The sequence below is a fragment of the Lathamus discolor genome, chromosome 1 (genome assembly GCF_037157495.1).
Source record: "Lathamus discolor isolate bLatDis1 chromosome 1, bLatDis1.hap1, whole genome shotgun sequence".
NCBI lineage: Eukaryota > Metazoa > Chordata > Aves > Psittaciformes > Psittacidae > Lathamus > Lathamus discolor.
In genome coordinates, this window is record NC_088884.1 from 82,107,993 (window position 1) to 82,248,732 (window position 140,740).

At 40.4% G+C, this 140,740-nt stretch overlaps 2 protein-coding genes and 2 long non-coding RNA genes across 7 annotated transcripts; 2 read left to right on the forward strand and 2 right to left on the reverse strand.

Moving 5' to 3' along the window:
- The first annotated feature begins 28,637 nt into the window (after positions 1-28,637).
- STRAP (serine/threonine kinase receptor associated protein) lies at positions 28,638-36,932 on the forward strand. The gene is made up of 10 exons (XM_065683324.1): positions 28,638-28,901; positions 29,982-30,117; positions 30,999-31,080; positions 31,324-31,396; positions 31,971-32,067; positions 33,453-33,590; positions 34,173-34,309; positions 35,037-35,186; positions 35,596-35,661; positions 35,989-36,932. Exons 1-10 carry the CDS (start codon positions 28,790-28,792, stop codon positions 36,048-36,050), a joined length of 1,053 nt encoding a protein of 350 aa, XP_065539396.1. The 5' UTR covers positions 28,638-28,789; the 3' UTR covers positions 36,051-36,932.
- On the reverse strand, positions 35,903-38,207 carry LOC136016335 (uncharacterized). 2 transcript variants are annotated; one of them, XR_010613569.1, is made up of 3 exons: positions 38,052-38,207; positions 37,596-37,746; positions 35,903-36,984 (listed from the first exon to the last, which is right to left on the reverse strand). It is a non-coding gene; the product is annotated as an uncharacterized LOC136016335 (long non-coding RNA). The 2 variants fall into 2 exon arrangements; XR_010613568.1 differs by having other exon boundaries at positions 37,596-37,783.
- Positions 38,208-38,217: 10 nt separating this feature from the next.
- On the forward strand, positions 38,218-90,850 carry DERA (deoxyribose-phosphate aldolase). Of its 3 annotated transcripts, none has more exons than XM_065683347.1 (9): positions 38,219-38,339; positions 47,875-47,972; positions 51,301-51,448; positions 53,102-53,182; positions 54,466-54,600; positions 62,365-62,493; positions 85,434-85,546; positions 89,199-89,348; positions 90,423-90,850. In XM_065683347.1, exons 1-9 carry the CDS (start codon positions 38,309-38,311, stop codon positions 90,477-90,479), a joined length of 942 nt encoding a protein of 313 aa, XP_065539419.1. In that variant the 5' UTR covers positions 38,219-38,308; the 3' UTR covers positions 90,480-90,850. The 3 variants fall into 3 exon arrangements, with proteins under 3 accessions (XP_065539426.1, XP_065539419.1, XP_065539411.1); XM_065683339.1 differs by having other exon boundaries at positions 38,220-38,339; positions 53,087-53,182; XM_065683354.1 differs by lacking the exons at positions 85,434-85,546; positions 89,199-89,348; positions 90,423-90,850 and adding an exon at positions 62,922-63,683 and having other exon boundaries at positions 38,218-38,339; positions 53,087-53,182.
- Positions 90,851-114,110: 23,260 nt separating this feature from the next.
- Positions 114,111-118,792, reverse strand: LOC136007227 (uncharacterized). Its single transcript, XR_010609536.1, has 3 exons — positions 118,724-118,792; positions 115,069-117,569; positions 114,111-114,438 (listed from the first exon to the last, which is right to left on the reverse strand). It is a non-coding gene; the product is annotated as an uncharacterized LOC136007227 (long non-coding RNA).
- Positions 118,793-140,740: the final 21,948 nt, after the last annotated feature.

A 140,740-nucleotide genomic window follows, 5' to 3' on the forward strand; every position in this document is an offset into this window, starting at 1 on the left:
AAGTTATACAATATATACAGAGGGACAACTGTGTACTGCAGAAAAGTTTGGAATCTTAAAAAAAACTGAAAGTTGCTCATGGTCCTTGTGGTGCCTGCATCCCCAAGTCAGAGAACATGGAGTTCCACCTCACGGATGTTCTGGTTTCTCTGTCACTTTATTTGAAGCTTGCATCAGTACATACACACCTTCCATATTTATCTACTAGTATACATACACACCTTCCATATTTATCTACTAGTATATCTACATATATATCTACTAGGGGTTCTTGGATATTTTATTCCTTGTTTCTAATTATTGTTACATCCATGAGGGAGATTATTTGAGTGAGCTGACTAGGATAAATGAAATAGCTGCTTATCCTGAGCCCAAAACTCTTTCGCTTGAAGCTGCCATCATCGGTGACTTACAAGCTTGCCATCCAGCCATTCCAGTTACTAATGCATCAATTATAAGCTATGTAAATTTATAGCTAGGATTATAGTTGAATGTGTGATGATAAAAAACCTTCCAGTAAGACGAGGGCTCTGTGACATTATGAATTATCTGGCAGCTCTTTCTGCACAATCCTATGTGGATCACAATCAGCTAGTGAAGTAACACAGAGGACTTTTCTCCCACTGGAGCCATGGGGAGTGTTTCTATTTATTTTGGAAGGAATAGAATCAGAACCAAATCCTTAATTTGTGCATTACTCAATCTCTGCATTGACAGCTGATTGGCTGACACTTGGATTTGGAAGTCAAGACCCTGTCCTGAAAAAAAACTGAGGCATAAGAAAAGCCATATGGGAACCATTGACATCACACGGTCAGAGCTCAGGGCATTTGTGATTACTAGATTTTGATCTGTCCCCTCTCAAGAGCTACACTGTGTTTGTTGGATGAGACTCTAACTGAATTTTAGCAAATAAACTGCAGGTTACAAAGCAAGCTCAAACATCGCTATGCATTTTGATCCCTCCATATTCCTATCTTAAGGAGACAAAAAGGAAATAAGACACAGACAATCAATCTATTTATGTCTACACTCTTTTCTGACAGATGTTTTTTATTACAATTGTATGTTTATTGGGAGAGAGGAGACCATTAAACCTCAGATATTTCATTTTCCTTATATCGCATATTCATGAGAATATAAAAAGGCAGGCAGAAAGGAAAATACATAACCTGAAAAAAAAAAGAAATCATCTGTTTTGCCAGAATTTAGGTAACTTTCTGTTTTTTCTTTTTTTCTTCCAGGGTTTTGAACTACTCTGGTAGAGGAGCGGGAACAATGTTAACCATATGGCTCATCCCAAGCCCTCAGAATTCCTGAGTCATGCATCTAAACTCAATACATATCTTTAACAAGGTGTTGATAAAAAAGATGCTGACATTTTTATTTGGGTTTGGGGTCTGTAGATTTCATGTTTCCTAGCAGAAATGTCAGAGGTAGAGGCTTTCTTCCAACAAATGGCAAGGATTCGGTGCATTCGAAGACTATAGCCAATTAAGCTTTTAAGAAATAGATCAAATATCATTACCACAGTAGAAAACCCCAGATTGGCCAGAATTACTTTGTAAACTGTGTTTTTGTTGTTTACTGCACTGAATTTTAATTTTGAAAATCGTAGTCCCAGTTCTTGTTTATTATAGACAGAAGCAATTGGTTTGGCTGTCTGACCTGTTCGGAGAATGTGTAGGTCATCTGATATTCTGCATTTGCATATATGGGAAAAAAAAATCCTCCTCATTTCAGCACGTACTTGCTTAGTTCTGATTGCACAATTGTTTCATTAACTGGGGAAAATAATTAATAATAATTAATGACAATTTTTGGTAGCTCTTGTCAGAGACCAAAAATTGTCTACAAGCATTAATGAATCTGGAGAGACAAGCTTCATTGAACAAAAGGAGCAGCCAAAGCTCAGATAATACTGAAAAACCTCACAGTGATAGCCCAAAATTTGGACACATTGTGTTTTTATTAAAGCCTAAAATCAATGAATTTAAAAGATGGCAACATCTGACCCTGGGAGATCAGAAATGAAAGTAAAAACACATGCATATAAAATAATTCTTTGTGTGCATATGTACATGTACAGTTTTATATACATTTTAGGTGAATCTCATGAGTTTGGGGTGAAAGAATGTGAGTCGTTATTTCTGGTACCACCACATGGGCAAAGCTGAAGATGCTCTGTCATTCTGGGAAGTTGCACCCAGTGCCCATAGAAGTAGGGCTATGGTGGGACCCAGAAACACAGGCTCTGACCATTATAGTGTCTTGTACAAAAATGAGCCAATGTCTCTGAATTTGACTTCACACAGAGTCACAGATGCAGCCCCGGGAGTTAAGACTGAGAAGGTTATGGCATGACTGAAAGGCTGTGTACATAGTCACAAATGCAATTAGACTCAACAAGCTATTTCTTTCTTGCAGAAAGTGCCCTTGAGATAATTCCATTTCCACACAGTTTTCAGATAACTTGTAATGTCCAAGTTCATAATTGCTGAAGTCTATGACAGATGTGGCAGGTCTACAGCTAAATTACTTGAAGCTATGATTTTGCTCCAAAGCACCCCAAAACCCGTGGTAATATCAGCATTTGAGGCACACATACTACCAAATCAAAGAGGACTTCCCCTGAACTTAGAACAAGTAAACTCAGGGAAGGCTAATAATAACAAAAAGGGAGACTAAATCTTATCTTTGTGATGATCATTATTCAGCCAGTGGTGGATTTCATACTGAGACAGTCACAACTGTTTGCTCAGATATGCTGGTGCAAGGGGAAGCCGCCTACCATAGCAGACCATATGCAGCCTTCCTGGAGTGCACAGAGATGTGGTTCTATTGTGTTGTTCTCCTCCCTCCACCATGTGAGGAGGTTTTAATTTAAAACTGATTCTTATAAATGCCATATTGCATCACTAGCTTATTAGAATCTGTTAGCGTTACTCACCTTGGAAGTTCACTGCAGATGTATGCATTCAGAAACAAGTATTTTCCCCATTTACTATTTAGTAATTTTAGTATTTATTTAAATAAGCAGAGCTTTATTATGTGGTTTTCAGAGAGTACTGACAGATGTCCTTCCAGAGGTCTGAAAGACCTTTTGTACTCCAAAATAATCCTGTCTGGTAAAGAGCAGATGAGATATTTCAGAGGATATGGATCCACCATATGTATATTATTCCAGGGAGAAATAGTGCAAAGATGTATTTTTTAACACAAGGGGTCATGTAAGTTCATAGTGTTTGGCACCCTCTCTCTTACCAATGCAACAACTGGGAGGTAGCATCACCAGCTGTGTGACACACATCTCAGGAAGTATTGAACAGAAATGGCTGGGGAATGAAAAAAGTACTCAGGAAAACTCCTGGCTGGAGGTCACTGTCTCTCACCAGACCTGGATGATGGAAGGGCACCATCCGATAATGGCTATCCTACCATCAGCTTGCTCAGCTTCTTTCAGCTGTAACTGAAGAAGTGACACAAAGACAGAGAAGATCTCACAGCACACTGTACCCCTGTGTCTCTTGAGCATCAGGTTGTCTTCAGGCAAGGGATGTTTTGCTTTCTCTAGAGGCTGTTTGCCAAATCTCTCATCTCACTCAGCTCCCCCTGAAGTGTCCCTCCCTCCTTCCCAAACCAAGTGTACCCAAGGAGGGTACCCAAGGAGGGTACCCAAGGAGGCACCCAAGTGTAGCCTCCTAGCTCAGGAAGCATGGTATTCACGTGGCTAGGGACAATCTAAAGGCTTTGTGCTAACCTGGCCACACCTCAGGACGTGTCAGAGTTTGTCTGCACTTGTTTTAGCCTGCCTGGAATGGTGCTTTAGATTGTTTAGCCCTAACTAATTTTCTAATGTCTGGGTGGCTATTGCCTAATTTAGTTAACTGTTGCTTAGCTCTAGAGCTGAGCAAAATCATATGGCAGAACCATGTGGTATAACCATATGGCATAATAACTTTTATACAGATAATAATAACAAGCTGATAGTCTGTGTAGTATGGCATATTTATAACCCTACTATAATGATGTAGGAGGACAGCAGAAACCTGTGAAGTGGGGATGTGGGATGCAGCCCAGAGAAGTACAGGCACATGTGAATGAACCAGAGCCACAAACAGCCCCAGGATGGCCAGACAGGGCTGTGAGGATGGGGATGGGTCAGGATGTGGGCCCATGTGTGGGCCTGGCTCTGGTCATGCATGGCCAGGCAGGAGAGTGCTGTGGGGAGCTGGAGACCAGCCCTGCTGTGGCACCTCTGAGATGGGTACTGATGTCCCTGTGAGGCTGAAATGGATCATGGGCTGTGGGCTGGGCAGGGACAGCAAGGGCTGGTGTGCTCCCAGGGCCATGACACACAGGACATTGATGCCTTGCTGTAAACCCACTACTCGGTTTGTTCATAAGGAAAACTTATGCCATTGCCCCTGGGATACAGCAGTGGGAAGAAGCCTAACATCAGAGAATGAGGGGTGGATTTGTGAGGCTGCGTTCTGGTGTAACAACTGTTAACCTCTCTATTCAGAGGACTTAATTACATTATTTGGACTGTGAGTCTTTGTGTATTTTAACTGTATTACTACTAATTAACTGTGTGTTGTATATTAGTTAGCATGTTAAGACTTTAATTAGACTAAAAATTCTTGGCTTGTGTGTTCTCCCTTTGCCAATCACAAGATTTTGCACATAAATCCCTCTCCATCAGTCCTCTCCTCTTTCCCCGTTTTCTTTCCCTTTTTATTGTGGTGCCTCATCACTTTTCCTACCCCTTTATAAGTAGCTGCATTCATCAACACCCACTGGCAGTGATTTTTGTCCTTTTGAATAGCAGTAAGGTGCCAGGCATTTGACCCCTCTGGTGTCAGACGTCCAAAAAACAGAGGTGTGTTCTTCAAGGGTAACAGACGCTGGCCTCAATATGCCCACCACTGGCACACCATGAACGTGAGACTTGCAGAGGTGACTCCCCCCTGTCTCACTGTGAAGCCAGGCAGCACCAGGAGCCTTTCCCTCCCTCCCTGCACAATCCTGTGCAAGACACACAAGGGGGTGATGAGGGGAACGGGTACATGGTGGGGAAAAGCCACTGTGCCAGGCTGCAGGTGACAGGCTCATCAGCAGAAAAGGCTCCCATGCAGCATCGTAGCATCTCTACCTCTGCACTCAACTATCCTGAAAGCAGGAGAAACCTGAGCTGCCTTCTCGGCTGACCTTTCAGAGGGGTGCTTTGCAATGAACTGAAGGAAGAAATCAAGCTTACACACAGTGACAGTCACCCTGTTTGTTTACAGAAACATTTTCCCACATCTTTTGTGGTTTCAGTTTTTTAAAGGGTGAGATTTTCAAGGCTGGGACTTCTCACATATATATGCATACAGTGCCTAGCACAGCAGGGCTCTGTGCTGAGAAAGGTCTCTGTACCCTACCAAATCAGGCAGAATAGCAACAAATATAATGCCAGTCCTTCCTCTTTACACGAGCCTGTGTTAAAGGATAAGCAAGTACATGGCCAAGAGAAGAATTTCTTCTTCCTCTGGAGTGGTGTGAGCCAGCAGAATTCACCACTCCAGAGGGCAGAGACACCAGGACTGCTGTTGAATTTAAACAAGTGGGCTTGAATGGTCTTGATCAGGCGATGCTTGTGGCTGATGCAGCTGTATGGAGACAAAAGGAAAAACTGAGAAGGACTGAAAATCTTGTAATGTGACACGGATGACTTAACCCCTAGAACAAGCAAACTAAGGATTAGGAACACACTCGTGATACAGATATTTCTGGACTATAAGAAAAATAGAAAGAGAGGAATTGAGTAGAACCCCAAGTAAAATAAACAAACAGTTACTGAAAGAAACTGAATAGATAATCTGGGAAACTCCCTGGAGGCACTGTAAGAGCTTTCTGATTCGCGCAGCAAGGCACTGCTAGCCTACCTGATCTAACAGAACTCTGTTTCAGGGACTTGTAACCCAGAAAGTATTTGTGGATCTGTGGGATCTGAAAAAAAAACCACACCAAAACCAAACGAAACACTGCAGGTTTACAATTGTTTTGTTTTGGGTTTTTTTTTCCTTGCATTTAAAACTTGGGGGTGCGGGTATTTTTTCTGATGGAGGTGAGGAAAGTGAACCTTGTATGTCTGGAACATCCCTCCTCAGTATGAAAACAAAAGTAAAGCCAATACAAATCAGACAGTCAATGGGATTTCCACCCTCAGAGCGCAAATCTCTTTTGAAAATACAAATGCTTAAGTGCTCTTATTTCTTTAAACTTCTGGACATTTCCTCTTCATTTTTATTGAGAAGTGAGACTTATTCCTAATTTGGTTTTGCAACAGTCGCATGAATTATTTTGCTCCTTTCTAACCTTATTCACATATAGTACAAACTGCAGGAAATGGCAATAATTTTGTTGTAACACTGCTCCTAACGATCCCTCAAAATAGAAGCTCCATGACACTTTAAAATTGTGCTGTACCTGCATCGAAAAAGAAGTTCTCTTTCTAGGGCAAATTATAGGCACAAACAGAATAAGAGTAAGAATAAGCACATCCAATTTCTTTTCTTTTGAAATCAACACAGACTTTTATAGTGTTAAAAGAAAGTGCAGGTCCTTCACAGGGGACTGTGAGCTGGTAGGCTCTGGTTTTGCACATGCACCCTCAGGAGAGGCTGCTCCCCCCTCACAAGGCCAGCTCTGCATTTCTCTCTTGTTCTCTGCCTCCAAATTCTACCCTGTCCTCTGCTACATGGAGAAGAATGAGACACAGGGAAGATTTATTCAGGTGTAATTACAAAACACTCTGAGATCCTGAGATAAGAATTGTGATAAAACTGAATCCAAAGCCCACTGAAGCCAAGAGGGTATTTACAATTTATGGGAAGCTGGAGCAGGCCCATACATACTGCAAAATTACTACCAGACTTTATACAGTAAATGACTGTTGCAAGAGATAAATCAGGATATGCACACTACTATGAAAGTAAAATTAATTATCCTTTCATGTGCCTTTGCTCTGTAATATTCCAAAGAGATATTCTTGTTATCCTTCTTTAAGTCATAGGCTGTTAAATTATCAGCATGAAGACTGCAACAACTGAAAACAAATTGGGAACAATGGCTTGAGCTTCCCTGTCTGTGAGAACAAGGCAAATGGCAAGGACTGTTTTTCAATGCTGAGCCGAACATAACATATATAACATCTGACAGCAGCCCCAATCAAATCACTATAGCACAGAGAGACAATACTCCCCCAGTGTCAGGCTCTGCGTGCTGACAGCAATTTTCAATTAACATCCCTCATTTACAAGGTAGATGCTAGAGCAGTTTTGAAGGAATCCAAAAGCTTAGTGATAAATGAAAAATTCTCTTGTGTGCTTCATTCAATGCACTTCTCCCAGGAAGAGCAGGGAAGAGACAGTTTGATAGCTTATTTTTTCAGTAGAGAGTCAGGCTCACGCATTGTATTACTCAGTCTTGTCAGCACTCTCCATTCACTTGCAAGTGAACACACAATAGGTCAGGTTGCTGTAACGGGGACACAGGAGATTTCATGTAACTCCCTGTACAGGTCCCTTGAGGAACTACTGGCCAATAAAGTGGAAGGTTTTAAGAAAATCTGTATTTACGAGTGAATCTTCTCAATAGGGGGTTAACTCCTGTTGGACACTGGTCTGAGTGAATTTCCCATTTCAAGCAGATACAAACTTCTGCAGTTCAGATTGCGGGCTGTTTTCTCTAGACAGCAGTTTGCCCACTTACTTGAAAGCCTTGTAAAACTGCAAGAACTGGGGTAAAAGAGGCTATAATATACATGAGAACCAGAAAATTACAGATTCAGATGGATAGTTCAGTTCGGAAGGGACCTCTAAAGGTCACGTAGTAGAACCTACTGCTCAAAGCAAGGCAAACTTCTAAGTTAACTAAGTTAATTAAGTAAGCTAACTTCTAACTTCAGGCTGCTCAGGGATTCATACAGCTGAGTTTTGAGTATCCCTTAAGAAATGAAAATTCCACAACCTATATGCGTTCATGCCCTTCTGCTGACCAACTACATGGTGATTTTCTTTGCTCCTTTCATCCTCTTGGAATTTCCTGTGTTCTATCCTGAGCTCATCACTTCTAATCTTTTCCTTATGCACCTCTGAGCCATGTCTGACCCTGCCTCCTCCACACACTTTTCTCAGGTAGTTACAGACAGCAGTAAGATCTCCCTTAATATTTATCTTCTTAAGAGAGGAAGAAACCCGGCCTTCTCATACTCTCTTTGTACACATGTCACTCAAATAAGTGAGTCACTTTAATGACATTTCACTAGATTCACTTTGGTTTGTCCACATTGTTCTTGTATTCAGAGGACCAAAACCAGACACACTGCTCTAGAGATGGCTTCACAGCACTACTAAAGAAACATAATCACTTCTTGTGAACTGCAGCTGCCTTCTCATTATTACCACCTAGTTTATGCTCAGCTTCTATTTCCCTGGGGCACACTGCTGATGCATGCTAAAACCTGGCACTCCACCAGCATCTACAAGTCCTTTACGGCAAAGCTGCTCCCTGGCCCAATCATAGAATCATAGAATAGTTAGGGTTGGAAAGGACCTTAAGATCATTTAGTCCCAACCTCCCTGCCATGGGCAGGGACATCTCACACTAGACTATGTCACCCAAGGCTTCGTCCAACCTGGCCTTGAACACTGCCAGAGCTGGAGCATTCACGACCTCCCTGGGCAACCGATTCCAGTGCCTCACCACCCTAACAGGAAAGAATTTCCTCCTTATATCCAATTTAAACTTCCCGTTTAAGTTTTAACCTGTTACCCCTTGTCCTGTCACTACAGTCCCTAATGAAGAGACCCTCCCCAGCATCCCTATAGGCCTCCTTCAGGTACTGGAAGGCTGCTATGAGGTCTCCACGCAGCCTTCTCTTCTCCAGGCTGAACAGCCCCAGCTTTTTCAGCCTCTCTTCATATGGGAGGTGTTCCAGTCCCCTGATCATCCTCGTGGCCCTCCTCTGGACTTGTTCCAGCAGTTCCATGTCCTTTTTATGTTGAGGACACCAGAACTGCACACAATACTCCAGGTGAGGTCTCACAAGAGCAGAGTAGAGGGGCAGGATCACCTCCTTCGACCTGCTGGTCACGCTCCTTTTGATGCAGCCCAGGATACCGTTGGCTTTCTGGGCTGTGAGTGCACACTGAAGCTGGCTCATGTTCATTTTCTCATCGACCAGCACCCCCAAGTCCTTCTCCACAGGGCTGCTCTGAATCTCTTCTTTGCCCAGTCTGTAGCTGTGCCTGGGATTGCTCCGACCCAGGTGTAGGGCCTTGCACTTGGCATGGTTGAACTTCATAAGGTTTGCATCAGCCCACCTCACAAGCGTGTTGAGGTCCCTCTGGATGGCATCCCTTCCCTCCAGCATATCAACCAGACCACACAGCTTGGTGTCATCGGCAAACTTGCTGAGGGCGCACTCAATCCCACTGTCCATGTCAGCAACGAAGAGGGTGAACAAGACTGGTCCCAACACCGATCCCTGAGGGACACCATTTGCTACTGGTCTCCAGCCGGACATTGAGCCATTGACCACAACTTTTTGAGTGCGGCCGTCCAGCCAGTTCTTTATCCACTGAGTGGTCCATCCATCAAATTGATATCTCTCCAGTCTATTTAAACAGTCTATTTAACTGTAAGCCTTCCAGCTCTCCTATGTCCTTTACTTAAAATACACATCCAAGACAGTTACCATACAGATGAAAAAATTCAAATATAGTAAATTCACTTTCACTCATTCACAAGCTGCTTTTTAAGTCCACCAGCACTGATTTGAGGGGCCTTCCTCCTGACCATTCCCACCAGACTTCTCTCTCCTCCTATCCCAACAACTTTATGACCCAAACTTGCTTTTGCAGTTCAAAAACAAATCCCAAGGCTTCATATCTCTTTGGTTTTTCTAACCACCAGATTTCTGAACTCTGCTGACCATGAAATCTGGTTTACCATACATCCCCATTCAACAGAAAAGTTTATGTTGACAAGTTAGGGCTTGTTGCCACACTGCATAACCGTAATGCAGTACATCTGTGTGGAAGTAATAGTAGTGTTACTGTCTGTTTATGCAATATGAAGGAATTAACTGCATAGTTTAGAATGAACCTGATTCTCTGGGTATGAATGAAATTCTTTTGCTGCCTGACATAGGAACGGAGTATTGTTCAAAGCATGTTTATCCTAGTGAAAATATATTCATTCTTTTGAGTAATAGCTATAACAGCATGAAGGTCTCTATAGTAGTAGGCCTGTTTTCAACAGGAAGGCTTTCCTCTTGTCAATATCTTTTCATAAAGTTTTATTTCCTTATTAGGATGATTTCATTGCTGCTATTAAACCAAAGTGTAAAGTGAGATAGAACTTGATTAATTGATGGCAAGATTGAAGTTTTTGACTGTGGATCTCACAATAATTGGAAATAAATAGCTCACAGTCCCCATCATCATTTGTCAGGAAGCGATTTGCTGTGTTTTTCATCCTCATGGATATATTTCATTGAGTTTACAATGTTATATTGACCTTATCCTTGTTCTAGCCATCAATTTCTATCTTTAAGATATTTAAGGATATTAAATCTTTAGAGTTATAGCAGTAGATCTTTCTCTTCTGAGGATTTATTATTTTGTACTAGAGGAATGTGATTTTTAATGACCTGCACTTTAAATTATTTCTCACATGTAGGCAGTTTTGACCATATAGTAATAAAATGAGCTACAAGTCTCCTCCTGGGTCCCAGGAGGAGAGCAATAAAACCTAACAGCTAACTACTTATAGTATTACTCTTTGCATTAACTTAAATTGTGGGAATATGCCAAAGAAATTGCACTTGATTTCTCATTAAGTTACCCAAATTTTAGTATGCTTTATTTTACCTTGTTTGGGCTCATTCTTGGGTTTGTTTTGTTTGGAGCCCTGTATTGATATTTGGAAAGAGTTGGCTGTTGGGTATGTTTTTATAGGTCACAACAGGGGTAGTTTAGAATTGACTTTTCTATCACTGAGTCATCTTTTGGACTCATATGAAGATCCACAGGTACCTTCTTTCTACCAACAGCCAATACTTTGTTTGCCCAAGGGTTGTTCTAGCATCCTGTATATTCCAGGCCTGTGTTGTCACAGCTGCACTTATTACAACAGGAAGTTTGTCATTAAGTTAGAGATACAAATCAGGAAAGAATTTATTTAGTTTACAGAGTTATAAAGCCAGAAAGTATGGAGCTTCTAAACTGAAATGTCATCTGTACTTCCAGAGCATTAAACGCTCACAATAGTGCAGTGTAGAGGAATTTGGACATTGAGCAGTCCAGAAGATGGTTTCATATACAGAAGATCATCTGTTTTGCATTTTTCAAAGCTACCTTCTTCACTTTCAATACTATACAGATACTGTATAGTCACTTGTGGCTACAGAGATACTGTGGCTTGTGAGGTTGTCTGTTGTATCTATATAGGTGAGCATTACAGCTCCTGGACAGGGAGGTTTCTCTTCCAGTCTCTGTTAAGTGCTTTTGGGGCATCTTTAAACAAGGGGATCAGAGTGAAAGCAGCACATCTGCAGCGGAGTCCTTTCAATGTCAGAAAGTTTTCCTGACTAGCTTACACACTACCCTCTACAGCAGGAAACCCTAATAATATGACACAAAAGCAAGAACCATAGACACAAGTACTAGGAATTCACAAGCCAAGATTTATTTTTCTGTGTTTCAGTGATAGTGCTTTCCACTTCATTTTTTATGGAACTTTTTATGAACAGGAAGGACATAAATTTTAGCTATCAGTGGGCATCAGTATATAGATATTGCTTACTAGATCAGTTTCTCACACATATAAAACCAAGCTATCTCAAAACTACAGCCCAGACCATAACCCTCACAACACCGAGGATGAAGTAGCCAAAACAGTAAAGGCTTAATAAGTTTAGAACCTTTGCATTTTGCAGTTGTCTGGTACATTGCAATTTCTCATTTAATTTTTAAAACCTCCTAATGTGCATTCAGTATTTTGGTCCTACACACAAGGCAGGGAAAAAACCTGCTGTATTTGCAAAAGGACAGACAAGCCACTGTAGGTCCAGAAAAAAACAAACCCCAGAACTCTCCTACAACTGCCACCACCATCTTCTACCCAATTCTGGAACCACATGGCTGTCCAGAGGAATTACTCTTTATGCATCCTTGATGAAATGGCCACTTTGAGATCCATAACAGTTCCTTCTTATCAACTTAGTACAGCCTAACCCCCGTGTTCCCAGACAGACCTTCAGCTCTTGAGTACAGCAGTTAGGCAGCAGCTTACGGGTCGGATGGGGTAAGTGGGTGGTGGCATCTTCCTAGAGGTTAAAACAGTTGCAAGGGTTAAAAATGAGGGAGAGAAATAAACAGAAGACATGAACATTTGACACTGGACAAAAGCCTGTTTGTTTTAATACACCAGAGAAATAGCTGAGGCACAGAAACAGCCATGTGAAAAATAGGAAGTTAGCTTGCAACAAAGTTAGCTTGACCTTGGCAACAAAGCAAACAGGCTCCTAAGAGACAATACTAGGTTTGCATCTAATTTCTGTGAAATTGAAAATGAAACAAAAACAATGTTAGAAGAAAGCTGTTCTTTTTCCTCTTCATTTCCATGGATTTGAAACAGACCCTTCTTGAAAGAAATGAGCAAATATGTATCCTTAACAGTATTAGAATCTTCACATTTTTTTACAGAGAGATTTATTATCCTGGGGCATGTTCAGTGTGAACCAGAACAGTCTCTAAAAAACAAAAAATCACAAATCCTATCTAGAGATACCTCAGACCATATAGTTTAACTTGAATTGTTAAAAGTCTAAAATGTTTTGTTCTCATATAATACCTTGCAGTACCTTACAAATATCATTAAACTACATCCAAAACTTAATGAAAAGCAGAACAATTCTTTTAGGGGCCTGGACTCAATAGGCCTGGACACTCAAGTGACCTCTCTATTTCTGAAGAAGCACTGAAAGGCAGTTTCCAGGACCTAGCAGTGTTGTTACTTCATCCTCATGACAGGAGTTGACCGAAATGCCCATTGAAACAAGGCAAATTTGCCTCCAGACAAACTCCTTCAAGCTGGAGGACCCAAGGTATGCATGTCTACAGGTAGAGGTGCATATGCCTTTGTTCAGCTGGGATGCAGGGATGGTCCAAATGCCCCATAGCCCTCCCCTGCCCCACAGCCTCACACCTGGTGCTGGTGGAGACAGTCAGGCTCTGCAGGGCCAGCATGAGGGGGCCCCCGTCCCCCATGCCCCAATGCCCCTTTCTCATGAGTGCATCACTGTCTTTGGGTGCAGCAGGGCCCCTGCCTCTCCCCACTGCTCACTGGCCAGCACAGGCTGAGCCCTTCAAATATCACTGAACTGCATCCAAAACTTAATGAAAGAGAAAGCAACTCCCTGTCCCATTCCACTCTAGGAAATATATCACCCATCCATTACATATTTATTCCCACTCCAAACATCAATTAAAAGACCATATGAAAAATTCCTATCTGCTCTGGTGTCTACATTTCAGGTACACACTAAGACAAATTTGGGGGTTAAATTCTACTACTCATTTGTAACCTTCTCTGCCAATACACTTTACCGATACCAATACATATCACCACATTATCCTAGTTGCTCCCATTTCAACACAGGACAGCCATTCATGAGATATAGTAAGAACGTAACCCAATGTAGCACTGGCTGGGCATTCCCAAACACAGCGTGTGATCCACCTGGAACGGGCAGAGGCATTTGATACCAGATTCCAATGAGATGACATTGAAACAGAATCTTGCACACAAAAGCAATGTTTTCAGTTGCAGACTAAGAAGCTGCAGGGTCAAAGTGACCTTGTGGCACACTGGGATGCTGCAGCACAGGCGGCACGCTTCACCAGAACATCTTACAGCAGCTGGACTGGGCACCCTGAACTGAGGGTGAAGGAGGTACAGGAGGACAGACGTTGCAGCACACGTATTGCCTTCGCAGCTCTTTTGCAATGGTATTTATGATAGTCGTTTAGAACGGTATGTTCCACAAAACTGATGTCCTTAATTTAACCACAAAACAGAAACAAAGTGGACACACTGTCTGCCTGTTGTGATGGAAACGTGTCAAAGGGGATAGCAACTTCCCTTACTAAATGTATTGAACTGTTAAGAGACTTCCAGCTCGTATGCTAATCAAACTGACCTACACTATCCTGTATTTACACACTGGGTAAACCTCCACACCTTTTGAAAGTTCTAGCACTTCATTAATAACTTTATTGATTATATTCAGATAAATGAATACATCTATAGGCTTCAAAATTAGGCTCCCTTCTGATAAATGTTCATTATGCATTCTCACTCCTATTATTTGCCCAGGGAGGTTGTGAGTGCTCCACCCCTAGCGGTGTTCAAGGCCAGGTTGGATGAAGCCTTGTGTGGGATGGTTTAGTGTGAGGTGTCCCTGCCCATGGCAGGGGGGTTGGAACTAGATGATCTTGAGGTCCTTTCCAACCCTAACTATTCTATGATTCTATTTTTCTTTGTGATGTGTTCTGCTGCAACAGCAAAGATGACAGAACCTGTCCCTCTGTGACAATCTGTTTACAGCCAAATAGAAGAAAACCTAAATAATCCTATTTTACAGATGCTATATGAGGCATAGAGAGTATATGATTTGAGAAATTAAACAGAAAACACAAGACAACAGCAAAAACAACCTGCATTTCTGCTGACATCTAGTTGAGCCTGTGCAGCCTTCCACAACTGATGACGGCCAAGTTTGTACTGGTGGCAAGTAACAAAAGCTGCTGCCCAATAAGAAATTATCAGAAGCCCTGAATTTCTTTTCTATCATAAATTCAAAATGGATAATGCATTTGTTGTTGTTAAAGTTATTTGTGTCATCATGGCTCCCAGGGAATAAAATCTCATGACACTAAGATCATGGGAAAGATTGAAAATAACTCCCTTCACAAGTGAATCACAAAACTGGAATCTCTGAAATGCCTTTGAGGGTAGACCATTTTATATTCAAATTATAAAAAGAAAAATTTGATATCTAGAACAGAATCTTCAGAAAAATGGTTAGTTGTAAACATTGAAAATTATGCAGTCTAGCTGTGAAATATTAAACAAAGATACTTTTATTTTACCTGTAACTTTGAGCTCTTGAGGTGACCTTGGGTTCATATTTTATTTTGTTTTTCTCTATGAGGCCTAGTAAATTCATAAAAGTGAAGTTTGTGCTTCTTCAAGATCTGAAGGATCAAGTCAAAACATGAAATGCTTGAAGTCTGAAAATGAAGCTGCAATGATCAGTAGTGTTACTTCACTGTTGCTAGCCAAATAGGAGGGTAGGTATGAAAGCAAGCACCACTGGAAATAAAAGGCAGTCTTTTCTTTCTCTCTGAAACTATTACTGAAATATCAACAGGCAGAGTTCTCTTGCTGACCTCCTACAAAAATAAATGCAACAAGAGTTGTGGAATTGGCCATCAGTTGTTTTTGCTTAACACTTCCCTTTTTTTCCTCCTACTCACTAAAAAAATGGAGCAAATTCTAGGCTGCTGTACAAATCAGGTGATCTTCAAGCCGGTACCTGGCTCCTAGCATTGCCTTACCAGCTGGAACAGAGCTGATTGCTTACAAAGGAAAGATAAATCAAGTTTTCTGCAAGAGTCCCTTCACACAATGGTAAGCACTCTATTGCAAATGTAAACCTTGCATCAAACCGTTGCTTGAGCAATCTCAGCATGAATCAGCAGCTGCAGGGGATTATCTCCACCAGGATACATGGAAAGGCAGAAGAGGCTGTTTCTGAAGGAGTTGAATATGTAACATAAATCTTTTTCTGTTAGGAAAGATTGACTTTGTAGTTTAAATCAACTCAGTTCTTGTGGAAAAAAAGTCTTTCACAGGGAAGATCTGGACATGTATATCGCTCAAATCTGGGAGCTAATAGCACCTCTTTCCAAATGGCAAACTCCAAAGCTGGAGTCCAGGGTGTCTGTCATAAGGATCACAAAATGAGCAGCATTTTTTTTCTTTTACATTTTGGTGTGATAGCTTTTCAGTGATTGCAGGTTTGCTCATTATAGATTGTAAACAAATCTCAGTAATCTTAGCTTACAGTTCCATGTTTCTGATATAAAAGAAATTATTTTATACCGTAAAGATGAGGGGAACATTCTGCAGGGAAGACAGGTAACTTTAGAAAGGATATGAGGAGCAGTTTTATGGTTCAGGAATGCTGAGTGCGTGACCTCCTTGAGGAGGCTACCCAGTAGTGAAGATACTCTGCCAAAACTGTCTTCAGACTTAGTGTACTTTGTCCTGCACTCTCTGAGCTGCTTTTCCAAGAAGGACGCACCTCTGTAGCTGTAGTGCAGGCAGCAATGCCCTGACAACATAAATAGTTTAAAGCTTGGTGATGGCTTTGAAGATTAGGGCCTGACCCTCAAATTGGCAGCCAGAGTAGACCTGAAGCTAAAAAGATCAGTGCAGAGGAATGATATAGAATAGCTGCAGCTAGTAATCTCCCTGAAAACTAAACAGCTACATTCTTCAAGCAGCAGAAAACCCAGTGTTGTCTCTACCTTTGAACAACCTCTGTAACTGATGGGCTACTGTAGTCAGGATCTCTTCTGACAGGATACAGGGAAATAGGATCAAGTTTAAGGATGAGTTTTTGCCATGCTGCCTATGAACTAATGAATATGCTGATGTTTCTGATCACTTTAACATCAGGATGGAAAAAAGAAATATTCTAACTCTGCTGGTCAGCTCGGGGAGGCAGCTACTGTTATTTGGAATGGCACACCATTAATCTGAGGAGTAACTGGTTTCTCATTCAAGCATTAAATACTGAGGAATTTTTGATGGTGAATTCTTCTGTGGAAAACTGTATATTCAAGCAGTTATACCTGATGCATGGCTGATGTAATTCCACTTTCCCAAGTGGTATCATATATCTACTAAAGCAGGATTTCTGTCCAGGAAAACTTGGCAGAAAAGGACTTCTTGCTCCTTACTGACCTCACAATACTTTTGATAGGGAATGACTGGCTCCCATGTAGTACTGAGCAGACAAATCACAGATTCTTCCTGTTCTACTTTATGATGTAAACAGGTTTTCTGCACCAATGGTCAGACACACCATCAAAATTCTGAATATTCACATACAGTTGCCATCCAATGCCACGAGAAAGTCTTGCCCTTTCTTTGCATCATTACTAGCCTCTCAGTATCTTGCTAATATCCAGTTAATCCAGCAGCAGGAACATCTTCAAGCCTTACTATTTATATTGTCTAAAATGAGGGGTATTAAATAGTGTGATAAATGGGGAACCTTCAAGAATCCATTGTTACCCTGATGCTCCTATTGCTTTCATGAAATCCATGGTGCTCTTATTTCTCTGAAGAAAGTTCATAATTTTCATTAATAAATATATGCTTCTTCATCAGTCACAAGACTTGTCAGGCAAGTTTTGCAGGTTGACATATTTTGGAGCCCAAATGTGAGAGATTCGTGCATGTGTAAAGCTAATTCCTTTGTTCATTTCCAACAGTCTAATGCAAAATACATGACACTAGGTGAAATGCAAAACTAATAGGAGAGAAGAAAGGACTTGACAGAAGACAAAATTTGCACCATGACTTTTCCTGGTTTATGGCTCTTCGGGAGTGTGCCTGTGTTGATGGTTCACATAAAGCTATTTTATAAGTGACAGAGTAAGTGGGTAATAAACACCCCACCAGGAAAGACATTGAATTACCTTACTGAGTGAAATTTTTTGAATGATAAAGCAGAAATTATGAAGGGAAGTAGGCAAATGACATTTGTTTTATATGATGCTTTGAGACTACCCTGTATATGAAATTATCAAAGGAACACCACAAATGTCAGTGAAGACATACCACTGTATGTACAAATGCATGTCCTATGCTTTGGGAACTTCCACACTAGACTTGCAGCAAAACATGGGCTGAAAATCATTTTCCCCATCTTACCTCATATTAGTCAGAAAAATCTGCTGTTTGACCACAGAAAAATTTCCACTGCTGATGGATTCCTAGGTCTGTTTGGCTGATTATAATTCCCCAACCTACCCTTATGTGATTCACACCCATACATCTGCTCTAGCTTCAGCATATAATTGTTATTCCATACAGACAGCCCAGTATTTATTCAAACAAGGGTGCTCTTGTGTATTTCTCCTTTTTTAGCTTCTCTAAAAAAGTAAATTGCTCACAATACATTACATTGTATGAGCATGTGTGTGTGTGGGAATAAAAACTAATTTTATTATCCCCTCAAAAGAAGCAGCTGATTACTAAAGCAGAATAAATAAAAGAAGTATATTAAATGGAGTACTGTGCATTACAGACAGGGCATTCCAGCCTTCTCTAAAATACTATGTCTAGTTAAAAAAGAACATGATTTTTGTTATTTTCCAACATCGTTTTCCATATTATAAAAAAAAATTATTTGCTCTTCTGCAGATCTGTTACTACAGTACAAAAAATCTAGGCTGTGACTTTGTGACACTACAAGCCTTTGACTCCTGTGTTATCATTTTGTCCTGGGAGAAGCAGAAAAGATACTTGTGCAATGAGTAAGTTGGTACTGCTTGGATTATCTTCATGAAAGCAGCTGAAGTGAGTTTAAAAACATTTGTGCTCTGCCAGAGTCAGCTGACTTCGTTCTCAGGAGTTTGTGTGAACTGTTGTTTCATGGGTTATTTTGGCCCATGCATGTGTTTGGCCTTTGGGAGAGTTCAATGAACTCAAATCTCCAAGGAAAAGTATTCTACCTACATTTTCTAATGAAGATGGCTTTTAAAAGCTAAATTTAGTTTTCTGGAAAGTATTTTAAAAGTAATTTTAGACTTATTTAATTTGTTTTGTGAAAACAATCCATACATAGACTTAAAAGTCTAGAGTTAGCAGTCTGGCTTTTGGTTTAAGGCAATATACAAGTAGGGACCTACTTGTAAAAAAAATCGTAACTATAAGCTTAATGCCAACTCATGTAGTATCTGGATGTGGAATTTGAGCTATTTTCAGTAACAAGTACAGAGATAAAAGCATAGCATTGCTTTTTCCCCTACAAGTATAAACATTCTCAGTAAAAGAATACATACAGGTTTTATTCCTGAGACCATTGTGCTTCCTAACACTGTTGTCCACAGTACCTGCAGTCAGATCAAGAGCATATGAAAGCAGTATGTTTGTTTTTATCTACTCATTCACATTATACCTCTGAGCAAACATCTAGTAGCTATGTTCCCCCTCACATCCCTTCAAATACTTCAATTTTGACTTTTGCAAATTGAATCAAACCAGCACTGGCACTCCCGGGGGACCAAGAGACACATATGCAGTGAATTGAAAGCTTGCACGGAATATCACAAAAACAGCTTTCATCTAGAGTCTTCTGCATTGTCATCAAGTTCTGTGGTGGAAAATGGGTAAAGGGAATACATAAATTTAGTTAGCAAAGCATTTGTAAAGCAGTAAGAATGTCCAGAAAAGAATGTCTAGCTGTGGCTCTAATGGAGGAGCTGGTAAGAGGCGGAAGAGACATGTAACAGAAAAGGCAAAGACAGGTATCAAAACCTGGTTAGGACCCATAAGGCAATAGCATGAAGGACTTCAGCAGGGTAGGGATTACTTCAGTTACCACAGTGAACAAAATATATCACTTCCAGGCAACCAATTCACACTCTGCTACAGTCAGCAGTGCCTGTAAGTGCTGGTGATGTGACAGATAAGATGGTGATCTGACAGTTGCTTAGTGGAATATGTAGAGTAACTCTCTCAAGAAGGAAAGGTGTTCAGGTGATAGGATTAAACTGTCTTTGGCCTCTCAAGTGATGATGTCAACGAGAGGGCTTTCTGATACTTCTGATATGTTTTTAAGATGACAAGGTAACTGACAGCAGGTTTTGGTCTTTCAAGTTGGCACAGATTTGATTAATGATTCACAGATGGAAATCTCTGTAGCTCTTGACAACTGTAGTAACAGCCCATTCCCAGGTGTTGGGCAGATTTTTAATGTATTGTTTTTTGTTTGTTTGGCTGATACACTACAAAGTAACATGAGAAATTAATTTATTCATATCACCCGTGCAGGCTAACAGTAGTTTCCAAAATTCTGCTTCCATTCCTTACTTCACATATGGTTATTTGTTCAGTGCCTTAAACAGGTGAGACACTAGATGCATATTACTGGCTATAATACTGGAGTCATATTAATTATTTTTAGTGTTGTTTTATCATTCATATAAATAGATGAGCCAAACGGCCCAGATATGCTAGTATGATATGGGGGTTTATCTGTAATCTGTTTGCAGCTGTCAACCCTTCGCCGATCACAATGTTCAAGGGATTTATAGAAACTGTAGAATGTTACTGCTTCTGTGAAATAACTTTTTTGTCTGCCAGAAAAATTCCTTCCTAAAAGCCTGCACTTGATAGCATTCCAACACAGGTCTGTGTACTTTAGCAAACCAAGGGTGCCCCAAGTATCTCAGGGAATGTCTCTGAGATGCCTGAATACACTGCTTCCTTTGGATTTACTGCCCCCACAAAACCATAAAACACAAGGTCAAAAACTGAGGTAAAGGGTTAGGCATAAAACCAGGGAGGGGAAAGGACAAGTAGAACAGCTAGAGAATGCTGACACATAACTGGATACTTCTGTTTGCTCCAATACTCTTACAATGAGTTCCTATTATATGCTCTGGCATTCAGAGCCAAGTACTCAGTTTCCATAGAAATAGAGTACTTTCCAGATAAGGCCTAAGATTAACTACTTAATGACTTTTCCTTACATGGTCCTATACTTATACTCTTAAGAGTCAGGCTTTGTTGTTAAACTTCAAAGGCTCTTGATGGGCGTTAAGGGATCTGGCTATCTTGGGAGCTTGTGATTTCTTGCTGGTTCACGCTCAGTCAGCTAACAAACCTGTAACTATAAGCAAAGATGATAGTTTCATCTGCAATCAAGTGGTATGGGTGTCTAAAGATTATTTTTTCTTCTATTTTTATCTAGCCTGAGAGCCAGTGACTTCTACAAAATCTAAACTCCTCTTTCATGTACAGCTATTCCTACATCCACATTAGCTGTTATATAAAACCTGGGTCACACCAACATTCACACGTAATCAAGATTCCTGGTTTTAGCATCCTGTAGTGATTGCAGATGATCCCTTACTGACACAGGCTAGCTTGGACATGATTGTGAGATGAACTAATGCCTCCCTCTAGCTTATCAAGCTGTTCCTGTGTCACCATCAAAAAACAAAAAGAAAGAAACAATAATTACACTTCTTGGTATAGGAGGACTAGGAGTCTGAATTTTGTACGGCACCATTATATGATGTGCAGCACCAAACGTGCAAGCCTCACAGACACCCAACTGACAAGTATCTTCATTGCACTAATGAATTTCCACATATTTGTATAAGCCACATGTGCAAAGTTCTACTCAAGAGTAATGATGGTACTTCCTATCTCTTTTACTCACTCCATTGTTACAGATTTTCAGTTCCTTGGAGCTATATAATTGTTACCTGTCTTGGGACAATAATCTTTGTTCCCCAAACTCTCAGTAAAATGGAACCCTTTGCAAATCTCCCTGTCATGTCTCATACTTATAGAAGCACAGTCACTGTCTTCTACCATCACTGCTATTTATTTATTTCAAAATTTTATCCTGGCAAAAGACCAAAACCCCGCAATTGTAGTCACTCCAAGCATAATACCATGAGCCAAATTAATCCATGATCTAATACTGATGACATTGGTGGATTCAGTCCAGAGACAAATGTAGCTTAAAGTTGTTTTGAAATGGAACATATTCTCAGATCTCAGAAGAGCAATAATATTTGTTTAAAAGTTGGAGGGGTTATGCCCTTAGGGCAGAAACAAAAAAACCCCATGAATTGCTATCTATGCAAAGAAATTTTATCTAGCAGTTTTTCTAGATAACACAAATATATGTCACTTACCAGCAGTCTCTTATCTTTTTTGTGCTATCCTGTTTTCAAGTTCACCTTTTTTTTTCTCTCGTGTGTCCAAAAAGGGAAAAACAATTTACTACATAGTATTTTCCTAAAAAAAAAAATAAAAATCTACTTTTAAAAATCTAATTTATGGTACAAGTAGCAGCAGAACCACATTCCTGCATTCTAGTTTTCTGTAATGCACAACTTGCTCTGAGAAACCAGTAAATGTCATGTTGCCTGGTGAAGAGAGGCTTACACTGTGCACCTCTGAGAATAGTCTACATCTGTCTTCTTTACTTCCTTTCATAGTTATACATAACAATAAGGTTGTCTACCTTTGTCTTATCTTCTTATGCCTGAATGAATGCAGTACCCAAAGTGCAGGACTTTGCACTTGCCTTTGCTGAATTTATTTCAGACAGAACTTAGCACTGATAATAGCTAAAACTTCTCTCTTTCACTTTGTCTGTTACAAGAACTCCAAGCACAGAAAGACTTGTGTATCTCTCCTTCTCTCCATTTCCCCTTTCTCTCTCTCATATTAACACTGCAAGATCATCTGTCCCACCAAGCCTATCATATGCATTAGCTTACTGCAACATTCTATACTGTTAAATTGATTGACCAAGCACAGTCCTCACAAAGGACTTGGGAACACATACACACCTTTCTAGTTGAGTTCCCTATATTGACTCTGTCTGAGCTTTTCCAACTACGTCTTTACATCTTTCAGCATAAACCCTGATTATGTATATATTTACTTTACATTCCTCTATCTTCTGAGGGTTAACTTTAGCAACAGTATATTCTGAGTACATTTGGGTAGAAACACAGGAAGAATTTCTTGGATTTGTTTTTAACAATTTTTTCACTTGTTGTCCATTTGGTTTTGCATTGGCTCAGCTTTTCAGTGAAAACATGGGCTACTCCAGGTTCATCCTTCCTTTTCTTCATCGCTCTCCTATCTAGCCAGCATTACCCACTTTTCTCTTTCAAAAGACAAAATGGGACTCGAGGACTGAGGAACAGAGAAGCTATTATAGCAGAGATAAAACATTTTTTTAACGTACCTTATTGGTTTCATCACTCTGTGGGTGGTGTATATTCTGAATGTGCCAGATCCCTGCCCTCCAGACAGGTGGAAAGGCCCCTGATGGTCTAACTTGGATGCACTGTTAGGAGCAGTATTTTTCTCAGAAGAGTAAATCCTTTACAGATCCTAGCACTAAGATGGTGATTAAAGACATGGAATTTCATTTGACCTCACCTGAAGAGAAGTGAAAAAAAGGTACAAATCCCACTATGAGGCACACTCCAAGTCTCCTATTTCCTCTCCTATCCAGCTTCCCTGTGTCATATTTCTCCTTCTGAACCACTTCTCTTGCTGCTGTCTCAAACTCTTCTTCAAATTCCTCCCTATTCCTCTACAGCCCATTTCCCTGTCTAATCCCCTTGGCCTCATTTACACATATACAAACTACACTACCCTGCACACCCAACATAAGAGTGTCTGTGGTTCAGCACTCACATTCCCTAGTCCTATCCTACAAGAAACTGCACGAAGCTAGAAAGAAACATGGTCACCTGTTGTGAAAGGCTGATTTAGGAAGAATTCCTTGGCTTGCAGCACACTGTTCTACTATTTGTGAAATATGATTACTTCTGCCTTTTATCTTGTCATTCAATGATAACTGATTGCTCAAGGCTGACACTCAGTCGTAATTAGTCCCCTGGTGAAAACACAGCAACATACTTTGCAATTGCTCTCACATATCTGCACTCAGCATCTGTAACACATCATTCTTCAGCAAACAGATATTCCTTTATCTTCCCCCCCCCCCCAAATTATTTGTACAAATTAGTAGGGGACATGTCTCCAAAGAAAAACTTAACAGAGGTAGAGAGCATCAATGCACCTACAGATTACACTGAACATTTCACAATACATCAAAATAACTTGTATTCAAAGTCTGCTAACAAAGGGGCTGCCCTGCTGCTCTTTTTCTTTCCCATTTACTTATTTAGCCAATTAATTTTAGAGAATTAAGCATCCAGAACCTTCTTGAGCACTATGTCCACAAAGCCACCAGGTACAAGCTGAAATAACTATCAGTAAGTCACCTCAGAGTAGCAGCTCTCAGCTAGATCGTTAATGTACTAATAAATATGTGAAGAGCTCCACTCAGTGGCAAAAGAATGTATTTCCAGCTATGATATCTAACATAACATGAGAAGAAAGGAGTCTTTGGAAATGTAAATATGTATACTAAACACCCTCTACTTAATTCAATCTCTGCATGATTAATTTTAATCAAAGCACTAGAATCATGACCTTTCACTAGGATAGCTTTATTCATCATCAGCCACATTTCTGAGAAAATTCAGTCACTGGCTGTGAAAAGATGTTGTTTAATCAAGCAGACACTCTGAATTATGAATGTTAAGTAAAAGAGAGTCTTGCCCAGATGCTTCATAACCTATGACTGGCATACTTGTTATTCTGTGCAGTAATGGGGTGAATTACTCTGTATGATTAAAAGGCCCTGACTGCTCCCTGACAAATTGAGGTTGACAAATACTTAATTTAATACTATAAGACAATTATTTGGACAATAAATAGACCAGTCTGAAGCTCTGAATAAAAAGTTTTTAATGACATTTATTTTCTTTGTATCATTTTTGGAAACTCATACATAATGACCTTGGCTAAACCAAGAAAACTCAGTATTAATTTGGTATTCTTGTTTTAAGCTTGCTAGGTAGGCTTTCATTTGTGATTAACTACTTTTCTCATCTTTTCTTCTTGTACCTTCTTTAGACTTTCTTAAAAGTGAGGCCTGTTTCACAGTTCTTAGCTTCTCAAACAATCTCTGTATTAAAAGTAATTGAGCCTGAGGGCACAGAACTAGCATACTCCTAAATCAAACATTCTCAAATTGTGGGGAATAAACAGTTAAATGGAGATGCTACTAGAGAGCCAGAAGAAGGGCAATGGCAGGAGAAATGCTACAGGAGTTGGAGCTAGGGCCACAGGCTGTTGGGCTCCAACAGAGGAAAACAACAGCTCTGAACACAAGCAGAGGAAGCAGATCCCATAGAAATTACATCAGGATATTGCTTCTCAGCAAGAGCTTGCCAGATCAGTTCAGGATCTCCTTTTGGTGGCTGACAATGCTGGATCAGTTCAGCATCTCCTGTGCGTATCCGGACCCTTCCCTTCTCATCCTTGCTCTTGCTTCTGTCTAGAATACTTCCTCCTGAACATGCTTCTCATTCCATTTGCAGTGGCCCCATGGCAAAGTGTTTTTCCTTTCCCACCTGCAAACATGCTTCATGGTAGTATTTCTCCTCCCAGTGCTCAGCTTAAGAAATGCTGCATTAGAAATTTCTAGTTGGTGTTGGATTAGAGATGCAGAAGGAATATAGCAGGAAAAAAGTCTGAGATGGCTGCTAAACAAACTTGCTGACTGAATTAGGCATGATACATCCGGAGTCAGGCCTAGGACAAACTTTGGAGACTTTCAGTTATTATATTCTGGCCTGTCTTGGTATTAAAGATTTAAGAAAAAAATTAGATAGCTTTATTTTCAGTATTATTTCTGTATGTCATTAGTCATATTTCCCAAAGATAATAAAGGTCCTCCCTGCTTTGCAGAACTGCAATTTAAGAAGTGATACCCTTCTGTACCACTGTTAAATCTAGACTCTAAGGGCCTAACTCCAGTACTTCTTGTCCAGCTGCGCTGCTTTACTGTTCCTGTACATAGGAATGGAAACACCTTCAGTGTGAAAAGCAAAAAATCAGTTTCTGGAAGGCACTGTCTGGTAAACAGCAGGGGAGGCAGCGGACAGGAAATGAGGCCAGAAAGGCTGTGGCTGGTGACAGTGGGGAAGTGTCAGGCTCTACCTGGGAATCAATCAAGCATGTGCTGCTGGAAGCACATTTGGGCACTGTGTAGGAACACTGCTTGCGTAATCAAGTACATTCTTGTACCAAGTCCATCTACCAGCAGGTTTGTAACTTTCATAAGTGGTAGCTGATAACAATCAATACACAGGTTTCTAGCCAGTACAGTTATTTTCCTCATGATGAAACACAGCAGTTGGCAGCAGGATGCCTGAAGTCTGCCTACATCTAACAGTAGGTATCAAAGTCCCTTTTTAAGCATCTGGCTTTAGTGACACCCGTCACATTCCTTACTAGGACTTGCATGTTCCTGCAGCATATGAAAAATTCAATTCATAATACTACCTTACAGCTTTGCTGGGCCTTGTGGGATTTTTAATACGTCTGGATCTTATAGGCTTCACATCTCCATGATTTTTCTCTTCTGATTTTCAGCTACTTACTGGCAAATTGGAAATACTTTTGCCTTTGTCTGATCATTATAGATTTTGTGTCTTCCTAAGTGAATATCATATTGTTGTTTTGTGCAGGTGGAAAATCATCCTCCACTTTAATAGAAGACAAAATCCAACAAAACTATGAAATCATTAAAACCAAACATCCCTAAACACAACCTTCTCTTTCTTTTCCTCAATACTGAATTTTAAGTATGTATTTAAAATTTAATACTGAGGCTTTGTCTTTATTGACCCTTAGGGATTTTTTTCACCACTCGAAGAGTTTATAGTATCAGTTACGGAAACAGGTTTTTTTAATCTAAATCCAAGCAGCATTTCTAACTAGGAAACATAATCCTGTGTTTAGATTAGGTGTTGAAAATGCAAAAGAAAGAAATCTTTTGCTTAGTCCTGTTTCAAATATGAGCTTTGATGAGGAATCACCATCTGTCCTTTCTTGTAGTTTCTGCCCCATTCATGTGAATGTACTTTTTGGTATGCAATGGCTTTAGAGTCAAAACAGATACACAATTAGGAATGAAGGAAAAAAGAAAAAAAAAAAAAAGACTAGGACAGCCTTCCAATATCTGAAGAGGGCCTACAAGGATGCTGGAGAAGGACTCTTCATCAGGGACTGTAGCAACAGGACAAGTGGTTTAAACTTAACAGGGGGAGTTCAGGACAGGTATAACGAAGAAGCTCCTTACTGCCCAAAGTACCACCTTACTGGGTGGGCTGCCCAAAGTGGTAAATGCTCCATCCCTGGCAGTGTTCAAGGCCAGGTTGGACAGAGCCTTGGGTGACATGGTTTAGTGTGAGGCATCCCTGCCCATGGCAGGGGGGCTGGAGCTAGATGACCTTAAGGTCCTTTCCAACCCTAACTATTCTATGATTCTACAAAATACAGAACATATACGACTTAGAACATTAAGATAACATGACACTCTGGAAACACTGCTGTAATATAAAGTATATTAAAATTGCATTTGACTTCTGCACTCTGAAGTTTTAGCCACTCTACTGAGTAAAAGTATGTTATATATTAAGCTCTCGAAGTATTCCTAAGGATGGGATAAAATACAGAAAATTCCTCAGTCACAAACAGTTTTACCAAGAGAATGACAACTTTTGGAGCTTGATTTCAATGAGACTTTTGCTGATAATTTAAAAGCATTCAGAGATGCATTTGAATTCCCCCTGATTATCATCTGTTGTCTGACAGTTGTATCAATTCAGCTATAGGCCTATGCCCAAGTACAGTGGGAGACTGGTATCTCTGTTAGGAAAAAATAACAGAAGACCTGAAAGATACTGAAAAGGTCTATGTGGCAGAACTGGAAATGTCAGTTATAGCATTAGTATACATGAAAACGGGTCATGAAATTACAAAATCATTGGGAATTCCTTTTGAGAAGTCTGGGATCATAAATGAAATACTAGAAAGCCAAAAACTGAAATGCGGCACCTACCCTGTAAAGAGAAGCTGTGGAAGATTGAAGTTGTTTTAAACTTTAAGTATCTATTAATGATTTAAATACTTTTCATAGTTGTAAGACTTGGAACAGAAAAAGGAGATGAGCAACCACAAATCATTCTGTTTTAGCCTGTTGAAAGAACACCAGTTCCCCAATTTTTAAGGCTGTTGACCCTCTTCAGAGCCCATCTTTCGATACTTTTGTGGGCAAGCCTAGACAACTACCACCCACCTGGCTCCCATCTCCTTCATGAAAACCAAAGGGGTACTGCTACATCCCCTTCCGCCTGCCTTTCTGCCACCACCTTGCTGGAAAGGCTCATCACATCCTGTAGTGGGCCATGAGTGGGGATAGAACTACAGTCATAACCGTGCTTCCATTTGGTAGAATTAATTTCATCCTGTTTTAGGAGCCTGAAGAGAGCGGAGGGGCAGCAAGGGGGCACAAAGAACTAACTGCGAAGCTGACAGGACAAGCCACAACAGCACTGGCACCGCTTCATATGAAACCCCCAACTACTGAAAACCAAGCGCAAGGCTGAAGTGCACTGGAAGCTGCTGCCGAGGAGCTAGGGGTCGGCACAGCATGAAGAGCAATCAGCCCTGTCCTGAGAACCGGACTGCGCAGGCGCACAGCCCAGCGCTGACGGTACGGGATCGAAACACTCCCCCCACAAACAACACCCGCCACGTGCCAAGTAGGCCAGCTCCTCCGTGCGCCTGCGCCGAACTCGCTTCCGGCTGCGCGCCCATCGCGGTTTCCTCTCCGGATCGCTTCCGTCCCGTCATTTCCTCTCCCACCGCCGCTGCTACTGCTTCCTGCCCGGCCGGAGGGGACTCGTACCCCTTCGCAGGCCCCGTACGCGAGCCACCGCTTCTCCTTCCCTCATCCCCCGCCGCCTCCGCCATGGCCATGAGGCAGACCCCGCTGACGTGCTCCGGGCACACGCGCCCTGTGGTGGACCTGGCCTTCAGCGGCATCACCCCCTACGGTTATTTCCTCATTAGCGCCTGCAAAGGTAAGCGAGGACGGGTGGCCCCTTTGTTTTTTGGGGGTGACCTCGTCTCCGGGGTAGAGGTGTGGAGAGCGGGGGGCAGGGCCGAACCTTCGCCGCGCCGCTTGTAGGTCGCGCACCGCCTCCCTGGGGGATGTCGCAGGGGCTGGCTTTCGCTGAGGATACTGTTCCCGGGTGCACTGCTCGTTCAGTGAAACAGTAGCGTTTGCGGGGTCCTGCTAGCTTATGGTAGTGCCGAAATAAAAGAGGAACGCGCAGCTGGTTTTCATGGTGCTTAATTAATTAACGGGTTAGCCTCTGGTGTGCCAAAGTCCGCATGCGCCTAGTTTGGATCCAGCCTGGTGGGGGCGTGGGGTGAGTAGTCTCGAAAAGATTTGTAAAACTGCCCACATGGGCTGTAGGTTTTAAAGTAAGCTTCCGTTTAATCAGGACAGCAGCCTTGCTGCGCGTAGAATGAAGATGTCCACCTCCTTTCCCGAGAATGCTTCTGCTTTTGTGAAAAGCATTTCCCCTTCACGCAGATATACGTTAATCTTATGTACGCATTCATAATTCAGACATTTCCGCTCTGGAGGGCGTCTTGTTCAGCTGTGCATCTTCTTGTGTGAACAGCTTTTTGATAGCCTCCCAGAAAAAAGTGATCACAGGAAAGGTTTTCTGTTTTATGTAATAATCTCTGTATGTGCTTTAAATGTATCTGCTGACAAACACAAGGCCTACTGCATACTGTTAGTCTGATAATACTGTTCTAAAGTAAGAAAATAAACCTTCCCTGCCTGAAGAAAACTTAAGAAATATAAAACCAGAACAAACGGTTCCTTTCTGTCTCCCTTCTACCTTAACACAAACCTAAAGAAAATTTTTATTTCATTTGGAGTAGTATTTTAATGTCTATACAGTTTTAGAGTCGTGGAGCAAGTACAGCTGCATATCTAAGCTCTTCAGATAAACTCTTACAAATAATATCTTCATAAAGTATGTGTTGTTTTCACATTCTTTATGCTTGTGCAAGGGAGTCTCTTTTTGTTTAACAGCTTCCTTATTATATCACATCACCTGAATATTGGTTTTGTTTTTCTGAAGATGGTAAACCCATGCTGCGTCAGGGCGACACAGGAGACTGGATTGGCACCTTTCTCGGTCATAAAGGTGCTGTTTGGGGTGCCACTTTGAACACAGATGCCACTAAAGCAGCTACAGCAGCAGCAGATTTTACAGCGTAAGTGATAAACTGTTTGAAGTCTGTATTTTATTTTAGTCTGTATTTTAGTCTGTATCTTATTTTAGTGCTCTTTGGTGACATATAGCTATAGTAAATTACTGATCTATTTGTTTTTCTTTAGTAATTGTTAGCTTATTTATGGCTAGTCAAATTAAAACCTAGACTTTTAGGTTCCTGAAAGCAGCTAAAGGTGATTCCATTGTGATTAATAACTATGATTGCTTTTTGATAAATATATTTAATTACCATATTAGTTTGCTATAATAACATTTCTATATGGCTTTAATCTCTGGCACTGTAGTTGGAGCATAGTTGAAAGAAGGATTTTTATTTTACTTCTACCAGTTGGCTTCTTTTTATTATTGCCAGGTTGGACAAGGCTTGGAGTAACCTGGTGTAGTGGAAGGTGCCCCTGCCATGGCAAGGGGGTATTGGAACTGGATGATCTTTAAGGTCCCTTCCAACCCAAACCATTCTATGGCTCTGTGATTATTACAGGAAAACTTGTGAAAATACTAGTGGATTATTGCTTTGATTATTTTTTTTGTTTGTTTTCAGTATGTATTAATATTTGGCAAGTTGAATTCTGTAAGTATCTCTGTTAATAAAGTTGGAGAGAAGAACTGACTTTGTCTTAAAACTAAAATGCTAATTAGTCTGCATTATCCTGAAGAAGAGGATGAAGGAAAATAGTGGCATAGTACAAAAAAGATGTAGTAAAACCACATATTTTCACTGACTAGCTGAGTTATAAGAATGTAGGATTTATGATAAAATGTTATCATGATGTCAGGGAAGATTGTCTGCCTTCTAATCTGACTGTTCAGGTTGATTTGTCATAGTGCTACTAAACATAAATGTTTTCTCTTGCTGTTCAGCAAAGTGTGGGATGCTGTGTCAGGTGATGAACTAATCACATTGGCTCACAAGCACATTGTCAAAAGTGTGGATTTTACACAGGTAAGAAAAACTTACATACCATATCCACCACGGAAGTAAGCTCTGGAGTCTGTTTTGATTGGTTGCTCTTCTACTTTTTATGTGTTTATCTTAATGGGAAAGCTATCTAGTGTACCACTCCTAGCTTTTGACATTGTAGATTAAATGTAATAATTCTGTTAGAGCTTGTTACTATAGGATTCTTGGAGGAAGGCTGGTATTATGATTCAAAATACAGTTGACCCTTTATAACTTCTGTTTCAGGATAGCAATTATCTGTTAACAGGTGGACAAGATAAACTGTTGCGTATCTATGACTTGAGCAAGCCAGAAGCTGGTGAGTGCTTTTTAGAACTGATTCTTGGTTGTTTTTTTTTTTTTTTGAGTTAAATAAAAGCTCTGAAATCACAAGCTACTTTGTTATGAATCACAAGAGACAAAGTTGAGGATTGTTTTACAAATGTAATACCTATATCCTTAAGTAAGATGATCTGTATGTTTTAAGTTTACATTTTTACAAGTGGGTTAGAGTTTATAATGGATTTCAAGGTTACTATGTTTCAGCTCAACATGCTCATTAACAATAGGTCTAATTAAAATTTATTTATCTTAAAAGGCTCCACGTATTTGTGTTTAAATTCATTTTCATACTGAACTACTGATGATTGATATGAAGCTAGGGAACCCTGACTAGTTAAACTAGTGAAGCTTTTTAAATTTAGGTGATCAGATATCCAGTTTACACTTACCCTGTTCCTGGAATAACATCTACAAGTAAAGTCATAAGTGCTTGAAGTAATTCTACAGTTCCTAGTAAATGGAAATTCATATAGCTTAAGAAAGCTCACAAACTGCTGCATGAAATTATGTAATTTTCTTACATCTATTAAAATATTTGACTTTATTTTAAGAACCTGATGTTGTCAGTGGACATACTTCTGGCATCAAAAAGGCTTTATGGAGCAGTGATGACAAACAGATTCTTTCAGCTGATGATAAAACTGTCCGGTAAGAAAAAGTAATTTTCAGTTTTCTAAGAAGCTCACTTCTATTTACTGTCTTATGCATGAGAAGACAGTTATGGGTTTTGGTAAAAATATGTAACACAAGTTAGTTGATCCTAGGTTGTTATAGCTTCATGCTTAATACAGCTCTTTTTTCTGCTGTTAGAGACACAACTTGTTTATGGGGTAAATTAGAATTATTACGTGTCCTCCCTGATAAGAAGAGGTGGTCTTTGAGAAATGCATAGTGTAATAAATTTGCCTTTCATAATCATAGAGAAGATGAATTTGTACATGAGGTCTTGTGCATACACATTGTGCTGAGGTATTGCTCCCTTGTTTCTTGCAGTCCAGTCTTGAAAGATGCACAAGGCATGGACTAGCCAGGCACTGGGATAAAAGACTGGGAAGGGTGTCTGGAAACTGTGTACTGCTGGTTACACATAGCCCTGTTTCTCTGCTGTGTTGATAAGTTGAGTAGGTTTTAGTGTTTTCATAGGATAGCTCATCCAGTCATAGTGAAGTGGTTTATAAGTTTACTTTATGCCCACTTGGTAGATGCCCTGAAGCCTAGACAAGACTGGCTGCTGGGGAGATGAATTGACAAAGACCCTTTCTCAAACTGTGCTCTGCAGAAAAGATGAAAGATGTGCCTCAGCTTTCTGGCTGATATGACCAGTGTCATTTCATGCTTAGCTGACGCACCCATTATATTTATGGCACAAATGAGAGGGAAATAGAATGGTCTTTTCTGCTCTGTGGAAGGAAGGATGGGAGTGTGAAGTGACTGGGGCAGTTTCCTTGTGGTCTCCTTTTCAGCTCTAGTTCTTTCCAGTTTCCTGGAGTTCAAAACAGACAAGAGACTCGTCTTGTTTGCTTTTCTCTGACTGTAGAAATAGAAATGTGGCAGTCAGCTAATGAATGAAGATTCTTAACTTGTTGTAGCAGAGCAGTTTCATTTCTATTTAGATAGCTCTTGCACCCCTAGATAGAAAATTTTAGTATGTTGAATTAATTTCTGTTCTTTGTATAAATTGGCATTAGTGCCCCTTTGCCTTGGGATAATAGGGCAGAATAGAATCTTCAAGCCTTGCTTCTAGAAAGCTTGTACTGTTCAGGAGACTTATGGAAAGATTTTTAATCTCTAAAAGAAGAGTAGTTAAGTGCTATGTGTACCATTTAATATTGTTGCATTAAGCTTCAGAAGTAAAAGTATTTTAAAGCAAGCATGTCTGAAAATTTTGCTTAGGTGAGAACAAATATAAGAATGCCATCGAAAATCTGAATTACTTGTGGAATCAAATCAATTGTTAGGTGGCGTTTTTGATCCAAATCTTGCCATTGCTGAAGTAATCTGAAAGTGTTTTTCCTTTTTTGTTTCCCCCTAAGCCTTTGGGACCGGAGTACTATGACAGAAGTGAAGGCACTAAACGTTGCAATGTCAGTGAGCAGCATGGAGTACGTTCCAGAAGGGCAGATACTTGTGATAACCTATGGGAAGACTATTGCTTTTCATAGTGCAGAAACGTGAGTCCAAACTACAGAATTTTCACAGGTTGAGTAATGGGCTTGGTTGTGAGTGAAAAATGATTCTACAAGGCCGGAATCACCAAGGTGTCCACTAATGCCAGTTCTGACATCTTTGTTTGACATCTTGTCGGAGACAGAGGGTGGAACAACTACCCTCTTCTGAAACAGTGAACCCTAACTGTCTGCAAGGTGCTAGACTGTAAAGGTTTGGTGCCATTTTAATTTCACACTAATTGTAATTGTAGTTAAATAAGTTTCACTCAGGGTTCAGTTCAGTGCTTTTCAGAGAACTTAATTATCTATACATCTCTATGATGTGTTAAGAAAGCGAGTTACACACTTAATGTTCCAGAAAGTAGTTCTGAATGTGTGAGCTTTTGTTTTGCTTATTCTGAACTTCTTCCTAACTTGACGGGCATGATTTGCAAGTATTAAAACTTATTTAAGAAACTGTGTGTGTGGGGGGGGTGTATTCTGTTTTTGTTAAAAGCAGTTGTGGTTAGTAGAATCACAGTTACTTTGCTCTCAATATTAGGGTTTTCTTTAAATTAACTATGGTAACAAGCTTTTCTCTCACAGTCTAGAGCAGATTAAATCATTTGAAGCACCTGCTACAATCAACTCTGCATCACTTCACCCTGCGAAAGAATGTTTGGTTGCAGGTGGTGAAGATTTTAAACTCTATAAGTATGACTATAATTCAGGAGAAGAATTAGGTACGTTCATCTTCTGTAATAAAAAAATACTTCTGAACTGGGTATTAGAGTAATGAAATAATGACTAATAAATGAAACTTGTACTCAAATAAGATTTCAGCATAGCATGCTGTGCAAGAGGATGGAAGGAAAAAATGCTTAACGGATAATATACTTTATCTCAGTACACTTAATGTTGTTCTTCTAGAACTAATTAAAGCCTCCATTAAAAAGCTTTTTACACAGACTTAGAAAAAGTTATTCTGTATTGCTGCAGTAGCAAGCCTTAAGTGTTGTAGCATTCATTAGATATGTCTAATGATTTGCAACTACTTTTATAAAAAATGTGATGTATTTATTTTCTTGGTAATGTTGCACAAATATATTAAAAAAAAAAAGTATATATTTCAAAGCTTGCTTGTTGATCCCACCCTTATTTAAAATTCTGTGTGTGTAACGTGAATGAATGGTTGAACGAACAGAGCAGGTATACTCCATGGTACTGGCCTGTGTTATAGTTTTGATTTAAATAAGTAAGCATCTTCAAGAAAACTTTAATGTTACCTAAAGTAGAGATAACTTACATACCACCAATTAATAGAAGCTTTAGTTTGCATCAGAAGTTAAATACTGAAAAAGTGTCCTCTTCCACCCAGTATTTCTCCCCATCTTCTGAGTATTTTTACTTACTAAATTTCAGTTGTTGGCTAAAACGTGAAATGAATGGTCTTGATGTATTCTCTTACAGAATCTTACAAAGGACACTTTGGTCCAATTCACTGTGTGAGATTTAGCCCTGATGGAGAGTTATATGCAAGTGGCTCTGAGGATGGTACGCTAAGACTGTGGCAAACAACAGTAGGGAAAACCTATGGCCTTTGGAAGTGTGTGGTTCCTGGTAAGTGTCTGCTTGTTCCTGGTGACATTTGGCTGCTCTGTGTGTTTTTTAGTAGTATCTATTATAAGTAATAAACATCTTTGAATTTCATACAGTAACTGTACTGTCTTCTTAGGGTTTCTATATATGATTATATATATATCCACTCAAATTTGTTGGATTTAAGGATTTACTTTGGTAGATGTCATTTAAGCAATTAACTTCAAATGTGTAAGCTTACTGAATAAAGATACTTTGTGGCTATTCAGGCAAACAGTCCGATGTATGCTTAAAAGAAATATTAAATACTGTTTTTTAGAAGTTTTAGAGATAAGAATCTAAAATTTCACTAAATTAAGTGGAATTTTTTCATTAAGTTTTGGGGGAGGAACTGAAGATACTGACTGCTTTTTCTTCCTTTTCTCTATAGAAGAGGAGAATGCAGAAGCAGCAAAAGCAAGGACCACCCTTCCAGGGACTGCAGAGGAGGAAATAGGTAAGGCACTGAACTGCCAACTTCAACTCAGCTAAGTGTTAAAAGATAGTGACATTTGTTAGTATGGAAGAGGTTGCTTTTCCCAGGTACCTTCTGTCATTTTTCACTCTTCCCAGAAGATCTTTGAATGCATTTTCCTGAAAATGACCATGTGGTGAGTGTCAGACTACTGAATAGAGCTGAGCAGACAAACAGATGGGGTAGAATAACTGCATCAGGTTAAAAGGGAAAACAAACTGAACTGGTCTTTAATCAATCCCTGTAACATTTATTTGGTTTAAATGTCTAAGATGAAATTAAAATAACACCCTTTTTATTTAATTGCAGAAGATCTTGCCTCTGAAAATTCAGATACAGTGTACAGCTCAACTCCTGAAGTTAAGGCCTGATTATTGCAACTGTTAATGCGACATACCGACATAGGAGACTAAATCCAGTTACTGGTGATAAACGGCAGCCTTCCAGAGTGTGCTCTCTACATGAGCAAAGATGGGCAGTAATTGATGAGAATGCGGTGGAACTGGCTAGGTGTTGTCTGTAAGAACTGAGTATCCAAACAACAGAAAAAGGCAAGTAGTAGAGTTCTGCTATCTTCTTAGCATAACTGCCTACTGTCTTTTCAAAGAAGTGTGCAAGCCAAGATCCTGTCTCTCCAACTTCAATTAGACTCATTGTAGTGTGTTGTTTTTTCATTACGGAGGGGAGAAACAGTGGCTTTTACCCACTTTTTTTTTTTTTCTTTTTGTTTTGTTCTGTTTCATTTTCTTGGAAGTTAGAAAATTTGGCTTTAGTTGAAAATGGATTATGTACTTCACCTATTTGGTTTGGGTTTTGTTTCATTGTATGCTGCTTCTGAACATTTGTTTTCAGTTGTCTTAATAAAATGCCTCTCAAACCTCATCTTAATGTTGAGTGTGGGGTTCATGGAATGGAAAAGTAACGGAATCTTTTCTAGCATTCTGGATTTCTACAGTACAGATGGAAGAAAGCAATAAGAATGTTTTAGTGTTGGGACAGACCGTGGAAGTTCTTTAATCTGTAATTGTTGTGTCTTTTTATTCTTTGAATGTAAATGTGAGTCTCTAAAATCAAAACCAGTGAACACTCCTAAATTAAACATGCTGCCTGAAGTACTTGGTTGTACCTGAAAATCTCAGAGGTTGGCTTTGAGTCTGTATAGCACTTGGGTTTAGTCGTTCAGACTGGATAAAAAAGTTACTCTTTCAAGGCTACAAATCATATTTTCTTCATTAAAGAAAGTATTGCCATTCTTCCACTTGTCATTTCCATTAATGTTATGCTGTAAGGTTTATATGATGCATTCTGTAAAGAAAGAAAAGTAATAGGTATATTTATTAATATGCCTTTTTATTTTTAATACTCATATTTGTCCTTGCTCTTCCATTTTTTTCCCCCAAGAGTACAATAATATTATTATCATAGAAAATTGAAGCTTGGTATTTGAGAACTGAGGCATAAATTGAAATGTGGGCAGTTATGTCTGAAGAAAACACTTTTCCTGTGTGAGGGGCTGTCAGACACTGGAACGTATTACTTAGGAAGGTGATGAAGTCTCTGATCTTGAAGGTACTCAAAACCCAACTGGATGTGACCCAAGGGAACCTGCTGTATCTGAGCCTGTTTCAGCAGGTGCTTGAACTTGGGTGTTTGGCAGAGGTCCCCTCCAGCTCCAGCTGCTGGAATGGAGGATGTGAGAAGGAATACAAGGAATGATCTATGAATCTTTGTTTCTTAGTGCAGTAGTAGTGTTGAGGATATGTTAATTTGCAGACACTATTCCAAATTTAGTTTGCAGTTATCTCTGAATTTTACTCTCAAAACAACTTGCAACCCTCTGATTTACAACTAATTTTGTCAGCCTTATTTCTAATCTATTACAAGCTGAAGGGTGTTTAAACAAGAAATTCACACACCTTATGCAACTTAGTGCAGGCTCTAGTCTTCATGCTTTATTTCAGTAGGCTGCGCAGCATTCCACAGCGACTGGAATAGCATCCTCCGATTTCAGAGCTGTGACCATTCACTGCTTTAAAACGATGCTGTCTTGAGTTTGTGGTTTCTTTGCTAGCCATGTGAAAAGACAGCTGAAACGATCTATTACCTAAATGAGAATATTAACAATGCATAATACTTTTTTCATGTGAGTTTGTGTCATCACAACTCTAGCTAAAGGAGGCTGTGATGTTGTCAGTGGCTTCGTTCCTGGAGTTAGATTTCCAGGTGTTACGAGAAAGTTTTACAAGGTTGGTAAGTTACAGAGCCTGTGGTGTGCACGTGTAACCCTAGTTTCTGTTTGAAGACTCGACTCGAAGGAATGTTAATTTGCCTGGACTCCTTACCATCAAGAAGGCAGCTCGGGTGTTACTTACCCTTAAAGGAACAGAGCATCCTCCAGCAGCTCCTGCCGCAGGGCAGCAGTCTCTCCTCCGGAGACTGAAGGGTGGCGGTAGGTCTTGGCTGCCTCCTAACCAGCCTCTCCGTAACGCCGCCTCGGCACTAACGCGGTGGCCGCGGAAGAGCTCCGTGCCCGCCCGCCCCCCGCCGCTTCCTGCCTGTGCGGGGCGGGACCGGTGAAGCCGAGGTCCGCCCGCCCCGCCGGGCCGCAGAGCCGCTGGCAGCGCGGGCCATGGCGGGGCGAAACCCAGGCACCAAGCTGGGTAAGGAGAGGCGGCCCACGGGGAGGGCGCTGTGGAGTCGGGCCTGGCCCCGGCTCCGCCGGTAAGAGCTGCTGGCTGCGGAGCCGCGGCGTGAGGGGCTCCCGAGGCGGCGGACCGGGAGCGCTGCTCGGGCAGGGCCGGCCGCACGCACCGGGACCGGGCGGAGAAGAACCGCTGAAGCACAGGACGGCTCCCGGCTGTAGGGTCTGCCCCTTTGCCGCGGCAGACCCACTCTGTGCGTACAAGCCAGGCTGCTTCAGACCCTTCTTGTTGTGGGAAGCTGAAATAGAAATAGACCTGAGATTCCCTTAGCATATCATACACCAGTGACATACAGGCATGTCGGAGACTTGTTTTCCCTTTGGTACTCCAGGTTGAACAGCGATTGAGGTTTCACCATCTCATAGGTCTTTGGCTTGAGAGGCTTCAAACAGGGCACGGGGTTGTGGGACAGCCCCAGCACTGTGGGACTCAGCAGCCCTAGTTTTGTCATAAAGCTGGGCCTGGTCTCCTCTTGAGCACTTTTGTGGTTTTCACTGAATAAACCTCTCCCCTTTCTCCCCAAGAGGCTCAAACCACTTTTTATTAGTTGGATTCTGATTTGCAAACTGCGAACTTTAACTCTCGTTATTGTTTGCCCTGTTGCTTGCTCTCTGAATACTAGTAAGGATTTTGCAGGTCTCCAAGCCCACAAAGTGTCTGTGCCAGAAGGAAAAGCAGAGAGCAACCATAAAAAGATTTCTCTGCCATTTCCATTTGGAGCTCCTCTTCTGCTGATTGCTGGGGATAGGGACAGAGAAAGGGCTACAGCTTTCTGACTTCACCCAGCAAACTATAACTGCAGTGGTGGGGCGAATTAAGGTGATTAGCCTTCCTTCAGTCTGCATTTGAGATACAATAACTTGGTTAATATGAGCAGATGGCTAATTAAGTGAAGCAGATACAGGGGTGGCATCATGGAAGATGGGCAGCTGGTGTGCAACAAGTTGATCTCAATTGGTTAGCAAGAGCAGAGTTCAGGAGTCCATGCTGCAGTGTCATGTGGCCATGCTTCTGTCTCTAGCACGAGCTCATGTGTTCTTACAGAGCAGTTAAATGATTATCCTGTGGACAACTGAGTTGGCTGCAGTTTCATTCACCAGAACCCTTGATGTGCTGTAACTCCTGAGAGTGAGCTGTCAAATTGCTCTCTGATGTGCTTATTCTTGGGTTGCTTGCAGGGACATGTGAGTTTCAACCGTAGCCATTTGAATAGCATCCTTTTGCTGAAGCAAACATTAATAATGCAGTGGCAAAACTTCAGCATCTGTTAGGAGAAACTGGCATGGAAGTTTGCAGAAACACTCCGGTTACTTTAAACTAGGTGCATGTTGTGCTTTTTCTTACTGTAAATTTAATGTTACAATTGGTTGTTGGTATGTGGGAAGAACAGAAACTTGAAGTCAGTTCAGTTCTTATCACTAGTCATCCTCTGACAGATGGGACATGTCAGGAAGGCTGTGCTGATAAGTGGGAAATTATTGAAAGAGACAGTTGACTTCACCAATATTTGGCCAGGTCTTCCTATACATCCTTAGTCAAGGGAGAAGTATTCAATCTGCAACTGACTAGCACATCATACTTGTTTTTGACACCACTGAAGTAGTCTTTGAGTATGTTCCAAGTACTTTCTGTAACTCCTCTTCTAAGTAGCCCTCCCCTGCCCAAAAGGCAGAGTCAACCTATTGCTCAGTACTATCAATGGAGGGCACAGAAGGATGAATGTCTTCAGGGCTGCACAACGTGGCCTCTTCCAGCTGCAACTGATTTACCTGGAAAGGCCACAGTCCTCACTTTATCCACAGGTACTTGTTGCCATGCATTCCCAGTGATCTTCATTAAAATCATTTGCAGTCAAAATGAGGAACTGCAGGTGTTTAGTTTTGAGGAGGCTTGGGGAGGACCTTTATTGTTCTCTACAATTACGTGAAAGGAGGATGGAACAAGGAGGTGGCTGGTTTCTTCTCCTAAGTAACAAGTGTCATGATAAGAGGTAACAGCCTCAAGCTGTGCTGGGGAGGTTTAAATTGGATACGAGGGAAAATTTCTTCACCAAGAGCATAATCAGGTATTGGAACAGGCTTCCCAGGATAGTGGTGGAATCGCCATCTCTGGAGGTGTTCAAAAACTATACACGAGGCCTTTAGTGACACAGTTTAGTAGTAGACTTGGCAATCCTGTGGTGATGGTTGGACTTGATGATCCTAAAGGTCTATTCCAACCTAGTTGATTTTATGATTCTATGATTGGGGTTAGGTGTGCAGGACAGGCATGGTAGGGGAACAGTGTGGCCATCACTACATTTGTATTAAGCGGTAGCATACCCACTGTGTCTGTTTCTAACAGCTGCCTTATGCTGGCTGCTTTAAAGGGAGAACTGAATCTCCCTGCCCTTTGCTCTCCCACTAAATATGCATCCGAAGTACATGAAGTGCTGTATTTAAGTAAGTTGCTGTTATCTTACTTGGTGCTGTATCTTAGCTGGTAGCAGTGCTCAAACTGAACATGTTAAACCCTTGCCTTTATCTGTCATGGTTGCTAGCAATACACACTGCTTCTGTGACTTAGGCACTTTGGCTTTTCAAGGTTTTGCCAGCTTGTGCAAGCAGCTTTAACAGTAATTCAAGTGATTTACCCTGTATCTCGCAGAGCATTCTGTAGGATTATGGTCTTCTAACAGGGACACCTAGTGGCAAAATATGTTTTACTTGAAAATGTATTGAGTCTTTTTCTCTGTGCTTGCTATTTCTGTGCTTGCTACCTAATGTCATAATTTAAGCAGTAAATTTCTGATGCTGCTATTAGAGAACATCTTTTTGCTTATCAGTGACATGCCAAACTCTTCTCAATTAATTACATATAATGCTTTCCCATGTGATTTTTAATAAATACCTTTTTTTAAAAAAAAGTCCTTAATTCATCCTTTCTTTCTGTCTTTCTTCTTATCACTATTCCTTAGTAGAAGAAGGTGCTTACTTGGAGTAAAGAACCAGTACATTATAGCACAGATAAAAAGACACTGATTTGCATGAACTAGTCAGAGGGTCACTAGTCTAATACAGTGATACATTTCTCAGCAAAAAGTCATGTAAATGAGGTGGATAAGGAATTTTACAAGTTCGTCATTCCACAGGGTCCGCTTGAGGGGTCATTCTTGAGGGCTCAGGTTCACCATGATGCCTGAAGGGGCTGCAAGGAGTCTACCTCTCCTTCTCTGCTCCCAAGGATGATGGAGTATCACAGACAGGTGATACAGGTGCTTCATGTTTTATCACATTTCAGAAAAGCATCAGATGCAGCATTTTAGTGCCACTTCACAACAGAATAGCGAAACGCATAAATCAGTATCTGTTTTGTAGTGTAATCTAGTATCATATTCCTTTGGTTTAACTGTGGGGATGCAGATGTCTTCCATGTGGGTTTTCTGTTCCCTGCAGATAGAATTTTGATGAAACAACTTCAGAAGTCATGGAGAAGGAAAGATATTGAGTAACCTTGGGTAGAGGCAGAAGATGGCAAGTAGGATGTTTAAAACCAAGCAGATAGCACAGCTGGTGTGCGTGGAGCCTGAGTGTGTGCCTATGTACTATACAAGTCTACCACTGAGTAGAGGTGGTGGAATCTGAATCAGAAAGGGGAATGGCCTGAACCACAGTACAGGGTTGTGTGGTAGAACAACAGCAGGATTACCAGTCACATAGGTCTACTGTATATTGCATTAGTAAAAGGGTCAGTCCTGCCTAACCAACCTAATTGCTTTCCATAGTAAAATGACTGCATATTTTGACAAAGGGAGAGCAGGGGATGTTGGTTTACTTCAATTTTAGCAAGGTTTTTGACACTCTCGTTTGCAATATTTCATATCCATGTTGGAACTTTTGGATGGATGAATACTGAAATGGTTAAAAACATCATTGGATGGTTGGGCTGACAAGGTGGTGGTCAGTATGTCATACTCTACTTTGAGGCTGGTACTTAGTAGGGTAATGCAGGGCTCTAGCCTGGGACCCTTCCCACTTCACATTTTTTTTTCAGTGACTGGAATAGGTGATGGACTGCTTGCTCATAAAGTTTACAGATGTGACTGAATTAGCCAGGACCCAAATTGGCTGGGAAAGAGTTTCATCAGGAAGCCAGTGACGTTCATCACAGCTGAAGGCAGAGCCCTGCCTTGGGTTGGATGTGCCCTGTTAGCCACAAGGGCTGTGGCTGCCTCCCTGGGGAGCAGCTCTGCCGAAAGGATGCAGAGCTGGTGGGCAGTGAGGTGGGCACAAGCAGCAGTGCCCCAGCAGCAGGGATGGCCAATGGCATCCTGGGCCGTGCTGACTGGGACACGAGCAGTTGTAGCTTGTGGGAAGAGAGGAATCATCCTCCCTGCTCAGCACTTTTTAGGCTATATCTTGAAGGCTGTGTCCAGTTCTTTTGCCTCCCAACAGGAAAAAGAGATTGATAAACTGCCACAAGTTCAGCAGAGGGTCACCAAGGTGGCCAGGGGGAGTATTCATATTCATAGAATAGTTTGGGTTGGAAGGGACCTTCAAAGGTCATCTTGTCCAACCCCCTGCAATGAGCAGGGGCATCTTCAACTAGACGGGGTTGCTCAGAACCACATCTAGCCTGACCTTGAATGCCTCCAGGGACGTCTCCAGATCCACCAGCTCTCTGGGCAACCTGTGCCAGTGTTTCACCATCCTCATCATAAAAAATGTCTTCAATATATTTAGTCTGAATCTCCCCTCTTTTAGTTTAAAACCATTACCCCTTATCCCACCTCAACAGGCCCTGCTAAAAAGTCTCTCTCCGTCTTTCTTACAGGCCTCTTATAAGAACTGAAGGGCCACAATAAGGTCTCCCCTGAGTCTTCTTTTCCTCAGGCTGAACAACTCTCTCAGCCTTTCCTCATAAGAAAGGTGCTCCAGATCTCTGATCACTTTTGTAGCCCTCCTCTGGACTCTCCAAGAGGTCCATGTCTTTCTTGCACTGAGGACACCAGAGCTGCTCACAGACTCCAAGTGGGGTCTCGCTAGAGTAGGGTAGAGGGGCAGGATCACCTCCCTTGACCTGCTGGCCTTACTCATTCAGACACAGCCCAAGATACGATTGGCTTTCTGGGCTGTGAGCGCACACTGCTAGCTCATGTTCTTGTATTCTAAAAAAGTAAAAACCTATCTGTGTTGCTCAGCCCCTCTAGTTGAAGGGCCAGAAATACATTCGTTATGTTTCAATTGATACTTTTAATTATAGTTGGTATTTCTGAGCCATTTACATCTGAGAGCTAGCCGGTTGGTAAGTGGCATTTAGATAATGAAGTATTGCATCCCTTTTGAAGACAGCATAATTCTGTTCTAATATATTAATAGATGGGTTTAGCCTGTCCTGTTTCTTTCCCTGTGGCTCTGTTTCTTCACCGATCCGTTCTAACACCTTTTGAATCTGCTGAATAATTTTAATCAAATTTGAAGGACAGCTAGATGTCTCAGGAATCAGTAAGTTGCTGGATGGAGGGGCCAGATTAGTTCTTCTGTTGAGGGGAAGGCAGGCATAGTTCATCAATTACGTGACTTTTCATGACCTCTGTTTTTTGGGGAAGACTATGGACGGTTTACGCAAGTAACAAGGTCCTGTTTACTCCGTGATCATAAGGACCATAACAGGACAACTGGGTTACTGGGGTTAGGAGCGGTTTCTGGAGCCAGTGAAGAAGAGAGGGAGCAGCAGAGGACCTGGACCTGCAGAAAGTCAAGCTGCTGTTGTCCTGCAGCTTGCTTTCTGAGGAGAGGTTTGTCAGTGGGTTTCAAAGTGCTTTGGAGGATACTGGGATATATTTCATGTGATCCATGGTGATTTCACTAATGTCACAAGGTAGTAGAGCTGATTTCTGCTTTGAGTATCTGAATGCTAATGACTTGGAAACTGAACTTCTCTTGTATAAGGAAAATAAGAGGTCCATAGCAAGAGTCACTATGGAAAAATAGCAATAGCTTCTGTCTTGAAGAAACTGAATAACCCTTAAGCCTCTAAACAGCTTACATGGTAAGATAGCTGTAACAATGCCTGATCCTGAAACTTTTTCTCTCTCTCCAGTGGCTTTGCTCAGCTCTGCATGGCCAGCTGGGGTCAGCCTGTGTCCAGGTGAACACCTCATTTCTCCACTAAAGGTTCAGGACGCAGTTTCACTTGCTTCTCTATAAATAACAGCTTTCATCGCTTCCCTTACCCATTTTATCATGTGTTCATGGTAAGAGCAGGAGCACACATGCTGTTTCTGGCACGGAGGAGGAAATAACCAGTTGGGGGGGCAGCTTCTTTTGGGGACAGTGCTGCCTTAAAATGCTTGTGAAGTTACCGCCTCAGGCATCCTTGAGCTTTCTGTTCCACCATCTGAAGGGATGCCATCTACACATTTTTTTTAAGCTTCTGAAGAGCTTAGTCTGTTTTATGAGGAATGTGTTAGCTATCTTAGATATTTATGTAATTATACTAATGAAGTGGGTTTATTTATTGTTTTCCGAGGAAATGCTTGGTATTTTTGGATTCATGTTCTGCGAAGAGAGGAGATGAATTTCCTGTTGAATATGATTTTTTCAAATGTCTTCGGAGAAAAAAAGTAAACTTGAAGAGTGATTACAGAATATTGGCTAATTAGCTATAGTGTAACTGCTTTAATTACTCTTATCCGTGAAGCCACATGACTGTGCAGATGACTAGCAGATGACTTATTTAAAAAAAAAAAAAAAAGGAAAAAAAGAGACGTGTTCACACTGCAAGGTTAATGAGACTAATTAAATATAGTTTTCCTTAGCCAGATACTAAATCCTAAAGCTTGGGGGACTGGGGGAGGGGGAGAATCCGAAGCCAGGCAGTGCTATTTCAAATAATGGTTTTATTCTGATTTTTAATGCAAGCGGGGGGGTGGGGGGGAAGCTGGAATTGAGTGATATTTTTGAATAGAAACACATTCAAAGATTTTATGAGACCTCACATGGCAAACTTTGAATGTCTATTTAGAGACAATTATGCTGAGACATATATGTTTTCATTTGCCCACTGCTTTAATTAATGGAGGAGTGGGCTTGAATAAAAGGTCTGTGTTAGATAGAAGTCCCCATCTGCTCCTTCATATTAACGGAACCTTTGTCCTTCTTTGCCTTGGGTTTTATTGTTTACGCCATTTTATATCCTTTAGTAAACTGCATAATGTCTCACACTGAGTTCTGCAGACAGGATGGAGTTCTCATTTTCTGTTAAATGATTTTATTAATTTTTTTTTTCTAAGTTTTCTTAAAAACTTTCTTTACTGTGCACAATGGTTTGATATCCCACAGTTAATAAAAAGCAAACGCTTGGGGATCCAAATTCTGTGGTCTTTCAAGGAAATTTGAGTCTCGGGCACAAAAATTAGATATTAGACCTTACTGAGTTGCCATATGTTGGCTGCCTTCATCACTAGCCTTGAGTCATGGAAAACAGAAGGTAAAACGTGTTACATAGTGTGTAGGGCTTAAGCCAATGTAGAGGTTTCACTAGTTTATATTTCAGCTGTGTGTGATCTTTATTTCTTGATACTCAAAAAGAAGGAAAGTAGCCATAGGTTTTGTAGCAATAGCTTTTCTCACCTGCTTTCTACATGTCAGTTAAGCTTCTTGCTTTTGGGGAAGAATAGATAAGCCTGTGGCTTTGAAAGTGGAGAGGAGAAATGAGGGTTTGTTGTTCAGCTGATTGCGACTTTGCAAGCTTCTCTTTTTCTGTGTCGCCGTACAGTGAGGCTGAAGCTAAAGTGACGCTAACAAAATCCTGAAATTCATTAGGAGTCCTTTGAGATTCCTTTTTCGATTTACTTTTTCTGATTTTGCCCAACATTTTGATGTTGTAGGTACTGCTCATTTAACTACTGGTATATCCTAATAGGTAAGTGGGAGCAAGGTGGCTTAGAGTGCTCAGAATGTCTTATTTAGCTGTGTTTCATGCCTTTGTCCTGCATTTCCATTGAATCATCTTTGCCCTAAAGTAGCTTCTCCAGAGCTTTTTGAAAATCTAATTAGGAAAACAAGCTTGCATTTACACATAGTTCAGCTAGTATATTAGTTCTGCACTTTTTTTGGCTATTAAAATATGCAGTAGGAAGACAAAAAATTAGGGTAAGATTTCTGCACAAAATTAGTGATTTTTGGCTATCAGATTTTTTTTTTCTTAATGTTTTAAACCTTTTTAATCGACATGCTTGAGGGAAATGCAAGTGTAATACGGTGGTGAAGTCTCATAGGGATGATATGCTCTTAATAAATTGTCACACAGAATTATTATCTCTTAGTATCTAACCTCATGTCCGTATAGTGATGTTAACTGATGATGATACTTGATGATTGATGGTGGTGATTTGCTGATGATTGGCGGTTAATGATTGTGGATGTTGTTCAGAGTGTTTTCATGGATTGCTGATATGATTAGTATTTAGAAGAATTATGTTTTGGGACATGAGGGGTTTAAAAGATATTCTGATCTCTTTTTCCGGTGTACTTACGTGAGCAGTTTTTGTTTATTAATATTCAAAATCACACCTTTGTTTTTTCATACTAAGCAGAACTTTAAAGATTCATGAACCTGGATCCTGATTTCTCCTTTATTCATCGATTACCCTTTGTTAAGCAGTGTCCCTTCTGTTTTTAGACAATTCCATTGTTTTAGTAAATGTTGAGCATCAGCTTGTCTCTAGATCTGGCTGTTGTACTGAAACTCATTGAAATCGTGAGCCAAGCTGCCTGCAGTAGGCACTTCAAGGAATTCACACATATACCTTGCTCAGAGTCCTCTGGAGTGCTTGGCAAGGTGAACACTTCTCAGGCAGGCATGCATCTCAGCAGCTTCTAGGCAGGTATGTTGCCCAGGAATTCAGTGCTTTTGGAAACTTGCAGTTATTCTAGTTAATCAGCCTCTAGTAGCAAATTCAGTAAAATTATCTCTAGACAGTAAAACCCAAGTGTTTTGTTATGCAAGGGTCTGTCCAGAAGTTTTCATAACCATGTGGGGTACAGTTCCTGTAAATAAGGATTCACGCACACAAAATTGCTGTTGCATCCTGGGTGCCACCAGACAAGCAAAGGATTGAGTAAATGTTACCGTATTGTGGAATCCAGAAGTAAATCATCAAGTAGTGGCAGAAGGCTGTTTTGTGGATTTTTTAAAATATGCTACATGTTTAAAAAAGCTTCATAGTCCAGGACTGCAACGTGGTGTCTCTCATCAGCGGTAATTCAGTTGTAATGACAAACAAAACATGCTGTGTGAAACATCCAGTTCACAGATCATGTGCTAACAGAAGTTAATGCTATTATGGTATCTTGGATGAGTGGTAAGTACTCAAGCCCTTTAAAGTACATGAAAGCACGACATGCTCTTCAGAGGGTCCAAACCAAGCTACAACTTTCTACTGAAGTCCCACGCCATATATTAAAAGGACACAGAAATAGATAAGACTTTTCTTCATTTTCCACTCCAGAACTTGGCTGGATCTCAAAAGTGTATGTGAATCGACCTGAAGTTGTGAGGCATGCAGAACAAATTAAAAAATGGAAAACTGTGAAAGGTAATTGGCAAGTAAGTGCTCTTTTTATGCATTCTGTTCCTGTATTTTTAAAGCAGTCACTCTCCCTCTCCAGGCTGCAATATTGAATTTTTTTCAAGATACATGTAAACTTAAAAGATGTGCTTGTCCATGTCGTATTTTAATAATGTGTATTTGATGATGGTGGGATGGAATAAGGTGACGCATTTATCCAAACAAGTTAAAAACCTTATAACTCATGAGTGGCAAAACCGCAAATGAATTTAAGTCATCTTTATTCATGAGTGGATTAAATTGTATATTACTATCCTACCACATTTATTCTGTTTCCCAGACAGACTTCTCTGCATGCTGACTTCTTATTTTTTAATTTTGAAGCTGTAAGATATGATCATGGTCCCTGCCAAGTTTGACCTACCTGGATGATTTTTCTTTACTTAAACATCCCTAACATGTGTGATTTATTTTCTTAAGTAGTTCTTACCTAAAACTCAAAAATCCTGACAGGCTATGGCACTCAGGGGTGGGGTGGGAAAGAGCCTACTACCATTAAAGGGACTGACATCTCCTCAGATAAGGTAAATGATTGGTTATTTTCTATCTAATATAAAATAGGTTCACGTAAACTATTGCTAAAGCCAGTGGTGCAAATGAACTCTTTTTCAAGGCTGACTTGTATTCATTGACACACGCATTCAAGCTGTCTTGGTAGTTACCTTCAACCTCTGCTGATTGCTGCCCTCCTGGCAGAATTGACAGATACTGGCCTCGTGTGCATTTTTGTTTCTCCAGTTTGTACATGAGAATCATAATTCAAAACCATCAGGTCAGCAGCATAAGTTAGTGCATTCTGCAAAGCAGAGTAGGTGAGGCATGGCCATGTGCTGGCTTCTGCTGCCCCAGTGTCAGGACAGGAAGGGGAACAGCAAGCAGAGCTGGCTGCGGGGTATCATGAATGCTTTGGCAGCCTTCAGTCAAGGGCACTGTCTGAAAAAAGACATACAGCAGACCAGGAGGTCCCAGTGAGCTCTCAACTTTGGTCCAAAGGACAAATTGATTCCTCATTCACCAAACAGCTGTTCTGCAAGCAAATATGTGTGATTCCTCCCCTCTGCATGCTAAATAAGTCATTTACTTACAACAGTAACTGAAAACCTGGGAGCAGGAGGAAGGGGACAATAATGGATCAGTCTTAACAGTGCAACATAATAGAATAAAGCAAGAATCATTTAGCTGTACCTTAATTCTTAAAAAAGCTGTTCAAAACTGTTGGCAGCCTGAGCTTAGCATGTCGGGCAGCCATTCTGTGAAGGCTGAAGCTGCGTTCACAATGAATGTGGATGTTGCATATGACAGCTGGGGGTAATTTGATGTAGCTGTAAGATCCTATTGGAAGGTGATAGAAAAAAAACCTTCCTACCTGTTACGTGAACTTGAAAATTTGGACTTTGAATGTGATGATTAAATAAAAAATGGATATAAACTAGGAAAGTTAGACTCCAGCTCAACATTTCTTCAGTTTCTTATGTATCAAAAGGTTACTTGTTACCAAGTTTAGCAGTCCAGTAGCTCTGGGTTGGAAAATGGTGTCAGTGGGAAAATCCAGAGGGTATTCCACAATCTTGTCTATCTTCAGGTACTGCAGGTGCAGTAATATAAAAAATAAGTCTGCTGATCTGACCAAAGTTACTGTATAAAGAACAAAGATACTGAGAGCCCCAGGCTTTGATTACAAAGAACTGTGGGGAAGAAAGAGATTTAGTGTCACTCCATCAATATGGCTGTAGGACAAATGTTTAATTATTACTAATGCTTCTGCAATCTCCTGTGTAGTAACACTGATACTGAACTACTCAAGTAAGGTTTTACTTTGAAGAATGCCAGAAGCATCTCTCCTGTATTTGAACACTGTCATTGCAGGATAGTCGTGTGCTGTTTATTTTACAGGAGTGGTTTTGAACCTTTACATGCTTGAGGTTAAGCAGCTCCACAGATTCAAATTTTGAAGCCCATTTCCAAATACAAATCTGAAAACCCCTTTTTTAAAAGTATGAAGTTCATACCAGGTCTTGGAACTCCTTGACTACATCTGCCTAGATGACTTTATGATTCATGTCACAAGAGATGAGACAGAAATTCCTTCGAAGGAAAGACAAAAAAATCCAAGTAAAAGAAACTAAAAACCATTTAACTGAAAGCCCCCTTTGAAGGATTAGAGAGTGAAAATAGAAATCAGTTAGAAACAAACAGTCAGGCTTTGGCTAACAGAGGCCGATAAGGGTTCATTACTTTGCTCAGTCACCCCAAAGCAGCTTTCAGTTTAACATTTACTGCAAGTTCAGAAAGGAGACTCCTGTCAGCGAAGTGTGAAAGGTTTGTGGGCTGGCCAGCCACTTAAGGTTTGCAGACTAATACCTCCATGCAGAAACAAGTTTTGCTGCCTGTCAGTGTCAGAGGGCAGTCAAAGAGGAGCTTTATGGACTTCAATGGACTTTGTCATTGCAAACTCTTCCCTTGCTGAACATGTGCCCACTAAGAGATGTCAGCTTTTTGCAAAGCCATCACTGTAAATGAGTATTCGCTGGAAGACCTTCAACAAATATTCCAAAATGATGTCTTAAGCTCAATTTTTATTCAGCAAAATTCTGTAGCATTTTTATCTGAACAATGCTTACTTTTTTTTTCCCCACCAAATATTTATGGATGTTTTTTGTTCACTATTGACACAGAAGAAGGTGGAAACATCTGGAGTATAAACCCTAAGTTTTAAGAAGTTTGGATTCTTACCCCTCCCACTGATTCCATGTTTCACTCTCACAGCAGGAGAAGCATGCAGATATGCAAGTGTGCAAATTGCTGATGTATAGACTCCTCTGGTTAATGGCAGTTGCAAACCTTGTGCATACAAGCCTTAAAGACACAGACATTCTTTATAGAATGGAGCGTGTTATAACAGTGAAGTTCCTCACATAGGTGGTGTTTTCATCTTTGTCTTACAGAATTAAATTTGAAACAAGATGCTTTTTATCATGGTAAAAATGTTTGTTTGATTCTTACAGAGTTCCATTTGGTAGTTAGTATTTACACCAAGACCTGGAGTTTGATCCTTTGATTTTAGGAGAATGGACTTCTGATTCCAAATACTTTCTCTAGCATTAGATAATGCTCAAGACGTGAACAAATATCTACCAACCCTGTCCTTTAAACCATGCTTTGCATATCCTCTATGTTTCTTCATATCCCATATGTTTCCCCATTCTTGAAGTGAGATCCAGGCTTCTGATTCCTGCATCTTAAAGTGAGTTTGGCTTTGGAAGCATAAACTGAAATACTATATTCCTTTCTTCACTCCTTTTGTAGGCTGCTTGGCTGCTGAAAGCTGTCACCTGCATAGACCTTACCACTCTTTCAGGTGATGATACTCCTTCGAGTATTCACAGACTGTGTTTTAAAGCAAAGCATCCCATCAGAGAGGATCTGCTGAAAGCCTTGGACATGCATGATAAAGGTATGGTAGTTTTTGTTGTGTGTATTTTGTAGAGAAAATGTCTACATTTCCTCATTGTTCAATTTTCAGAAAGTGGTAAAAATGACTCTTCTTCCTGTAATGGAAGGAGTTATGGTAAGAAGCGCTGCAGAACTAATTGTCCTGAGAGAGCAAACTAGGTTCTATATGATCTTATTCAAAGCAGCTGTCTTAAGTTCTAACTGCTAAATATATATTCCTTTGAGTTAATATAAGAATATAAGGAGAAAAAAAATCCATTCTCTGTTTGGCAACCAAAGTGGAGCGTGGACTCAGGGCAACACTAAGTTATGATAGCTAATGAGCAAATTTGATGTGGAAGCTGCAAGTGTGTAACCTCAGTGTATGTCTTTTAATAACACTGCACTAAGGTGAAACTAATTGAGTATTCTGTTAATATGCCGATGTCATTAGTAGAATGGCGAACGGGAGAGTGTTCATGTGAGTCCTCTGGATTTCATGCTTAGCTGCTGTTTCTGTAGCTACCGAGCCTGCCACTTTGCCTGTCAAAAAGATGCATTCTACAGTTCTAAGCATCTTATTTTTCCTTCAGAATACATTATCTGCTTTTTTCAGTAGTTAAGATAGGAGACATCTTTGCAGTCTGGTCTATAAGGAATTAGTCCTGTAATGGTGGTTGTGTGCATGTCACATATACACATATGTACACACATATTCCCGGAGGATTCCCGGAGTTGAAGTCAACCAAGTTGAAGGGGTAGAAGACAACCCTAAAGAACTAGTGGTAAAACTTTCATTGACATTACTCAAGGAGGCTCTATCTGAAGTCCCAGTGTTGCACCCAAGGCTGACCACAATAAAATTTTGGAACTAATTGAGACTGTCAATATAACTATCAATAAAATCTGTTTTTGAATTTTTCCACATGTAATCACTGATGTATCAGTGAATACCATTTGACTTTGGTCTTATGATGATCTAACAAAAGAAAATCCCAGTGACATTTGGGGCATGCTTTTACTGTTGGTATATTTCAGTTTTATATGGACATTGGCCCACTGATTGAAGACGTATGATGTAGAACCAAAGTGAAATCAGGCCTCTGGTTTTAAGCCATAGACATAAAATACCAAAGATTAGTCTTACTTTAAAACTTTGATTTATGGACTCTTCAGACAGGTGAAGTATTAAAAACGAGGTCAATTATCTGAGACTTTGAGAGAGCAGCGTTTTGACTAGAAATGCAGTAGGACTGCTTTAACATAAAGACTGCTCAGTTGCTGCTGGGCTTAGTCTGGCTCAACAAGTAAGGACAGAGCTTGGCAGTGTGGTTTCTCTTGCAGTAATTTTCTGACTAAGCATGTCTTAACTGTACATGTTCACATTAAAAAGTGAATCTATCTATAAAAATCTTGGTGTTTTAACTCCTGCTAATGCAAACTTGCTTCCAGGGTTGGATGAAGGAACATGAGGGTGGTAACAATATGGAGAATTGCCTGAGCTGTTTGGGCAATATAACAGCCATCTCTAGTGTAGGTCCTTAAGATCTGTTGAGAATGCAGAAGTGGGAGGTGAGAACAATGTGCACATGCTCATAATGTGATTGCACTTGAGAAGGTGGAAATCTAGATATGAAAAAGTGAACTGTAGCTTTTGCAGGTATTACTGTCGCAGCGGTTTGTGTATATCCTGCAAGAGTCACCGATGCTGTTAATGCCCTAAAGGCTGCTGGCTGTAACATACCAGTAGCTTCAGGTAAGTTTTATTCAAAAATATCCTGTTAAATATATTGATGCTATAAAATAGGTAGAAAGATCTAGCAATTTGGACTTGCTTTTGTTTCAGAGTGTAAGGTAGAAGGGTGGCAGGTGGAAGGAAGGGAATGGAGGGGAGAATTACTTCTGGTATAATTTTTGATTTTCCTTCAAGCATATCAGGAATGCCAAGTCCATTTTGCTGGAAACTTTTCAGAGAGGTCCTTAAGATATATCACTGTTTTCCTCATCCAAATAGAAAAAAATGAGATAGTGTGTGGGACAAAGTAACAGTAGACACTAAGTCAATAACAATAATAATAATGATGCAGTATGAGCTTTAGGAGTTCTAATACACTTTCCCCTGCCGCCCGCCCCAAATCAGTTGCTTGCCTTTTAAGTGTAATCCTGTGTCATGGTTTAACCCCAGCTGGCAGCTAAGCACCACACAGCTGCTTGCTCGCTTCCCCTCCCCAGCTCTTCTCCACTCACCACACGAGAGACAAGTCTTGAATCTACAATAAGCAAAAAATAGAATCAAAGAATTATGCAGGTTGGAAGAGAGCTCTGGATGTCATCTGGTCCAGCCTCCTGCTCAAAGCAAGAACTAACTTTGAAGTTAGATCTGGTGTTTAATGCAGAGATCCATGTGTGGGCTTTTTTGTTGTTGTTTCATTGTTGTGTAGAGGAAGAAATATGTACTAAATGCATTTATATGTCATAGAGAAAGAGGATCTTGAAAAAGCCATTATTTTTTCCATTTCCAAAGTTACCTTTGGGTTTTCTGCTTAAACATCATAAACATAATCTGAAGTAGACCTCATTTAAAGCAATTTTTGCTATGTTTAAGCTGTTAAACATATTACTGGGATTTAGCTTGAAATACTACTTAAAATAATTGGAAAGAATTAAAAATGTATGCATTGCTTCATCTATGAGCTCACTCCTTGTTTACTCAGTTCTGCTGGAAGCAATAGATATTATGCTTTCTTATGTAGTCTGCTTTGGAAAATATTAAGGCATGTGAAAGAGACCTTTTTGCAAGATGCACTTAGTATCTTGCTGGACATTGGTTCTTGAGGAAAGAGCTAATTCTTGTGGATGAAGAGAGGGTAGTATGAGATGTCTTTAGATTGCTTGGTTTATGTTATGGATTGTTATTTATGTTATGGATAAAAAAATGAAACAACTGTCAAACTCTTTGGTGTATTAGAGGTATATGCAATTTTATGGTCAATCTATAAAACATTTTCTTCCCTCTACCTGCATCCCCTTTCTTGCTAGTGGCTGCTGGGTTTCCATCTGGACAAACTCCTCTAGAAATCAAACTGGCTGAAATAAAGCTGGCTGTGCAGTATGGTGCTAGAGAGATTGACATTGTCATTAGCAGGACTCTGGTGCTGACTGGCCAGTGGGAAGGTAAGTATCCACCCTTTGGCAAGGAACCTAAACCTCTGTATCTGCACATGCAGGCTCTGTCTTTGTCTCTTCCTCAAGCCTCCATATTGGTCCTTGAAATTTTGTCCCTCCCCTAAAAGTAATTGATAATCTGGGGCACTGAGCTAAATAAAAACTATTTAATTTATGAATTTAGTATTTAAAGAATGCTGTTACAAGTGCTGTCAGGCTGGGCATGCAGAATTACTCTGTATTTTCAAAATTCATGGCTATTCCTTCTATGCCTTTAGAGGATTTTGTTTACAGGATTAAAAAAAGTAGCAAATGAAATGGAAGTGAATGTCTAATTATTTGAACAGTTTTGTTAAAACCCCCAAGGGATGCCTAGTGTAGATGATAGCTCGTTAAATATACAAATTCTTGACAAAAATATGTATTTTACTTGTTTTCTTTTTCGTGAAAGTTGAGGGTACAAATTGACTGTTCATATTATTATTGATGTTCTCGTGTCTGTAGACTACTACTAATTAGTAAGAACAATAATGCTGAAGATGGTTTTTGCTCTAATTGCCTCCTTAATGTAGTGTGAATGGTTTGCCTTAAGTGCTGACAATGCTACTATAAGTAATCTCCATGTGAAGGTAAACACATCATTGTCTTGGAATGAATTTTCCATTTAGTTGTATAATGCAGTGCTTAATAGCCTGTTTGCCTGGAAGATTTCATAAAGGATCCCTGGTACCTGAGTTTGGTTAAGGAAATACAATTATCGTGGTAGCAGATCATATTTTCTGATTTTGGTCTTCCTTCAATTAGCAGTTAGAACTGAACCAAAAGGCCCTCATGTTTCTGCATCTGTGTCTTCAGGGCTGATATTCTGATTTCCACTTCCGCGCCTTGACCTCTTTTGTAGTACTTACCAACTCCACCCTTTTGCTCTTAAATCTACGCAGCTTTACAAAAATTTGACTTCTTGACATTGTTGCAGACATTTGTTTCATTCAGAGTGGCTGATTTATATTCAGGTATGGCCTCAGAAATTGCTGTAAAGTGGAGACTGGGTGATTGAGTGGTTTTAAATGAGACAGTGTTGGTTCTGTACCAGCTGGCAGCAGTACTATACGTACACCTTCCTACAGTATATCTTTGTTAGCGTTTACACTGTAGTCTACAAACCAGCCACCCGCTCCAGGAGCTGTGCTGTGCTGGGAACATGTATTGATCTTGGATACAAAGTGAGCCGAATCAGTGATCTGTCACTACGACTTAAAAAAGACCACTGCAGTGGACGTAAGGAGCAGCTTGCAGTTGTTGCAATTTCTGGTGTTAACTACGGTTGCCACGCTTCAGACTTCATTGGTACAAACCGCTTTTAAGTGCAAGTTGCATAGAGAAGGGATCAGAAGGTTAGTGCATGTGAGCATTTGCAAATGCAGGCTCGAGGTTTTATTGCCCTGGATTACGTGAAGGAGAACTCAGAGGTGAAATACAAGGCTAGATTCAGAGCGAAATCTTGTATCAGTGACTGAAATGAACTGGACATACATTTTTAGGTTTTTCTATATGGTAAATGAATTGGGTTTTGTGATCACAAATTACAGGGGAGGAGTACGCAGACATAGCAATGATGGATGTAGTATAAAGCTGTCAGTTTACCAAATAAGTAAATTAGGGATGACTTTTGATTTGGAATGCATAGTCTTTTACCCAGAACTCAAGTTATGACAAGGTTGAAAGCTGTCCTTTTCTTAGCAATGGTTAGTTTATGGTTTTGTGGGTTTTTTTACCGAGGGCAGAGTTGAAATTGTTTCCAAATGTTTTCTGAAAATTTAGTCATGAATGTGAATTTGTGTTGGGCACATATTTACATGGTCTTGAAAACAGCTACCTCAAGAGCAGAATTTACATGCCATGATGCTACAGGGTGAAAAATTATATTTAACCTGCCCATCCAAAAAAAAAAAAAAAAAAAAAAAAACTTACTTCAGGAGGTGATCTGAACATTTTGGTAAAAATCTAGCATTCTGAATTCCTGCTTAGCTTTCAATAAATGTGTGCTATTTATATGAACATGCAGGTTTCCATCTCTATCTAATGATTAAATATGGTACACAACAATGTATGAAGAATGTTTAAGGAAGATAGAAGAAGGGATGAAGAAATCCCTACATTACATAAAACTGAAAATTCTAGTGCAGTAGCTACGCCTGTGTTGAAGGTGCTTCATCAACTAGAGCTGCCTTGCAGTTGTGACAGAACCTCTGCTTATGCTTATAACACTAATAAATTTTTATCGTTATTTTCTCCTGTTGCCTGTCTTCACAATGTCAGGAGTTATTGACAAAAATATGTATGTGGTAGAGTGCTGTATCTTACCATTCATTTATTTTTAGCGTTTCTTCTAGCCTGTGCAATAATTGGGGTCACCATGATATAATAGCTTTGCTTTGTGATTTGTTTCAAAGGCTTGTTTGGGTATTAAATATTTTAGTGTCTATCCAATTATGTCAAGTTATTTTAAAGCAGTCCTTAAATATTGTTGGAGCTCTTTATGACACTCACGATATGTTTTCTAGATCTTTATGAAGTAATTGTTAAGATCTTTTTAAAAGTGCTGAACATGAAATCAGCTTTATTGGACAGCTAAATTATGCTGGAAAATAACACTAAATGGGATATAAGTTAGTGAACTTATATGTCTTTTACAACCTATTCGCTTTAAAAGCAATACTACTTTACAACAGTTTACTCAGCCATTGTCTTGTATCACTTGATGAAGTATGGATTAAGCTTAAAAATCAAAATTTAGATACCGTCTTCAGGCAGAGAATGTGGATATTGTCTTAAGGCACAGAATGTGGACTCCATATGGAAAAAAAGGTGAACACAGGTGAATTTGACAAACAAACTGGATTTATTTATATTTTTTTCCTCTGTTTTCAATTAATATGTTGGAGTTGCTGTACCTTCTGAAGCTGTCTGGGGTGCTGTAATAAGACTTCTATTTCTGTAGCTTTTAATGAACACCTGGACATACTGCACCGTCAGCAGCTTCAGAGATACTGTTAACCCATCACTTGCTCTATGTCAGTTGAATCTTCCTACAAAATAAGGGAAGTATGCCAGTATATTCTAAGATGTTTGAACACGGCTGCATCCATGAAATACAGTATGTATAACCTCATTGTGAAAGCTGCCTTTCAGTTCTGTTAGTAATTATTCAAATGGGAGTTGAGAGGCTTTGTTCAGGGTTTAGGGGCCCCTTTTGTGCCACATACTTTATGAACAGCACAGAGAAAATACATTCCCCACTCCAGAGACTTAGAAAAGACTCCACATGTTGTTTAGAAATACTATAGCTAGATTTACCATTTTCTAAGTGTGCAAGCTGATGTGGGATCTCGAAGTCTAGTTGCACAGTTTCTGTCTTATATTGTCAGAAGCAGCTCAGATTCTTGAAGTCAAGCTCTGTTTTCAGTTTCATGGGAATCACTGGAGCCTGGAGTTGCACATATGTGACTGAGAGTGGAACTGAAGGAGTCGTGTTGTGCTGATAGCCTTGTGCTTGTCATTTTGTTAACAAACCTGCCATTAACATGCAAGACAGAAGGGACTCCAGCTCATTTTCCAGTTTCCCATCATGATTACCTTGATCTTTTGGTCTAACAGAAATTGAAACATCTTCCCTCCTTGTCTCAGTTTCTTACCCTTAACATCAGTCAATGTGACTGACTAGATAAAAACAGCAAATAAGAGGAATAAAAAGAAAAAAAGAAAAGAAAAGGGAAAAAAAAGGTGTTTTTATCACCACATTTTTGGAGAAGAGCTGTTTCATAAAACTTTCAGCTGTGGGTTTTTTTTTTCCCCTTAATATTTTCATTTCCTTTGTAGGAGACATGGATTATCTCCTTTGTATTGTAATTCTTAGGACAAATGTATTAAACCAAAGCAAAAGACCATCTAGACCATTTAGGGCAGATTATAGCCAGCAGTAATTGTCAGGGATGTTTGCTTGAGAAGTGTTCAGGGGGAGGAACATTTTCTTTGGTGTATTTAATTGCTGCTAAAATCAATATAATGTACTGAATAGTTACACTTTTAGGAAAACCACAAAAAGGACACTTTCCAACAGATATTTTATGACAGTGAAATTAAAATTACAGCTATGAAAGTATATTTTTTGCCTATAAAATCTGAATTTTTCTGATTTCTATAAATGCATCCAGTAAAAACAGATCTAAAGTTCTTATGTCACATCAATTTTAACAGCTAAGTCAGTGAAGCTAATGCAGACTACATCAGTGAGCATCCTGGCTCCAAATATGTTCTATAAGGGTTTGCTTGCTTTGGGGTTTGTGTTTCCTTTAGGGGTTTGTGGTTTGTTTTTTTTCCTCCAGCGTAAGACTTAGACTTCTTTTAGAACAGATTGTTTTGGTGCTGTGTTCAAGACGTACTTTCTTGAGAGCTCTCAGTTTTCTTTTCCTTGTCATTAGCAGTTAGGAGCAGAGTCTCTTGCATCCTTTTCGTGGTGGCCTCAGCTCACAGCAGGGTTTTCTGTGGCAGAGGTTTTTCCCAAAATCTTTGTGCCGTAGTGGTTGCTAACCTGAGAAGCTCTGTGGCAGTTACTGGTGTTCTGCAGAGGTCACAGATGTTCCCAGAACTGCAGCATCCAGCTCTGCTCCTGTTCAGCCTGACAGAACTGAATAGTTAAGCGATGGACTTTTTGGCAGCACAAAGTGTCCTAGAAGCAGCCCAGGACCCCTTGAAACAGAGTGCATTGTCAAGTGTGATTAACTTCACCCATCCTTTAGATGCCAGGAAGTTTCAGGATAATCATGTTATTTGTGCCTTGATTTAATTCTGACTGGGTACATAAACTTTTTTATTTTTGAGAGGAGTAGGAGGTTTTGCACTTGTTTTGTAGCAAAGCAGTTCCTGCTTGCCCTGGGACTGGAATGCTCTGTACCAGAGGTAGTTGCATTTCTATTTGTGCTTTTACGGTAAGGTTGAGAATGTCCTATGAATGCCAGCTGTTTTCTGTAATAACTGGTCTCTGAATAAAGAGCAGTATTTACTACCTACACAGCTGCCCCATTAAAGCATGCCCACTTTTCCACCACCTCAGCTGAACTGATAGGCACGGATGATTGAAGATCCTGTGTTGTTCCTTTTTGTGGGTTGATCCATGCTGTCAGATAGTGAGACAGTTCAAACGATCTTGGCACTAATTGCATATAAAATAACCTTCCAACAACAGAGAGGGTGTGTAGCTGTGGTACTACAGTGAACAACAGCTATAAGGATATAATTTCTTTTAATGGAATCCAACCTAAATGTACATTTTGTTGATTTTATTTTGACATTTTTGGTGGTGTATCTTAAAGGAAGAAAAAACTCGAGTCTTTTCTTCTTGTTACTGAAACAAGAGCAAGATGAAAGCTGCTTTCTCTGGGCTTCCAAAAGCTTTGGGAAAGAGTCACTCCACAAAAAAGAGACTGCATTTGGATCTAACATGAGCAGTGTTCAAATGCACAAGAAAATAGCACAGGTTCTTTGTATTTTTTTTTTTTTTTGAGTCTCGATTTGATGTAGGTTCCTAGAGTATTATCAATTGATCAATAAAACATGTTAGACTGCATGCTAGTACTGATTAATTCACACCTTTGGTACACAGTAAGAACCAAGGTGAATCCTGGTGTCTCTAAAGGGACTTGCTAAGTGCATTAGCCAGCTGTCTACTAATGTGTGTAGTACCTCTCGGCAGATCACCCCAGCGATCCGAGCCCTGGCTGCCTGGTGTGCTGATGGATGTGCCGCAGTAGGATGCGGCAGCACTGCGGCTGGAGGGGAGGTCCAGCACCTGGCAAACCCTACTGTGTGTTTCCAGGTCTCACTTCAGGACTGAGGGGAAAAGAAAGTTTGTATTGCTGAAAGACTTTAGTCTTTATAGCCATATCCAAGACCTTTTTAGCAAGAAGGATTTGTTCAAAGCTGTATTTAGCATTCCATAACAGAACTTTCTGGCTATGTGTTTGGGGATTGAGTAAAATGTGTGAAAAGGACTCTCTTGCAAAGGATCCAGCTTGCTTATTTTGCATCTTTTTTTTTTTTCCTTAATTCAAATTCCAGAAATGGTTGCTGTACACTGTAAGAGCTGCTTTTCTTTCCACACTGCTGAATTTTACCAGAAGGGGTGGGAGGGATTCACTGTGCTCCTTCAGTTGTGTTACCTGACCAGGTCCACAAGTTGTAGCCTTTTTAAAGTCAATTATACCCATTTTATTCAGAGTCTGTGAAAATATAAAACTTAGAAAGTTAAGTATGCCTTTGGGCATGACACTTCATAAATCCTAAAACAGGAGTTCAGGAGCGGGGAGTTCTCCCCTGGACAATGTCCAAGAGCAGCCAAATGCTGGTCTGTCCTCCCTGTCCCTGCTTCTCCCTGTCTGCAGCTGTGTTGCATGGCAGTTCACTGAGTGGCAGTCAGTACAGATGGGATGTGTGCTGCTTTGTGTCAGGGACACACTGGCGGCGTGGAGATGAGAGCTAAGGAGAACCAAAGGTCAGAAGATAGGCTGATTGCAAGAGGCCCTGCAAGGGTGGTGGGGCTGTCTGTGGGGAGGGAAGGCAACTCCAGGGCAGGGTTTGCTTTTTGTTTTCCAACTGGTGTGAAGATACAGAGATAATGGTCTGCTTTATCTCCAATCTAAAAGCTTTATGTAAGTCAATCCTGCTGTCTCTGTCAGTGCAAGTGATAGTGCTTGTGTGTACAACAGCGGCTCATGACAAACCTCCTTCCTGAACTCCAGCTGGCTTCTCAGCAAGTGTGGGGCATCAGAAGTGGGGGGGGGGGGAGGGGATTGGAACTGTAGCTCTACAGCATGCTAGACAGATGTTGTCCTGCTGGCCCTTCTGCTGCAGTGCTTCCTTTGCACTTGCTGGGGCCGTCTGACATCACAACATAGGATGGTCCAAGTCCTCGTTAACCTTGTGGGCAATGCAACTGCTTGAGGTGGTTTGTAAACACAGATCCATGCAGATTTGCTGATTCTTGAGGTGTGATCCCAGGCCTCATTGTCTCTTCACCAGGGATATTAGCAGACCACACTGATTTTTTTTTTTTTTTTTCAGAAAGTTTTTATTTTCAAAAAACCTTAAAGTGGGATTCAGATGCCTAAACACAGGCATCAAGCTCCATCATCAGACTTCATGAGATGGTCCCATGGTACTGGGTGGAAAGTTAGGAAACCAAATGGAGATGTGGAGCCTCCAGGAGTAGCACCTGGGAGCCAAGCGGAATATATTGTGGCATTTTATGTGGCAGTAATGTTTGTCATTAGACAGCTTGGTCACACCTTTGGAGTCTTTTAGGCTGAGCCCTTTGGCAAACGTGGCTAAAGGAGTGTGATGACATGGTGTGGACAGGAAAGCACAGCTGTCCCTGAGTACTGATTCAATGTACTAACATTTATTGCTGAGAAAGCTGTTTTAAAATCAATCCTGACTATCATAGCATTTTTTACTCCTGATGTATTCATGAGTGTTTGGCATACTGTGCACATTCTTAGTTTTGAGAGAACTGACATTAATAGCTACTAAATTAAGTCTGAAACTGTGTGGCATTGTTAATTACCTCCAGTCATGTAATTTATTGAACTTACAAAACTTAGGTTCTTGAGTGCTATGACTATAAGATTGGAAATTAATCCAGAAGTGGAAATTACAGACATACTTGAAAATGTCTCTCAGGCAACTTTGATCATTTTCACACGCTTTTATCCACAGGTCTCTATGAGGAGATCCGTCAGTGCCGTGAAGCCTGTGGAGAAGCTCATATGAAAACAATCTTGTCAACGGGTGAACTGGGGTCCCTTGCTAATGTCTACAAAGCCAGTATGATAGCTATGATGGCAGGTAAATATATGTTGTTTCCTTTTTGAAGCTAAGAATGTCTTTGCTATGTTATTTATGAAGCTTAAAAAATTCTAGGTATGAAAGTTTAGTTTTGCCCAAAGTAGAAAAAAAACTATTATGCAGCATTGTTGAAGTTGCATGTATATTAATGAAATGTCATTTTTTGGTATAATCTACAAAAACTGCATCAAATGCTAAATAACACCTAAAACTGCTACAAAATTTGTGGAATGAGTAATATTTATTGTAAAATGTCTGATCCTTGATATATTTAATAAGGACACGTACATTTGGGGCAGCTACATGTATTATCTAGGCAACTGTGGTGAGCTACAGATGTGTAGGTAGATACGTCATAAGCTTATTTTAGATGGAGGGGAATTTCCCTGTAAAGATTCATGCTGACAGCTCTCTCTTCTGGTTTACAGTCACTTCTGCTAACCACCCTTATTAGAGTGTGGTTTGAGAAACCAACTGTACTGGAAATGCAGTAAGGGGGAGAACACCGCATGCTCCAGCAGGCACTTGGATGTGCTAGGATGTAATTGGTTTTAACTGGAATGCGCAAAATCAGTGACACTGACTACCGACAATTAATTGGCACTTCAAAAGGTGTCCAGTCTTCGTGGCTTTGAAGACTCAGTTACATCTGACCCAATGTTTAGAAGTCTGTCTGCCTTTATTCTGAGTCTTTCAGCCAAGAAACACATTCCTATGAGCATGATGGAGTTTTTAGGGGCTATGTATCGCTTGTAGGAATTACTTTTTTGCATAGCTATTGCCACTGAATGTAGCAAAGCACCTATTTGAGCCCAGATTTACAGCAATGTAGTCTCTGCATCTTTGGGTCTGTGCTGGTACAATTTTCCCTAGTTTAACCAGGATTTTAGGGACATGTATTAATGCAAAACTGGGAATTGGTTGATAAGGCTATGTTCTTTCGGCTCTGTTCTAGACACCTGCTTCTTCCACTGTCCTTAAAATAGGACTCTTCAAGTGTATTAATAGAAAGAAGTGTAAAGAAGAAACGCTTGGGTTAGTCTGTCTTATAAACTTACCTTCATTTTTGTGTTGATTCTTTTTTTCCTACTGTAAACTCTTCAGACCTGGATTTTTTTTCTTATTTTAGAGCAAGAAAATATAATCTAGTGTCTTGTCAGTATTTAAATAAATATTCAACTTGCTACTGACCTCATTGTCTCCTTACACACCACTATGCTTATCTACTTTAAATGAAAGGGGAAACATTTCAAGCATTTACATGCTCAGCTACAATGTCAATTGGTATCATTAGATACAGAGGATCAGTATTATGCCAGTAAATATTGCTTTTAATTAGAAGAGGTAGAAGAAATATACATTTGCTGTAGTTTAAACTGATGTAATAATCATAATGATCACTTATTATAAACATAGAGTAGTGAAAAACTCAGGTTGTAAAGCATTTTAACGTTTTCAGGTTCTTTGCTGGTGTAGTTTTTTTGAAAGACAGCAGATGGCTCTATTGTTAATGATTTTCCTTGCATAGTTATTCATTTTGAGAGATACTTATCCATCAGAATATATGCAGTAATTTCTTTATTTCAGTGTCTTGCTTTTTCTTTGTGGGTGGGTATAAAAATAAGAGTTTGTTGGTGCCCTACATACATGTATTGAGGGCCAGATTTTCAGACTAACTTGTCAGAACTGCTGAGAACTTCAAATTCCAGTTGAATTTTGTTTGATTTGTATATTTGTAGCATCTTGGGGAGGAAGTAATTTGGCACAGTACTTTTAAATTTTAGCTTTAGTATTTATATATTTTTTCAACTGGAGCTATGACTTTAAAGAGAAAGACAAAAAAACTGATGATTTTGTCATGATTTGTCAAGGCAACTTTTATCTGAACATAAAAAAGCAACAACTCTGATAAACCTGACCCTAGCAATTGGTTTTATATGCATAAGTTAGTTACACAATATAATGTATTCAACTGCAAAACTGGCTTTAGAATTTTTGGGTGTCTCTGGCCAATTGTGCCTGTCCTTTACACCAAAATTTGCTGTTCCTTCAGCTGTGCTGTTAGAAGTGCTCATCATGCTGTGTTGTAAACTGAGTTTTCAAAGCAATGTAGTTCAAAATCACTTTAGAAAATGGTTAATTAGTTTGCTGTTTTCTTTTGTGATTGGTTGGCAATATGTTGTGTTGGGTTTTTTTTAAATGGTCACAGCCTCAATAAGCTGTTTTACAGCCTTGCCTTGCGTGCAATTGTGCCAGTGCAACTGAAGGCATGGTGTGCAGTCCTTCAGCTGTTTTAACTTCACTATGCATAATGTAAGCCTATCATACAGGGAGCACAAAATCCTTACAGATGTTTATGTCGCCCTTGCTGAACATGCACACGTTCACCTAGGTCCTGGAGCACAAAGCCACAGATGTATCACAATGTGTATATAAAACATATGTATTTCCTGCATGTCTTATTTGTAAGACTCAGAAGGCTGAGAGAGTAACACAGTGCTGATTTATCAGTAGCACTAGAGTTTGCCTGGGATGCTTCTTGGTCTCTGACTTGGTCTCTCCGACTCAGGTTCTTCCACACAGAGGTCAATTTTACAGTGTATTTGCTGTTAAGGATCTCAGTCCCTCCCAATGAAGTTGCTCTGCTTTGCACAAAGCAATTAACTGAACAGGGAATACAACCCAGATGTCTCCTCTCCCAAATAACTTGACAAAATTTGTATAGTCATCCTTGTGCTGTCTTGAGGAACTATTGGTATATGGTGGGATCCACAGCATGTTACATTTAGTCCGATTCAGGTAGCAGGTGGGGGTTCAGCCTCTGGACATGAGGCCAGCTGCACAGATCACCGATTTGAAAACGGATGATAAAAAATCAGAAAATGTGCACCTCTTCACTGGCTGGGATTTTAAAAGAACTTTAAGGACCATGCTCAGGCTGGGGTGATGTGCCCATGCATTTGTATTCAAAGCAGATTGCACAGGCTGCTTCTGTAGGCAGACAGCTGTACTCTGAGTCATAGCCCTTGCAGGACGCAGCAGAAGCCATTCACTGTACATCAGCGGGTGAGGCTGAGCCCAGTCAGATGCGCAGATCCCACCAGTGCACTGGAGGTAGAAGCCAGTTGTAGAAATGGTGCTTTGCACAACATGCCTGAGTACAAAACGTTAATGTTCGTGCCTGCAAGAAAGTGTTGCTTCAAAGGAAGGTATGAGAATAATTTACCTCTATGTGAAGCAGTGGCTTTTGGCTGTGCCTGTGCCTGAAATTGTATCTCCAAAGTACCATGATGACTTTTTCTTCCTTCTCTGGCACAGTACCATAAGGAGAAAGGCATCAGGAATGGGAGCAGGCACACAGTTCCCTTAATTTCTCTTTAATCATACCTTGACTGACATATGATAAATTTCTTCTGGAATATTTAAGAACCTATTTCTGGGTGAAAGAGGCTGACAGCCCTCTAAGGGCAGTGACTCATCTTGCAAGAATAATTCTTGCAGTGCTAAGGAGGACATAATGGCAGGTAGGATTGCATATCAGTGGCTCTGTGTCACTGCCAAAGGTGCACACTCTTTTCAGAAGGCTGATCAAAAGAAAATATCAGTATTGAATCAAGGAGATTTTGGTCATTGGTTTATGATGTCCACTGCCATTTCTTGAGCTTTTTGAAGTCTTGATGGTGGTTTGAGTGTATGAGCTTCTCAAGGGAAACTGCAGCTTTGACTCTACCAGAATGCTTCCAAACAATGAGTAGAGCAAGCTAATCAACGGTTTTCACTGTCTGGTGTATACTTGTGTGAGCCATATCCATTTCTACAGGAGACATTCAATTCTGTATCTTTGTAGCCTCTTGGAATAAACAGTCCTAAGGAACACCAATGTGAGTGCCTGACACCAGCATACCAGCGGTAACTATTCTGTTTCTTTGTTGCAGTGTCTTTAAAAAAAAACCCCAAAGGGGTCTTGTGCACAGTTCTGTTGTGAGAGGTAGAACATTTTTTAACTTCCATTTTCTGACACAAGCGTCAGAGACTACCAGGGAAGCCAGGCGAGGAAGGGAAGTACAATGAACTTGCAGTGGGAAAGGAATGTTTCAGTAAAGATGTGGATGACTTAATTGCATATCACAGTCATATATAAGGTTTTTATTTTGGAAAATCATATTTTAACCATATTACCTAATTACAAAATCTTTATTGTCCTGTGTAACACTTCATATTAATTAGGATATGTAGACTGGGAGAGAGGTGGAGGAAGTGATTATGTAAACGTACTTTGATTTAAAAGTGAAAACTTAATCTGAGTAATTTTGACTGTGAAAGCTGCTCTTGATCATATAGCTCCTTTTTACATCAGGCTTTGCAAAGCTAAGGGGAGGACAGTGATGCATTAAAGGTATTTGTTTTCATTATATATATTGAAACAAGTACCTGTGGAAAGATCATGGAGCGATGCATGTTCTTCTGCAGCTCTATTAAATGTATGGGTTTAGGACATTTTTTTTTCATAGGTCATTAAGCAGTTAGTCAAATAAATTGTAAGCTGTACTGACTAATGTAAAAATTGAACTCAGAAAGGGCATGAATTAGTGCTAAACCAAACTAACTTCTAAAGTCTCTAGCACAAAAAACCCTGCAAAAAAATTGCAGGAAATGGCTGAGGCAGTAAGGTCTCTGATACTGATAGTCTAGAAGAAGAAACCTAAACCACATTAAATGTTTGATACTGTTCATTCCAAAGTGAACCAAAAGAATACAGCCAAATAGTTAAGAAAAGCCATGTCTTGCAGTTCTCTGGAGAGCCAGCTATCAGTTCTTCCAGGCTTCATCCCTCTTTACAGAACTGGTTCCAGTTAATACACACTTATTTTCATAGCAAAACTTACCAAATCTTAAAGTTGCAAATGGGCTGGCCTTGTGCTGGATTCAGAGGGAGACTGGCTGAGAGCTGTAGTATCCAGTCTTTGTGTCTTGAAGCAGAGAGCAGTGCTGCAAGGTTCCCTTAAAGAAAACTCAGGACACGCAGTGCTGTATGAGGAGGTTTCCTGGAATATTCCACTGCACAAAAGACTAGTCCTGAATTAACAAAAGATATCACAGTTTAATGATTGTAAGAATACAGAGTCCAAGAACTGTGGTTTGGAAATTTGCAAAGTAGTGCCTGGCTATGCCAAGCATTACCTCAGCTCTAAATAAGGTTTTTATACTGTACTTAATACTGGTGCAGATCCATTTTTAGTATGAATAATGGGAAGATGAATTCTAAGGTACAATAGCTGTTGTTTTGAGCACTGTCTTGTGAAGATTTGCTTCAGGCAGGACTAGGTGGTGTGGCTATAAACATGCTAGACACCCTCTATGTGCAAGGGATGATTTCCCTGCTGCTGGATGTGGACTGCTGTTATCCAAAACTTCTACTAAGCAAATGTTTCATGAAAAATGAAAGAGAAGGAAGGACTAGCAAAAACTAGCAAAATTTGATTGAAAAGCTAAGCATGCTTTGTGCAAATGTGACCAATGTAGGAAAAAAGACTGCTGAATAAGTTATAGTACTTTGCACTTATATAGCACTTTGCATCTTCAAAGCACATACTTACATTAGCAGAGTAAATCTTACAATTGGCCTGTGAAGTATGGAACAAAGATAATAACAGACAAGTCAAAAGTCAAGCCGAGATCAGTTGTGATTTCCTGACTTTAAATCCCACTCTCAATCCAAAGTTGAGGGTCCCCTCAATGGTATGTGAGCTATATTATGTATTGATTTAAGTATGTGCTTACAACTTCAGCTGTAATTTGATACTAATTCCGTCAATTATTAGAGCCCAGAGCATTTCCAAATGAAAGGAAAACCAAGGGAGGAGGCTTGGTAGCACATAAAACAAGATTTCAATTTGTGTGTTATTTTACATGTCTCAAACCCAACCAACTGTGTTGAGTTTACAGTATATCTGTAAAGGGTACACTTTACCCTGTGAAAGATCCATCAGAAATCAGGGTCAACTTGTGGCTGTCATCTTCTAAAAGCAGACTGGATCAAAATTGTCAGTTCCCTTCTACAGATGTGAACTGTTGCTGAGGGCTTTCCAGGGTGACAGATGCTATTCATCTCTGGTCTGAGGGTCCACTATAGGACAGGGTCAAACTAGTAAGTCTTACTCTTCTGAATGTGTGGAAAGAGGATTTACAGCATGACTAGTGACTAAGGCTTTCTTCGTCAGAGCCTGTTGGATGTTTCTTCTTTTCTTCCAACCAAGCAGAAGTCAGCATGAGCCCAAGGTGTGATGAGGCTTGCTTGCTCTTCCAGCTTGGCTGAGCTGCACTCACTGGCTGGGGAAGGAGGATGTTACAGTTCAGTGTATTCTTGGATCTGACTGCTCGTCTTCAGAGAACAAAGCACAATGTGGAGAGTTCTCCCACCTGTGTTGTCAAATGGTAGAGAATAATCCCATTTTTTTTTGGCTATGATCTTCTGTCAGTACAGATTAGATCAAGCGTGGGCATGATGAGCACATTTCTGAATTTCTGTTGGTTTACTGAGAGTGCATAAAAAGATGTTTATGTCAGCTCTCTTTCTGTCTGCATGCATGCAGACAATATCTCATTTGTCCAAAGATTTGCCCATTCCTTCAGAATTTTTAGATAAATTTGTACTTGCATAGTTTGTACTACTTCAGCACTTTGCATCATGCAGATGCAGTGTTGTGTCATTTTAGGAACATAGCCTTGGTTATTGTCCTGAATATATAGAAGTGCTTGCAGTTGGTTGTTGTAAGAGGCTCATCAGGACAGTAATTAGCGCTATGGAATTATACTAGTAGGTGATAACTTTACTGTCTGCTGCATCAGAAGTCCTTCATTCTGCATAGTCTGTGGTTGTTATGCATTTCAGAGCTCTGGTTAACATTAGTGAAAGCTTAGAGCAAGAAATAAGCACAAAGCACTATGGAAAATCAAGATATAGAGCAGGTCAGAGTGACACAGTCTGTCTCAAAATTTTGAATGATATTATGGACTAAAAAGTTGTTGAATTAAGAGTTACATCAAAAGATTGATGGTCTTTAAATACAATCACTCTAAAAGAGTTCTCTGCAGGAACAAGTGATTTCATTTATTCTGCTACAGAGTGGGGGGAAATAAAAAAGCCAGTGGTATAAAGGCTGCTCCCTTAAATGATGTAATTGCCTACAAGCCTAACAGTGATACTGCAGCTAATCACTAGAAATAACGTAGGCATGATAGATAAGCTTGGAGTTGGAAAGTTCTAACAATGCAATCACAATATCCTCAGGTTTGAATTACTGATGAGAGGCCATACAAAGAGCAGAAACAGAAAAAAAAATGTTGGGCTTGAATAAAGCAGACCTTGAAGGAATGCAAAATGAGACTTTAAAATCTGCCTGGAACTCAATAATGTATGTATAGGGAATCAGAAGTAAAGGAACAGAAAGTGGTTGAGAAACATTGCGGCAGGCTCTAATGAAAAGTCTGTTCAGTAGAGTCAAAAGAGCAACAGAACTCTGTATGGGTAAGTAAAGAAGACAAGTAATAGGTAAGGGAAACAGAGATATTGGGAGAAAAAAGATACAAAGAGTCTGTGAAGGGAGAATAGAGTGTATACGGTAAAGCCTTATTTGTTTGCAGTTTGTTAAGCTAGAAACCCAGACATGCATGCAATGCCCTGTTTGTTATGCATTTATTTATGTGCTTGCTGAACTGTGCACTAGCCTATGCAGCCGTAGCTGAAGGGAGATAGTTATCTGGAGCTGTTCATGTTTGTCATACCAGGATTCCTGGCAACTCAATTTGCTAATTTTTTGAAAGGTCTAATCTATTAGTGGTATTCTTCTGTAATCAGAAAATAGCAAGATACACTCTCTACTGAAGTCAGAGAAGAAATACCAGCGTAAAACAGAAGACATTTGTTAGCTCTGTACCTGTTTGTTTGATTTTGTGTTACCCACAGCATCATTCGGCTTTCTCCATCCACCATTCTCATTTACAAATGGAAACAGTGCTATTTCCAAGCACTTCGCACCAGAAGAATATTGAGTTAAGTCAGGAAGCCAGAAGATGTGTAGGATTGTTTGAGGTAGCAGAATGACTCCTAACTTATCGTCACCTTTGACAATTCTGTAAAATTCTCTGCTTTTCTATATGTAAAATTAACATTGTGCATTTTATAGGACCTCTGTGAGATCTAGTAAATTAAGATGTAAGCAGAAATATGTTCCTCTCATTAAAAGGCAAAAGTTTTTCATGTCTGCGTAGGAAGAATGAATACCCTTAGTCAAGATTGAAATTGGGAAATGGAGCAAGAGGAAGTATGGAAATCTGTTGGGAGCTGCTGACTCTGATTTACTAGTTCAACCAGCCCTGGGAGTTAAAGTGGAGGTGGGAGCTGGCACAGCTTCTCATGACACTCTATGGTGATGGTGTTGTGTACTGCCTGATTGACCAGCACTGCCAGTAGCAGCAGGGAGGTCAATTCCCTTCAGCTGTTTTCATAACACCCCACTAAATGTTCTTTTAAATGAAAGTGTTCTGCTGTGCCTCCCGTGTGCCTTGCTGTGCTTTGGTGATCCCCCTGCACTGAGCAAACTGGAATGAGCTGTATGTGACAACATGAAATCATAGATGAGAGGTGTCCCCAGAAATCCTAGGACTTGTCACTGGGTCTTAGAGGAGGGTTTGAACCCTGATCTGCAGATTTCTGCTGCTTAACCTGTAAGAAAGTGGCTATTCTTTATGCTTCAATCTTTGAAACTGGCTGTGAAATAGTAGATTACACTGAGGAGGCATGTACTGACAGCATAACATACCATTGAGAGGGATTAACCTTCTATTAACAAACTATCCTAAATGCCTGACTAGTGTTTTTCTTTTGCTGATATTCAAGATCTTTACAAAGTGTGTTGATTAAATAATATCTAAATGGTATACTTTCAATTTATAGCAACTGAGGCAGGGAGGTGAGAAGGCACACCCCCCCCCCCCCCCCCGCATTAACTTTCCCCATGAATGAAACCTTGTTTCTATGTGTCCTGGTTTTGAGCAGCAGCAGTCATTTTTCTCCTTCTTAGGAGCTAGTACAGTGCTGTGTTTTGATCTTTTGGCCTTGGAACAGTGGTGATAACGCCGATGTTTTCAGTTGCTGCTCGAATGTTTGGTCTGGCCAAGGACTTTCTGAGCCTCATGCTCTGCCAGGGAGGAGGGGAGGCCGGGAGGAAGCGGAGACAGGACACCTGACCCAAACTAGCCAAAGAGGTATTCCATACCACAGCACGTCATGCCCAGGATGTAACTTGGAGTTACCCGGAAGGGTTGGTACTGGAGGGTTGGAGAAGGTATCGGTCGGTGCTTGGCTGGGGGGAGTGGGGTGAGTTATTGGTCGGCTGGTGTTGAGGTGTTGTATTCTTTCCTCTTGTTATTTCCTTTAGCACTATTATTATTAGTGGTAGCAGTAGTGATTTGTGTTATACCTTAGCTACTAAACTGTTCTTATCTCAACCCGTGGGAGTTGCATTCTTTTCGATTCTTCTCTCCGTCCCTCCAGGAACAGGGGGAGGGCAAGAAGGGGGGGGAGTGAGTGGACGAGGTTTGTGGTTGGGTTTAAACCACGACACTATGTTAAATAATTTCTTAAAATTTGAGTTAAAACTTCTGAAGTTTCATATCACCTCAGGCTCGGAAATCGTTGCACGATGAATAGTTCTAGTCAAACATGCCATCAAAATAACACGGCTTTCTAGCAAAAAACTTTGCTTCTGTGAAGCTCTGGTATAGAAGGTAATGGTTTGAGAAAATGCAATTTTAAAACATGGAAATATTATGCAAAATCGGTAGATGTACAGGGTGCTATTTATTTCTCTGATTTTTCAGTTTTGTTTTTTTTTTTTATTCTGGCAACAGCAGGTGTGAAATTCTACTAAACCAGTGAAAAATAAAAATAAATATTTAATTTACTGTATCTATCAATTATACAAAATTGGCTTATGAAATATTAAAGTATCTTTTAAGAGGTAGCAAGTAGGAACACCAGTTAGAAAATCCAGTCCCTTAACAGAAACTTAATATAGATGTGGAAATAAACTAAGCATGATTCTAGGGTTGTAGGACATGGACTTTTTTTGTTGATTTTTAAGGTGCCAGGGCCTAGTGTTTGTGCCTGTGTAGTTTGAAGGTATGTGCTCGTGACAGCAGAAATGTAAAATCAGCCTTCTAAAGACAGATGTTGAATGAAAATACATGTTAGGTTATGTGATCCTGAACAGCAATAGGTTATTTTAAAACACTATGTACACTCATTTGAATAAGCACATTTAATCATAAGGAGCAGGAGTACAGTGGAAAACAAAGCAGCATAACAAGACATGGACACAAACATAAGTAAAATACATACTGAGACACAAAAGTGGGACAAAAATTAGTCGTGAAACAAGAAGTTTGTCATAAGGAGGTTATGGACAGTTTACTATGATGAACTAGATGTTAAAACACATAGAGATCAATATAAAGACATTCACTAACTTTTAACAGCTCATGTCCTGATGGTGCTAACACTGTATTTCAAAGTGTTACATTATTAAGAGCAGATAAACAGGCTGAATACCCAAGCTGACTGCCAGGTTGCATCATGCCGTGCTCAGAAGAGAACTTCATGGCTTTTCCCAGCTTGCCTCCATGGTTGTTTGCTGTATTTTTGTTGAGTTGCAGAAGGGACTTGAACTTCCTTGGTAGGTACCTGAGTTACTTGAAGCCTGTCTCCCAGGCTTTCTGCACTCCTTTGATTTGTGTTGCCAAAGTGCAAACCATGTTAGGAAGACACAGAAAAGAATGGAGGATGTTCCTTCTTTGGTACTATACTCTGGGATTTCATCCCCTGGGAAATGCTCCTGATTTATATATTAAAAAAAAAAAAAAAAAAAAAGGAAAAATCCTTTTCTGAAATTGAAGGTTTTAATTTCAACATCTCTCAGATAAGACAATTTCTAGTTTCTGACTATGCTTATTTTATAGTTACCAGAGACAGTAGCTTTCCCGGACCTGTCTGTAATAGTCCTGCTTTTGAGAGAACTTTTTCAAAGACAGAGATGACAGCAAAGTCCATAGTCTTCCCAGCAAGTCAGCAGGGACCTGACGTCTGATTGTCACTTGTACCTTTGATGTTTCTTCCCCTCTGGCATTTGTGCTATAAAGTGATTTCCCTGCAGTGTAGAAGTGCAGCTGATTTCTTAAGTTAAGTTCTCTCTAAATCTAAGATGTTGAAAAGATTCCTTGTTCATGATGCCAGGACTTTTTCTTAAGCAAAAAGTCTTTCTTCTGTCATCTTTGCAATTACACTGCCAATCCAATGTCCAATTTACCAGCCAATCCCAAATATTGCAGAGGTGAAATCTTGGGGTTTATCAAGAGATTTGTAAACTCATCTCTAAGGGACCACAAAGGAAACAGATGACAGTGTTTCATATTCTGTGCAGCACATTAAATTTATAAAATTAAATTATGCAATACAAAATTATGAAACATATATCTTAAAAAGCTTCCTTCCCACTGGTCCTGGAAATTGGATGTGTAGAGAGCTCAAAGGAAATACAATGCCTTACACATAAATGGAGCTTGAAATGAAAGATGAAAAAGCAGCTTGGTGGGGTGTGATGGAAAGGGATGCCATGATTCTCATGACTTCTAGTCCCCAGTAAGAACAGGGATAGCATTTTCAGGTAGATCTTTGATAACATGATACCATATGCATGATGTTGATAGCTAGCTGGTTACATCTGTGTTGTAATCAAGTGCTGTGTTTGCAGCTACTTTGGGTATGAGCAAATTTAGCTTCTCAGCAGTTCGCTTGGTTGCCAGTTGCAGCATGGTTGCAGTTTCAAGGCAAGCTCTTCCAGGAATTTCAGATGGATGGACCCTGTACTGTTATACTGCTGCTATTTAGCGAGGGGTAAAGAGAAGCCTTTAGGTTTGAAGTGCTCCTGTTCCTTTTTTACTGCCTGAAGAAACACAGGAACATGCAGAGCACTGTGCAGTCTATTGCTGCAGATGAGAACAAATAACTATTAATTAGTAACTCAGCTGCATTTTATTTCTCAAAAATAATTCAGAGAAAGGTTCCGCCAGTTCAGGTTATTGTCTAATGTCTGGTTCATGAAAGACAGAGGCGGGAGAGGATCTGAGATTATTAGAGTGGAATTTTTAAATGGCAGAAGGCAAAGGGAAGGTGAGAATAGAATCCGTTCAAGTTGGAAGGAGGCAACTAATGTGGCATTTGAGGTATTGGCAATGCGTTCTATGTTATTCATGGCCATGACTTCAGTATGGCTTGTAGGTTTTCTACATTTTCATTTGCTAAATTAGGTGGGACATCACATAAAGAGTAAAGTAGTCAGTGAAATGTGGAAAGTTTCACATCATCACAGTCATGCAAAGCCTGCAGACTCCTTTCCACAAAATGCGAGTTGCTACAGCACTGATTTTTATGTAAATTTACTGGTGAATAATTTAAAAAGACATGTTTATTTTTTAATAAAAAGGAAAGATATAAATTGGCTGAGTGTTCCTAATGTTACTTACAGCTGCCATTGAGCAGATGTTAGGGTTTCTTAGTGGTATGCTAGACCAAAATAAGTTTTATGAATAAACAAACAATTTCATTTTACTACCAACTCTTTCAGGCTGATTCTCTCCCAGATTCACAATAAATGGCTTTTTAAAGCCTCCTCATAAATAATTACCTTTCTTGTGCCACTTTTTTTCTAGGCACTTGGATTTTAATTACAATGATGAACTGTTTTAATAAGTTGTTAAATAATTTTATCTTTTTAGGGCTGAATCCATTTTCCATCTCTCTTAGACTTCATTGGTTCCTGGGATTTTAATACTTATAATTCTTGCTAATTCACTTGATATCACACTTTCACTCGCCTTTATAAATTCACATTGGAGAAGCAAACATCATGCAGCAGCATCTTTTAATCTTTTCCTTCTGAACTTACCCACATACACCCACCTTAGCCTGATGGTTAACAATGGTCCCCTGTTACTAGTAACCATTTTGTTTAACTCAGTCATTTTGATCACAGTAGGTTTGAAAAGGTAGGTGATTAAGTGGAGACAATGTGGTTTTGCTTTGGGCTGATGTCTGCAGGCCTTAAAGCACTCTGCCGAAAATACCTAACAAAGTAAACACTGTGCTTAGTTGGATAGATAAGGGATCGGCAACACTGCTATACTCCAGTGTTTTCCAATGTAAATACTTATTAGATACCTTTGTTTGTGATCTGATGTAGAGAAATGCTGAACACATAATTCCATGTAACTTCCGCTGTGATTCAGTTTCTGTGAAAAGCAGCTGCTTTATTGAAAAGTACACATCACTTGCTATTGGAGGCAGGGTGGGGAGGAAGAGCCACGTGACAGGTTTTTAAACTTACTGGTCTTTAGTCTCATGGCATGACCAGAATTTACTTAATTAAAAGTGACTGCTGTTAAAACCAAAAACTCCACAGATCGTGTTTAGACTTACTGGTTTGTTTTTTTTTAATGTATGAAACACAAAACATGGAGCAATTTGTTCACTGAAAGGATGGGCAGGCTTTGGAACAGGCTGCTCAGGGCAGTGGTGGAATCACCATCCCTGGAAGTGTTCACAAACTGTGTAAACAAGGCCCTTACTGACATGGTTTAGTGATGGACATGGCACTGCTGGGGTGATGGGTGGACTTGATGATCTTAAAGGTCTTTTCCAACCCAGTTGAATCTATGATTCTATGTCTTATGATCCCACTCCCTACCACTGAACAACTGGAGTCACTACAGGAAATATTAATACCAATTTAGATATTGTTAGAAGTCATAGTTAACAGTGTGGATCTTGCAAGGCTTTTCTTTCACTGGGGCAGGGTCTGTCCACATCAAGTATGTGTTTCCTTGGAGTGCAGCCTTGGGTAGCTTTGAATACTGTTATGCTCTGTACAACCTGAACAGTGCATGTTTAGGACCTAGCTCACATGGGGAGACAGTTCTGAAGCTTTTTGCTATTTATGTCAGAAGTTTAGGATTACAGATGAAAAGCTGCAGACCAGGTGGTTGTGCTTGCCGGTGTGATGGTGTCACCATCACTACCTCTACAGTTTGGAAAGTGACAACTTGGTAAAACACAGATAATGTTTTGCTTGACCACTCCTATTTCTGAACATGTAAGCGTGGATGAAGAAGCCATTGGGAACAAAGTGAGGCTCTGGAATACTGCCATGCAAAGCTACAAACTTTAGATGGATTTTTTTTTCCCCCATAAGAAAGACATAAAATGTACTGTCTCAATGAATAGTGACATCTAATAGCTTTCCACTAAATACCTATGAGGATACATATACATCTACCACAAAGAGAGATTGATACTCAATTTCTTTCGTTCACAGTATTTCAATAAAAAGAGTGGAATGCCAAAGTACAAAATAGTAATATATATTTAGTGTAGGTTTTTAAAAATATAAAACCTATATATAAAATGTAGATTTGAAGAATGAAATATCATATAATTTTCATTTACCAGCGAACTAACAAAATGTGCATTTCTATATCGGTTTCAATTATTTTTAACCAAAACCCAGGCTGTTGTTTCATTCTTTTGGTACTTTTGGTTTGAGATGCTTGCCATGATTGCACTCTGTGACCAGATCAGCACAGAGGCTGTTGATAAATGGAGGTAGAGAAACAATGCCCCAGCATATTAAATACCTTTTTATGAGTTGCTGCCTATTTCTGATGGTGCTTAAGGGTCTTTTTGATTTCCTTCATTTTTTAAAGTAGTGCTCAGTAGATTGTTATGCCAGAAATGTCTGACTGAATTTATCAGCCACATGCCTTCATAAAGCATCCCTTTGAAATAAAATTGTTAGTTTTGCCATGTAAGCATCATTAATAATACAGTGGGGGAAAAAAAGATTTATTAAAAAGCCAGAAATGTGTCTTTCCCTGACCCCAGCAGAGAGGTGCCCTGCTGCTTGCAGTGTGGCTGCACAGTCAGGGGTTTTACCTGTTTTTTTATTGAAGAGGACTGGCAGGCTTTTTGGTATTCAGGCTACCTGAAGAGCTGGAAACCTTGTAAAACAACCCTACTGATGGTGGTGAAAGCATCTGCCAGTACCTGGAAGTTCTCACCTTCATTGCAGCCTACATGGATGTGCTTCTGCAATTTTGCCCGTCAAATTATCAAGGGTGGGGAAAGAAGAAGAAAACATTCTGAGGGACAAAAGCTTCTGCGAGGCAGGAGCTGTGGGTAAGATCAGTACCTTTTAAAACAGTCACAGAATGCCATTTTACTACACTGCCAAATGTGTAGGTAAGGCCTTCCAGACTGTTACCCTCTGGATATTTGTTGCACCAGGAGAATGCCCAGTGCCTGCACCTCGGAAGTCCATGATAGATTCTATGTGCTTGTAAGTCGATTGTATTGAAGACTTTAAAGTATCATGAAAATTAAACTAAAAGTTCCTAACATTTTCCTAGTAATTGGCTGATCACTGAAAATGGAATATTCAGCCCTCTATTCAAGGCCCTAAGTAACCTATTCTACCTGATTTGGAAAAGCCAGGGGAAAACAAACACATCATAGATGAGTCTGATGAGATCTGGTACTTGACACTGGCCACAAAGTGCTCTTGGGAAATGCCTTGGATACTGGAAATCCCCCCAGTACTGAAGCCTCCACCTTTGCCAGCTGCCTTTTTTTGTGTAGGGAACAGTGTGGAAAAAGGGCCCAGGCTGTCTGTTTGACCTCTGCATGACAAAGAGACTGGATGCTGGGCAGATTCTGTCTGTGGCATTAAGACATGACTTTTAAATTGCAAAAATCAATCCTGCCTTCTTCTGGGTTAGAGTCAGAACAGAATCTTAAACTGCTTTTATCTTGAGGTGTTGAAAAAACACTCAAAATGACATTGAAGTGTCATGATTTTGGCTGTAATATGTTTGTTTTTCTAAAAAAATCTTTAAAATTCACAGCACCATCTTGATAAAGTAGTCTGATTTCCTACTTCCTTTGTTCAGTCTGGAGTATTTCCAAATGGATTTTAAACAGCTATTTCTTCTATTTGAGTAATTTTGTTACAAGCTAATAGGCAATATGTAGGCATACCTGAGTTTTAATGTTAACGTATTTGTTTCGAAGTTGCTATCAATATTAAAAAGCAAAAAGCTAAATGTGTCTGCTAAAACACGGTATGTAATATAGCATGTAGTACCATGATTCTAAGCAGTCATGCATATTTATTATTTTCTTCCAAATTGCAGTGCTATTACTGGTAGATATTTCAGGGGTTTAGCCTCAGTCTGTAATATGTCATGTACTGGACAACATTTTGAGAGACTGAGATGTATCGATCCAAGACCAAGAATACCAAGAGGGAAAAAACCTGACCTAGATCAGTGCCGGTTTAATTATATCACAGTTTAGGATAGTTTGTCATTGTTTAGATTAGTTTAAGTGTGAACAAGTAAATGGTGCAATGCAATTGAGTATTTGTAAAGGAAGCTTAAAGGGTGAGATTGAAAATCAAGTCTACTTTCTCCCACAGCATTTTAATTTTTCACCCAGCATTTGGTTCAGTGCTGAGAACCTGAGTGCCTTCATCTAATCTGTAAGGAGAGGCCAGCCTTTATGTTGCTTTATAAAGGAGCAACAACCTGTTTTAGCAGCAACCTCTGTGTTACTGGTAAAGCGATGAGAATGAATGTTATGGTTCCTTCTCAAACACTCAGCATGTCTTTAGCTGCTGTATGTGGGACACTAATACTCTGCCAAAGCAGAGAAAGTCACCATCCCCCTTTTAGCCCCTGTCCACATCCACATCCCTGTACAGAGACAACGTGTTATTTTATGTTTAGCTTTTTTATGCAAACGAAGTCTTTTGGACATTAGGGCAATTTGCAGAATTCAGCCATCACTATCTTTTCAGCAAGGAGTCAGAAGAAGGTGTTGAAAGATGTGACTGCCTTTTTTATAGGTAGCTGCTGTGTAATTGTGGAGATGGTGGTGGCCATGAGAGTGGGCAGGTCTGTGGCTCAGTGCCTCCATGCATGCTGTGGAACACTTCCACTAGAATTTATGGAGCTGCTGTAGCAATGCTCACCAGTAGCACACTCTTCATGCTTTTTCAGTTTGTGGTTCTGCTACTCCCTTCCCCTTACTCTTCAGGTATATTGGTAGCTGATGGAATAGACTCATCTTAAAGCTCACAGCTAAGAGCTAATGGCTCTTCCAGCAGCATGTAATTGCCTGAACTGCTCCTGCATCCTGGTATCTCCCAACACAACCTCTGTTGGGCAATATGACAGGGGACTGGGGGCATGTTTCCATCTGCACTTTAGTATAGTTTGAAGCCTAAAGCAAAGAACCCCCATCGATAATGATTCCAGATGTGGCATTTGAGCCTGAAGCACATGACAATTGTTTTCTCTTTCACTGTACCAAATAGAGACTGGATTGGAAGAAATGCTTTAAAAATAGTAAGAGCCCATGCCCTATAGACAAGGAACAGAAGGTAGTATGGGTCTTTCTGTTGAATCTTCTGAAGAAACACATTTTAAATGAACACGCAGGAAACTAATACTAATTAAGTAATAGTATTCTATGGAGACTTGTGGTAGACACTATAATGGTGCATTAGCGAGCCATGCATAATTCAGCAATACTGAATTCTTTCAGCCATCATCTACAGGGAATTTTGCATTAGTATGAACTTAATAATTTGTCCCTTTGTGTGCATGCATAAGCGTTCCTAAGGGCATCATTTGGCCCGCAGTATGCCTGTTACCAGAGGTGATGTACAAGAGAGGAAGCATCCATTCTAGGTCTTGGAAACCAAGCTGAGATGATAGGATAGGTCATTAGAAAAATTGTCTGATTTGTAAACAGACATTAGACATGGAGCCCTATGATGTGATTTCTTTCTCCCCCTCCCAACTCCCTCATTGTGCAGGCACATTTCCAAAAAGAATTGCAAAAAATAGGCAGCCAAGTTATAAGCTAGTATTTTTCAAAGCAATAGCTTAGACATAGGCATGTGAAAACATATGTAGGCACTTAACCAAGTGGTCTGGCAGTGTAGTCATCTGTGATGGAGTTAAAGCTACTTGGTGAGCTACCGCTAAAGTGCGTTATTGCAGTTTCATATTCTCTTCTTCTCAACAGCAAAGTTAAGCTGGCAGGGAATTTATTTTATCTTTCCACTGAAGTAGGATAAGAACATGTAAGTGGACTATTACCATGACTCAACTTACAAGAATTAGCTGTTACATTAGCCTTTTACCTCTTGCCTTGCCTCTTATTTTCAGAGGGTTGATGTCCTGGTTGCCCCTAGTCAGGCTAATGTGTGTGAATCTTAAGACCCTTATTTTAGATATTCATAAACCAGAAAGATGACTTGCTAATGGGACTATATGCGTATCTGATTATGTAGTATTTTATTATTGCTACCTTGTCAGCACAAACAGCAGGGGCTTTTGCAAGTCCCCTCAGCAGCATGCCTCTTTTTACCACCAGTTCTAAAAGTCTTGGAAGGGTATGTGTTCACCCTATGTCGCCTCATATTCTTATATCTGAGTTGCAGTAACCAAGATATATTTGTGTTCATTGCAAGTATTTTCAAAATAGCATGGGATAATTGTCCCTTTGCAAGCATCTCTCTCTAAACTATTGTTTAAAACTGCCAGATGCATCTTTGTTTTTTATTAAGAGTAAGGCAACAACAGAGAGTCTGTAGTTATCAGGAGATAATAATTCCCCAAGGGCATTTGAAGCACTTCACAACCAAAAAGTTGTGATTACTCCATGTTTGCTATACTGCTTATTATTCCTTATTGCTTAATTATGGAACCAGAGTGTGTTTCCTGAATGCTGTCATCTAAAGATTTGCAGTTCTCATGCTCTGCTTCAGTGTTACGTGGGCTGGGGAGCTTTGTAGTGTTTTGAGATGATGTAAAGGATAGCAGTAGGATGGGCCAGTCATGGCAACTCTTCTGGCCTTTGAGAGACCCAGGCATTCAATCCCTGCTCTGTTAAATGCTTGCTGAGAGGCCCTGATCAAGTCACTCAGCTTCTGCATACCTCAGCTCTACAAGTCTGCTCAGGTGCTACTGTAAATAAGGCTGTGTGAGTATCTAGAATAGAAATAATATAATGGACTTCATCTTGACCTCTAGGTATGGATTCAGACAGCATGCTATGAAGACACTGATTTTCTTTTCATTGTGCAGTGAGTGGTCTTTGGCGAAGTGCAGTGGCTGAGGGTTGTGTGTGTAGGGGGGTTGAGAGCACAAGGGAAGACAGAATTTAATATCTTAAAATCATAAAATCATAGAATAATTTGGGTTGGAAGGGACCTTCAAAGGTCATCTGGTCCAACCCCCCTGCAGTGGGCAGGGACATCTTCAACTAGATCAGGTTGCCCAGAACCACATCCAGCCTGGCCTTGAATGTCTCCCAGGGATGATGCATCCACCACCTCTCTGGGCCACCTATGCTAGTGTTTTAACACCCCTGCTGTAAAAAACTTTTTCCTCACATCAGCCTGAATCTCACCTAGTTTAAAAGCATTACCCGTTGTGCCATTACAACAGGCCCTGCTAAAAAGTCTCTACCTGATTTCACAAGCATGTGACTACAGCCCAGGTGGTCAGGCTCCTAGTGGCACTGAAGGCTCCATTGCTCTTGATCAGGGAGAGCCTCTGTTCACACAGAGGTTTATGCAGATTTCCATCTCTGGTTAAACTGATGTAGTTTGTGCTTGCCAGGCTGTGGTGTGTCATGTATGACACACAGGTGTGTTACTAGGTTGTCAGCAAGCTCACCTAAAATAGGCATGTAATGCTGCTGTGTTAGAAGAAGGCTTTGTGTCACCACTCTTTACTGATTCAATGAGTCTTAAATGACTTGCTGCCTTGAAAGGCAACATACTGTTGTGATTACACATTGGAAAAAAATAGAAAGTGTGGCCTTCTCCAGGCTCACTGGGCCCAGAAATCTACCCTGAAGAACTCTTTTTAAGTCTTTCATTTCAGGTTTCATTGAATCATGTAACCTACTCTAGGGAAGGGGAAAGCCATCTAGCATGTGTTTGAATATTAGCCTTGATTTTTTTATTGTTTACATTAAAAGGAAGAGAAGAAGATGGGTGATAAAACTCAGTTTCTGAATTATCAATTTCCAGATGAAACTCCTGCTGAGCTTCATTCCTTAGACTTGTTTTTAAAAACTTGAATAAGAAATAGAATTGGTGAAAATCCCTTATTGTTATAAGGTTGGCATAAAATCTACTGAATGAGGTGCTTTTATGTCAGGGGCCATATTTTTTAATTCCCCCTTTTCATTCCTGAAATCTGAACATTAATCGCACCTTCCATTTCAGTGTGCTCTTCTAGCATGCATCTTCTGTCTGTAAGATGCTGCATGCAGTCCTGCTAGCAAGCTCTTGTGTCATAAATAGAATTTGTTCAGGAAATAAAAATGTATTGTTTTCATTGTTAGAGGATGCTACTAAATTGGCTGTATGTTTGTCTAATAATCATATCTAAAGCTGATTATTCTGGTAATAGCCTTAAGATATTATTTAAAAATAAATATATAAATGCACTACTTTTGTACTAATACAAGTTTTTAATCTCTTCTTGTTTCTATGAAGTCTGAATGAGATTTTCAAAATTGAATAATAATTTGATCCGTTAATCTTTTGAAGCTAGTAATTTTATTTTCCCCTCTTTGCAGTCTCTGAGGCTCACAAATGAATAGAGCTTCATTACTGGAGTCTGCATTTAATAACCATTATCCATTATCTTGTAATTAAGACTCCCTGTAACGAATCATGAGGACAATGCAAAAATACATAGTACATTTCTTTAATGAACTGGAAAATGTTCATCTTGTTCTATTTAGTAATGAGTTGCTGAATAGTCGTTAAATCCACTGGAGAATAGAGCTAGATGGATTTTGAAGACTATCTTGAGTTTGTAGTTAATCTATTAGAATTAAAATTTCATCTTCTATTTTTATCAACAGCTGATTAGAAGTCATTCTGTTTGACCAAATTGATTAGAAGACCATATACAAGGGCAGCTGTTGTTTAATGAAAGTTTTTAATGAAACTGTACCATAGAGACTTGTAATTGTAAGACTTATAAAAGCTTTGACTTACCTTATAGTAGAAAAAAATGGGAAGTATTGCACTGAAGGACTTTTAAGTGCTACATTTCGAAAGGGAAATTAAAAATATAATTTGGCAATATTGAAGTTTCACTTCCACTGTTACTTGTTTTAATGTGACTATCAGATGTCCATAGGGTCTCTCTGGAAGGGAGTAGCTCTGAAATATGTAACTCGATTGTCTCTGTGCTCCATTCTTTGCAAAGCTCAATCAACTATTAATTGCCTCTTTTGTGCACTGCACATTCTCTGGAGTTAGAACTTTTTCCACAAAAAATTCTCTTTGGAATGGAAACTGTCACAGGAGGGTGTAGTTTAATCATCAGTGGGCCTAGACAGGAAGCCTACAAAGAAAGCTGTGCTCTTACAAGACACTATGTTAGTGATACCGTTTGTGTTTAAATCACAGGGCACAGGAACATGCCTGGCTTTGTCTTAATACCATCAAGGCTGAGACCTAGCTGTTTGCCAGTTGGCAGTGTCATCAGGAAGGTGGGTCTCTGGAGTGTGCTGCAGCACACCATCAGAGTGTCATCTAGGCAACTCTTTAGCTTGAGCCAGTAGTGAAACTTCCCTTGCTTACTCTAGGGAATGCTGTAGAGGTGTCATCATTCAAATAAGAGACAAAATGGACCCTAAGCCAAAGCTGAAGTGGAAGCAGATGCAGTTCCAATTGCCTTAAGTGGATGATGCACTACTGCATGATGGTTGAATTATCCCTCTTCTTCTCCCGATTACTTTTGATAATTAATGATCCCACAGTACATCTTTTCTAAGAAGTAGGTTCCCAGGGATGAAGTGCACCCTAATGCAATTAAAGAAGTTTTGTCATTGTATTGTGTCAGTGCAGGATCATACAGTGCAAGGCAAATTTTTTGGTTCACTTTTTTACCTTCTTGTTACACTGTGCTGCAGAATTCATTTTAAGCCAACCCAGAACAACAAGAATGCACAAGAATACTACGCAAGTATTCAGGACAGGTAGCGGAGACTACTATTCACAAGTGAGAAGCCAGGAAAAATAAGCCAAGGTTAACTCTCTTTTAAATAACACAGATGTTTTGACCTTATTACTGCATTATATCAGACTATGGGTTTAAGTATAGTAATTTGCAATGTTACAATTGCAAAATGCGTAAGCCAGTTTTTACCCTGTTTACGGAATTACACAGCTGGTTTCATAAATACACATGGGATTCCTTTCACTTTAAACAGCTGCAGGAGATACAATACTGGACTGTCAAATGTGAGACTAAATAGATGCAAGATTTAATTAAAACCTTATATATTCTATTCAGAAAGATCCTTGAGGAAATACTACAAAGTTGATTTAATGTATAATTTATTCAGAGGAAATAATTTCCATTATTGTAGTTAGACACATTCCTGTTCATGCATATATACACATATATTGGGTGTCTGTGCAGGAACATATATTATATTGGACTGTCCTGAAGAGACTGTTAGCCTGATAGCTAGAGCAAAGAATTAAGAGCTTGGATGTTCATTTAGCCACTGGGATGGCTGACTTGCTGTGAAACCAGATGGGTATCATCCTTCTGCTCCAGCCTCCACAACTCCAAGGTTAGCACTGTCACCACAGGGACGTATGTGTAAAGGAACGCTTCATAATTGCTGTGATGCATAAAATCATCTATGGTGAGCATGAACTACATATGTGTGGAATGCCTCTTGTTCTAAAACTACCACAAAGCTTTTTACTTCTTTTCAGGTTCTGATTTTATAAAGACGTCTACAGGGAAGGAGGTGGAAAATGCGACCTTTCCAGTTGGAGTAGTCATGATGCGAGCCATTAAAGAATTCTACTGGCAAACTGGCTACAAGGTAATTCTTACTACCTTTATAAAAGTTAACCAAACAGGCTCATTCAGCAAGAAAGAAGACTGTAATGGTTTCAAAGTGCAGAACATAGAAATCCACATACATTAGCTTCCATGGTTATAGGAGCCATAGGTAGTGGGACTTCTGTCTTGTATGTCTCATTTGATTTGCTATTATTCTAGTACTTAAAAAAAACAAACCCAAAAGGCAGTTTTCGGTTTCCTCCTTGGAATAACTGTCACTTCATTCCCTAAAAGCTCATGCGATCTTGATGCATCCCCTTTTGCATTTGGGTTTGAATTTTGTTTCACCATTTAAGGTATTTAAATGGTCATCTCCAGCTGATAGTGATTGGCATACTCTCATAAACCTCAGTGGAGCTATAAAAATTTATAGCAACTGAGAGTCTGTCCAGTGTACACAACTGTGTTTTCTGACTTTGTTCTGGCAACCCAAGAGATAAATTCTGCTCTTTCCTCCCTTGCCAAAGGGACTTTCCAAAGGGACAAAAAGGCAGATCCAGTTGGAGTCTGTTGTGTGGGATGGAGGGAGGGAGGGACTGGGGCCAGAAAAACATGTCCTGGTCCACATTTATCTGTCACGTCAATGTCAAACGAGGTCTGTGGATGCAAGGAGGAGGGGAGAAAGTATGGCAGAGCCAGTGATGAGCTATCCATGCATCCATGCTTGTGCTGAAGTAGTGGGAAAGGAGGAGGTTATTCAGGAAGGCTACCTCTCACTTCCTTTATCTACATGCAAGTGGGGGCTGCCAGTTAGATCCAGTGCTGAATGTTCAGCAGCAGGCTTTGTTTTCACCTGCAGCCTCAGGAAAGAAGATCATATCTCTAGCTGAAGACTCACGTTTCTCTCCAGCTCACCCTTCTGGAAGCGGCCTTTCAAAGATACGATGTTAGGACATGGGACGAGAGTGGGATAGGAGCTGGGATGGCTTCAGGGGCTGTTTGAGCTAGAGGAGAATGTGACAGCAGGTTAGACATGCGTCCATCTGCTCTCTGTGGTCATCTAAATGAGGCCATTGTGATCCCTGGGCTGTTCTCTCTTCCCCCTTCCCTAGCTTGCCTCTCCCTCTGACACACTACAACTCGAGCAGCTTGGATAGTCTTGCTTCTGTGGGACCATCGCCACTGCTCCCAACTTGAGGCAGATCACTGAGGCTGGGTGACTCACCTCGGCACTGGTGCTGCTTATAGGAGCTGTGCGCTAGAGGTTGGGCTCTGCTGCATCAACACAGCTTTGTACCTATAATTGGATATAAATGTTGAATTCACCTTTTGCTTTAAAAGGATGCATTCATGGTTTAAAATGTGTTATTAAGAATGAGTGCTTATGCCTGTGTGCATGTATGTGTCAGAGAATTAGATGTAAACTGACTTTACGTGCTTTTATTAACTGAAGACAATATTATCACTGACAAGAGATTTCTAAATGGTTTCTTTAACAAACTAATTTTGCAGCTGTAGGGATGCTTTCTAGCAAGGCGTTGGCTTGGAAAAGCAGGTTAATACAGAAATTAAACTTCTTCAAGGAAAGGAACAAGTTGCAGAGTAACATTTATTGACTGATAAGCTGTGGTGGTGATATGAAAAGTGTGTAATATAATGGGAGATAATCTTTTCCTGTCATTATTGAAGGACATACATAAATTGGTTTTTCTGTTGGGAAAACCCCCAATCCAGAAAAACTTATTACTTTTAATAATATAAGCTGAAGAGAAAATTCTTGAGGAGATGAACTTATTAAGCAAAATAATGAAATGCTGTGAAACAGCAGGAAAGTGGTAGCTGGACTTTGTACTGCTCTTGAATTAAATTCCAACCCCCCTTCCTTTTTACCTTTTTATGGCAGTCAGATGTGCCGTTTGGAAGGCTGGTAAATGGAGGACGGGCTTGTCTTTGTAATCTTATTTTTGTAAAGAGCTTTCAGAATTTGCTAAAAAAAGAAGGAATTCTGCATGATGTTTTTAATTCTCTTATTGACTCTATTTTAGTTGGAGGGGTTTTTTGACAGATTATCTCAAAGAGCTGTAATATTTCTAGGAAGAAATCTAAATTTGAATTTCATTAGGATTTCTCTTCCTGAGGGAAAACACATTCCCACTCTTTTAATTTATTGTCTAGAAGATGCTTTTCCAGTTGCCGTGGTTTAAATTCATTTTGGAAATCTAATGTGAACAGATGTATGCATACACTCATGCATGCATGCGTCCATCTAGACATCCATCCATCCACAAAAAAAGCCAGTCTTCATGTTTTGGATTTATCAAGCTTTTCTTGTTATTGTTCTTTATAATCTTATTGGAAATATGCTGTTATCACAATGCTTCAGAGTGAGAGAAGGATTTATTCTATGTTTGTTTGTCCTGAAATCACTCTAACAAAAATTACCAAACACATTTAAAAGCAGATACTTTTTGATTCCCCTATTCTATCCATACGGTACAAAGAAATCCTCAATGCAGTGAGGTTTCAGGAATGAATATGCAGAAATCAGAATGCTAATTCTTTCAGAAGGCAGCTGCCAGGAAGAAGTATGGAAGGTAAAGGTTTATGGCAGAAGGAAACGTAGAAAGAATCATGTGCTACTGTACAGATTGTTCAGATGTAATTACTGTATTTTGTTAATGCAGGAGCACTTTTTTCCCAGGTCTCCTGGTTTTTCAAGAGGTTAGCAAGCTGCTACAGGCCAACATTTTAGCTAATGCAAGTGACAATTTTTGACGAGGGGTTTGATAGGTGCATGTCACAGGCTGTGTCTCAGAATGAGATATGTTTAAATTACAGCTAACCAAAAGACTGGTGCTAGGGGTTCATGCCATGTCACCTCAGTGCTGCCTATGCACAGCAGGTTGATCAAGGGACTCAAAAGAGTCTTTACCTCAAAGTTATGTTTTTCTTGACATGTATGCCTCTGCTTACATGGCAGTTCCCCTGACCAAATATGACATTTATCTCACATCAAGTGACTGAAAGCTTATCCAGAGTGTGTTGGGAGGGAAGTTTTGCAGTTCCTGTGAAACACAAAACTTTCAGTTTTTTGTAAAGTCAGACCTAATTAAATTCCCATTTGGAAAATTTTAGTGAGAATTAAACGTCTGATAGGTTTGAATGTACATCCCAATCATGTATTATTTGGTGCACAGTCTGTTTATAAAGAACAGCCATCTCTCACCACTCTCCCCATGAGTCAGCTGCCTCACATGCTTTATTTCAGCGTCTTTAGTATATTGTACATGTATTTGTTATTATATATTTGGAATTAGTTTACAACATGGGCGGTAGTGATACACAGATATCCCGGGTCCTGCCTAAATCCCTTGGCCTAATATGTGCTGTGGGCTAAGTACTTTCATTAGACCTCAGACTCACCTTCTTAGAAGGTGCACTGGGGTCAAAAGCATTACTCCCTCAGTTGCCATGCCTCGTGATCAAAATGTTATCTTTCGCAGTGATGGCTGAAGCTTGATAGCTCTCAGCACTAGTCTGGAGCTGATACTGTTTGCAGGCAGGTACTTACTGAGTAGAGTTGTTACATACACCACAGGCACTTTGAGACTGCAGGTGTACAAATGCTGATTGCTCTTCTGGGGTTGCTGATGAATGAAAATGTGTATTGCACTTCTTTTTGCTGTATAAAGGTTGGATTTAAACCTGCTGGGGGCATTCGGACAGCAAAAGAAGCTATTACTTGGCTTATGCTGGTGAAGGAGGAATTGGGAGTGGAATGGCTAACACCAGAGCTCTTTCGCCTGGGTGCCAGTAGTTTGCTGGGAGACATTGAGAAACAGGTTAGTTTTTAATGTTTTTCAGCTTGATGGAGGGAAAAACTAATCTTTCTAAATGTGCTGGCTTACTTTTATTGCAGAATATGCTTTTCAGTGCTGTTTAAAAGATAATAGAATGTACATCTAATTCATTATTAAAGACAGTTTCACTTCCAGCCCGCTATTTCTTTAAATTTGGCCTGTTGTTACAGGCATATTCCAGCAACTGGCAATTGACTTGGCCAGGTTTGCAGTGCAGTGAGCAAAGAGGCTCAGTTTGTACAATTGCAGAGCCTTTTGCAAATGCATGGTGGTGCCCTTCCCTGCATTCCTAGCTGTTGCCGGTTCAGCTGACCCTCAAGATAACTCACACACCCTTTGTGTCACTGTGCTGCAACTGTTCACAATATATTTCCATGCTGTGGAGAAAGTCACGTCTCGCCCTGCATATGGTACTGCTGATAGAGAAGTTTTTACATATTGATTATTTCCTGGGGAAGACAAGCAATTGCCTCCTACAAAGCTTCATTTTGCTAATTGCTTTTATTTTTGCGCAGGCTGGTCGCTGTGTTTCCTGGCAGGAAAACAGTGTATGAGGTGCAGTGGCAACGTGTAGTTCCTGGTGGGCAGAAGGGTTCTGACCTGTCTACCCACGACCTACTTCACTGGCGCAGGGTATCAACCCTGAAGGATACAACATAGCTGAGAAGAGCATAAGCAATTTTGGATACTTTTAATGTCATTAAATGATGCTGAAATGGTCAAAATTAGATCACAGTGAGAGTAAAGCAGTATCTTTCACCTTGCTCTTTTTGAAAGCTTAGCTAAAAGCAAAAAGAGTCATTGCTTTTTTCTTTTTTTTTCCAGCAAAATGTCATTGCTTTTTTCTTTTCTTTTTAAAGCAGCAAGAGCCCTTAGTTCAGATCCTATGAACAAGTATATAAAGGTATACTACATCATATTTTATGCACACACATACATAGACACAAACAAATATCCATCATCTTCATCTGGCATGCCTTTAATTTGTTACTTCCTTGACATTTTCAGATTTATAGACATATATAATTCCATCATAAATTTTCTTTTTTCTTGCAGATTTTCTACCATGTGACTGGCTCTTATCCACTTCAGCATGACCTGGCAATGGCTTAGACACAAAATCAACTCAGGATTACTTTTACAAAAGAGGTCTTTAAGCAAACAACATTCAGAAGTTTTCTGACAACCAAGTGCATATGATAAAAGACTAATTCTCCCTTCTTCATATTTTATAGTATATAAAAATATGCTCGTCTGCTGGTTGTACTTGATCCAAAAGCAGAAAAAATGATAATTCTGAAATAGTTAAATAGTTAATACTTACAGATTTGCAAAGTTAATCTTGCAAAGTCTTCCTCAGACTAGCCTGAAAAGCTTATTAATGGCAACACTGAAATACTATGAAAAAGATTTAGGTGGCCTGGTAACACTTTGCAGTCACAGAATATGAAATATCTGTGGAATGTTTCAGATTACTAATTAAGAGCTACCTCAGACAAAACCTTCTGCCACAGATGTGTTGCACTATTAATTGTTATGTTGATTCACTTTCAAGCATTGTAACCTGAGAAAATGAAACTTGGCTATTACTTTCTTTTATAAAATGTCTCTGCAGCAAAAGAAAACCTTTTTTTTTTTGGCATTTTTTCCCCCAAACTTGGGCACAGACATCCATATTTAGACCCTTGAATAAAGGTGGCTTGATTTCTAGAACAGCTGAGTATCCACAGTTGCTCCTGAAGTTAATGGGAGCTCTGGGTGATCAGAACAACTGAAAATCAAGCAGCCTTATATAGGTGCCTAACTATGCATTCATGGGCCTATTTTTAGGCATTTCACTCTTAAATTTTAGTCTAACTTGCTTAGAAGCTCCCATTCCTGTCTCCTGTCATTTTAAAACACATTCATGCAAATCTTTGCATCTTAATGTAGGGGGGTTTGACTGTCATTTTGCAGGTGTCACTGCTGTGCTGGCTTCACCTTGGTCATTCTAAAAATGATTTTTTAATTTAAAAGGTGATTTGAATTTTATCCTATACAGGGTTTATAGCTGTAATATAGAAAGTACTTTTCTCAGAGCACATTAAGAATAGTACTGAAATTATCAACACCTTTTGAATATCAGACTACAGCTAGTAGATTCATTATTTTGGAGCTGCATTCTGCTCACTAACCAGAGTTGTACTAAAAACTTAATTATCTTATCATCATGACTAGTCTCACTGACTTAAGTAGGTCTCATCAGGGAAGTAGGAGAAGGAGGATTTTGCTGTAAATCAAGCTACAAAGGTACATTTATTGCTAAGAGATCTGTACTTCATAAAGATAATAACTCTGTTATTTATCTGGCTATGCCACCTGAATCAGTGGTGCTCTACTGAACACCTTGGACAGATAGGAAAGCTGAATAGGGGAAAAAAAGCAATAATCAGAGAAACAACATCTACAGAAAGTAAAATCCTATATGCAGTGCTCAAAAATAGGCCTTAATTTCCCAGGAAGTAGTTTGTCCAAAGCTCCCAACCTTTTTCTACTTCAGGTCTCAACACAGAAAATGAGGCTGAGCAGTGACTATATTTTCACATTTGTTTTCCTGGAAAGTGGCCTTTTTTGCTACAGGTTTTCCTTCTGATTTTCCTGCCAGTTTCCTGAAGGAAAAGTCCAGTGCCTGTTTGCATATTTAGGGGAAAATTCTGCTGAGCTTGCAGAAATACAGAGCCTGTTTTATGAAGTCAGCTCCCACCAGGTGTTTGCCAGGTTGACCCTCTGCCCTCCCAGCAACCGCACATTGGATTTTGCTGCTGTTTAGCCGTGTAAATGTTAGAGTGTATTTCAGTACTTCCGTAGCAGAGAGATTCACTTTACTTGCAGAGTACACTTTCTTCTTGTTGGTTGTCTTCTGGACATTTAGGCTGAAGGTACAAGCCATTTTTTGGAGATGCTTTAGTTTCTAGGTGAAGGACTCTCCGTAGTTCCTTAAAATTAATGCAGGTACAACTTTGCCACCTAACTATTTAACGTGAGTTACCTCTGAGAACAACCTCACTGTTTCAACAGGAGCTACGTGTCAATTAATGAACTTGCCAAGAGGAATTGTTTATATTTCTGTTGACAGCCACCCTTCGTTTTGATGTGCACATCAAAATGGGCTGCTGCTGGTTACTTTGCATTAGAGGGAACAAGCTCCGTTTGCAGAGGAAGAGGTTCAGCTTCCTGAAAAGTCAAAGATAGCTGCTACCCTTTTCCACGAACACTGCAAACACACGAGTGTGAAATACTGTGCAAATCCAAGCCAGCCAGTGTTTTGGGAGAAGCTGGATTGGAAAGTAATTTAAACATTTTTCTGTTGAAACCTGTAATTTTGGGGGCAAAAAAAAAAAATAAATACGTAAAAGTAACAGACTCTGTAAAGACATTCAAATAAAGGTGATCCTGGTTTTGGGGTGGGTTTTTTGAGGAGTAAGCAGGAGGCTCAGTGTTACGGAGTGACTGCTTGTTAACTTCTGTCTGACTCAACTGAGTTGTATTCATACTGTCTGTGGGTGTGGATGCCCAGTGTGACCCAGAGCCTTGTCTCTCACTTCTACAGAAGCTGCTGGTACCAGCCAGGTGTTGGTCGGTTGACAGCCCTGGGCAGTAGGAGGAGATGAACTGGGGCTGGGGCTCCCATAAGGAGCAACAGTGGACTGGGTTGGAGATATATAACAAGGCATGGCCAGGGAACCCATACAGGAGATAGATACCAACAGCACAGGTCCAAGGTCCACCCTGGAGGTAGGGACACCACTGCTCCTGCAACATAGCTCAGAGTGGTGCTGAGCTAAAGTGGGACTCCTGAGCCCCTGCTGTACGTGGAGAGAAGCTGGGCAGGGCCAGTGGTGAGCCAGTGAGAGAGCCAAATACAGGGGATACAGGGACTAGCATGCATTTTGATCTCAGGTCAGAGGCCAGCATGGCAGCATCTACACCCTCACCCATGGGGAAATAGAAGCCCTCACAGTGTGGTCTCCCAGGCTTGCTGTCCTTAGCCCTGACCTACACTTCCACTGCCCTCTCCTCCACCTTTCCCATTGCTGACACTGCTGCTATTTAGTTCCCATGGTTAGGAAGCAGTTCAGATTTACTGAGGGTGCTGCAGCTGGGTGTCACTCCTGCAGACAGCTTGTGAAAAGTAATGGGGACCTGAACTCAGGAACCAGGGAGGGGGCAGCTCTCCGTCACTGCATAGACTTCAGGAAAAGTTCAGATTTAGCACCGTGCTTCAGGCCATTAGGAAAGGAACAGGCAATTATGTGCTCCCATCTAAATATATTTCAGAGTGTAACATATGTTTTGTGCAAGTCAGTCTTGTATACTAATTTATTATTTTTATAGCACTTATTCATTTAGGATTTTAAATAGCTTCATTTTATAGACCACATTACTTTGAAAAAAAAAAGAGAATAAATTCAAGAGAAAGTAAAGTAGAAACTGCAAATCTAGAAGATTCTGCATCAGCTTATTTACAAGAAGAGGGAATTGGGAGAGAGGGTAAGCTTTTTTTCCTGGTTTGTAGGAAACAAAGATATTAAATAGTAATTATATGTGAAGTGTACGTATCAGCTGGGGCAAGTAATACTTTGATATCTTTATTTCATCAGTCATATAAGTTCATTCTTTCATTTCCTTTGTGAAGCAGGGAACATACATTATATACCATAGCACATGCTACTGAGACAGAAAAAATGATCTACTTTTAATTTTGTTTTGCTCAGTTGGAACTATGGCTTCCTGCCTCCCTGGGGGCAAAAAGACACAAAACAACAACAGCAAGTTTTACCCAAATCTTGGTGAGCTTTCGCTGAAATTACCAGTGCTGATGTCTGAATGTTGTGTATATCCTGTGGTAGGAGTGGAAGGAAGGAAGGAACTGCCTTTAATTAGATGTAACCTGCCGAGGAGAGAAAGAGAATTGTCCATCTGGTCAGTCCTTATTTAATAGGGCAACCAAGGATAAGAGAATTCTTAATATTCAAAGACACCATAGGCAAAATTACTGGTTTAACGTGTTTATTAAAAATCCCAGAAAGCCGGAACTGTGCTAAACTAGGAGGTGGTAAGAGAAAGAAAGAAAAGCATCAAGAAGGGAATCCTTGCACTCCCTAAAAACAGGAGTAAGTGAGTGATGGAAGACTGTCAGGTCCCAACCAGCTACACTCTAGAGACCTTTCCTCGGTTCTAGACAATTGACAGATCATTCCCCTTCTTTGAGGACCCACAGTAACCACTTAGCAAGAGAAAGTGTGACAAAGTTGTTTTAATATCCTTCAATGAAAGTTAACATTGGTGCAATGAAGGAGTGCCAACAAGATGCTCTAGCCATTCCTAATGAGTCTGGTGATTTTAAGTGACTGTTTTGACCAGTGGGGACACTTGTGGATTGCTAAGTCTTGGAAGTTGCAGAAAATCTGGTCTTCTGAAAGCAAAGCTTTCTTGAGTCATTACAGTTTCAGATCTCCAAGATCATAGCGAGTGTTTGAAAACACTGAATTGTAAAATCATCAACTTAGAATAGCCTCCTTAGCTGAGGTGGAAACAAAAGATACTTTAAAGAATGGTAACAAACTGATGAGTTTGTGCCCGAATTGACAACACTTGTTTTTTTCAAGTTTTGCTTTCTGCATGGGAGGAGTAGAGGAAGGGGCTTTGCAGGCTCAGCTGGTGGAGTTTACCATCATCTCCATACAGAACAGTGTTGTATAAAACCAACCCCCAAAGTGGATGAGCATCTTTACAGTCCTCCTCTGGGCTCACTCAAGCAGGTCCATGTCCCTCTTTTGTTGGGGGCCCAAAGACTTACATGAGTTCTCACCTATTTATTAGTAACAAACAAGCAAACCAGCCAACCACTTCATATGTCTGGGTCAAGGCCAGTGGCAAAGCTGGTTTGGTAATATCCCAGCTTAGGGGTCTTTGCCACTGTCGCAGTCTAGAGAGTAAGTAGGCTGATGGAGGAGCCTGCCGAAGGGTTACCATCGTGCCTGCTGGCTGCACGAACCAGTGTGTGCTCTTACTGCCTGAGAGGCTGCCCTGAGGGTAGAAAGTGCTAAAACTGTCTGTAGTTTAGATTACTGGTCCATCGAGAACTTTTTTTTCTCCACTCTAATGCTCAGACCTGAGCAACCAGTTTTCGAGTAGAATCTGGAGAAAGCGTATTTTCCATGATTTAATTTAATTACACGTAAGTTGATTAAGGTTGTTATCTTCATTTCCAGGGGAAATGAAACGTTCAGCCGGCATCATGTCAGAAGCCTGGCTGAACGCAAGCACGTCTCAGCACTGGCTGCTTTCTGCTGCTTTCAGCAGAGTCTTGGGCTTTCTTCAAAGTACAGGCACTGACTGACCCAGAGCATTTCTTTCTCTACCTTATTTAAAGGCATTGAATTGAACCAGAGCAAAGGATGACTATCCAGGCTCTGAACAAGAAGTGCTTTGTGTTCTAGTTAGCACAAAAATCCCAACAAACCCCAAAGAATGCCATCACCCTATCTGACAGTGACTGTAACGAGGCCTCTGGGAGGGCAGTAACAGGATGATATAGATAAAGTTAAAACAGAGGGGTAAAAAAAGAAGTTGTGAGAAGTAAGGGACATCGTCACCATCGCTGTTACTGCTTCACAGAAGTGTAATCTTTTGTGATCTCTTTGGAACAGGAGGTAAATAATAAAACACAAGGGAGAGAAAAAATTAACTGTAGTGTGTGAGTGCATGTTAAAACAGATGTCAGATTAAAAATAACTGAAAAGGAAATTCTACTGTAGGGGAAAAACTGCTTTTTCCTTCAACATTTTATATTCCACCTTCATTAGGCAGAAAGTGAAAGAGCTGTAAAGGAAAAGGGGAACTTTTGTTGTTTTCCTCTGAACATTAAGAGCCTAATGCTAGTGCAGGGGGGATGCTCTGCAATACATGGTGCTGGAGCAATTCTCAGGATGAAGCCCAGAAGCAGTGAGGATGTTAAACAGATGCACTGTGTGTGCAGAGCCCTGGGACTTGGAGCTTTAAACCTGCAGTGCTGCACATCCAGTTGTTTTCATCCTCTCCATCTTCCCTCCCTTAGTCCCTTCGGGGTTGACGAGTCTTCTAATGTTATAAAAAATAAACCCTGCAATCTGGTAGGATCACATCATCCAGTAATGCCCCTGTACTGTTGATCTAGGCACCAGGGACTTCATTCTACTTTCTTCAGCACTTTTAAACGAGCTGTTTTGGTGTTTGTTGACAGCAAAGTGAGGAACATTTACAAAAACACATTTTTCCCTGTGTAGCAGCTGGACCAAACCCATCCTTGGAGATGGCAAGTACTCACAAAAATGCCAGTGCCACTCTGTAAAAAAACTGTAATCCTGGGTCTCTTCTGCTAAATGTGCTTCAGTATGGCTCCTGAATTCATGGTCTGAAAAGTGACCTGCCCTGCACCTGGTTAAAGCTCAGGGAAAAGGTCTGTAACTAGTGCCTCAACTTACAGGAGGAGTCAGAAATGGCAAATATCTTTGGCTGCCTTACTGGTGTGAATGTCCAATGTACTCAAAGAGCTCAATGAGATCCAGAACGGGTAGATTCCTACAGTGTTTTGGAAAAATACCTTTACTTTCCCCTACCATTATCTTGGGCAAATTTCCGCAACTTGTATTTCTTTACGATGCTGAAGCTAAGGAAGAGGCAGCTGAGACAGAAGAGTATCCTAAAAGGCATCCCCAGCAGACTGAAGGCAAAGCCGATTCACAATTTCTGAAACTTTTTCCTTAGCTTGTCCTGAAAATGCCAGGCAAGATCCCAATGCAGAGTCCTCCTAACCAAAACCATTCATGAGCATCTTGGTGCTAACATTGGTTTAGGATTTGCCAGAGAGGAAGGAGCAGATGCAGCCTGAAGCAACTTCATGCAGTCAGTCAGGGTGAAATGGGTACATTAGCAACAAACACTACTTGTTAAATATATTGTGTTAGGCTCCAGCCAAATGAGGCTGTATTAGCACCACATTTTCAGGGAGGGTCCGTAGGTGTTAATGGCCACTAACTGGGCACACACCACCTCTGCCGACCTCAAAGACACAGCAGAGAAGCAGGAATGTCCCCAGCAGCAACGACTTCCCCAGCCAAGGTGGGAAGGCTGATGTCTCCAGGAGGTTTCACTTGTGCTCTTCTCACTAATCTGATTTCATTCAGCCCCCAACCCGTGCTTCTCACTAAAGAGAAAACAGCGACCTTCTGCTCTGAATGAACAAATAGGTACATAAATGAAAGCCACTTGAACTGCAGGAAAATATCTGTCCGCTCTTAATTGAGCACGTGTTTTCAGAGCTGCCTCCTCCAGAGGAAATTTCTTTGTTAAGCGTTAATTTCATTTCATTTTGCTGAATGAGCCTGCCATTGTCTCCAATAGAGGGCCTCAGAGCAGTGTGTTACAGTGTTTTAGAAACGGATTTAAACCTGTATCTGTACTTTGGGCTTAATTTCCTGCTGTGTAACTCTCCTGAACTCAATGGGATGTGAAACTGGTGCAACACAGGGAGAGAAAAAACTGCGCAACGCCTCAGAATACATCAGTGCTTTGGGTTTTGCTGACGAGATTAAGAAATGCAGCGATGCCGGGACAGAATTTTAAATACACGTGTGACAGGTGAGGCAGATGAGTAAGCTAATTGCTGCTTGTGTGTTTGAACACAGCATAATTGGTCAATAGGGTATGTTTCCAGAGAAGTGAAGTGCATGAGCAAAGCACAAATAGAGCTTTAAATCCTTCCTTAGAAACTAGGCTTATTCTAGGCAGAACTTAGAGGCTCTACCACTCACAAGAGTCATACACGTTATATTTTCCATTATGCTCTGATTGTGGTGTTGGCAAGCTAATTGCTTGGACTAAAATTTTCTGGATAGATGTCTTCCTTAGCTGAACTTTCTTCTAAAAAAGAGTCAGAAAATAAAGCTAAATAAGAATACTGAATGGGCTGTGGTTTTTAGCCCACACCTAGAAACCTTGGCAATTGAGCTTTGTGAAATTCCCACATCTCACAGCACGAGCCTGTGGCAAAGGGCAGAATAGTTCCTGATCCTCAACACCTGCCTTTTGTGGCATTAGTATAGCGCATGGTACCAGCAGCAGGAGAGTAATTCCAACAGCCAGACCAGAGGGAGAGAAAGAATCTGACACAGGTTAGAGAAACAGAGGAACCAGGGAGTGCCAGTGTGAGCAGGGAAAGTGGAAGGAAAAGAGTGTGGGGGAGATGCCTCAGAAGACCAGAAGCAAGAACTGGTAGCTACACAGCAGGAGTGAGGTGATCCAGGCAAGAAGAGTGGGAATGAACCTGCCAGAAACACGGTGCCTCGTCAGGAGAGGGGGAATACGGAGACCAAAAGAAAACATCTCGCAGACCTAATCTCTTGTCCATGAATTTAATTTGGGGAATGGCTGGAAGAGAGATGGACAGACAGACCAGTCAACGTCATTGTCACTGAAAGCAGCATTTACAAAGGTTGAGCTACGGTGGCCCTGGCAACCTAAGTACTAAGTGTTCTGTAACTTTAAAACGCTTCACCCTCCTTTATTCCATGTTTCTTGTCATACACATTGTAAACTTAATTCATCTGAGCAATTAAGCCATGAGGTAGGGATTGATTTATTTTGTTCTGTTTTCGCACAGCACTTGCTGCAATGTGTTGCGGTTCCTGGCTAGTGCCCTGACGTGTCACTAATGCAATACTGTGTTGATGGAGGTACATGTGAATTCCAGCAATGGAGGAGAATGGTTTGATGCAAAATAATGGGTTTATATCAGGTGCATGAGGCAAAAATAGCCAGTGGACGACTTAGGGTGAGTACCAGCAAGTCTTTCTGTAAGTAGTTAGGTGAAGCTGTTTGGAAGCCCATCAGGGAAGCAGCAGAACCCCATCAGCTGGGAGCCAACCGAATATGAGACAGCTTCATTCAAAGAGCACAAGCCTGGGGCGGGAGGGGCAGGGGGCAGATGTGCTACATGGTCTAATGGGTCTGCTATGTCTTTAACTTCTCTGATTCTGCACAGTCTTCACTAAAAGCCATCACAAAGGAGTGTCGAAAGACTCAATACATATTCATGGGCATTTCTGGAGCTGCAAACTATGAAAAGAAATCAAGTTGCTCTTATCCATGGACTGAAATTGAGAGTACAGTCTAATCCAAAAGGATACCAGCTCACAGAGTGGTGTATGAAAATCTCATAAAACACTGCAACACTCCATAAATAATTTTCAAACAAGAAGCTTTTTGTTTCACTGATGGCAATACTAAAAAGGAAGAATGGCAAATAGCCATCAAAAAATGCCTGAAACAGCCTGCACTCTGTACCGAAGTTAACTTTAATCACTGCAGGAGTTACACACAGAGTTATCAGTCATTTGTTAGAAACCGCAAACAATCATTGCAGTGGTTTAGATTAACACGGACCAGAGCCTGGTGCCTTGCCAATGGGGCACCACGTGACGGGCAGCCCATGGAATAAACATTCTGGCACATCAGCATGCTATAAATCCTCCAAATGAAAGAAATTAAAAAGCCAGGAGCAATTCTGAAAATGATTTATGATTGGAGGTGCACTTAGGAGTGTTTTTATTGTCACGGGAACATCTCCTTTCTCATCCTTAAGGTGACAGACCCACTCTGCTTCCCTCCAGATTTCTTAGGCTACCCTGTGACTACACAGGGTGCAAAAGCAAGCACCCTGGGAGCACACTGTGGGGGGAGGGAATACCAGGACTTTACCAGCATCCCCCTCTTGTGAGGGTTGGCTTTGCACAGCCTAAGGGTAAGAGAATTGCAAATCTGTTCTGACATTTTAAGTATGCAAAGAAACCACCCCAGTTGTGGGGTGGTTTGTTTTTTTTCTTTTACAGCTATACCATAACCATGCTCCTAAGTGCACGTATAAACATTTTATAACATGGATTTGGAATAACGCTTCAAAAATAAACTTAAGAATAGTTCCTGAGCATAAGGTATTCTTATCAAAATAGCAGTCTGTTGCAAGTCAACCCTTTGCTCCATACGTAAAAAGATGCAGCACTATCTGTTAGTGTAGTTCTTTTGTAAATATTACTAAACGTTTCACTAAAATATTATTTTAGTACTAATATAGATATGGTTTTTTTAAACAAAATTGCTTCCACTATAAGCTGAAAGGCAGAAGATTGTGGTTTACAGGCAGAATACTCTAGCTAAAGAACAGCAGCCATGGCATGAGCAAAAGCCTGGATACCTTGCATATCCAGGATATGGGCACAATAGTTAATACTGGTCCAAGGCAGCGACACCCTGGGCCATGAACACAAACTTAACTGCAGCATCACTGCCTTCCTGGTTTCTACTTTGGGCATGTCTTCAGGTGCTTGGCCTTTTGCCTCTTGTTCTTCTGCACTGGCACTGGGGTGTCCCACATGGGGTGCCATGCACATGTACCCAGCAGAGGCAGCTGGTTTGGGTACATTCGGATTAGCAATGTCTGACCATTACTGCTTCTGTGCATAGCTGGAACAAACCTGTAAAAAACATAGTCTGCACGGGTGTTTATTTCCATTAAAGGCTTACACACCTCCCAGCATTGCCTATTTTCTGTAGGTGATTGTGGGCCCCTGTGTTGATCTCAAAGTATTTCCTCCACATGTTCCCACAGGTGAATTCTTAGGGTTAATTTTACATCTATCTACTAATCCTTCTGATGTCCCCATCCTGGGGCAGCACAGCAAAACTACTTGTATATCTTGGTTGGAGGTTGGCTCTTCAAAGCCAGCAGCTCAGGAGCTGTCTTATAAAACTTTGCATGTGTTTGCTGAATGTGACTTTTAGGGGCCACGCTCAGACCCACTGACACCCCCATCTCCATCAGTGCTAGGCAGTGCCTTCCCCCCAGAGATACCGTGAGTGGACTGACAGCACGGGGCACAACATATGGGGATCTGCACTGCAGGCTGGTGTTCTGTGACCTTATGAGGTCCCTTCTCATCCTCACATGGGGTGGATGTGGTGGAAGGGCACAGGGTTAAAACTTTCTGGAATTATTTATGGAAGCCATTTCTTGAATTTGCAAGTGTTTATTTACATTTTGTAAGAGTCTTTTATTATGGTTTGCCTGTTGTGCTGCTGATATTGAGCCTGGATGTATAATTCACTGATTGCTAGTTAATTACATGTCATTAATAGATCAATAACCTGCTTTGATCCTGATCTGCTTTAAAACATATGAATGGGGCAGCTTTTCCTTGCAACAACACTCATCTTTCTCTGTCCATTTCCCAGAAATAAACCAATGAAGCTGTAAAGCAGACACCAATCCCACCTCCCCAGGTGCAAGTATCTCTTTACACATAACATACCTTGTACACCATGCTGAACAAAAAGGGTAGAATGTGATAAAAAGGAGCTGGACACTTAGGGATAAGTTCCCCCTGGCACAGGAAATGAAAGTCACAACTAAGTGTTCTTGAGGGTAGCAGTAACTCCGGGTGGGGGAGAAGACCAACGAGCTCTTGCAGCACAAGGAGAATACTGTAAGGTGTACAAATTGCGCTGAGGGACACTGAAGGGACTGGAGCTGTCTCAAATCAAGTGAGCACAAAGAAGGCATTAAGCCATTCAAGCTTCCTCTCTGCAAAGCCTGTGCTGAGGCACTGCAGACTTGTAGCTCAGTAGCTTCCCTGCCTCTGTACAGACCAGGTGTTAGTTTGCTCTGTGCATCTAGTCTGGTCTTCATTCCTCTTCTCATTTTACTGACAAAGCTGCTGAGCAGTGACTGCTATGACAGTAACAGGCACATGTGGATCCCTATTTAATGAGAAATAACCTGAGAGAAATTCTCCATCTGCATAGCAGGTTAATGTTCCTCCGTTTTTCTAATTTGGATTGATTTAGAAATGCTTAGCCATAATTTTAGCAAGGCAGATGCTGCTAGAAATGCAAGATGCAGCAAATAGTGATTTAATCATTGAACTGTATTTAAACCAAAAATATGAGTAGATGCAGTGAGGGACAGTTTAAGGTGTATCAGCTCCATTGTAAGTGGAGAAGCATGTCCGAAACAGTGGCCTGGGACCAGCCATGTTCCTCCGTGAACCGAGAGGCTGTGATTCCACCTCACAACCCTACGCACCTCCAGTTTGGTACTTCAGTGTTAGAATCTGACCTGCTCGCATACAAGGTATCATCTGTGGTTTCAACAGTGGCTCTGCCTGTCCCCCACCCCATGAAATCCACATCTAATCTCCCAGTGGACAGACCGATCTCCATTCTCTGAGAGAGATCCCACTTTCACAGTTTGTAAGAATGTACTAAGGATGTACGCCTTGTCTCACGGGGCCTTTTCCTCCCTCCCACCCCATCAACACTCCAGCATGAAAACGGGATGCCATCAGGCACAGTTATTAATACACAATAGAAGTGCCATGTGTGATTGTCTGCTTTTTATGTAATGCAGATTTAGAGATTTCATTGTAAAGTCATTTTAAACTCTGAACTAATGGGTAGTTTGGCAACAGCTTCTAAGTATGAAATCATTATTAATTCCTTTAGTACCATAATAACATTGATTTAGATGAACTCTTATAACATAGAAATTGTATAGTATTTAGCTGTAATTAACGTCCCCTAATTAGGAAGTATTGCCAAGTAGTTTTCTCTGCTGGCTCTGTTGTACTTAAGTGCAGCTGGATGAAAATTAACCACAAAGGGAACAGCTTGTGTTTTATGTGAAGTTTGCCTTTGATTGATTAAAAAACTATTCCTTGGTACTTTATTTTATTACCAAAGGGGGTGCACTGGATTATCAATGTTACAGAGAGCCGCAAAGTCCACATGCTGTAAACTACACACACATTTGTATAGTATATAAACCCAATGACTTAGCTACACATTCAGAAAATTCACAGATTTATTTTGTCTCAAAACCACAAGTTAACCATAATAAAAATCAATTTATTTTAATGTGGCTGTTGTTAATAAAGTCTGTAGAAATTTAAGCAGAATTAGCATAATTTAATGTCCACTCAGAGGGAAGAGCCATGCACTGCAAACTGCGAGGCATTTGTTGATGTGAAAAATGCTGACATTTTTGGAAATTCAAATTATAAATGAAACACTGCTGTCAGTTTACTGTGCAACTTCGTAGCATATGGTGCTTCTGCTGGTGGGTGTTATTTCAAAGTTTGCAAATCACACTATGAGAGTGTCCCTCTGGTGAGCTCTTGCAACGCTTAGCAACTGTGAATCGAGAGTGACAGTATAGGGGAAGAGGGACTAAAAAGGATTCGAAGTCAGTAGAACAAAAGCGAGGTCTATAAGTTAATACATACTTACAGGGGGGAAAAAGGAGGCCAACATGCTAAAGCTAGAAGAGATTCAGTGCCTCTGTTCTTGCAGAATAATGCACAAAGTCTTCTAAATTGTTAAAAGAAAAATATGGCTTGTCTCTCACGGTCTCTTTGACTTTGGTACGACAAGACAATTAAAACAACTGCAGACAGGACATAGAACCGTTCACTTTCAAAATGTCAGAGTTGCTTTGAGACCCGATACAATCTCCTTAGAAGGTCCAGATGTTTCCTTTACCCATATCTCTGAAAAAATTTCATACAAGCACAAAATAGCGTTCACTACTTGAAATGCATTGTCCACCTGAGGCTGTCAACACAGAGGAAGAAAGCCAGAAAAAAAGTAAGTTCTGTATTAGCCCAACAATGTGGATTCTAACTAGTCTCATAGAAAGCATACACTGATAACTTAAATTTGAGTAACTAAAACACGATGATATCCTACACCATGGATTTCAAGAATCTGCCACTCTGACCCCTTTAACATGCATATACACTATCAAGAAAGGAACATAAAATGTGGATTCATTGTGATTTGATCTGGCTGCTGTTGCTACTCGTTGTTCTACTCCAGGTAGTGATTTTTGGCACCAAGATGGAACCATGGCTGCGTGGTACAGTCCTCATCAATTTGCCAATCAAGCTGTCTGAGAATACAAAGTGATGGGGCTGTCAGTAGCAGTTCAACCATAAGCAATTCTAAACTAAGCAATTTGGAAATTTAAATAGTTATAATGACCAAGATTCTCTGCATTGGGCCCTTAATTACTGGAATGTCAGTTCAGCTGAAAATTGCCTTTCCCAGGTAATGATAATTCTTAGAAAAGTCTTTGCTTATACACCCACCCATAGCACTCATTAAGTCAAGCTTCTTCCTTTTGTCTGAGGAGCTGTCAATTTTATGTGACATCACCAATCATCTGCCACCTAAAAGATCTCTAGGCTGTCTTGCTGAAGGCAGGCTTATTCTCTTTCGGCTGCAGCACACTGTGTGGCAGCACAGCACTGACAACATTGCACCAAATGAGTGTAATGAGTTGCCCAGTCTTGGCACTGCTAAACAATGAGCCACTGAAGTTTGGTTGTTGGCGTCTTGAGTGAAGCTTAGAGCCCATAAAATAGCAGTGTATGTTTTATGTGTGAAGGGAAATGCTGCTACACAGCCCTACGCAACACTCAGCACTGGAAAAGAAGGTTGACATTCCCTCCATCACTTCACTTCTGGAAAAGGAAGGGAGAGGGATGTTGCTATATTTGCTATATCAGAGGCCTCCCCCTGAAGTGGTCATAAGGGACAGAGATGGGTGGAATGAACCTGAGGTGCATGAACATGTCTCAATGTATTCTGTATGTCCTATTTCTTAAATTTCTTTTGCAGTATTTTGCTATTTCCAATTCAGAATGATTGCACTGTGACTGTCCGTGCCAATCAATGTTTGTGGACATCACAAGTTGTTTCATCTTTAAGAGAAAAAACATGAAAAAGAAGCAAAACCATCTCCATGACCAGAACGTGCACATCAACAATCCATTGCTATTGAAACCCGTATTGGTAATATTATTTATTTCCTGCAGAAGGTCAAAAGCACCCTGCAGTTGTGGGTACAGAACAGTTATGCTTTGCTCCCCTCTTCCAGTCAAACTGGAGGAGGCTTTGAGTTCTGCCTTCATATGACTAATATGGGATTCCAGAGAACCAAGCAAAAGTAAGAGTAGCACAATTACATCTGCTGAAAAAGTTAACATTCAAGTGCCCATGCTTCTAAATTGAGATTAATTCAAATAATTTGCTTCCTCATCCTGGCAATGTCTCATGTACCTCTCTGGCACCATGGCCAATACATGGCATTGTTTTACACACAAAACAGAGAAAAGGGACTGCATTAGTGGTTTGAAAAGGGAAGGGTGTTTCTTCCATGCTACTTTCTTGACTACAACTCCTTTCCTCACTGGCCCTACGAATGTGATGCTGAATGTGCCATTCTTCCACATCTGTAACCGCTGCATAAGGTTTGCAGTCGTATTCTCACAGACAAAACTATTTTTACTAGTTTGGATGTAACTTGCTCACTCTATCCCTGCTCCTGATTCTTGGCTTGCATACAATGAAATAGTAGGGGCCTTAGGCACTTTAAAAAAAAAAACACCCTCAATAAATCCCCTTAAGGGCCCATTTTAATTCTGCTTATGCTCTTGATGTGCAAGTTCTTACCCTGCTATCCCCCTAGAAGCAGTTTATTTCTGTCTGTCAGCACTGCCAAAGTGACAAAATCCCCTTTCCCACCCACCATGTAATTGCTCTGTTGTTGCCCTTCCCACACATGCCTGTAGAAAGAAAGCTTTCGCTTTATTTGTACTGCCAAAGTGAATAGCATCTCTTTCCTCCCTCCATGTGGCTTTCAAGTAGTCACACTATCATTAGTTATTTCTATTCTGGAGGAGCTCCCTGTCTGAGGAGGAAGAATACTCCATAGGAAGTAGAGCGAAGGCCTGATCTGAGAGCTCACCCGTGCCCCCAAATACTGGAGCTGAGAAATTTGGGGGTTGTAAGGAATGCAGAAGCAAGCATAACAAATAGAGGACATTCAGAGAAGGGTAGTAAAATAAGAAAAACAAAGTACCTGGCTGCACTTTTTAATCACATTTTTCTTATTGAAAAGGTTATGGGGCAAAGCAGCTCTCTTTGTTCTGTGTTTACACAATGCCATGCTATTGAATTTAGTCTATGACAGGAATATCCATTGGAATAGGGTTATTTTTGCTTTTCCAGTGTTTTTGTCATTCTCTTCTTCATTTAAACTTCCATTCTCTGCAGAAAACAAATGTCTAAAATTTGTTTGTGGCTTTAGTTTCTTTGGGGTTTATTTACCCACTTATTTTAAAGGTGCACTACAGATTAATTTCCTCCCCTCATTCTCGGTGCTAGGTGTATGACTACAAGAAGACCACACCATTGCTACTAACTAAATCACCAGAAATAATTTCTTTGGCTTGAATAAGGAAACTACCCATTAACTCTTACTAAATTTCACAATTCTCTGAAGCATGGTTACATGGAAACAAGAAATAGAGTTTCAGAACCACTGATCTCTAAGGCCAACAATGGACAATAAAATTATTTCTTAATAAAATTTAAAAATATAGTAACATAGCCTCAGATAGAACAGACTTTTATGTTAGATGTCCCAAGTTTTTCATGTAGTTTTGCTCCTTTGTGGCTTGGCAATCTAGGATTGGTAAATAGCCACAGGTACATTGTCAAATAATAGGAATAGCACATTTTGCAGTCAGCATCCTATCATCTTCAGCCTAACATTTCTGCAATGTGAAAATTCTCTTTGTGAAAAAAAGTCCTGGACAATGGTCTAAATCATATATTTGCTCTTCCTCTGAGCACTGGTGGTTGTCAAAACCTGTTGCACTCTAGTAGGGGAGCCATTTAGACATATTCCAGGGCTGGCTCCATGCAGACAAAATGCATTAGAGGCCACTCAAATACCATATCTAAACAATCACATGAACCTGCTTATGCCCACTTCATCCACAAGCTTTCCTGTACACCACATGCAGAAGTCAGCTACCCCCCTCCTCTGCAATGTGGAGCGCTGCCAGGCACAGAAAATATCGAGGGCTGGTAGGAATTAATCTATGTTACTTCCCAAGCATATATTTAGGGTATCAGAGGGGGTGTTATCAGGAACAATGCAAAACCCCAAGTTAGGAAAACAATGGGAAGAGTCTAATTTTAGTAAGAGCATAATGGACTAACCTTGATCCTGTCCCTCTCTGGATGCCCAGACTTCTTTCTGGGCTACTGTTCCTCCTCAGCACTCTCCCACTGTTCCAGTTACTTCCTCCTAGAGCAGTCTGTTTTTATTTAAACTTCTGTTTATTTAGAATTAATGAATTAATTTTTGAAGCAGCCAAAATGTATCTGTGAAGAAGCTGTGTTACAGTACCATTCATTCCCTGTGCTAACCCAAAGAAACATGTGCTGGGGAATAGCCTTGTTACGCTACCGACGATGATGCTCTGACGGTGCTGCCATGCTGGACACTGGCTGTGCACTTGTATATTTGGTTTCCAGTACTTCAGTCTGCTTTTTTTAGCCCTAACAGGACCTTCTCTCTCCAGTTCAGCTATTATCAAGTCTTCATAGCTGTGTCTGATTTCAACATTTTATAATCGGCTCTAAAATCTTCCATTTAAACCACAGCAGCATGGATTTGTTAATGGCAGCCTGGAAATAACAGCCTTTGTCATAAAGACCTACATTAAAATTTTATCTTTATGGAAATATTTACATTTGGGTTTGGATAAACAGAAACCAGTTACTCCTGCTGTGAGTACAGATCAGTGCTCATGCTGTAAAAATTGAGGGGATGAGAAACATGAATAAAGAGGCAACTCTGGAGGATGGTCCCCGACGATATGCAGAACCCCCCTCAAACCCTGTTATTTACTCCTAGATAGTGATTCTAAAGCTGAAATAAAAACATGTTCCTCAAAGTAGTTTTTGATGGGTTCAAATGTGATATTTCCATCAGTGATGATTTACTGTTCTCAGCAGTCCCATGGATCCAGCCCTCCTGAGAAATCACTCCCCTTCTCTGATCCCCCCAGACTTGTGGAATTTGGGAAAAGATTCAGATGGCCTTGTGAAATTGCAAAGCCTTGTTCTCTGTAACCTCTGATTTCTACTGATACTACCAAAGGAAGAGCATCGACAACTTCTATAACATCGGCCAGAGCCAATAAACTGCCCCTTGATGACAACAACTACTCACCAGGCTTGGACCAGCAGCTGAGCTTTGCCTTCCCAGTCCCAGCACTGGAGCCCTGCTGGTCATCCCAGCAATGGCTGTGCAATGCTGTCATCCAAAGGCAGCACACTTGGAGCATCCCAAATGGCTTATGTGGATGGCACACAAGACAGGGACTGAACGACTTCCACTCTCTTTGAATTGTGTTGGCACAGCAGTACTAAGAGGAATATGAACATGGGTAGTTATTTTTCAAGTCATTTCAGCAGGTGAGACCTTGCTTAGAAACATAGAATAAATACGCTGTGTAAGGTAGTGCCAGTCCTGTGTTAGGAATTTAAGGCATATATGTAAAAAAGGATTTAAGCAAACCATCACTAAATGCCTTGGCTTGTGCTGCTATTGCAGGATCAAGAAGCGGCATGCAGCATCCCACAGGCTGCGTAGCTCAGATACCCAACTGCCTGACATTTACGAGTGCCCCTAAGATGACCAGAAGAGTGACAGGTACCAAAGTACTATCCACAAAAAGCCAGCAGTATCCTAGATGAGCAGCTGACCAAGATTAGGTGACAAAAGGCCAGCAATACAAGGGAGCATTGCCCTCCACCTGGTGCACAGCTGAGCTGCGGTAACTCTGCTTCATGCTTCAAAGAGGCAAATTAAGCTCATCCTTGCTTGCTGCCAGCATCTGCAGGGCTATACGGTGTTACAGCATTTAACTGAGATCCAGTACATCTCTGTGTGAGTCTTTTCTCATCATAAGGGGCCTCAGATCCTCATGTCCTACCCTAACTCCAGGTGACACTGTGCTGATATGGGTGTGCTGGTATCATAACACATCGTGAAGGAAAGCGCTTTAGTCCTCTTCTGAAAAGCCAAAGAGCTTCAGTACTAATTGGCCAAGGAGAGAGGAGAAAATGTGCATAAGTAGGAGGGACCATGACTCTTCAGATTATTATTGCAAGCTTTCCTCTGGCAGCAAGAGTCTGGTCCCAGTGCACTCTCCTAGGAAGTGATCTACAAGTGATTTTACATTGCATGGATTTTACATAGATAGATAAAATACAGAAGGAACTGGGACTGGAACTCGGGACTCCCTCTTTTAAACTAAATGCCATAAGCACTCATGGTTCCTCCTTTCTGGACAAAAGTCCTAACACCATGCCACTGCAGAGGGTCAGAAAAAACAGAACTTAAATGAAAGCAGAGGCTTCCACCTCATTTCACCAAATCTAGTAGGCATTCACAAATTTTCAGACTCCTCCAGCAAGAAATCTGGATAGGGACTTTTTATGGGGATGTGTAGTGATCGGACAAGGGGAATGGCTTTCAGCTGACAGAAGGTAGGTTTAGATTAGACATTAGGAATAAATTCTTCACTGTGAGGGTAGTGATGCACTGGCACAGGGTGCCTAGAGAAGCTGTGTCTGCCCCATCCCTGGCAGTGTTTAAGGCCAGGTTGGACGGGGTTTGGACAAGCCTAGTCTAGTGTGAGGTGTCCTTGCTCATGGCAGGGGGGCTGGAATTAGATGACCTTAAGGTCCTTTCCAACCCAAACCATCCTATGATTCTATGAATATATTGTTTGAAGATCCTGCTTGATCAGGCTTAGCCATAAAGTTAGGCAATGAGCTGTTCAGCCATTTCAAGAGTAGGAAGCTGCTCACTGTGCATTGAGTTGATTACGAGATCTTTGGAAAGTCTGTAAGGAGAAAACTGTCCACAGGAGATTATGAGTCACATGCTGGTGCTCCAAATAAATGATGCTTTTTAGGACTGCAGTGTAAGATATACTCGACTACATTTAACCGAAGTACCACTTAGGCATCCCTGTTCTATCTTCCCTTTTAGAGGCTGATCCACCTGCTTGAGCAGTCCTGAAACTTCATTCAACTGACAAGGTTACAAAGTTTCTGCATCATATCTCTACTAGCTTTGATTCCCTCCTATTTTAAGCAACCATACGTGGAATGAAAGACAAGCACACATTTCTTAGGCAATCAAAGGCATTTAACTTTTGGCTGTGTGACACAGGATGAGAGATGTACCCAACCTCCCAACTTCTCGCCTGAACTCATGCTTCCTTCAAGGCTGACATTTCTCCTTCTGCCAAGTCCAATCAAAACCCTATCTCACAACTATCCTGAAAACTGCATTTACAACCAGTCCAAGGCTCCCTAGCCAGTGCCAGCTCTTCACATGCGTTGGAGTGGTTGGAAGGAAGGAGAACGGCCTTATGAAGCACACCTGCTTCTATGTACTGGACAAGAGCCTGTTCTCATTTCTGAGTCAGGCATGACACTTGTGAAGAGGCTAGAAGAATTATTCCTGTGTACGCTAACTCCAAAAGCAAAATACGTTCCCTGCTCTTCATGCAAAATGGAAACCCTTTCTTTTGCCTTCAGGATAATCTACAACCAGCTCCAAACTTGCACAGTCCGTTGATTTAAATCACAACTCTGTAGGGTAAAATTTGGCTTATGATGCCCTGTACTAATTTAGGAGGAAAAGAGGGGCCTTGCTCATGAAATATTTCAGGTATAATCAGGAAATTGTGGTTACAGATGCAATACAGGAGCATTTTGGCTTGGTAACCAAGGCAACACTTCTTGCTTCAAGACACACTTTTCTGTTGATAATCTATTGTAATGCCAGTAATTGCAGCTGACAAGGCTCTGTTTGTTGTGAGAGATAATTAGCACTTGAAATAAAGTAACAGATTTAAATAAACTGGGGGGAACTGAGTGGTGTGACCTGGTTGCTTTAGAAACAAACAAGAGCTTTGGGGGCCTGCACACTGTGTGACGTTAGTGGTGGCCTCCACAGCAACTGAACAATACCAATATTTTTTTTTCTCTTTCTCATCCAGGTTATATTTACATTGTAAAACAAAAATCCACAAAACCCCTCTACCTACCTTAGCAAACAAAACTACCAATGTTTTCATGTGCTTGTTCTTTTGCCTAGAATTTGATTTGTTTAAAAGCCAATGTTTTAAAGTGTTTTGGGTAATTGCACAGTTTAAAAAGCTGAGGGTGACTCCACACAAGGATGTGGAGGGAGTGTTGTTCATTCAGCAGATACCAGCTATGTCCCTAGGGTCAGCTTCAGTTTGCTGCCAGTTTATTCTAGTGCTGGTTTCATGGCTTGAGTTGTTAACATGGCTCCTTAGTTGATGCTTTGTGTTAGGTGTTGAGGTATATAGAAGTAGACAGGCAAACCAGGATTGTTGCCTGATGAAACGTGGGAACCTATATCCTGCAGAAGTAGTATTAATTAGATGGATGGGAAATGTGGGGGTCAGAAACCACAGCAATTCCCTTAAGCTCCACTAATAAAGCCAAACTTGTTATTATATTTTTCTTTCTGAAATGCTGAGACACAGCCGCTCAGTGGATAGCAAGAAGAGGAATACAATCCTACTGAACTTTTGTGCCATGGGGAATGGAAATATTTTACATAAACTTGTAGCTGTGGAAATGGGGATGCTTTTATGTTGAAGCAACACAATCACATGGCTGCATGCAGCTAAAACTAATCTACTCTAGTGATCCCCTTTTCCACAGTGCCCAAGCATTGTTTTCACAGTTAAAGAGAAAACAAGATTTCTTAAGAATATGAGATCAGCTTGTTTACAAGACAGGAATGAAGGCTCAGGCTACACAGGTTTGTAAGCTCAGGCTTACAGGCAAACACATGGCAGATCAGTGAACTGAGACCATGCCGCACAAGGTCAACAGTAGCAGCCCAAACTACAGGCCACATTTTTCTTCTGAAAGCCAGGCTAGAATGCTTCAGCTTCTCCAGAGTCTCACCAAACCCGCGAAACCTCCTTACCAGGCCATTGTCAAAACAGAGACTGCCTTGTAAATACATTCATCTCAGGGCTGGCCAGAAGGTTAAGTTAGTACCCTCTTAAGATTTGCTCATAAGACATTAAATGACTAACTATAGCTAGTTATATTCTTTCTTCAATGCTACATCAAAAAGACAACATCTCTGTTATCCTTAAGATAACAGCCACATTATTCCTCCAGTTCACATAAGAATCATACAATCATTATAAATTACTATTCACAGACCACGTAAGGCAACATAGTGATATTCTCAGGAGTCCAAAACTGAATTATTACTTTCTTTCTACAACTGAGGTCAGTGGTTAAAGATACCATAATTGAATTGCCTGCTGTTTGCTAGCCTCTGCTGAAGTTACAAAGATGGCTAGCAGAGTAAAACAGACTGAAGCCAAAGGGAAGCTTCCAAGGTCAGTGGTCAGGCTCTCCCCTGCCAGCTCCCACATGCCTAGTTTTTCATACAAGTTCACCAGAAGCAATCAAAGGTGGTGCTATCATCCTGTTAAAATTATAAGCTCAATGCATAGATTACAGTTGTCTTCTTTCTTTAGTAATCAGCAAATTAGTTTAATCAGGCAATGTTTCTGATTTTTAAATGCTTTAGAACACACAAAAATGTTGCATTTTAAAGTTATTTAAAAACCAACAACAAATAATGATCTGCAGTAGTTCCCCAGGAATTAAAAATGGCTTACAATTTGTAGCGTACTCAGGATCTTACCGCAAATCCCATCCCAGCCCCAGTTCTAAGTAGCTCATAAAAATGGCCTGTTTATTTTCTAAAACGATCTGCATAAAAAGATTAAGCTTATTTATTGTAAAAATTAACGTCTTGCTGAAACAGTAATGACTACATCACCGAAGAATGTTCTTCCCCTGAATGCCTCCCTCGGCAGTGCTGTGCAAGAAGACCCGCATTTATAGTCTCCTAGAATAAAGTTAATGCTCATAAGACTGTGCTCTTGTACGCCTACAGCTAAATCATGGTATCTAGCAGATGGTGTATGTGTGTTTCCTAATGCAATGTCTTGTATGTGTGTAGTTGTCATAATTAAATAATAACTCCCTACACCATCTCATGTAACGGGAGAGCCACAGCCATATTTCCCATCAGAGTGAAGCCGTCAAACCCAGCTGTGGGTAGATAAAGTAGGCTATAAGGAAACTAACACACAAAGCACCCCATCATCTCCTCTCAGGAATAAAATAAGTTCTTCTGTATGTGGCTAGTCCTTTTTAAAAAGTAAACAAAAACATCTCTGCCCCAAACTTGCCAAATACCAGGGACCCAACACATCCCTGAGGTTAAGTAATCTGTTCTCATGCCTAACATTAAGTAATCTATTCTTGTGGGAACGGAGTCCGGCCTGAGATTTTCCTTGCTTTTCATGGTCATCATCATGACAGGGAATTATGGACATCTGCAGGAGAAGTGTCTGTGAGACAAGGCAATTTGCAGCTATCATCTTCTTAAGATAAATGCAACAGCTGCTATTTATATTCCTTTATGGATGGGAGACAGAATGATAGGTCTCTGCAGATATTCATTCTTTCCTTGGCTTAGGAAGAGAATTAAGTTGTTGATTACGCCCAGCAAGAAACATCTCTGTTCAAACTGAGGACAAATGTAACTTATTTTAAGGGATACAAGTTTAACAATTCCAGTATTATCCTTCACTTTGCTGTAAAAAAATCCTTTTGTTGAGGATACTATAAATGCCTAGAACAGATGAAAAGCATTTAGCCTTTATTTCATAGTAAAAATTAGAATGTAAAATCAAGAAAAGCATCTTTCAAATTTGAGTGTGAAAGTTATACAGGAGGTAGTGGGAGCTATTTACCTCTTTTGTGTGAAAAAATACAAGGAAGCTTTGGCTCCTGCTGTCCTTTGGCCAGTCAGGGTTCTGCCCATGGATTAACCTCATCTTCCTCCTGCCCCAGGCAGGTTGAACATCCCAGTTAACTGGTTGCCTCTTGGGAGTGGGGAAGCAGTAAGCAACACCTCCCTGTGGCTTTCTCTTATTTAAGGTGGCACAGCAATAGCTGATCATCTTTCCTCCTCTTCAGGTTCAGAGAACTGCAAATTGAAACCAGGAGTCAGTTCTAAACTTTGTAAAGGGCCTCAACCTCTTAGCAAACAAATCCCTCCTATCTTGAGGATGCTGATGTCCTTTTTCTTTGCCTTGATAAATGGAAGATACAATTGTCTAGAACATGTGAATGACCAACTTGATATTATACTTCAGACTATGATAATTATGCTTCACATGTAAAAGAAGAAAAGAAAAATTCCACCTTTAAGTTTCACATCACCATACTCCAATTTAAAGTCAAGGTGAGCTATTGCCACAGGAATCTTATAAAGACAACAAACTCACTTTTTTTCCCTCCCAAAGTTTACACGATAATAAATATGCATGCCATGCTCCCTTCACAGTGTAGCTGTTAGAGAACACACTGTAATCTGTTTAAAGAGGAACATGAATCAGACTGATAAAAATAATTGGTTGGATTTTTCTTTTAATTTTTTTTTTAATATTTTAAATAAAGCTGTCAAAGGTTCCCGTGGTAATGAAGAGCTTTGTTGTTATGACAACTGCTTATTCCTTTTCCTTTTAAGAAGTCTGCAATTTGATAGGCAAAAACATCAGGAATAATTAAAACAAATGGTAAGTGAAGAAAAACATCTGCTAGGAAAAATCCCCACCCGAAATCTTAGCAATCATCTCGCTTGTGAAGTGACAAACTTCAGGTGGAGTGTCTTCATGTCAGCCAGCACAGGGGTGTTCAGCAGCTGCCAGGGCACCGGGTAACCCTTGTCAGAAAGCCTATGTTTTCATAAGGGGCACATATACATTTTTCACATGGCACACTGTCTTCCTCTCCAAAGTGTACTGTTACCAAAGAAGGGTCTTTTCAGACCTTGCTTTTAATTCTGCTGCTTCTCCATTTTATAAGCAGCCACAGTTCAAAACACGGCCTCCAAGTGTTTGGCAGACAGTGCTGGTGTCTCCTGCAACAAGCTTCCCTCTTGTTGCAGGATGGGGACTAGGCAACGGTGAGCTCTGGGCGAACTGGTGTGAATTAATAAGTTTTGCCAGGAAGAAAGGCTTCCCTTAAGAAGCAAAGGTGGACGTTGCCAAAAGTCCTGTAGTGAAGACAGAGCAATCCTCAGAGCATTGGCTGGGGCTGTACTGGGGGTCTTCATCGCTCTGATGGACCATCATTGTATGGGAAGCTAGAGCAGACCACACCTGAGAGGACAAGCACACAGCTTTGGTATTGACAGCCACACAAACACAATAGATACTGAAATGCATCAATCAAAAGTATTTCTGCTGTCTGGAACTAATGTTCAATTCAGGGAGAAGCAAACCATCGACAACTACCAAAAATTTGGGGAAGTTTTCCCCAAAGCAATTTTTTTCCACTCACTGTTATCTTATGGGTGTCCTTCCCAGGGGACATGTGACTGTCAGATTTTAGTCATTTCTTACATGTGATAATTAGTCTGCTCCACTTTACAAACTGCAAGATTTAACCCCATAGATGTAATATGACAGAAGGGATCCAAATGCATGTTCCTGGCTCTATAATGCTAATAAACTTGGTGTTTGGCAATAAGCTGTGATGATACACACTGCTCGGAGACTGGAATCAGGAGTGCCAACATTCCTGCTGTGCATCTGACTTCATGAGAAATAGGACACTTTGCAATAATTTCTGTAGCTTCACATGCCAGCTCGTACTGCCAGGCACACCACGGTCTCATTTTGCTGTTCTTTGCTGCACACGCTGCTCTCCATTGCTCCATCCTCTTGGAAACAATCCAACGCTCTTAAGCAGCAGAATGTTAACCGCTGTCTTGCTTTGCCACTGACATTTAAGAACCTGCATTTTTCATGAAGTCTCTTCTTGATACCCCTGCGCTCCTCATTCATTCAGCCAAGATACTCCTACAGAAAGTGAGGTTTTCAACATCTCTATCAAGAAAGTGCAGTCCCTGCTTGCTACCCTTTTCTATGCAGAGAGATTTCAGACATTCAAGAAAAGGAAATCTTGCTAAGAAGATGGTAGGGTTTGGAAATAAAAGCAGTATTCCAGTTGTTGCAAATGCAGATTTTTCTGAAGATGCGGTAGGAGTTTACAGCAGTGTAAAAACTCTCAAAGACCCACCTTTATTTTCTTTTTTTCTCTCCCTGAATTGGCTGTATTCCCACGTTAAAGACATCTTAATTGCCAGGTTGGACACTAGGTGGTGCTAGGACAGTGGTTTGCCTGGAAATTCATAGGAAAATTCGGGGTGGAAGAGGACAGTAGGCTGTAAATGGTTACTTGCCAATAAACCATTTGCTCTGGTGCAGCTAATCCATTCCTATCTGTCTTTGTTAGACTAACCCACATGACTAGACACCATTAGCTGGCATTAGGTGTTCCTAATGCTGCCATTTGCCAACCTTGTCTCCCATACATCCATAAGCTGTCAGGGGTATAATGCTCCTTTTGCCAACCTGTCACTCTTCCCCTCTCTCCTGTCCCCTGTGAGAGGGCACCAGCTCAGCTGCCTCCTGAATGCAGAGAGAAAGATGCTCCAGAAGTTTTCCTGAGCTAGCCCTGCCACTTGGGCAGGAGGGAGGCAAGCGGGCGGGACAGCTAAGCGGTCAGCTCTGCACCTCCTGCCTCATGCTGTGCCCCCAGCAGCTGTTCTAGCGGTTGTGCAGCTCACCAGGACAGGGAGCCGATTTGGGTTTAAAATAACCATTTCCCACCATGTCCCAGGTACACTTTTCTGCTAGTTTGGGTCCCTCACCCACTGCATCACCCTCGTGAGACAGTGTGTGGCAGTGCAGGGTCAGCGCTGCTCGCTGTTACTCGCAGCCAAAGTTGTCGTGGCCAGCTCTCCTGGTAGTGAAGGTACCCAAAATGACAAGCTTTGATGGAGCGGACAGGAGCCCCCTGCTTGGCTCCCTGCTCTCCTGATAAAACCCCCACTGTAGGGGTGCAAGGCTCAGTGTCCTCCAGCCACTTGCTCCCCCAGGCACCATGGTTCCCTTGCAGACATGTCGTATATCCTGTGCAGCAGCATTAAGGGGGGATGGTCCTCTGAAGGTTACGGCAGCTGCCACACACCATAGACTGTGACAGAGTGTGAAGAAACCTGATGAAGCCATGTTCAGAAGCGCTGTACTCCCAGAAGTGTGAGCGAATCTGGGGACAAAGAGAAATGGATAACACTTAGAAACCAGTTAGCGGGAAAGGCTTGTGCTCTCTGGTCTGGTTTTGACACCCAGCTGAAGTGCTTGACCTCACTTATGGAGTGCTATATGAGAGGCCTCCCATTACACCGTCCACTTGCCTCTGTCCCCTAGCCTTCAGGCAAACTGCACTCCCATATTTACAGACAGCAAATTAGATGAATTCTATGGGGTCAGTCAGGTGCAAACTGGACATAGCTCAACCTATTAATATTCAGAGAAAAAGAAGAGTTTGAAGAATATATCGTGTAGTCTCATGACATGGTATACCTAAAGGATAGGCTGAAACTGCAAAATTCAAAGCCCGATCAATTTTTCATGCGTCCAGTTACTTCCTAACTACAACAGTTAGGCTGTCTCTGCTTCAACCTAAATCATTTTACTCAAAACATTAGGAATAGCAAAGTAAAGAGGCCCCAGAGATGCTGCACGTGGCGCTTTCTGTTGTCAGAGAGCGTTATTTAGAAACAGGATCAGTTTAAGATAAAGTTAAAACCAAAACAAACACCAAACAAAAAAACCCTTTAAATAATAAAATGCAATTTCAGAATAACTAATGGGATAACAGCAAGTAAATAAACATTCTTGAGAGGTGCACTGAATGTACTGAACCTAAAGATATAAGAGCTGCCTTAACAGTGTACAAGGCCTACTCCTGGAAACAAGAAATTCATAACAATATATGAAACATAATGCAAGTCATTCTTTTGTTTTCTTTTGTTTTTAAATTGACAAAATGCCGCTTCATGGCAAACAGAAAAATCTCTGTAAGAATCCTCCAACTTCCGTATTTACCTATATGAAATATCTAGTCTAGAGCATGCAAACAAAGACTTGAAACTGTACTTCTAGGTAAGTGTCCACGAGGTGTAAACACAAAACTACTCTGCTCACACATCTGAGTCCACATTTTTCTTCCAGACCTTTTTACAGTCACTGGCAGATGTCTTGGCACAGAGAGAAAAGAGACCTGAAACCTCAGAATTGCAGAGAAGAATGAACATGCTCTCACCCAGGAAAAGCACACTATAAATTTAGCATTTTGGCCTTTTGGTGCTTGTATTAATGCACAACACGACACCCATCACATCCTCATTCATCAGCTACCTGTGGCAAGGCAAACATTCTCCAGTGGATAGGGTAGGAACGGGGATTTAGCAGCTGGCTGCATCCGCCCTATTGCAGTTAACCAGTAACTGAGAAACTCCGGGTATTTGTAATGATGCTCTCAGATGAAGATATCGAGATCCAGGTGTGCTGCCCCCAGCGAGCACCCTGTGCACAGAAAGACCTAGACTGCCTGGAAGTGAAGCCTGGAAAGTTGTGGGGAGCATGCAGGTGATTCTATGATTCTATGATTCAGCTAGTGAGAAACAGTTCAACAGCCCTTAGCAAATCACACAGCATCCTCTGCACTGCCTGTGGCAGCAAAGAGGTTCTTCCATTTCCTCATTTCCTAGATTAAACTAAGTAGGAAAGTATTCTTAACAGTGAGAAAGTCCACATGCACATAGGAAAATTCAAACTAGCCACTGTGACTTATATCTGTGTCTTCATCAGTCAAACTAGTTTTCATGAAGAGACAAGCCTGTGATGGAGCCAGGGACAGTATCACAGCAAATTATTTCACAAAATCATTAATTACTAAAGGTCAGAACAATATTACATAAATCTTAAAGTGTCGTTTAATTGAATACGCTATGTTTTAGTTATTCCAGCCAGACTGTGAACAGCTTTCTATGGAATTCTTGCCCTTCCCTCTTCCACTCTTACTATGCATTCAGGGAGCTTTGAAGACTATGGTTTATACACATTAAAAAAAGAAGAAAAAAAAAAAAAGAAAAAGAAAGAAAAAGGAACAGTAACTAGGTGGCCATTTTATTATCTAAATAAGTGGTCTCAGACAACCATCTTGTTAATGCATGCTGTAAAATATATTGCCCCTGCTCGGTGGATGTAAAACAAACACAGAGATTTGTGGATTCTGGCAGTTGCTGCTTGCTCAGGAAGGCTCGTGGATCTTGTCACAAATATAAAATGTAGATTTTTTTAATATATAGGTATTTCCAGCCTGGCAAAGTGATTAAAGTCAGAGTATGCCCATCTCCAACTATCCAAAGGCATACAAATGAAAAAAGGAAAATATTAGCAACAGTTAACAAGGGGGTGGTTCAGAAGACCCAGATGTGTTTATGGCTTTTAACCTTCTGAAAATAAAAAATACAGTGGGGCTAGCCTGACAAGAACTGGTCACCTGTGACTTCACGAGCACATATAAGCGACCCTGTTCTTTTCTGGTAGAGAACTTAGCAGGGTTAGTCCTAGAGAGAGAAACAAACGTAATTACACAAGGCACTAATAAGATTTGCAGCTCTTTTGGTAATAACTAGTGAAATCGATGCAAACACAGCTGACGAACATTGACACAGAGCTGCTGAGCAAAACTCCAGGACATGAGGTGTGGATCCTCAGATACAAAATGAGACACTGAATACTGACTGACAATACCCAGCCTGCTGTGTGCATTTATTACAACGCGTATGCTTGCAGCAGTTTAGTGGGGGGAAAGCAGTATCCATGAACAGCTCCTTGCAAAGTCATTCTCAAATGCCTGCGATCCCGGCTTGTTCTGTTGCTTCCCTTTCAGTGAATGAGCGTAACTACGCTGTCATTCTGTGCTCCCCAGGGATATTTATTAGACAATGGCCAGCAAATCACCTTCATTATAGCAACCAAATGCAAAGCCTTGAACAATGCAAAGATCTTTCAAGTTTACGGGCAGTGCTTCCGGAGAAAGAGAAAACGAGTGTGAATTTAGTTTTGTTCTTTGCATCCTGTCATCCCTCAACATCCAAGGGCTTCAGCTTGCTGCAGCCAGACTGTTGAGGACCCCTATGGATTAACATGAAGCCAGGAGACAGTAAGAGATGATCAGACGGCAATCACAGAAGCAGACGCGTAAAGGATCTTTTCATTTCACCAGGTGACGGACCTGATACGCTAATTGAAACAATATCTGTGTCTGCTCATGCGATTCCAAGCCACTAAAGCTCTGTTTTTGACACAGGCATGATAAAAATAAAGTCCTCTTCAAAAGAGTAGCAGTGACCTCATTCAGACACGTTCATTTCCATGAAAGGTAAATTTGGCAGACAAAGTAGCGATGCAGACAAAGTAGCGATGTTAGCAGTTTGTTCCTCGGAAGTAAGGCAGGGGGGAAGGAAAACCATCGCATAGTTTGTCTTTCCGTCAGGCTGATCTTCTTCAGCAGCCTGAATAAGCAATTTGCTACTAGCGAGTTGCGGTGAATTTGTCCCGTGTTTGCAAGATCAGTCAGTGAGCAAAGCTGTTTTCAGTTAATAAATATTTGATTTACAAGGTACCGTAAGTAATAAAAAGGGAAGGGAGTTTAGCTGCTGGGAGGTTTGTTTAGCACTTTAGTGGGGATAACTAACAACCAGCTTTGGTTGTTTTTCCTTCTTCACATGGCCAGTGGGCAACCAACTTTATCAGTCTTGCTGTATTACACCTTGTAGTGAGCAGAACTAACACACGGAGCAAAAAACAGAGGTGGACTGGGACACCCACCATTGACAGAAGCACAGCTGAAGGGAACACTCTTAGATTCTCCTTTCTTCTTCTCTGCAAGTAACCTGTGATAAATATTGCATTTCTCAGTATCATTGGGAAAAATCAAAACTGTTTGATCCTTTCTATATGATATAGGTAGCTGGGGGGGGGGGGGGGGGGAGGAGGGGGAAAGGATATAAAGGAGCAGGTACAGAACAGCTAGCAGCATTTTATCAAAGCAGAAAAGACCCAGAAGACACCAATCAGCCAACTATATAGTCCTGGGTATTTTGGATAGAGCTGGAAAACATAAGTGGGCATGCACACGTGAAAAAAGAAAAAGAAAAAGATAGGCAAAAAACCACCTGTGTTTAAAACCCCCTAAACCAGCTATAATATAAAAGGGTGGGTTTTTTTTGCGTTTTTATTTCCTCCTAGAGCACTGAGCCTCTAGGTGGGGATGTGGTAATGTGGGCAAGGCAGAGAAGAGGGCACCAGGAGGCCTGAAGTGCAATGCAGAGCACAGGTGAGCACACTTTGCATGCTGAAGGAGCTGACATGTCTGTTCTCAGTCTCCGGTCTGCACAACAGACCTCCCGTGTGACCATAGGCACATCACTTAGTCTTTCAGATCTCCAGTTCCATCACTAGCAAAAAGACTGGCTACCCTACCCGCTGCTCAGGCACATCAGGTTGTTTCATGCAGGAGGGTTGAGGCGTGTAGCAGGTACTAAAAAAGCACAGAATATTATTGTTAGAGTCGTGGCTGTTCGCTGCAGATGAAGGACTGCACCAGAAACGTAATAGCCTCTTTCTGAGGGCTCAGGACAGCAGTAAGGATGTCCATACACCTCACCAGAAATACTGTGTATACACAGTTATTGATTTCTAGGATGCTGTCAGCAGTTGTTTCCCAGTAACTACCAGTAGGACAGAACAAAGTGCTTTCTCTGTCAAGTACAAACTAATACTTCTGAATTCTACCTCTTCAGTCTGTACAACGTTACTCTGCTTTATACTGCTTCGTATTTGTTCCCAGAGTTATTCCAAGTTTTTGCCTAGTGAGAGCACTACAAAAACCCTGGACAGCCTACAGGTGAGGACAGACCATACGTCTTACAAAGCAGCCTCCGGAAAATCAGCCCCTTCCCCGTCCCTGCCACACAGAGAGGGCAGCAAAAGGCAACCCTGCACAACACCATGCCTACAACCGCATGGCAGCCCTGCTGCCTCGGCTAGGCTGGCCTAGCTCTGCTCTGAAGTGCTGTGCTGGAGGTCAGTGGCTGGTTTCCCCACTGGAGCGAGCGGCAGGCACTTGTAAGAGCAGCTTTTGCATCACTGGTGCCAACTGGGTGCTGAGCAGTGAGAAGACAGCCTTGTCCAGCACGGCTGTGGAAGCAGCTCCAGCAGCAGATGAACAGTGAGGACGGATGACCCCGGCTCACCCCCTTCCAGTAATGAAGAAAGGTCCATGTTCACTTTTCTACCAGAGCATAAATACCGCATTTAAATTTTGTTCCAGGCTTGAGGAAAACTTCATGACAGGAGCTTCAGCAAAGCATATCCTTCTGCAAAAAAAGGCTTTAACGAATCGATGTTTCCTGACGAAATATAGTTTTTGCCAGAAATCCTGTCCAGCTTCCCTATTCAGTTATCTATCTCTATAAAGATTGCAGTCCTCCATCTGCAAAACAAGGATAAGAATTTTACCTTCTTTTTATGAAGCACAGTAGGATCTATAGGTGAACAGCTCACAGAATAAGGTGCTATTAAAAACTAGTGCTTTCAAAACAGATCTGACAGCTGCCACACTGATACTGGACAACAATATTCAAATAGGGCAGAAAGTAGTAACTTTGGCATGAATGATCCCACATTATATTAAGACATGAGGTCATTCACCTGGAACTGGAGTCCAAGGGGCATGCCAAGTGGTTTGCGGAAAGGAAGGAGCAGGCGGAGGGTACACTTTATATATGCTTTACTTTTTAACAGTTATTGGGAAATCTGTTAAACTAAACTGCAGTAGTTGGACCACAAATGTTTATTGTAATAACAGCAGCATTATAAAACTGATCAGCCCCATCCTTCAGAAACAGGCTGTGCCTCTGTTTGTTTTTCTGCTGAGGAGGGACGTGTCCCAGAGGATCTCCCTTTGGGAACCCCTGTCTCGGCATGAAATGAATAACACGATTTATGTAGACATTGCCATCTTCTTTCCTTTCTCAGATAGAAAATGGCTTTATCTAGTCAGGTAATGTCACAATAAAGTAGTACAGTAGAAATTTCATCACTGAATGGTCTAAAAGAGGCAGATCACCCAATCTATATTTTCACAGGCTTTTTAAACAACGTGCTGTGTTCAAATGGCAGCAAGCGGTAAAGGGGGGATGCGGGAAACGCAAATAACCACAAAACCAAACAACTGGCACTGCATCACAGATTTTAAGCCAAATATATTCACGAGGCAATGACAATAGTAGTATCAAAGTTGGATAAACAGGTAAGGGGACAATACAATGCACTGATCAGATTTGGTGAACCTATTAGACTTGAATTCAGTGAGCTTTTCAGAAGAACGACTGATTTATCATGTTTACCTAGGCAGGAGTTGAGGGCAGAGGACAGGCTCTGGCAGTGCTGACAATCCCATTAACAACATTCAGTACAACACTCCTACCTCCCCAGCACATCTGCACCCATCTTACCGTTCTTCTCCCGCCCTTGCCCCTACTCCTGGGTTAGTCCAAGGCTGTGTCTGACCGTGTTTGCACATACATACATGGGGACTATTAACACCTAATTTTTAAAGAAAGGGGGAAACAGGGTAAACATTTCTTTTGCTACCCTATTTTAGTTTCTTGTTCTAATCACAAAACAGAGCCTGGTGGAGGGGACAAATTTCTCTGCCTATGTACTCTGGCAGACTAAACTGAAAGAAGGTAGATTTAAACTAGAAAGAAGAAAGAAATTCTGCACTATGAGGGTGGTGAGGCACTGGCACAGGTTGCCCAGAGAAGCTGCGGCTGCCCTATCCTTGGCAGTGTTCAAGGCCAGGTTGGACAGGGCTTGGAGCAACTTGGTCTAGTGTGAGGTATCCCTGCCCATGGAGGGGGGTTGGAATTGGATGGGTTTTAAGGTCCCTTCCAACTCAAACCATTCTATGATCCTATAATGATTACAGCAGGACCAGTAACAGTAATTTTTAAGTGTGTTCTTCGCAAAGTCAGTCTGAACACATGCAAAAACTCTATGTCCTGTACTCCCTTCATATTTATATTTTCACTAAAACAAAACAAAAAAACCCCAACCAACCAAACAGAAAAAACCAAGAAGCGGGCTTTAGGAAACGCCACAGGAAATTTGATAGGCAAATTTGGGATAAAAATGGGGGGGATTTGGAACTTAAAATGTTCATCACTGTCACTAATACTCACCACTTGCATCTAACTAGGCACACTTCTTACAGCTGTGTGACTAAATAAAATACTACTGTGTCATTTTGATGTTTTCTTGGCTTTGAATAACTGAATACAAAGCCTTAAAAAAGAACAAACAGCCACATGAAGTACATAATGCTACTGTCACATTATTGTCCAGAAGCTCCACTCGTGGTTTCAGCATAACAAGGTGTTTCAGCTCCAGACTTTCCTTGCAGCTCATATTGATAGCTCTGTACCATACTGTCAGTGCCAAAGAGGAATGGGAATGCAGGAATTGGTGATGAGATTTAGTAAACGAAGAGAAAGGAGGTGTGTCACCACCTACAGAGCTTTTTACTCATTTTCAAAGGTGCGAATGTTTACAAGCTCCCTTCCCTCAAAAGTAAAAGCAGATCTAAAAGAAAACTATGTAAGTCACTACTGTCTCAACTGATTTAGGCAGCTGTTGTTGCTGATCGTATCTTTGCTTCTCAACATTCATGAATAAATTCCTTCATCTTAAACCTTCCAAACACAAGTTCATGAAAGAACCCACATGATTTCTTTTATTTTTAGGAGATTGAATAAAATATTTATATGCCTCTGTGTCCCAAATATCAATTACTTCCTTCACTGAAAAAGTACTTACGCGATATGATTAAAAATTTACCCCACAACAAAACAATATACAATTAACTCATACATTTCCAACTTTTCTTGTCAGACATATACTGTATACATCCACTTCCATCCCTTTTAAACCATGCACACCATCAATACCTCCTTTCAAATTTGACAGGTAAGTAAAAAATAAAGCTATTATCAGACAATGCATCCAAATGATCTCCTGACAGCTACAAGCACACACAGCAGCTACCACTGGAAGGAATCAGCATTTACTAATGTGTGTCAGATATAATTCGGATTTTCCTAGATTATAAGATTCACAATGTTCTTTGGCTTCAGAATTAGTTTTTAGGGAAATTTAGACAAACACAGATTCTGATCATTTTCAGCATAACCCACAGAGTTGGTTTTTTTTTTCCTTTTAAATCTATACAATTATATTTGCATCTATTTTCTTCTTTCTCACAACAACTTCCAATTCCTGAAAAAGTACATCCAGCAAAACCCCTTAAAACTTTATCCCAGTAAAGCTTTCATTTTTTCCTTCCTCCTCTGGAATAGAGAACATGAAATTCAATAGCAACATTTGCTTTCATCAGTGCATTTTACATGGGAGATATAAGGAATTTAAAATTGTACGTAGTTTTAAGGAACAGTTATTAAATGCCTAGAGAAATACATCCCCTGCAGTAGCATACATATGAAAATCAGAGGTATTAAAAAAACACCTCAATAAATTACCTAGTTACAAAAAAGAATAATCAAATGAGCAAATCCAATCGGGAAACCAATGCTCACCAAGCTGAAGCAGCACTGTAAAACTGTGTTGTTGGTTTGGTTGGGTTTCTTTTTTTTTTTAACCCTACATCATCCTCAAAATGTTTCTTTATATAAAGTCTCCTGAATCCCTCAAAAAATTAGCTTCAGTGATATGTTAATATTCAGACCACAGGAGCAGAGAAAGACTGAGAAAACAAAATGTGAAATTTGCAGTAGAATGCTTCTTTACGAATACCGTATCCAATGGAAAATACAACAGTTAACCAAAATCTGTTTTCTAGTACAGAAAGTTAGGGGCACTTTTTTCCTTTTTCTTTTTTTAATGGAAGAGCTCTGATATAATCAAACATCTACTGGTCATTACTAAATTGGCACAGACAAATGTAGATTCACTTCCAATATGTAAACCCCTCTATATTAGCAGAAGTTACCTTTATACTTATGAGGAAAGGGATTCGACTACTTTAATATCAGACATGATTTAAAGAGGTACACATTTTTTTTAAAATCCCCTCCAAGTTAATGAAAGGAAAGTTGTTTTTCCAAATACTCGGTGGCATCACTTACTAATCAGTGCCTTTAGGAAATCCCGCATACTGTTGCTTCTGCTGCCCTCTCAGATTTAATTTTGCAGTTAGTAAAGGCTCAGAGCAATCTAAGAGAAAACACACAGTTCTCAAGCAGAGGGAAGCAGAGAAAATGAAGAGAAAGAAGGAAAGTACTTTTGAGAAAAAAAATTCCCCAAAACTGCCTGCCTGCATTCCTACAGCCACACGCACAAAGTGTGTGACATTTCTCAGTTATGGGTCTGAAGTGGCCATCATTTCCAAGATGAGAGGAAGGCAGCTGGCTGCCCTGTTGTATATTCCTCCTTACAATGGCGAAAATAAACACTGAAGAGTTTTGTGGGTCAGGGACAAGGCACTCAAGTAATATGACTCTGCAGATACCTGAGGTCCTACTGAGGTCAGGCAGAAGTAAAACCTCTCAAGTGCTTGTGTGGGGTTGATCACGTGCCTCTTGTATTCAATTCTGGAAGATCGCAGGGTTCCTTATTTTTGGCTTCCTACAGCATCTGCTAATATAGAATAGAAGGACTTTCCACCCGGATGGGTCTTCTGACAAGCAATAACAACAATTTCCAGCAGGAGTACAGAAGAATGCACAGTGGAAAAATGTGTCTTTGAATTCATAATTTTTGAACTTATTTTCATTCTCATTCTATGAAAAATTCATTTGTGCTATTAAAAACTGTTGTGGCGGAAACCCAAAAATCCAAGCCAATTTCATAATGGAAGGCAATTAAGCTGATTGCTAAATGATAAACACCACATCTTTCTTCAGCAGGGATACTGTTCTTGAGTAAGCAAACTCTTTTCCTGTTCATGAATTTAAAAGAATGCATCACAAATCTCTCTCTGAAAAGTTCAATGGAAAGCAAGCATTCATTACTGACTTCTTTAAATTCTCAGCCTTTTGAAGACCTTATGTACTAATAATGGAGGAGAAAAAACCCCAAACTGACTCCTATGCAAACATATTAGGATTAGAAATAATACCTCTACAAATCCTGACCTATATTTTTACTTTGCAGTTTGTCTATTCATTTTCAGGAATGAACATCTTCCTCTGGAATCTGTAGGTTGATTTATGACTGGAATGAAAGTCTCTCTGAAAGAGACAGTTATTGCACTGCATGTAGTTAAATGTCAGAATTTATTTCTTAAGTAGGACAAGAAAAAATGTACAGCAGGAGCTTATTGGTATATTTCTCTAGTCCAGGCTGTATAAACTATATAGGTTAAGATCCTTTATCCTAAAAACCAAAGCAAAACATTGATTATACCAGTCTAGGAATTCATACTGAACACAGACAAATAAATTTAGCTCTAGGAAAACCTTGAAAAGGCTTTAAGTTGGAGAAAAATACATGGTTAAATCTGCAGTGGAGATCAGTTTTGAAAGTAAAGTCCGGGGCAATAATTTGCAGATTCCTGGACTTCAGTATTTTTCTGCAGCAGTAAAGTCATGAATGACAAAATACCACACCTTACTATGGTATGATCACCAAAATCTAAATGCAGATCTTAGCTTCTGTAAGACATTTACATTACAGATAAAATGTAGGAAATGTAAAACAACCCAATAACAATAATAAACAAAACCCTTATGGCAATTTTAGGACTTTATGGTTGAAAATCATATAGGTCACGCCATAATTCACACAAACCATACTGGGCACACTCAGACTCTTACACAAGACTTTCAGTCAAGCAAGACAGCAAAATAAAACCAAATATTAAACCCTGAACCAGAGTCCACTGCAGTCATGATTCTCATGATCTGGAACGGATATTATTCACTAACAGCTGAGATGAAACACTAACTACATGAAATGATGTTATGAAAAGACATTACCTGAAGAAAAATTCTAATTGACTGGAATACATGTTATTTCTCTCTTATTTCTCAGTATTCTTTCCTTCATTGTTTCAAAAGGCACCAACAAGTTCCTGGGTTTAGAGACACTCCATGTTGTATTTGAAAAACACACAGAGAAGTGAACCCCAAATGCAATCTGAATCTTTGGACGCACAAAGGAAATTACCAGTGACACTAAAAAATTAAGTATTTTCAGCAAGGCACTCCTCCTTTCCACTGTCTTCTGTACAGGTGAGGCTAAGATTTAACTAAAGATAATAGAGTATTAAAAAAAAATTGTATATTTTCAGTGGGAAAACCCAATGGTTTTGATGCTCTGTAATGTCAAGAGGCAGGAGAAGTTCTTTAAATTATATATTTAGAAAGAGATTAGGTGAAAAATATTTTGTAAAGCATAAATGTGGAATGAAATGGTTGCTTGGAAAGTAGTGAACAGTGCAAGCTGCAGTAACCACTATCAGAAAGGCTGTAATGTGCAGAAAGACTGGATGATTAGGCATAGCAGATTACTAGGAATGTACTCCAATTCAGAAGCCCCACAGCCAGTGTGATTATATGATCATTTTTCATGCCAAACAATCGCAAAGTATTTTGCTAGCTTGTAGTTTGCTGGCAAAGGGGATCCGGGTGCTCAAGATGATATTTCACCCAAACTTGATTTTCACAGGGTGCTCACGATTCTTGTAGATCACACCTCTTAAAGGGCAGCCAGAATGAGCATTTTAACTGGGAGGTACTGCCAGAGTCATAGAAATGACCCTAGACTTGTCTCCCTCTTTGCTCTGCTAGTCAGCTGGCTTCAATGCATTTGAGGAAGGTCAGTAGCTCTGCACACAACTTGATCTTTGAGATCCCCACCATACGAGACAAGCTTCAATTGTGTTTATTATAACCAACTACAATCCCCTGCAAGCTGCAGCTCCCTCAAGAGGTTTTTATTTGAACAGAGACTATGTTACATGATTTGGGAAGCTCTTAAAAGACATGTACAGTGCCAGATAATTAAAGAAGTAATAAAAATTAATGTGGCTGCCTGGCATGACTCAGCAGTCAAATATTTTCATTCACAGATATTTAGCATTAAAATTCAAACAGGCTCAGGTATCATTAGCTATTTATGAGGGAAAGAATCTCAAGTATTCTTGATTTGTTAATGATCCAAGTTACAATGGAGCTTTTATTTCCTTTCAATTGTGAGCAAACAATATTATTGGTACTCAAGGCAGACAAAACAACAGTATTATCATTATTCATTTACCATTATTACTAAAAAGTACAAGAAAAAGAAACAACTCCCCCCCCCCAATCTCAATCTCTTCCTCCGCCCCTCAAGATATCCTTTCTAATCCTATAAAAGCATCTGTCTTTGATTTCAAGCAGAGTACCTGCTGTGCAGGATGCAATGCCAATCCAATTTGTGTGCAACAAAACCAAATGGGTTGAAATGAACTCTGCATTTTAAAGATGTTTTTGTTTAATCATTACCGTCACTCCTCTTTAATGAATACATTAATCAAGCAAAACTTCAAGCAAAAACGGAAAAGCTCATCTCAAAAAATGAAACAACAAACAGAAAAAAACCTCCTATCTTCACAATATCCGCTATTGTCAGGCACTGTTACACTTTCCTTTGGCACAACTTCAAATGCATATTACTTTAGGTTATTTGGAGACATTAAGCAGAAGCAGCAGCTCCCTCCAGAAAGAAGTGGAGGAGGAAACAGGTGAGCTGTCATGTAGTCTTAGCTCTGCTACTGAGTTTATTAATGACCTGCTAACACAGGATGTGCAGCCCTGAGTTTTCCTGAGCACCCCCTCAAATGTCCTAGAATTCTGTTTTACTTCAAGGAGATAACAAGAACAGTCACTACCATATTGTCAGCAACAGGTAAAAATCATGTACATAATAATCCAGCCCTTCGAAATTATGCTTCAAAGCTCGGTATCAACAAGAGCAATTCAATATTCAGAAGATTTTCACCAGACAATAAAAAGCACACGACTGGCCTAAAAAAAAACTTGTTTTCAGAAATAAGGATATGTAAATGCTCACTTCAGACCTAAATTCAGTCACACTCTTTATTTACCTTATGATGTTTATCCAAATTTTTGAAGCAGGGATTGAAGGTGAATTTGCATTGGAAAATACCAGCAAAGAAGAAACAAAAATGAGAGAACACCACAGCTTTTCCAGTCCGGCATTCCCACCATCCCAATCACCCAGGAAAAAAATTACGGATTTGTTGAAATTTAACCATCATGATATAACTGGCTTATCCCAGTGTCATTTCACAAATAAAGCAGAAATAATTTGATATAACTTGCTCAGAAGACAAACGCATTTTATATGAATGTTTTTCTTCTATAAGAATTTTCCTTGTTGAAATTTACATATACTTTCATCAAGGCAATGTCTCAAATCCTTTACTTTCTTTTGCTTCATTTGTGCACGTTATTTTTTTCCAAATATTTAAGGCATTTCTACTGGTCACTGTCACCAAGGTACTACACACAATCCCATTTTGCTGAAAGTTGAACCAAAGTTGCACTGTTGCTTCAAATGGCTTTCTGACAGAGGCAGAGCCTTTCTAGGACGAATTATCCAATAGCACTCCATTAAAGGATCATTAAAATTTTAAAGACATTTTATGATTAGGCCAGTGACCTTTACTAGAATTTCTTCCATGAATTCCACAAATTTTATCTCAATGGGGAAACAAAAAACAGTATACGAAAAATCACACTGTTTAAATTAATTTGTAGTTTGACAACCAAAAAAGGTAATTAACGAATATCACATGAATTATGAGGAATATAGTAATACTACATACTTTTTTCCCCTTAAATAAAAAGAAATTAAGTTAGATATTTATGTGATCTCTTGATCCCTGGAGAGTTCATATTCTTTTTTAATATTTCTGAAGAAAACTAGGGAGCAAAGTTGGCTATACTGATGCACAGCACAGAGACATTCTGTTGTTCTGATGCTACTAACTAGAAGATCAGCTAGTGACATTCCTGGAGTTACTAAGCGGGCAAAGTACAGTTGACTCCTCTGCACAACCATACAACAAGCAGTCATTAGGGCAGGGCAAAAAACATCTTCCATCTTCTCATGCAAAGGTCTGGAATTCACTGATGCTGTTATTCTACATTATGACAATCACAGGTCTTTTTTATTCATTTATTTTAAAATCTATCCCATTCAGCATTATCCCAGAAAATGCCCACTCAGTCAGAAAAACGGGAGACTGCTCCCCTGATGAGCAGTGACTGAATGTGATCACCATCAGATTCAGAAAAGGGAAGGAGAAGGCTCCTCTCAGTCTTACGACAGACTCCAGATGAACCAAGGTACACGTGAATAATGCATGAGGTAATTGGAAAAAGTTGTATTAAAAGTTTAAGTTGTGATTATTTGACATCTATTTTTCTTAAATCCACGTCACCTCTGGCAATAACAGTGATTTACCAGTTATTCGTGTGTTATGAACTCAAAACAATAGCTATTATTTTTCTTGCTCATTCAGCCAAATTTTCCATTTGAAAAGCAATTAAAAGATATCCCCAGATAGTCTTCTGAGAGAGACTCAATTTCCTGATTGCAGTTGTTGATAAATATGAAGCAACATCACAAAGGAGGCAAGAAAAAGAAAAAGAAGAGAGAAAGAAGTCATTCCCAACCTTCTGTCAGGCGCTTTACAGCATAATGAGCTATGATGAAAAACAAGTCAAACACTGAGAAAACAAGAGAGCTGGGAAATTTGATCTTACTGATGGGATCGGGAGTAATTAATTAGAACCCATGTGACCACTGGATGTCCCCACTGTTCCTCAGATGCAGCACAGACACCATCTACCTAGCAGTTACAAAACCAGCATTTCTGACAAAGAGCAGGGAGAGTGCAAAGACGCAGGTAGCGATAATTCCCACAGCAGTCAAATCCCCAGTGCGTGCACACATGCATGTGTGGGAGCAAACCAGAGAGCAGGGGAACAGCAGTTCACGCACACTGAGAAACAGCTTTGAATACAGTTTCCACCAAGTTCACATGGTGTCTGCTCAATGCTTAATAATACAACACTGACTGAGGCTGGGTGACAGATCCTCAGAGGGAGCCGAGAAAGCAGAATTACTTCTGAGGAGATGTACAGGAAGCCTGGAGTGTGGCGTGCAATGGGGCAAATAGGAAAGACCCTTGTGCCGTAACAGGTGAGACGAAAGGTGAGCAGAAGCAGGGATGCCAGCATAAGACCAGTGAGCAGCTGCCAGTCAAAAGCATCCAGAAGAGCTGAAATAATAAGAGAACATCTGTAATACCATGGGGTGCTCTTCATATCAAAGCTTTGAGGGCACTGGTGGGATGAAAGCTGGAGAAGGCAAAGAAAAAAACAAACCCCAAAGTACACCGGGAAGTCTACTACTACACATCCTTCCTTTGAGGTGAGGTCACATGAAAGTTTTAAGTTCACTACAAGGTGTAGGAAACTGTGGCATTAGCTTCAACTCATTTTTTTGTATTTTGCCACATTGTAAAAAGCCAAACCAAATTCTGCCATCAAGGAAGGACCAAGATCCTTGTTTACTATGATAAAAAAGGACATAATCCTATTTTTTCATGAAAGGAATTTCCTACTAATAGATTCATGAGCTAAATTTCGAATCAATCTAAGCCTATTTTGCAGACTTAGAAAGCTCAGGCTCTGATAGCTCATGACTTATTTCATGCTTATAATGAGAGGATACACCACAAAAAGCATTGGATCCCTCCTCTGTCCCCACCCTCCTTTTATTAGCACAGCTTGCTGATGTTAGATGTTGAACTACAAAGCTATGGGAAGGGCAGCAGTTGCTCATACAAAATAATATTTGAAGACTTTGTGCTCTGTGAAGGTGATTTATGAATTAATTCTCTCTCCTAGAGTCTTTCTCACCTTCCTGCTTGTAAAAGCCTGATCAGTGAAGGGTCTGAGCCATGGCTGATTTCACCTTGGACTTCAAAAAACAAGACATAAAAAGCCTGCAAGAGCACAAGCACTAGCAGAGAGATTCTAAAAAAATCCCACAAACCAAAAACCAAACCAACCCCAACCCAAAACCCAAACAACAATCAAAACTGAAAACAAGTACCTAAATCTCATGTTTCACTAGAACAGGCTAAAGTGGCAATTAGTATTATGTTTAGCTATTTTTAGTATTCTGATTAGTTACAGAAGGTATTGGGAGGAATAAAATGGTGGAACTAAATATAACTCCTTCAGCCTAGATGCCTGGAAGGGTTTACCGGAAGGGTTTTGTGTTTGTTCTGTATTTTTACTGCTCACACACTGATAGAAAGATGACTGGTCTGGCACACTGTGGATATTCTTTTGTTTGGATTTCAGATGTTCACAAACAGGGATGCACTGAAAAGGCAGGGATTTTTTTTTTTTTTAGGGGGAGAGCCCTGGGGGAGGAAAGTGCATGAATAGATTTGAATAATAAATTAATTTGAGATTTTAATGGTTTGCAATTAAATTAATTAGGTACTCTGAATTGCTGGCCAGTGGCTCTTCAAGCTTGTTCTACTCAGTTTGAAGTGATGTATATTCACAAGTCTGTCAGAAAACCTAGATACCTTTTGCTCTTTTCCCTGAATCTCAACTATTACTTTCAGATCAGCAACTGACCATAATATATATGCTTTGTATGAAGAATAAAATGGATAAAGTGATTTGCTGAGATTTCACTATTATAATAAGAAATTGTTACCTGTTGGGTTGACTTCTTGCGATTGACACTCTCTTTTGCAGCATGTTGTCTGACACAGAATTCATTGTGTATGTTTCAGCCTTCCAAAAATAAGAGTTACTATCACGGGTCCTCATCCAAAGATCTGAGATTGCTTAAAAATGTCAGGGATGCTTTATGACAGCTGTTCAAATTCTGAGCAGTTCTTTATAGCTTTTGGCTCTGAAGAAGCACAAGTAACATATCTAATCCTGAGACCTGATTACTTCCGTAGGTTTAAAATGAAGACTGTGCTCTCTCATTTTCAGACCCGCTGCTGGAAATCTAGTTCTTTGGCATCTCCCCTACTCAACTCCAAGCTGAAGTCAAGTAAGAGTGCTGTACACCCTCCAGCACTCAGCTCTGCATCTTAATCAGATGCTACAATTAGAAGATAGACTTAATTAAGGCCTATGTAAGTTTAGGAAAAAATAATAGAAAAAAATAAATCAATGAATAGTTAAAATCCATTGAGTCAAACATTTTGGGGCCCAGAAGTTCAAGATCCCGTCCACTCTCTGCCCTAGAAGACAGAGAAGGAAGAGTTTAGCCTAGAGTCTTCTGGCTGTGACAGTAAAAGAGACCCTCCCAAATCAGTCTGATTCCTCCAATTTTAATATTACCATGGTTTGAAAATTGTAAGACTCACTATGGAGTAATTTAAATTAAACCTTTAGCCATTAGAGATACAAAGCCCTGCCAGTGTTTACAAAGAATTACCAGACTCATAGGAATGATACTTAGGTAAACGAAACATGAGTGGAGAAGTATTAAAAGGTGTCCACAGAAGGAAAAAAATGGCTTAGGCCAAGTTTGCTCATGCCTTTATTCCATGACATTTATTCCTTAGCTGCCATTAATTTAGCAGTAAAGAATTTGGCCCAGAATTGCTACAGTTACCTCTGCTTAAGTTTTAGCTAATCTTGTGTGATAAGAATCTCATACACGAAATGGCTGTGCAGTCCAGCCTGAAACACTCACCATGCCTTGACAGAGCTCTTTAAGCATGATAAACTAGAACAAGACTGCAGAGCAAAGCCTGTCTTGCACCAAAGAGCCTCACAAATTCAGTTTTAATTTTTACAAACAGATTGCTTCTTGGGTTGTTATTATTAGTGTGAGCTGGACAGCTTGAATTAGAGAATAATTTATTCCCTGTGCATTTCTAATTACAGAAAAGAGGTTCACTCACTGACACACTTGTCCGTCTTGTTCTTTCCTGTCTTTCAGGCATGGCTGATTGCAGTTAAATAGACAGACCAGCACAAACTGCGTAAGAAACACAACTCTGTCAAAAAAGGACTGAAGTGTTACCATTAATTATTCTGGACCATGTGCTCATTTACAACAGATCTAACATGAGAAATATTCTCAGAGGTGTCAAACAGCCTCAGTTTCATAGGTGCATGGGGGTAGCACTAACTAAATGTTTGAGTGACTGGTAGGATGTGACCTGCCAGAGACCCTTGAAGCTTGGGGATTTCATGTGCAATTTGTGTTTCAGCATTCAATAGATAATTTAAATTGGGCCACTCTCTCTGAGCATTTCTGAAGGATCTACATGCCTGAGCCTGTGTCGGAGCTGCACAAGTATCTCAAAAGAAGAAAAAAAAAAAAAAAAAAGGCATTTATGAGCATCTGCGCAAGTGATTATTTGGAACTCGCTGCATCTTAAAAAGGTTTGAAGAAAGTGAAAATATTGTTTTCTAAAGAATGTCGAAAGGTAGGTGTAGCAATCACTTCACAATAGGAAGATAGCTTGAAAATGCTAACTGGGGGAAAGAACGAAAACAAAATCAGCATGATTTAGTTAACCCTTGCTAGATAGACACAGGGGCTGTTAATTTAAATAGCTGAGCAGAGAATAATCCACTTTGGCAATTAATCAGATGAGCAAACTTTGCAAGGGCAAGAATCAATTGACTGGTAATTCACACTGGAATTGAAAAGAAAAGATGTACTGGATTTAGTAAGTTATATCCTTCAGCTATTTCAGCCAGAACTACAAGAGTACCCTCTTTCTAGTAATTTTTTTCTTTTAAATATGTACTTTAAGTACATATTTAAAGAAAATATGTACTTTAGTTGTGCCCTCACTGCCACTGTATTCAGTCTTTTTAACATCTATGCAGTATTTAGAGACGAGACCTTCATTCACTTTCACATACTCTCACAAACATGAATTCCCTATCACAAGCAAGGAGCAGCAATCAAAAGCTGTATTGAATGAACCATACCATAATGAAGCAACACCATTTTCGAGTAGGTAATAATCACCTTCCTCCCCTCTTGGTACAGTTTGCTGCTCTCTTTGTTGCTGAAATTATTTGCTTATTCTGCAAGACCTGCATAATTTCAGTACTTGGATCTCTGCAATGAAGTTTCTCTCTTAAAGTCACAGACATTCCCTAGCTCTTTTTCACAGGATACATAAGGCAGGTCTTTTTGCTACTTAAGGTTTTACCTAATCTCACCATTAAAGTTTAGTTTACAAATAGCTTAAGCTTAAAGAATGTTTCCACTAAATGACAGCTCTTTTAAACAGTGACAAAGCCTGTTGAGGGGGTTATCATCTGTCAGAATGATATTAAAAACTCTCAGGTTTTCCACTGTTAAAGGTGAAAAACTGTTTCTTTATAAAGGAACAATTTCAAGACAATAAGAAAACTCTATAAGTCAAGGTAAAGAAATTCAGAATTACATGTAATGCTAGATTTACTTTCAAGCAGCTTTGTCTTGCAACCTTTGGCTTACTATTAGTGTGGTTTGAATCTATGATTTTGCTTTGTACCAAAGATTGCCTCTTTCTGCCAGCTAAATAGACAGTATCTTCATAGTGTATTCACTGACCATCTAAAACTAAAGCTGCAACAACTTGCTATGCCTTTTTAGTGAGTGCTACCATAACTACCATTCCTAACCCCATCAGCGATCTTGCCGCTGAAGTGCACATGACATGACAATGAAAGCATTCAGCATCTGTTTTCGAAATATGCTTTTTACTGGGTTACAAAGCAGGTAGGACAAATGCTGACTGCTTTAAGGGTTTTTTTGTTGGTTCTGCATACCTCCCACTCTGTGATTGTTTCTTTTTGTTTCAGATTTCAAAATATTTTTTCTGATCTGAAAGGAAAAGGAACATATATATTAAATAATATGCACACTGACATTCAGCATCAAATCAGCACACTCTGCTGAGTGTATGAGACTCAGTTTCAAAACCTCTGTTCTAAGCTAAGCTGTTCCAGATGTGATGGAGCAACAGGGGCTTCCCACATTAACAGAAAAGAGACCTAACTCTCAAAATGTAATGTTAATATCTGCAGTGTTTTCTCAGAAATGGATTAAATAAACATATTTTGTTTCTACATAAAAGCCTGGTGTTTGGAAAGGTGGTGGACAAAACCCTCGCCAAAGCGCAGACATACCTACGCCACAGTTTTAGTTTAATCTGGGGGGGAAAAAAACCACCTGAGAAAATCAACAAAAAACCAAAGCCCAAACAAACACCCACCATAAACAACAACAAAAAATAAACACCACCACCTCCAAAATGAAAACAAACAAAGCCAACTAGAAAAAACTCTCTCTCAAAAAAAAAAAAAACAACCAACCAAAAAACCCACCCCAACAAATGAAAAACAAGTAGGAAATGATGCTGCTAATTTTTCTTTTTGAGAGCATGTATCCCCCAACAAAAATGTGTAGACTGTATCTACAATTTGGCAGTCTTAAGGTGCTTCATCCAGAACTTTACAGAGATGATGTAGGTTCAAAGCACTGAAAAAACTCATTGTCAGAGTGGTTCCTTTTGGCCTTATTACCACTGAGTACTAGAACTGATTAACTAACTTTAAAGAGCTGGCACCAGTACTAAGAGACTGAACAAAGCTCAGATGTCAACCTTCTTTGAATCAAAATATGTATTTATAGTTACAGACGGAGACTGAAATTAAAATAATGTACTACACGAACCGAATATTACTTCTATGGGTGAGACTTTCTAGAAACCAGGTTGATAGAAAGCAAAAGGTAATTTTTATTCTATTCAGAACAGAGACTTGTGATTTTTTTAATTCTTTTTTAATTTTAAGATTAAATAACAGCAGATTTCAAAACATCCTGTGGAAAGTAGTCCTACTTGCTCTTGCCAAAGGAAATCTAATACATGTTATAGCAAATAAGCACCACTCTGAAGTTTAAAAGCTTTAGTTTTGCTCTGCAGCTCTGCTCTAGGGCCACATGGAAGCTTTTCTCCTACATCATCTTTCCAATTCAGAGTTCCCACAGCAGCTGAACAAGACTGATTTTCATACCAAGTGGGTCATGCACCTCTTTTTTCCATCACTGTCAGAAAGCAAGCGATTCTAGATAATTTACAAGAACTTTCAAGATGCAATAGTAGCTCTAACTAAAAGAAGGGAAAATAAATCCAGCAGAGACCCAGACAAGTCAGTTTAATGCTCCAAGGTATTTTAATCAGACACACTCAGGGTTCTTCACCAAAAAAAGACTTCTGAATGTTATTCTTCCTTTTGTACCTAGGGAACCTGACTGAAATAGATTAAATAACTTGCACAAGGACACTCAAAGCCTACGTAATGTCTGATCAGGGTTCTACCTTCTGACTGCTACTGCTGAGTCCTAACAACTCCCTCTTTCCTCTGCAAAACTGCAGGCTTCAGCAAACAAAGCATTCCTTATAACTAATTGGTATTACATGGAAACTCAACTGCTCTTATTTACAAAACTACAGATTTATGTCAAGCAAAGCCAATTATGCTTAATGTTTAAACTATTGCAGGTGTTCAATGACATTGTTGCTAGGCAGTAGAAGTGAAATTGCTCTTTTAATGCATCTTGTTCCAACTGGGAGCATGTGTTTTATCATCAGTGCAAACTTAACAGATGGAGATATTAATCCTCTCCAGCGGGCTTTCTTCACCCTTCCTCACTCAGAATGGTGTCCCACACATTTAGACTTAGTAACTGAGGTGCTCAATGAACTGTCTGGGACAGACCTTGTATTTTTTGTATGTGCATACATAAATACAGTATAGAACACATGAATACAGTAGAAAATATGCATTTAAACCTTAAACACCCCCCGACCGGTACCAGCAGTAATCAGCAATACACATGCCTATTCAAAGTTAGTAATGACCTCTGCTGAGCACAGCCTCTACTCAAGTACCTATAACCAGAGCCAGTAGACAGCACCAAAGTCAAAACCACATCAACAGAGTCCTTTATACTAATTTCACTGTGTTCTGGGACAAGATTCAGAAAATTTAGCCAGCACTCAAACAACAAAACTGAACTGTGATGTTTGTGGTCACTCCTAACGTCACCTGAAGTTTGAAAAACTGTAATTCCTTATGGTGAAGACTAAAACATGTAAAAGCAACATCACAGATGAGCTCAAACACAGGCAATCAAATCTGAACGTTTTTTGTCTCCCATGAAAACTGCCACAGATCAATAAAATGCTGAATAAAAGAAGGCTATTCTAACATTCTCCAGCTGCTTATTGCATTATTCCATATGCACATACATCTCCTTATTTTTTCTGTCTCCTCGTTTTGCTAATGTATTAAACCAGATGTGAAAAAGCAGCTTCTTTTAAAGTTAAGACCAAACTGAAGAGTCCTTTCTACTAATTTTACTGTGTGCTGGTAAAAGGAAAAAAAATTACTAGGTGTTAAAAGCATCTCCAGCCCAGTTATACTCACTGGCTCAAACATTAGATGTTACCATTTTATACATAGTAGTAGTACTTTTGTGTGTAAACTCTCAAGTGCATCGACAGAGACCACATACCTCTTGTCAGCAGACTCCAGCCAGCATCTTTCAGCATTTCCATACCAACACAAAGGTCAAGTCAGGTATTCAGGACTTTCTCACTTTTTCCTTATGGAAAGAAACTAGAAGTTTCCACAGTTAAAGCTAAGTTTATCACAATACAAATAGCATTTAGAGAATAATACCTTACAAGCAGATAACTGTCAGGTGGGATCGACAGATCTACTCAAATATGTGGAAATTAGTCTGCCTCCCACTCTCCGGTGCCCTCGAAGACTAGGTCCTTCAGCTTTTCGCTGCCTCTCCCTGTCACAGTCCCAGCACAGTTTATCCAGTCTTTTTTGGAGAAAGAGGCTGTCTCTTGCTGGCAGGGCAAGAACCAGGGCAATGCAAGCAGACCAAAATCATCACTTGTTACAGGGCAAACAGAGTTGTACACTCAGCTCTGCCATCAAGGCGTCACGTCCCACACTAGTCAGAAAGCATATCTTTGACACATATAACAGTTTCAGATGAACTTGTATGAAGATATATTTACTTCTTCCATCTCCACCAGTGCATCCTTGGATCGTATTCTTTTTTACCACTGAGGAATATATTAAACAAGATCCACAAAAAAAGCAAAATTGCTTCCAGGTGGCTACCTCCCCTTTCTACAATATCTGCTGCCATGTGGGCAACAGGTCCCTCAGCCCCCTTGTAGCTCTTCTG

Bases quoted from the DNA above. Each gene is read 5' to 3' on its own strand.
- STRAP (XM_065683324.1), top strand. From the start codon at position 28,790: ATGGCCATGAGGCAGACCCCGCTGACGTGCTCCGGGCACACGCGCCCT. The intron at 32,068-33,452 runs GTAAGAAAAAGT...TTTCCCCCTAAG, and splicing joins GCTGATGATAAAACTGTCCG to CCTTTGGGACCGGAGTACTA. The intron at 35,662-35,988 runs GTAAGGCACTGA...ATTTAATTGCAG, and splicing joins GACTGCAGAGGAGGAAATAG to AAGATCTTGCCTCTGAAAAT.
- DERA (XM_065683339.1), top strand. From the start codon at position 38,309: ATGGCGGGGCGAAACCCAGGCACCAAGCTGG. The intron at 62,494-85,433 runs GTAAATATATGT...ACTTCTTTTCAG, and splicing joins TATGATAGCTATGATGGCAG to GTTCTGATTTTATAAAGACG. The intron at 85,547-89,198 runs GTAATTCTTACT...TGCTGTATAAAG, and splicing joins ACTGGCAAACTGGCTACAAG to GTTGGATTTAAACCTGCTGG.